The sequence below is a fragment of the Perna viridis genome, chromosome 7 (assembly GCF_037379345.1).
Source record: "Perna viridis isolate PV_CMFRI_1.1 ecotype Kerala chromosome 7, ASM3737934v1, whole genome shotgun sequence".
Classification (NCBI taxonomy): domain Eukaryota; kingdom Metazoa; phylum Mollusca; class Bivalvia; order Mytilida; family Mytilidae; genus Perna; species Perna viridis.
The window spans coordinates 4,672,651-4,807,380 of record NC_142451.1 but is presented as its reverse complement, the minus strand read 5'-3'; the positions used below and the strand labels follow the sequence as shown (position 1 = coordinate 4,807,380).

General features: G+C 32.5%; 4 protein-coding genes across 11 annotated transcripts in view; 2 read left to right on the top strand and 2 right to left on the bottom strand.

Annotated features, from left to right (window-relative positions):
* The window catches only part of LOC148611046 (dual oxidase maturation factor 1-like), a 19,020-nt gene extending 945 nt beyond the window's left edge, over nucleotides 1–18,075 (bottom strand). Inside the window, exons 1-10 of one of the 3 annotated variants that reach the window (XM_088591113.1) lie at nucleotides 17,965–17,997; nucleotides 9,286–9,330; nucleotides 8,211–8,378; nucleotides 7,871–7,928; nucleotides 3,021–3,158; nucleotides 2,784–2,843; nucleotides 1,641–1,794; nucleotides 1,137–1,348; nucleotides 711–871; nucleotides 1–233 (exon numbers count right to left, since the gene is read on the bottom strand). The exon at nucleotides 1–233 is cut by the window's left edge and continues 945 nt beyond it. In XM_088591113.1, the coding sequence (XP_088447239.1) occupies nucleotides 1–233; nucleotides 711–871; nucleotides 1,137–1,348; nucleotides 1,641–1,794; nucleotides 2,784–2,843; nucleotides 3,021–3,158; nucleotides 7,871–7,928; nucleotides 8,211–8,366 (1,172 nt within the window). In that variant the 5' untranslated portion in view covers nucleotides 8,367–8,378; nucleotides 9,286–9,330; nucleotides 17,965–17,997. Of the gene's footprint in view, nucleotides 234–710; nucleotides 872–1,136; nucleotides 1,349–1,640; nucleotides 1,795–2,783; nucleotides 2,844–3,020; nucleotides 3,159–7,870; nucleotides 7,929–8,210; nucleotides 8,379–9,285; nucleotides 9,331–9,452; nucleotides 9,824–17,964 lie in introns of those variants that run through there. The other 2 variants (XM_088591112.1, XM_088591111.1) reach the window with 2 other exon arrangements.
* Nucleotides 18,076–38,657: 20,582 nt separating this feature from the next.
* Nucleotides 38,658–104,044, top strand: LOC148611045 (dual oxidase-like). 5 transcript variants are annotated; one of them, XM_088591106.1, is made up of 35 exons: nucleotides 38,658–38,812; nucleotides 46,949–47,014; nucleotides 47,314–47,391; nucleotides 52,973–53,143; nucleotides 57,635–57,822; nucleotides 62,203–62,407; nucleotides 62,955–63,121; nucleotides 63,560–63,620; nucleotides 64,659–64,755; nucleotides 64,983–65,058; nucleotides 66,685–66,787; nucleotides 67,721–67,893; nucleotides 70,629–70,804; nucleotides 71,644–71,762; nucleotides 72,754–72,888; nucleotides 74,035–74,148; nucleotides 74,543–74,766; nucleotides 77,161–77,346; nucleotides 77,848–77,937; nucleotides 79,998–80,133; nucleotides 80,886–80,979; nucleotides 81,319–81,494; nucleotides 81,845–81,884; nucleotides 83,398–83,469; nucleotides 93,288–93,314; nucleotides 96,430–96,722; nucleotides 96,897–97,127; nucleotides 97,583–97,673; nucleotides 98,615–98,664; nucleotides 99,200–99,481; nucleotides 100,194–100,423; nucleotides 100,701–100,865; nucleotides 101,171–101,326; nucleotides 102,658–102,789; nucleotides 103,320–104,044. In XM_088591106.1, exons 2-35 carry the CDS (start codon nucleotides 46,969–46,971, stop codon nucleotides 103,440–103,442), a joined length of 4,707 nt encoding a protein of 1,568 aa, XP_088447232.1. In that variant the 5' UTR covers nucleotides 38,658–38,812; nucleotides 46,949–46,968; the 3' UTR covers nucleotides 103,443–104,044. The 5 variants fall into 5 exon arrangements, with proteins under 5 accessions (XP_088447232.1, XP_088447236.1, XP_088447235.1 ...); XM_088591108.1 differs by lacking the exon at nucleotides 38,658–38,812 and adding an exon at nucleotides 41,891–41,909; XM_088591107.1 differs by lacking the exon at nucleotides 38,658–38,812 and adding an exon at nucleotides 46,464–46,482.
* Nucleotides 104,045–105,864: 1,820 nt separating this feature from the next.
* On the top strand, nucleotides 105,865–115,324 carry LOC148611044 (caprin-2-like). The gene is made up of 4 exons (XM_088595269.1): nucleotides 105,865–106,117; nucleotides 111,567–111,843; nucleotides 112,223–112,443; nucleotides 114,882–115,324. The coding sequence occupies exons 2-4, from the start codon at nucleotides 111,582–111,584 to the stop codon at nucleotides 115,095–115,097; spliced, it is 699 nt and encodes a 232-aa protein (XP_088451395.1). The 5' UTR covers nucleotides 105,865–106,117; nucleotides 111,567–111,581; the 3' UTR covers nucleotides 115,098–115,324.
* A 10,613-nt stretch (nucleotides 115,325–125,937) lies between these two features.
* Nucleotides 125,938–127,809, bottom strand: LOC148611043 (myeloid differentiation primary response protein MyD88-like). Of its 2 annotated transcripts, none has more exons than XM_088591105.1 (4): nucleotides 127,687–127,809; nucleotides 127,219–127,413; nucleotides 126,842–126,933; nucleotides 125,938–126,484 (listed from the first exon to the last, which is right to left on the bottom strand). In XM_088591105.1, the coding sequence occupies exons 2-4, from the start codon at nucleotides 127,410–127,412 to the stop codon at nucleotides 126,264–126,266; spliced, it is 507 nt and encodes a 168-aa protein (XP_088447231.1). In that variant the 5' UTR covers nucleotide 127,413; nucleotides 127,687–127,809; the 3' UTR covers nucleotides 125,938–126,263. The 2 variants fall into 2 exon arrangements, with proteins under 2 accessions (XP_088447231.1, XP_088447230.1); XM_088591104.1 differs by having other exon boundaries at nucleotides 127,604–127,747.
* Between the last annotated feature and the right edge of the window lie 6,921 nt (nucleotides 127,810–134,730).

The following is a 134,730-nucleotide window of genomic DNA, read 5'->3' as shown; positions in this document are numbered from 1 at the left end:
GTGTATTGCTTGTCATTCTTTGAAATGTCTTTCAATGTACTCTTTTCCGAAAAATCACGTAAAGACTCCAAAGAAAAAGAATTTCTTAGGTTTGTTGGGTTTGTGGCACTCCTTCTTATTTGTGGTGTATTTGATTGGCTGTTTACTTCAGCTACTGAAAACAATGATCCAGCTTTGTTCAAGTCTGATAAACTGTAGTGGTTGTTATACAATGAAAACCGTCTGAAATCATTCTGAAATGTAAAAAAGGAGACGTCTGAAATCATTCTGAAATGTAAAAAAGGAGACGTCTGAAATCATCCTGAAATGTATAAAAAGAGACATCAAAATTTCATATCATACTTCGACCGACTTAGTACTTGATTATAACGATTTTTAAAGTTTATATCTGCCATTGTTTTCACATTTGTAAACGTTTTCAACCTTTCAAACAGGTAGAAAAAAAACAATAATGTCAGGAAATTTTAGCAAATGGGAATCCATCGTCAATTGAAGTTTGAAGATCTCTTGCACAACAAGATTGTGAGATCGTAAACCTTAATGAACCAGTGTTGTTATTGTTCAAAAGATAAGATTAAAATTACAAAATAGTAAAGATGAATCTGTTATGGAAGCTTAACTGATACAGACGATTTAAAATGAGATTTGTATTAAGTCCCGGTATCAATATTGGACTTTCCACTTTCATTGATTTAACATCCATATCGTACCTTTTTATACACTGATGAATTGGAAGATAAAGAATTCTTTTGTGTTTCATAAGCGTCTTCTCGGTCATCCTTGTCTTCTATCAAGAAGAACTTCTGTATAGACTTTGGCATCTTGGAATCCATAAATAGAATGACTAACCCAACACATGTTGTCAGCAGCCCTAAAAAACCAGAACTTTCTAGTTACTAGTATTTACACTATAACTCTTAGATTCCATGTGACACATCATAGGAAATTACGAGATTGGAAGTTCTTAAACATTGCAAAAATAACAGAATATTAACATTTGGTATTGAAATAGTTACATCTTCACCAACGATATAAAGATATTAACTTTAAGTAATAACTATTAAATATTGTGTCATAGTGTTGCTAGAATAATATTTTTACATTTGCATATTATAGATTCCATTCACTAAACTTACCAATGAGCATAACTGACCAGAAACAAATACCATAATGGAGATGGAATTCGCTCTCAGAACAAAAAAACCTCAATGGAGTTGCTGGTAATAGACAGTGGTATAAGATGGAGGCAAGGAACATGGTAAAACCCGACAGCGTAAATAACGCACCTCCATAAAATATCACACTGCATATCATTATATTAGCAAGAATCCAAAACGAAAAAGCAGTCCTGAAATAAACAATAGAAAGTATTAAGAAATTATTTTCTTCAAAAGAATGTTTAAAAATTCATTCTTATTTAATCAAGTATTTAAACAAAACAATAACCTCGTACGATGCAAGGACATTTGTTTACACTGGTACATGCTAACGTTTTAATTGTATTAATGACAATTACATCTTTGGTCTTTGGATCTGTAATAATATATCAAAATAACAGAACAGCTAAATGTACCTTTAAATAAATCAGCTTAATCACACGAAAATATTGTATATACATATCAAATGTGCTTGTAACTTACAATAACAAAATTTTGGCAAAATATCCCGCCACAGCGTAACTACGACCCCATCTAAAGCCACCCTTATCTATACTGAAGAACTCAACAACAGTCAGTACAGGTTGCGGAAGACCTCTCTCCAGATATTCACGGAATGGTGACTTGGTACCCAAAACTAAAAAAAAAAACATACATATTAAATGGCAAAATTTTTCCCCTATTAATAAAAAGGAATAGAATAAAATATTTCATTAGACCAAATATGGGCTTTCGTGGAGTAAGTTACAATTTGACATAGATATAAACATTTACAATTGTACACAATATTGAAACCAATCTTCATTCTTTGTACATATATAAATATATATATATCTTTATTCTGATATAACAAAGGTATGCAGAAAAACTAATTACTTAATAAATCAATATATTGTACACGAAGAAGCATGGGAACAATTAATACAAAGATTGCCGATAGTTACGAATAGTGTTTTCATCAATTAAAAGGTCTCTATTTTGTCGTAGACCTCTACATTCTACTATGTTATGGTATTCATCACCAACAATATCTCTGCAAAAGGAACACTTTCTTTGTTCTCTTTGAATATTTTGCCATCGGCGAGTCGCTATTGGTTATATTTCATTGTTTTGTGCCAGCGTTATAATATCTTTCTCATTTAGAATATTAGGGTAGTGTTCGAAGTTATGGGACTCTTTATATATTCGGTAATCTAAGAAGGTTAGAAATTGAGGTTTATATAGCGCATACGCTATAGTCCTTATTTTATGGAACGAAAGCTATTAACTTTTAAAAAAACATTTGCAGTATTAGTAATAAACTTGGAAATTAAAGATGTTGACATATTGATCTAATATCGTTTGACTTTGATTAACACCATACATACAAATGTTGTTGTATTTAATGCCGTTGATAGTCACGGTTGTATAATGGTATACATTTTATGAGAATAAATAACAAATCGTTATGCATAAATGACATGCTTCATTTAGTATTTGGATCACTTTTGTAGCACTTTGCAATATCTGTATACCAAGGTGATTGAATGTGTAATTTGAGAGAATTCTTTTGAAGTCCAAGACAATAGTCTTCAGTGTAAATAGAAACTGAACTACTAGTCCCATGGAATACATATAAATAGTTACCTCCATCGAATTCTATAGCTTCGTTGTATTTTACTGAGCCTTTTGAATTTTCAAAATAACCTGAAATAAAAAAAAGACTTCATAAGTGAGTACACTTTTGTAAACATCAATATACATCAATAATAACCATATTCTTTTCACTTTAAGCACTGGGAAGGTTCAGAAAAAAAATCTAAATTAAACTGGTTGTCTTAAATCTATATTGTACAATTTTTTTTCTTGTTATGTAATATTTACCTTTTAAAGTGATATTAACTTTGGTAAGGCCGATTCTGAGACCAACTTCCCCTGAAATCTCTGTATCTGATCGGTAGATGTATGGTACGCTAACTTTCTTATCAACACCATCCACCCAACAATCTCCAAATAGACATACTACAAGACAAATACATTGTTCAACAAACGGCTTTACAAAGTGACAAATACTTTGGTAGACACACCCGTCTTACTGAAAATCAGTAAAAGTTTTGGGGTAAAGTATTGACGACCAGAATTATTGGTAAATGTTCAATGAAACACATAACGTCTTTATTCTACAGCAGATAATACCGGATGGTAACTGATTAAAAATGACGGAATTCAATACCAAATACTTCAAGACACCAGAACTGATCAGTGGAGTAAGTATAGAAATGACTATGTCATATCCTTTTATGTGTATATCTGCTGCTGCAAAAATAATTAAAAAAAATACCAAGGTACGTCTAAAATTGAATTTGAAATTTCTTGTCATACATCCAAAAACTAAATGAAATTGTCATAATTTTATTTAATATATGATAAAAATGAAGCATCTCAATTGACAAATTTATGTCTTCTACGAATTGTTCATTTGATTGGGAGAGGTTGGCTATTTCTTTCAACACTTTAATTGACTGCCTTCAGTTGGAAAGGTTTAATTTTGATTGATTATCTTCCGTCATCACGTATATTCATAATCATCATAGTATATAAGATATGATCAATCATTTTCCTTATATATCATATTCATTAACTGCAATTGTAAGTCAAAAGTTGTTATGTTGCTCGATCGAGTCGTAACATATGTATGTCGGACTGTTTCAATCTATTGTCAGATTCATATTCTATTTAGCCTCACTGACATACTCATGGAAACTAAAACTGCCACGTTTTACGAGGGTTTATGGTCATATGATAAAATTAATTATGAAATAATTTCAATGCTTTAATTGTAACGGAGTATGCATGCAAGTTTTAAAAGAGAGAATTTACACACAAATTGTCAGATTTCAACTTATTTAAAGTATATTTAACTCATCAATTGACATAGTGTCTGGGTATTAGGTCGGCGTGACAGTCAATGTGTAAATTAGTTTCAACATCATTAAACATTGTGTTACACTTCAATATCCTTGTTTTGATTTAAAATTTCATGTTTTATCACCGTAACACATTTTCCGTGACTAAACCACAAAAATAATTATACCTATTTTTGATAAAACAACTTTTTTTGCTGATTGATCAATACAGTATTTACGAGTCATCAAAAATTAACTTCAGATTGCTATCAAATAATGATTTGATATCATCCGTCCCTGTTACATTCAATGTTAACAAGTAACTATAGATTACTTAGAAATCAGATACAACAAAAAAATAGCGTTTGGAATTAAATAGTATTGAACTAAATTTATAAATTCCAAACTTTATAAATTTATAAATTCCGAAGTCAAAAATCTGATAAAGCATCCTTAATTTTGTATGGTAGGGAAAGTGAACATGGACACGATATTCTCCAATGATTTTGACGCCGGTGGTGGATATTGCACAAAATTAATAATATGTACTCCTGCAATTAAAAATACCAATTAATTTTCATTTTAAATACTTCTCCGTCTAAGAATCAGGCAAAATGTGTAATGAGGTGTGGAACATCATGGAGAAAAAAACCACAGAGACTATTGCATTAACCAAGTATTTATATCCGATAACCTCCAGAAATAACCATCAAAGTGTTTGTAAAATTTGCCTTTTTAAGATATTGATAGGTCAAATTTAGTTGAAATGTACTGTGGAAAAATGCATATTTTCCTTTTATAAGCAATCAAAAAATATCTACGTCACAGATGCTTCAGGATAAATTAAAAAAGAACTTTTCAGTTGTTTCATAGGTGTATTGAATATATTTAAGGAGAAAAGACCAAATTGAGAAATATGATGTGCCACCCATTATCTGATCCTTACACAGAATGGTACTTATATGAAAATGACAAGGAGGGGATGCAAAAGGATACAATATTGTTCTCTGAGTGCATGAAAAATCTTATCAGATAGTAATTGGGAAACAAAGAAGAATCTCTAAAATGACCAAATAAGTTGTAAATTGCACAACCATATGTATCCTCGTGACTTAAACTTTACTAAATACAAAACTGTATTTCAGAAGTTGTTTAAGATGTCATGTTGGCCATTTTATGTCTTAATCCTGTTCAGTTACAGATTTATAAATTCCATTAGAATCTTTATTCCATGGATTATTCTTTAAGAGATGATAGTAAGAACTTGGCTTTTGTTAATTTCATTTTTAAAAGCGGTTGTAGTTAGGATATTACCTAGATGAAAAAAATGCTCTCGTGATAAAAACATCCAACTCAAAAGGCTTAACATGAAATGGTAATCTAAAAAAATTAGAATTGTCAAATAGATAAAAAAAACCCACACAAATAATGTTTGTTAGTATTGCGGTATTTATAAAAGTTATGCAATACGTTTGTACATTGAGCTCAATCTTTAAAAGTACATCCTTCCAACAGCTAAATTCATTTGTAAAGCAAACACGTTTAACCGATTCAAAATTTTACAAAAAATTGTACTTTAAATATTTTTTATGTTTTTTGTCTGAATGTTGATGCATTTTAACCATAATATTTTAATTTTTTGGTAATTGACTCTTTGATGTTTACAATCATTTGTTTTAATGTCAAACGACGGTAGTGTAATGTAAATAAATGAATAAAATATGAAACTCACAGTATACTGGTTAGGAAAAATGTTCGCGAGCATTTAAAAAAAATGTCGGTCAAAAGTCACGCATAATTTTTTCGCTCGACTCGTTGCCCTGCATAAGTTTTTAATTGGGTTTTAATTGTGAAGAAAGTTCATTAAAATTATAATTCCTATGCCCTTACCAAAGACTCTTATCAGATCAGTCTACGGAAATATTATTATAAAATTTAAACTAATACTGATAGAGAAATATATTACTACTATGCACTAGGCCTCGTAGTGTTGACCCAATTAGGATATGTTTAACTAATTTAAAACAACAATATTGAGTGAAAGCTATAATACAATGAGAAGAAACCAAACTATTACTGACACTATTACTGCTCTAAATGTCAAAGTTTAGACTGTTTCTGTTTTTTTTTTTTTTTTTCATGCTCATTTATTACTTTGACAGTAAGAATTATATATATAACCCCAATTGTCCACTACATCAGTAATTCTACACGACGTATTACACACAGAACTGCTTTTTAATATATGAAAACTTTAAATTGTGTACGTGAACTATAAACCTTAAACACGCACCAATAGTCACCTTATGTTACACTGACACATATAAGCTGCTCTACTTTAAAAAAATAAATAGTACGATAGATATTTTTTTTTAATTCAGTATGTAATAATTTGTAAAATAACCACACCATTTTAGTCTCCTCAATCAAAATTTGACATTTTGCTACTATTGAAGTATATTGATAGGACTGAAATGAATTAATTATGTTATAATCTGATAAAAATATAATAAAATTGATGCATAAGAGAACAATACTGTCTAGTTTCATAAATCATATCTTAACTTCTGCCAGGAAAATGAATCGACAACACTTTAAATTCATTTCCAAAATTAAGTAGCTGTCTTTGTAGGAATCATGCAAAATCTGAAAAATGTGATACACCCTAAAAAAAGGCTACATATTTTTATTTTTGTAATTAAGTTGTTTTATGGGTCTATATTGTGAAATGTGTAACTTTTCATTCATATATGTCTGCTCTTAGGCGATAATCATCATTGAAAATCCAATAGATTCTATTGAATTTGAGTGGCATTTACAGAGTTATCTCCCTTAGAAAGTTATTGAACTCTGCAGTGCATTCTATATAATTTTCATCTCCTATGAACATGGGTTATATGAAAAACCACATGTTACTTTCAGTTTACTATGACATGGTAAACAAAATATAAAAAATAAAAATATGTAGGCTTTTCAACCATGAATCACATTTTGCATGATTCTTAGGTGGAGGGCTACTTAAAGGCTATTTGTATAAAGAACATATCATATATCTCGATTTAGAATGACTCTTACGACATAAACTTTTGAATCTACATAGTAATGCTTGTATGACAGCTGTTCTCTTATTTGTCCTCAGAAGTCACGTTCACTTCGTTTACGGAGTATTTCCGTTTGATGTACTAATTGTTGTTGGCCAGGGAAACGTTACAAAGTCAACTGAAACAAATTGTATTGTAAAGACGCCGTTTTAACTTTTGATGGCCAACCTTTTCTAGTAAGATGTCAATTTACGCTTTTGCTTATTTTCATTGTTTTAAAATGATCAGTACATTTTTATTTTCATTTAAAAAAAAGAGCAGCGTCATATAAACTTGTTAACATTGCTAGAACTAAGTAAGTGATTTTAACTATTTATTTTGAATTTAACTGCAGCACGACACCGCCTTTATTATACAGTGTTCTGCAATACGGCCTTGGAGTATATTTTATACATGTCTATTTTCGTTACATCCTCCTAGCCCGATACCCTAATTAAAGCAAAAGATGCTTTCACCAAGCAGAATAAGGTTTTATGAGACTAACAACTAGATCAAAGAAATTACTTTAAAAGCCTTTTATTTTAACTACTCATCAAAATTCGCTACTGTTATACAATTTCACACTGATTGCACCAGGTTTATCTTATTTCCGTATATGTTTAAAATCATATTGATAACTCCCAGACCATTTTGACGTTACTACGTCCGCAAAGTATTTCTAACAATGAACATTATTAAATCAATCCGTAATCACCACGATGCTAAGACCTGTGTTGTTAAAACTTACGTAAAATTGTAGATCCGATGGCTAAACTGTAAACTACTCTTATTAGGGTATACCAGCGCTGCCAACAAAAACAAACAGTGTTAGTCATCGAGGTTGATATGTAAAAAATCACGTCATGAAACTATCTGAATAACGTATATTGAGAGGGAAGGAAGTATCCTCTTTGATAGTTCTTTCATAAAGTAAACATCTCCTTGACAGTGGAAATTAATTACTTCCAGAAGTCAATCCCCTAAAGAAACCAAAGAACTAAGATATGTAGCAACGAGCTTCATAAGTTTTAATGAATCATTTGTTAAATAAAAATATTGAATCACAACACTTAACATTCAATACTTACAGCTTTTCCACGGATGCCAATAGCAGCGACAATTGTTGCTATGGAGATCAGAATGCAAATGTAAACAACAACTGCCAATGGGATATCAATGGAGGCGGAAGTCCTTCTTTCGCCATAGTAGCTAAATCCAAATTCTCCTCGAAAACTGTCAAACATTCTCAGCGTTTACTGTAATTAGAGTTTTGGTAGAATATATATTATATTCATAAGACGTGTTATAGAAATTTGACTTAATATCTCCAGTAATAAATAATCCGCAATAATGTCTTATAAATAGCATTTTGTATGCATGTCTCCTATGCACACAACCTGCATTGTTATACTGTTCAGTTTAAAAAGATGTATGCATAATGTAAGTTTATCGTGTCACTTTATTGCAAATTGTTACAAACTTTCGAAAAGCTTTAATTTTGTTTCTTGTTATGTTTACACAAATTTTATATTTTGATTTTTTGGTTGCTAGAATTTCATGTCAAGATTGCAGAATCCCCATTTAAACGTCAATTAGTCAATTGGTGGTAGGGTAAACACAGTAAATATAACAATAATCAATCACGGGACAAAGAAAGGGTCATGTGAATATTAACAGACCTTATAGAAATTACAAAAAATGAATGAGTGGCACCGCTAAAACCGAGCAGTTAGATTTCTTTGTCTATGGTAAAGTAGAAGTTTAGGCTCACCACCGTATCGTCGCTTTGCAACAGTATAAACAATTGTAGAGTTTTCGAGCAGATTTCATTTAATCTTTTTATAATTGTTCGTGTAATGATTTATCAAAAATAAAACTTATGACATTTGGTGTGTTGATCAAAATGGTTTACCGCAAAAGTGAAAAAAAAACATGTTTGGATTGTCCTTTTTATATATTTTATAGATATTAAATCCTTTGTATGTAAACAAGACATTTCAATAGCTTGTATACCTACTTGTCTTATTCATGTGTCCAATGTACATTGTCCTAAAGCTATTTTGACAAACGTGTAATGCACTAAATTAATAAACATGTACACATGTATATTAATTACCATATTGTTAAATGAGAATTACTGAGGGCATTAAAATAAAAACTAACCTGATAAATAAATATCTGTTTGAAATAATAACAAGACTTCACACTCTTACAATAAATAGTAAGATTACTTATACATGTACCGGAGTACAAAATATATATAGTTTATTTAAACGAATGTAGTGTCTAATTAAAAATTAATTAAGCGTCATGCATGTTAGGGAGCCTACCTCCAAAATAACAGCCTGTTTGAAGACTTTCTGTAAGAGAACAATTTAAATCCATCGAACAAAAAAGTCCAAATATAGAAAGTTAAACTGCCAAAGCGTTTCAGTGTGCCATGATGGATTGTTGCCGGTCTCGTGAAGCCAAAGCGAGAAGGACTACAATGACTACAGAGGGGCTGTATAATTATAGTGCAGAGATAAATGTTCATTGAACCGTATCCAAATATTAATTTATGGATCTCTCAATAAACGTCATTATAAGGACGAGATCTTATTAGGAGAACTAATGCTACGTAACTTGTCCATGTCAAAAATACATGAAAAATGTGTCGGAACACGTCAATCTCTCACTATTATCATAGTTAATGTGGTAGAGATACTTAACCACAATTATATTTGAGTAGAAAGGTTAGGATCGTTAGCCTTTGATAGAAATCTTTATCTAATTATGGGTTATGTAACGGGAAAACTTTTAAGTAGAAATATCCTACATTCTTCAACACGTGTGTAAAAGTCAGTTGATAAAGTAACCATAGCACAAACAATACCAATATATCAAAACACATTTCTTTAGAATAATTATTTATAAATATTTTATCTTCTGAGGGCAGTGTGTGGTGATTCACTCATAGTTCAAGGCGGTAGCCAGGAGGTGCGACGGGTGCGATCGCACCCCCCTTTTAAAAAAAACTTTGATTTTCATCTTAGCCTGTAATTAAAGAGAAATCATACCAGAAAACCAAGTAAAGTTGTTTATCGGGGATCAGTCCGCACCCCCCCCCCCACCACCCCCATTCAGAAAACCTGACTACGGCCCTGTAGTTTCTAAAAATATTTTCAAAAATTAATTAAGGTTCTTCATAAAGGTACTTTTTATATACTTGGTTTTTCTTAACATCACGTTGGTCTAGCTGTTGATGCAGAATATAAAATGCTTATAATAATCAATCTTTGAAATTAAACGAATAGGTATTTATATAAAAAAAAACTTAAAGCATTCTAATCAAATAAGGAGGTGCATTTTGAATTAACGTAAAAACACTCACATAAAATGGAGACGTGATCTTGTCGACAGAAGTCAGTTCATTGCAAAAACATTACTTAAAAATCATTTATAAATAAGATTTGAAATTTTAAATGAAATCGTCAAAATTCCAATGATGTGCATATTTACATGTACATGTCAATTATTCACGTGACGTCTATTCAATTACCACACCAATTACATGTCAATTCCGACGTTAAACCATCAAAAGATTTCACCATTACTTTTACTCTGTGGTAAATGAGGCATACGTTTTTTTTCTTATAGATAAGATACGTATCTCATCTGTACGCTTAATACGAATGCAAAACAACTAGAAGATGGAATCGTATTTATCAATTCAAAGAAATTAAATTGTTATGATTGCTTATTTGCATGTTTTTATAAAACACCGAGGCTTCATTCCTTGCATTGCATATGGTAGAACCTCTCGGTGATGGATTTTGGCTTTCTATTTCGATAGTTTCGGTTATGAGTACTTATTTTATACAACTAATATTTTGATAATGATCTTCCTACATATTTGATTTTAATGCTGCTGATGAGAGGTTACTCCTTGAAACACGTGTACAGCACATCGAAATTAACAATATATAAAACTGGTATGTTTTATATTTAAGAACCACTGGGTCGATACCTCTGCTGGTAGACCTGGGGTCCCCGAGGATATTCACCAACCCAGTAGCCAGACTTGTCTGACCCCGAATAATATCATATTTTATCTATCCTATTTTTTGAAATCTTTTAATGTGGCTGATGAGAGGTTACTCCTTGCAACACGTGTACAGCATATCGAAATTAACAATATATAAAACAGGTATGTTTTATATTTAAGAACCACTGGGTCGATACCTCTGCTGGTAGACCTGGGGTCCCCGAGGATATTCACCAACCCAGTAGCCAGACTTGTCTGACCCCGAATAATATCATATTTTATCTATCCTATTTTTTTTAAATCTTTTAATGTGGCTGATGAGAGGTTACTCCTTGCAACACGTGTACAGCATATCGAAATTAACAATATATAAAACAGGTATATTTTATATTTAAGAACCACTGGGTCGATACCTCTGCTGGTAGACCTGGGGTCCCCGAGGATATTCACCAACCCAGTAGCCAGACTTGTCTGACCCCGAATAATATCATATTTTATCTATCCTATTTTTTGAAATCTTTTAATGTGGCTGATGAGAGGTTACTCCTTGCAACACGTGTACTGCATATCGAAATTAACAATATATAAATCTGGTATTGTTTGTATTTATTTATAGTCGAAACACAAAGTGAAATGTAAATGGCCGATGTCTTTTCCAGGTTTATATGAAACAGGTTAATGAAAACCTTTCGTGTGATTCCAACATAGAAAAACCAAAATAGACTTCTTTATTTTACATATCAGACTTCTTTATTTCCAGTAAATTCTAACCATGTCGAAAAACTTTTCGAATACATTACGTACTTGAAAAATACTTCGATTTTGAAAATATTCGATCCAAAAGGCTTAGTTGTTTTATATGAGCCCTGCATATTCTTGTTACAAGCTTTCATATAGAAACACGGCAATTTTTAAATTATTACTATAACAATATTCTAATCGTTGTGGTGTTTAAATATATATCATAGTATACATGAACATCTACTATGATTGATATTTTAATTAATTCTAATATTTACAGGTATTTTTTTTTCTAGTTCAGTTTTTATCATATATATATATAATAAACGTCTAAATATGTTTAACATCACCAGAAGATGGTAAAATTTAAATTGAATATTTCGGATAACAGATATCCTTCCTCAGCATAAAACTCATAAAACTATAATATAATAATAACTATTATATAGTTTTATGAGTTTTATGTTGAGGAAGGATATCTGTTATCCGAAATATTCAATTTAAATTTTACCATCTTCTGGTGATGTTAAACATATTTAGACGTTAATTTTATTTATTGTTATGTTTCGCATCGTTTTTAACGATCCATATATATATATATATATATATATATATATATATATATATATATATATATATATATATATATATATATATATATAAAGGTCCGAAAAATTGAAAAATTCCCAACGATGTTAGAACTGCCAAATTTGCGAAGCAAATTTTTGGTCGTTCCCTCCGCGGGACTCGAACTCGTACCGCTGTGACATCTATGGCAACACCGCCTGCACTAAGTCCAGCGCCCTAGACCACTCGGCCAGCTAGGCTATAAAATATAGCTTTCGCTGGCCGGGTCATTCCAACTCGTAGGATTAATCTAGGGCTGTAACTTAGTACACGATGTATGGCAGTACGGGACAGCTCATTTAGATGTCATTATGTAGGATAGCGGATGCATGTCACAACAAATCAAAGCTATATTTTATAGCCTAGCTGGCCGAGTGTTTTTTTTTTACCGCAAATTTGACAGTTCTAACATCGTTGGGAATTTTTCAGACCTTTCTATACGTTTACATATCTTCCCTGTATCAATTTGATCCGATGGAGCAGTGTAGCGAATAGAGTCGTCACATTCTGAGACGTTATATGATAAAAACGGATATATATATATATTGTTGATCCTCAAGTATTCATTTGTAATATAAGCATCATAAACTGATATTAAACGATTACAAATGTAGTTCGATAGTATTAAATTCTCAGTTCGTGTTCTAAGTAAAATTAAGACTGCGACAACATTTCATCAAGAAATTGTGGATAAATCATAAGAACACAGGTGAAAAATAAGAAATACAAAATTGAATCTTTAAAATCCATTACTTAGGTTTTTGCTCTACAAAAAGTGAAGTTTACGATGAAGCATTATTTTTAAAATAAACCAAATTTAGAGTCTACATGCACTACACATTTATATAACATTAAAGCTAATCCTGGTAATTCGTACCCAACTAAGACAATGCCACTTTGAAAACTTATCGTCTTTGCAAATACAAGAAAAAAATCTTGTTGGTGATTGAAAGTTACGACACTATAAGGGCAACATTTTAATGATAACAATTAAAGTTAAGCAATACTTATGCGAACTAACGTGGATTATACCGAAGTACCATAAAACATATGTCCTACCTTCATTGTACGACGGTCCAAACCGTTTAACCATACAAACACAGAGCTTCCCATTTAAATAACCAGGAATCAGTTTTTTTTACTTATATTAAAGGGCCTTACCAAAACTGAGTACTACATCAGCCAAATTCGTTACGAAACTAAACCGACCTGCTCTACTTACTAAAGACACTTTAAAGGCCAGAGTGTTTACTAACATTGCTTGCTATAGGTAATGGTATTTTGCGGTGTCTACCTTTATCTTTTCCATTTGATCCGTTTGATGCGGTGGCACCATAAGATAAAGGGAGTAAATATAGCGCTGGAACCAAAAGATAAAGAAGTGCGGTTCATCAAAGTTACGTTCTTGGCGCCCTCGAGACAAAATGTCTTCAAAAGTACATTAGTATAACCATGTAATGTAAAAGTATGATAGAACAGTTTTGTAAGCTTATTTTTGCCCGTTTGAATGCTTTGGATATATCCGTTCATTTCCCGGGAAAGGACAGAATTACCACATACAGAATGGCTAGAAACTCTGCATACTTATTATGTAAATAAAGGAAATAATATTATTGGTAAATCTTCCTTTTCAGGGAAGAAATGAAAATTTATTATAGAGATTATTACTAGACAACAATAAATAGCAAGATTAGCAATCTGTACCTGAATGCATCTTGAATAATTAATATGCAGTTGAATTTCATGTATTAATTGGACTTTAAATCAAGTGTTAAGATTTATATTTTACAATAATGATAAACATAACGTGTCAATATTTGAACATAAGTGTCAATAAGATTGATCGATTTGTGTGAATTTTATAATTAGGGCCAATAAGTAATTTGAACTTTTGAATATTTTTCTAAAAGACATGAACTTTTACTGGAAATCTTTGCCTCATAACTAGAACAATCATGAGGCTGTTACTCATGATAAAGAAACGATATCTAAGAATTCCTATTTCCAAATAGTGTTCATTTGTATTGTTTTATTTTTAGTTTTAGTTACTGAAACACAATTAGAACAGAAACAGTGAAATAAAACAAGGTAATAAAACAAGAAGAAAAAACACATAACAGACACTTAGGTTTTATATATTGGACAAGACATTAACGGTGGTGTTTTTTTAGAAATACAGACGGAGGTGGTCATTGCATTTAAATACAAATAAGTCGAATGTTATGTTTAGTTTTTTTTGTACTTTTGTTGAGATTTCTGAATGTCGTCGTTATTGCTTGTTTCCATTGTTTGGATTTTCCCTTTGACTTTCCAATTTCTAATTGTGCCTTTTTTTAGTATCTTTGATTAAATTTGTCACTAATTGTAAGTCAAACGATAAACAGATATTGACCTACATGTACCGAGAGAGGTTATAAGTGTATATTTGCATTAGCACCTTACATTCATATATGAACCTTGCGAATTAATATTTGAAAGTTTTGTCTACAACTGTCAATGCTTAATAGATAATTTAAGGCATTGAGAAATTCAAACATCTGAATTTTTACACTTGCATTTTGAATTTGCGTGACATGGTTATTCACTTTGAACTGGTTTTTAATGCAATCAGCGTTCAGAAATTTGTAATAACCATATCATCCAAAATGTTTGTGGTCTTGCTTTTATGAGGTTTTTCAATATTATAATAGTATTTTAGTCTATGCACAAAAATCTTCATATTTCGATTTTTAGAGTTTCAGGGTATTATGCAGATCAACATTATAGACATAAAAATACTTGTTATTCGACATCCATGTTTTTTATGGGAAGTCCGGATTATTTGAATCATTTGATTCAAGATTCTTCACCTTATAAAACACGCACTCAACTCCTGCGGGATAGTTAAAAACACGCACTCAACTCCTGCGGGATAGTTAAAAACACGCACTCAACTCGCGGGATAGTTAAAAACACGCACTCAACTTCTGCGGGATAGTTAAAAACACGCACTCAACTCCTGCGGGATAGTTAAAAACACGCACTCAACTCGCGGGATAGTTAAAAACACGCACTCAACTCCTGTGAGATAGTTAAAACACGCACTCAACTCCTGTGAGATAGTTATAAAACACTCACCCGACTCCTGCAGGATAGTTATAAAACACTCACTCAACTCCTGCGGGATTTGAAAAGCTAAAATAATATCGCTTACAACAGACCACTCGCTTCAAAACAATTTTCCATGATATTGACTTTTCTCTTAACTTCCGACCACCATTGACCGATGAATACCTTTAATACAACATGAGTTAAATCTATATGACAGACGGTGCTTTCCTAACAGGGACACAACTACACTTAGTTTCGGATCATTTACATTATTGAATATGATGGCATTATCACGTAACGTTACTTTTGGTTTTTTTTTTTATTTTGCAATATTTTCTAAAATAGTAATAGACAGCCTTCGAAAGCCTTGACAAGAATTAATAAAAAAAATAAAATAAAATAAATTAGGATGGCGTCGGAAACAAACGAGACAAACTATATTTTGGTTGTGAATATTGGACTTTAAATTTTCTTTTGAAGAGGGAAACATTATAAACTAATATTTATTTCTTTTCAATTTATAGGATTTTGAGCTGAAATGCACCTAACAGATAAATCGTCCCTACTCAGTTCTATAATTGCACTTAACGCATTTAGTAGGTTTCTTTGTTCGAACACACACGGCAGTAATTGCAGACCTTCTTTGAAATAAGAAAAAAAATCCCACATCTTACACTGCCTTTCATTTAAGTTTAGAATCAAAGCCGAAAATAGGGCCATTAAACTTCACTAGATAATGTGAATTTCTGGCTATGTTGTGAAAAATGAACCCTTAACCTAATTTTGCTCTTGTAAATAACCATAAATACAATCTGTTTCAAACGTTGCAGGGATTTCTCAATTCGTTGTACATGTAACATACCCATTTATTAAAGAATTTTTGATAGTTTGACGAGCTTGTTGCCTTCTTATTTCATCAGCATAATTACATAATTAAACAAATAGGTAGAGTCGTATACTAGTATTAATCTTTTTGTTCGCAAATAGGATTTATACAGATTTAAGCCCGACGCATTTGTATTTCGTTTATTTAAACACAATCGTTGAAGGTTCATCATTTACCTTTAAGATATCAAGTAAGATACTAATATTTGAAGTAAGAACTATTGAATTTATCAAATCATCAACCTACGGATTATTAAGCAAATTGAACTACATGTACAAGTTAAATCATTCTGGATATAACGTCAAAAATATGTTTGTTTGTTTGAAGGTTATCAGAATGTTAGCTACACGAAAAGAATCAGAGAAACGATATTCAATATAAAGTTAAGAAATTGTACAACAATAAAAAGGACTTGGCAAACTTAGCGGAGATTAATTTGATTCATCTAAAAAGTGCGTGAAGTATGTTTTTTTTTGTTGTTTTTACAAAAACTCGAAAACTTGACGTATTTCTTGTGCTGTTAACAAACACTTATGCCTTAATATAAAAACCACTTTGGAGTTGATATCAAATATCTAGGTTCCTATAACCACATGACCGAAGATACCATGCAATGTTAACTTTGAATAAACTGTCATTCCACTCTTCCCCAGCTCATCATTTTAATCATATATAATGTGATCTTATAGAATATGTTTTTTAAATACAAAATATATAATGGAATACTAGTGTTCTCTTGGTTTCAAATGGTAAAGATTTTACATTCAAAATATTGTATATCGGCTTTTCAGTGATTTAAATTGGTTGTCCCCTATGTACACAAATCACAATTGACTGTTTGATTTGAATTGAACTAAAATCTAATAGAAGGTACAAAAACGTCGACCGGTTGGGCCTTTTGTGTGAGTAATGGTGTCTAAATATCATCATGCATAGTTAAATAAGTGTCACTAAGGCTGTGTAATTCTAGGGTACACAATGAATTACACTAATAGACCAGATTATAGGAGCTATTACTGTCGACCTAATGTTAGTATTAAGTAAATTGTTGTTTTATTAATCTATTGAATTACTGAGATTACAGAAAAGCAAATTTACACAAAGAAGATAATCCCTTTACAAGGAGGAAACAATTAAAGTAGCGGAGGGGCGGTAATTAATACCTAATAAGTAAAAGAGTGAGAAACAAAAGCGACCTCGGACACATGTACTTTAAGACACGGACAGACTTCGTGAAAACAAAAGGGTAGATATTAAGTAATAACGTTTAGTTATAATTAATTTGAAGAAAAAGTCTTGTTTAATCAATGCTATACATACTCATCAATACGGCCTTTCATTGGAATTAAGAATGTAGTGTAATATATAAATTAACTTCGTTGGACGTGCAAGAAGACTTTTTCAATTTTACCAAAAATAAAGTTCCTTCATGAACATACTTTAAAAAATCAAAAAGATTCTTATTACTTACATTTGGTGAACTAAATGCTTAGCCTTAATTCTTGAAATATTTGGAGTTTCCACTGTTTGTTCCCCTTTTATATCACAGTGGAAAGAAAATCCGGCATATACAACAGGACATTGATTGGCCAAAATTAAATTTCTAAACAAATGTGTAATTTTTTATCGATTTCGAAAAAAAAATCCTACATGTGGTTAACTAAAAATAGAATGATTGACAACATTTCGTTTTGCTTCTTTAATTGTGAATAGAATCCTTGGATACATACAAAATTGTATTAACCAATGAAAAAGTATTTATTTGCATTTATCGTTTCGATATCCTGTTGCACGTATACGTTTCATATTACACCCGGTATATACTTAGATCACACTAGATGGCTATTAGTATAACAATCCATTAACTGGTCATACAGAGATTTTGTTTTTATAGTTTTATATGATGAAACAAATAAACTGTTTTTAATTCTTTTAAATACAATTTAAATAACTTGACATATCAGTGTTGTGTGCACGTTAGATATTTGACGGAAATTTTTGCTACTGCTATTAAAATATTAAGACAGCTTTTTTATAAATATAAATAAATTATATCTACATGATAAAAGAAAAAGATCAGTAATATGATTGCTGATGTAAAGGTGATCGAAAATATTTGTTATGGTATTTAACAAACAATCGACTTCGTCGTTTATTTCGGATGTTACACGGGTTATGCAATTTCTTTTTCATATGAAATTTAGATGTTTACACAATAATGTTATACACTGACATCATCCTAGACAACCTGAATTGTTAACTATGAAATCTAAGACTACCGTATTTATATAGAATTATTTGAATAGGGTTGTTTTTTATTACTACTGAAATTAACAAATAAAAAAAAATATATATATATTGTGAAGTGTTTTTGCTTTAGAACAAAACACAATATACCATACATTTCCTTCCCCTACTTAAAAATGATAGGGCACTCTCCCCTGTGAAACAGTTCGGTAGGGTTACGGAAAATGATAAGTGTTTTGGCTAAAACAAATACGCCGTTTGCATATTAATGCCCAGCTAACGTACCTTCGTCATGCAAATGAAAGATAATCTGAATAAATTTGAAAGACGAATGTCACCAAATGTAGTGCCAATGAGAGAGATATTCTATTACTACTTAAATTGTAAAGTTGTATCAGTATCCTTGACCAGTCAAAATTCAATAAAAGTACATGGTATTTATGGGTTGTTTTGACCTACTTTTTGACGAAATACTTCAAGGAAAATTTGGCCACGCAATTTCCTATACAAGTCTCGTATGTACACAAAATCTTCTACTCAGACGGTAAAAGCTATCATTGTTTTCTCTGTAAGCATTGATCTTAATTTGAGAATATTTTGAAGCTTGATAACTAAATCAATTTTTTATTTCGTATCCATTACTCCATTTATTGTATATACATAATTTCGAAGAGTTTGGCATTGACAATGTGATGTCTAACTTTAAATATCCGAAGAGTTTGGCATTGACAATATGATATTTATCTAACTTTAAATATCCGATCTCTTTGAATCCATTTTAGTTCAACATAGTAGGATGACTACTTTATTTGTTAAACTTAAAAAAAGACGTTTATATCTTAAGAATGAACTTCAACGAGCTGCAATGTAAATATGAAATCAGTTTTATCACAACACACCAATGCTGAAGAACTTGCTATCAAGTGTGTAATGACCCTTTTCGCCAATTCAGACCAGATTTTATCTCAATAGGGAGAGGACACTGTTTTAGATTAGAAATTCGAAGAAACTTCATTCTCTACACGTTAGATTATAGGAACTCATGACACTCCCTGACTATATATGGAACTCTCGATATTATCTGGACTGTCGAGCCTATTTGATAATGTCTGTAAACATGCTGACATTGCGTGCTCCCCAAAATAACACGGTTAGAAAATATGTACAATACTCTAAGTAATTATTAGGTCTGAAATTCAGCGTATATGTGTCAAGTTTTTTTTGCTGACGCATTCTTTAGCGACGACGAACTAAACCTTATAAGGACGAAAAATGAGGCCCACTTTGCGCTGTTTGAAAATTTACATTGGCATTAGAATTTGAGCATCACATAAACAATATCAGTCATTAGCGTTCTGATAACATTTTTGGCCATTGCAATATTAGTTATTAAAGTTAAATTCTGTTTCTGCTCATCCATGACAAGCTGTGAATATTAATTCAAAGGGTCTGTTATTGTGCATCCTCTCGAAACTATTACCCCTTTCGAACTACATTTCATTGATGTTGCAAATTACTTTATGAAAATCAAAAGTTACAGCGATCAAAACGTATAACCTCTACATCGTTAAATAACACAATATCAAACGGCAATACGGTTTCTTTTAATGATAAAACTTTTTCAAAACCACCACTGGTGCGCTATTTTTTCTTTGAAACGTAGTCGTAATTTACAAGTTTGGGTAAAAAAGTTCAAGTGTCAAAACAGGAGCGTGTTTATAGGGTAACTATTGGTTAATTAAGTTACTGTAATGCAACCCTGATAATACTCGAATTTTTTTTTCGATCAAAAGCATAAAGCAATTCTTCTTAATGATTGACCAACGTTACACGCGCTTAACGTTTCCGACTGATTTAAAAAACGGATGTAATGGCATATAATTTACATAACTGTCAGAGAAGCATTATTTGAATAATTATTAATTTATCGCTGAATGTTTCATATATAAACCAGTCATTTTAAGGATAATTTTCTTAAGACTTATTTAAAACTACACATAAAATCAGGTCAAATTTGAGCAGTGAAATGGTGACAACTCGTTAAACATAAACTTAAAACGTCAGCAATATAAAAACGTGGTGAAGTTCATGGACAGAACAAACTAAGAGCACAAAGAAAACAACGACAGAAAAAATAACTTACACCAAGACACGTGCAACAAGAAAATTACAAAAAGCCGGGATTATGGAAAGCAATTGTTACACCTCCCACACCCGTAACGATACACCTATAGTCAGCCTGAGATGTGATAGTTATAATAATAAAGTTCCAATAAAAATGTTATATTTATTCTATTTAAAACCAATGCATCAACTGGGTGAACCAAACAGTTATATAAAAAGGTCGCTTTAATGTTGTAGATAGTATAGTCTGCAGAACAAAACTACATTAATATATATCGGTTGTTTGAATAAAATGTACTATATGCTAAGTGTTTAACCGGATCTGTCACAACGTTTTTTAAAAAATGACCACAGTGACGATTTAATAAATCCCCTTTATTTCTGCTGAAAGTTTGTACATAGAGGTATGTGTTCGTCAATACCAGGATGTATGTGGTGCTGCTCAAAAAAATCACTATGTCACTGGACACACTTATTAATGTCATCATAAATACATTTTTAATTGTATTGCAACAAGTGCTGTAACCGTAAAAGAAGTGTGATAACTAAATCATCGAAATTATTAACACCAGGCAATAGTCAAAAGAAACAGTCAAAAAGAAATCCCGAAGAACAAATGACAATATCAGGGAAAAACCGGAAAGTTCGAAACCACTTAATATAAGGGAAAAATCATGTGCATTGCCTAACCCAGTGCATTGCCTAACCTAATGCATTGTCTGACCCAATACAATGCCCAACCCAGTGCATTACCCAACCCAGTGCATTGCCCAACCCAGTGCGTTGCCTAACCCAGTACATTGCCTAACCCTGTGCATTGCCTATCTCAGTGCATTGCCTATCCTAGTGCATTGCCTAACAGATAAGGGTATGTCAATATCATAATTAAAAGTATGTAAAGCAACAAGTGACTTGGATAGAAAGTAAGTTACCTAGCATAAATTACTTAATATACGACACAAGTATTTGGCCTTCTTAACGCCCAAAGTATTCTATACCCGTTTAATCGTTTAATAAAGTCTGTCATTTATCACTGCTAACATTCTATCCCATTTTCAATTGTAATCGTGCAATAGAAAGTCCAATACACTAAAATCTCAAAGAAACCAAGAATGATTGAAATGCTTTGCAAAATGTTAAAAATGGAAATAAAGCAAACGATCGGCATCAAAAGGTTTTGATGTTTATCGGCAGTCTTGATATGATACTTGTCCATGGAGCTTTGTCTACGAAGGAAAAAATATATCATTGAAATAACTCACCCTGTTTTCAAGGAACTCTTTCTTTTCTTACTTATGAATGGATTTATAATTGATAAGTTTTTGTCGTTTTAATTTTATTCTTTCATGTTTAACAAGATGTTCAACTAATCAATGTCGATTTCTCTATATTCCGTTGTTGTAACAAGATATGAATGTCTTAAGAACAAGTTACAAGCTAAAGGTGTCGTGGTGATGGTCACATACGTTCACAGGGGCCTTCTCGCGGTGATGGTCACATACGTTCACAGGGGCCTTCTCGCGGTGATGGTCACATACGTTCTAGTTCACAGGGCCTTCTCATGGTGATGGTCACATATGTTCACAGGGGCCTTCTCCCTCTGTCATAAATGTAGCCAGACTAATATATAAAGTCATATTATATACTAAACACAAAACACAGAGCCGCATCCAGTATTGAGAACAAAACGTTTGGACAGAATTTTAGTCAATGTCGATTTCTCTATTTCACTTCGTTGTAACAAGATGAGAATGTCATAAAAAAAATTACAAGATTAAAATGGAACACCAATAAAAGGGAAATCAATGGAACCAGGATTAGAATGGTTATCAAAAGAATATAATGTAAGGATAACAAAAGACATATACAACAAAGAACATGAAACATCCAAACCTAAACTGTAGAAAGAAACGAAATAAAAGCACTAAAAGCTAGCTAACTAATGCATTTTAAAGGGACCTTTAACGAGAGACACTGTGAATATAAAGGGAAAAAAAGAAATATTCGATACCAACATAGCTAAATTGTGCAATTGCATATATTCACATAGCTCAGAAAATGTACATAACGGTTTAATGTCGTCATTACACTTTAAAATAGAAGATGTAGGATGATTATTTTGAAATTTTCTATCAAAACAAATCTGAGTAAATTATGAAATAAGTTTAACATTTGACCGCATCGACTTCCATGTTAAAATATTTCGCCAGACAGATGATAAATGATAGTTTTAAGTGTTTTTATTCGATCTCAGTGTTTACTTTGACGTATCATAGCACAAAGATTGTATCAAATTCATAATAAATGACGTCATAAATGGTTGTTACCTCAACAAAAGAAATAAAAAAATGAATTCACATTTCATGTGTGTTTAGAACTTCATGTCATAATTTCGGCAATTTTGGCTATAGTGTACACAAGTGTAATTTTTCAAATGAAAAAGTAATTTTTTTGTCCGTTTTAAAAAATTAAACTTATTTCTCTTCGTAAGATTTAATGATAAATTCGACAGCTATGAAATTAATAATTTCTTTATTAGTCAACAATTGCTTTTAATCCTTACAGATGTAGGCAATGACTTTTGTCTCTGGCAATCATTCTTTTATTTATAAATCGTGCAGACTAATGAATGAGTAATCAGGGGAACCCAGAACAGAACGGGCAAAGTCACGGAGGAACCGGAAAATGAAATAAACAACTATATTCATGACTTGTAATAAAAAGTTCTGAAGTACTGTCTGCATTTTTAAAAAGATTTCAATGACAGAAAAAAAAAACCTATAAATGTTTTCTCTGTCATAAAATATATATAATCGAATGGGACATTTGATAATAAACATTTGTGCAAATTTTAAAAAATCCATTGAATTGTTGTTAAATTATCGTCTTTGAACAAACTGGAAAGGAATAGACGGACAGGACACATCCTTTTCAATTTTAGTTCAAACGCATTTATTTGCTCAAGAATACAAGCAAGAGGGTTGGACTCAAGTTATAACAACATTTTGGAGGTCCTCTCCTTTTCAATTAAAACGGAGGTTATCACATAATACTACGTCACTACGTGTAGCAGGTTACTAAACAGATGAAATAAAGCAAATACAAAATCAGAAAAAGTTACTTCGATGAAATTAATGCTATCAATATAATAAACCTGAAAGAGAATTATGCTTGTTGTGCTCTTTGGTGAGGCATAACCGATAGAAGTCCGGGGCTAGCATGTTAGTGATTTACTAACCGATAGAAGTCCGGGGCTAGCATGTTAGCGATTTACTAACCCGATAAAAGTCCGGGGCTAGCATGTTAGTGATTTATTTGTAGTCTGTATTTAGTGATGATTGTTTTATGTAAGTTTTTTTTTTAAATAATTTTTTTTCAGTGTTGTCAGACCTGCTTGGGTTTTATCGTGTGTTATTTTCCCATTGTTCTCAGACCTGCTTGGGTTTTATCGTGTGTTATTTTCTTGTCTACTTTTGCTACTAGAGGTTTGGGAAGGTTCACCAAACAGTTCTATCCCACCGCATCTTTGTCCTAAGTCAGGAACATTTTAATAATCTTGTTTATTTTAGAAATAATAATATTTTAAGAGTATAGTGTGGTCCCATTCGCGGAAAAGGCAAATAATATTTGTTGTTTCAGCGGGTTAAATAAAAGTTCTGTGCAGTGTTATGAACAAATCGTCATAAAGACAAATGAAAATTTGTACAAAAGTAATTAAAAATTCGGAATGCCTCCAGGTATACTCTTATTTTCGCCTGTGTTTTTACATTGTTGAATAATTGATACGTTACAGGTTAATTGTATGGAGTTTCTTTCTGTACCGATGTATTTTTTTTTAACATGTCTTCATCATGTAACTGCTCTTCTCTAGCAATCGGATCATTGGATCTCGACCAACGCGGTGACTTTTCATTCCGTATTCCCAACTTTCCTTTCACGTGTGACAACATCCCATCATCACCTGCGTATGGAGTTTTCATATCACAACTCATAACGTTACGCCAGAGCTTGCCGTAACAACGCGTACTTTTTGCACCGCGCTAGATTTCTTTCATTTAGGCTTCTGGAATAGGGTTCAACGTGTCATAGGGAAGGATGATAAATTTACAAATAAGGAAATGATTTCATTGGAAGATGAAATCACGAACCATATTGAACAGGCTATTCCTGATTAATGCATTTTAACTATATTTAGCGAAACTGCATTCTAAAAGGTCATTAGACTAAATGTATTCTAGCCAAAAGAAAATTAAAATTAGATTTAACTTCAATTTTGTCAATATTGAACATATTACATAAATAAGTTCCGTGAGATATTTTTTTTTTCATTTGTAAAATTACTCGAAATAAGAAAAGGAAATTCTTGAACAATTTCAGTCCTATGCATTAAATATGGTATAATTCATATAGGCCTTAGATCGTTCTAACCACCGAGTATGTGAAACAAGGTGACAGCCACATATACTATAGACGATGAAACGTGATTTGGAGATGTTGTGACTAAGAATGGCTTGTTATTGTACTCATGTAGGGCGAAGTTTGCTGCAAAACTGAAATCAGAAAATAAAGTTTTAATCACAAGAGATGCGACGAAAAAAGACTTGTCTTTACTTTGTACATCTGTGTTGACTTTTTTCCTGTATATAAAAAAAAACTTTTAACACTGAGAGGTGTAAAGGAAGTCAAAGCCAAAGATAAGCGTTGTTGATTATCCCCAACACTGATGATAGCTCATTTGTATTTATAACATAACAACTGTATTTTATCTAAGATTCTTTCTAACAAGGTCCAATCTGTCAATACTCGTTCTTGTCATTTGTACCTTGTCTTTTAATGTTACATATTTTCAGTTTATTTGCAGATTTGTGCTTTCGTTAACTTTACAAGCCAGTAGTCTGTCTTTAGAAAACAAGAGGATAGTTGTGTTATAGATTTAGCTAAAACTAGTGATTGCAAGTTTCGGTAGAATTGGTCAGACAATATATTTTGCGACTTTTAATAGGTTTAATGGAATGGTATAATTGTTGTTAAGTTCACTGTGGTAGTTTTTGTGTCTGTATGTACCATTTATCTGTTTCATTGGGAAGTTTCATAAATTTATCCAATTATTTAATTGGTTATTATGAACGGTTCGTAAAAAAAAACAGTAGTCTTGAGATCCGCTAATGACGTCAGATAATTAAAAATGTTGAAACAGAAAGATTTGACAAGCCCAATAAAATTTACACAGCTTTCAGTGTGGTTAATCTCAAGTATACTATTTGGATTTTATATTGAACAACTTATCCGTACTTTAGCCTGAATCAATAAATGTTGAAAATATGTGAAAAGTACATTTAGAAATCCATTGGAAATTAGTACCATTGAATTCCGAGAGACAGAAAAAAATCGTTAAATATAATTATTTCCTAAATGGATATCAAAAAATAATGTATATATTTAAATTAACGATAGGCCGTTTACTTCTATTCCTACGGAGCCCTGTTGGTCTCACAGAGATAAGAGATTGTAATTTAAAAAGTCCAGCGCTGTACTTTAAATCTTCAGCGCTGGACTTTTCAAAATACAATCTTTTATCTCTGTGAGACTAACAGGGCTCCGTATATTCCACATTTCTGTTTATTAAATTTTGCAAAACATGTAATTATACATTATTATGTTTAGTACATGTGTCATTGTTTAAAAGTCAGAACTAAGAAAATAATGTATGTAATGTTCATTTGAACTGCCTATAAACCGTTCTATCAATATTGTTTATTAGCACAAAGCTATCACGTAAGATACGCTCATACACATTGGTGGTTATAGTCTGGTAATGACAAGTACCAAAGTTTAATCTATTAATGGCACTTTTATAATTTGTGCAACATTTGGATGACTGAAATATTTCGTTTTGTGTTGCCGTCTAAATTAGCCACTAAGAAAGATGAAGAGCAATTTGACAATTTATATAACATTAAAAAAACACAGAGAAAAAATTATAATTACAAAATTTAATTTTTAAGTCAAATGAAAATATATTGCTTGCTTTTTTAAATGGATATTCGCTATTTCTGCCACATACATGTATGATGTGTTCCTCATTACTACATTACATGTATATAATACATTCTCAAGGGTATCGCCGACACAAGGGCGCACATTTGAGTTATATTCAGCTATAGTACATGCAATCTCTTTTTTAAACTCTAGTCTGTCTAGAATTAGTGACTTGTTTGCCAAACTTGTAAAACAAGGAAGTGCATATAGTGCACAAAAACGTTTAATCTCTTATGGCTTTCTTAGGATTTAGATAATCAATACATTTTTAGAAATGCACGTACAGTTTTCTTGGTATCTATATCTACAGAAAAAATACTGTTGAAGTACTTCACATTTAAACGTATGCTGGGAAGCTTACCAATGCACATTTAATCTAATTTTAGACATATTGGGTATTTGAAGTTTTTACTCCTGTATGTACCGACATTTTGTCATCTCAAACTTGGGAAAATATTTCAAAATAAGTATGCAGTTGTTTAACAGGATAATATGTACCGACTTCGAGAGACGCCAAATGAAACTTTAACCCGTTCATAGAAATTATTTTAACATTAGTATGAGGCTGAGCCTTTCTTCTCGGTCAAACATCCATGCATCTCGTGTTTACCTGGCCCATGTATTAACTAAGTATACTAATGTTATTACGAAGTTGTAATGGCAATTATGACTCAGCTTAAGTATGATGAAATGAATACAGTTTGTGATACTTCAGCATATATATCTGATCTAAGACTGTTTAGGGACCGTGTCGGTCCCCTTATGAAATTGAAAAAAAGAATTATAACATTTTTCTAAAGAAAAAAATATTTGGGCTGCAAATATTCTTGTCTCCTCCTTGTAAATTTCTGTATCCGCCACTTTTTTGTCGTCGATGACCAGTCAACTCATGGGTCCGGTTTCATAAAACATCTGAAATTGAGATTTTTCTCAAATCCTTCATTTTTTTAAATCAGATCATTTGAAATTGAAGATTTGAGGAAAAACACAAGACTTGAGGAAATTCTCAATTTGAGATTTTTTAATGAAACCCAGGTGGGTTCAGCGAATATTTTCATGGGTTCACATCCAATTGATACATTTATTCCTTAGTTTTATGTTCTCTTCTCGTTTGAAACTTGACGTTCGGATTTTCCGTTAGGAGTGATGACTACTGTCAAGTTTTATCCCGAATTTCACTACAGCTGCTGTTGACGGTTATATTCGGTTTTTACATTTTGTACACGATCCACTGTGGGAAAAGGATTTGTTGCAAAAAAACATAAATTATTGTGCTAAATGGTGATATAATACTTCTATATTTGTCTATTAAACCATATTTATTCATCGTTATGGTAATCAGTAAATGATATTTTTCCCAACAACATCAACAACAACAACATCAACAGCAAATAACATCACCAACAACAACAGCAATAACAACATCAACAATAATAACAAAATCAACAGCAATAACAACATCAACAACTTCAACAGCAATAACAACAACAACAACAACAGCAATAATATCATCAACAACAACAACAGTAATAACAACATCAACAACAACAGTAATAACATCAACAACAGCAATAACAACATCAACAACAACAGCAACAACAAAATCAACATCAACAACAACAGCAATAACAAATTCAACAACAACAGCAATAACAACATCAACATCAACAGCAATAACAACATCAAGAACAACAACAACAACAGCAATAACAACATCAACAACAATAACAAAATCAACAGCAATAACAACATCAACAAAAATAACAAAATCAACAGCAATAACAACATCAACAACAGTAATAACATCAACAACAGCAATAACAACATCAACAACAACAGCGATAACAAAATCAACAACAACAGCAATAACATCAACATCAACAACATCAACAGCAATAACAACAATCTTTATTCTCATAAACCACATATTTGGTACAGAGACACATAACATATATACAATACATGCTATACAAAACTATTCGCAGATATGTTAGTCACATTACAGTATTGATGAAGTTAGTCAGGAGGACTCACTCTTTTGTTTATAATTTTGATAAATTTATACAAATTAATCAGACTTATCTTTCGGTGACATTATTACCCTAAAACATAAAATACATGGGCGCTTTATAAGCTCCTTGATGAAATACAGTTTTCTCTCTGTGACAAGTGTTGGACATGTCATATTAAAATGGTATTCGTCCCCTATTTCTAAGTTGAATATATTACAAAAACGATTTTCTCTACTGATTAATTGAAAACTACCTGCTTCTATTGGTAATCTATTGTTAACTGTTCTAATTCTACATATTCGAGAGTTTAAAATATCCTTCAAAACTAAGACTTTCTTTATGAAGCTTATAGTCTACGGTTTTCGCATCATTTGTGATACTTTTGTACTGTAAGTCATAGCTTAACCTTGCATTTTAACCATTCAGTGGTTAAAATATTTTGCGTTAACCAAATATTAGATAGCCCACACTCATTTAAAGTTTCTCAGTAATACTCTGTAACCACTTAAAGTTTACATTTTGCCTCATATACATATTCAGCATAAGTTTATAAGCGATACATGAGATTTTACACTGATTACCAGCAATACGTTTTGACCAAAACCACACCATTCTCTGTTTAACATCAAATGGGACAATGGGAAGCGACCAAGTTCGCCATATATAAAACACGAAGGCGTGGAAGATTTAACATTCAGTAATAGTGTACTGACTTCATAACCAATGCAAGACAAAAAGTTTTTTGCCTGGTCGCTTTCGGTTATTTTTAAAAAAAATCTGTCAGTTGATGTTCTGCTATTAAAGTCGCCAAGTAGAGCAACATTTTTGTATATTGATGAGAAATGAATGTATTCACTTTCCAATTGACAAAAGGCATCAGCTGAGGAATATAACGAATTTTCTGGGGGGTTATACACAATACCAAAAATAGAATCTTAATCTTGTGAAAGTATTTTTGAACTAATCTTGAACCATAACACATATCTACAGTCAGTCTCAAGAACTTCAATAAAATTTTCAATTTTTTTTTATAACCTAACAAAATACCTCCAGATCGCACTTTCGCGTTTTTTCCCCAGTTTTTAAGTTTAAAGTTATACCCCTTTAATTTTATATCATCTCTGTCATCCGTTTTAGTTTCAACAATACATACTTCATGTATATCATGTCTACGAACAAAAGATTCAAATTCAGGATAGTGTTAATACCACAACAACTCAGAGACAAAATAATTAACAATGGGGTTTCTGAAGCTACCTTTGAATCACCTGGTGAGGCAATAGACTCTTCAGAAGTAATACTATATTCATCTTCTTGAACGTAGAAATAATCAGATACAACACTTTTATCACACAAAGTTTTGTTGTGTCCTACAGTTGAACAACCAACATAATTATTAGGTTTATTTACAAATGATTGACCAAAAATTTTACATGAAGAGAGTTCTCCCTGACTGTCCTTTCGGACTGTATCGGACTGTATCTTCTTGTCGTGGGTCCTGCTGTGCTTGTTTAACTGGCCTACCACGTGTTTTGTATGGATTTGGCACAGGATGACTTTGATACGGAGAAGAGTCGAACACGACTTTTCTCTCGGATGTAGATTTAGCAGGTGGGCTATATAGCTCACCATCGATGTAAAGAGGATCACGCACTAGTACAACATCTCGACGCTGTTGTTTTTCTTTTCTCATTTTTGGGCAAAGTTTTTCCTTCTTTCAACAATTTCAGCAGGGTACTGCTCCCTAATACCAAAGGCGTACCTTTTTAACTTGTATGCATTTTGGAGTAAAAGTTTTAAGTCACTGTAGTAAATAAATCGTGCTACAATAGGACGAGCACCGTTTGTACTCCGTTTACCGAAACGATGAACGTTTCCAAATTCTATTTAGTGGTCAATTTCTAATTTCTGCTGTATGAAGGCCCTTAGTTTATTTTCGCAATTTTCATATTGGGTGTGACAAGGACCACTAAACACCAGATTGTTCTTCATGCTTCTGCACTGGAGGTCTAATACTCTACGTTTGAATTTCTCAACCTCTTGGAGAATTCCCTGGGTTTGTAACTTACCCAAGTTAACAACTGATTGTTTATGCTTTTTGTTTTCATTTTCGAGCAATTCAACTGTTTAGCTCATTCCATTTAATTTTACTGCAAGATGGTCTTTTTTGGTTTACATTTGTCATACATGTCGCTCATAGCTTGTACACTGGCCTCGAGTTCAATTGTCTCTTTCTACATTTTTTGATTTACAGAAACTTCACGAAGATCAGCTGGCAGTAAGTTTAAAGAAGTTTCAATGTTGGTCATCCCAACTGCAATCTCTTTCATACTAGTTTCGACAGACCTGAATACTTCTAAGATTATCGCTAGTACATCGGATTTATTTCCTTCTTCGATGACCTTTCAATTCTCTGCTATTAAATTTGACGTCTCGGTTAGGGACATCCTGTAAGTTTAAGCCACAATGCAAAGTTTAAAGGTCGAATATGATCGGATTCACTGCTAATTGACTATTTTAGGAAAGAGTGAATTAGTGTTCATGACTGTTGTGTATGTCTATATTTAGAAAGTGTAATAAGTAATCCATTCAATCATTTCAAAATCTGCTAAATTTGACGAACTTTCTCAGTTTTCTGTGTGATAAAAGGTAACCAACACTTATTGTCTACATACTGTAAGTGGGGACTGTATACCATGTACGGTTGGGGATTATATACCATGTACGGGTGGGGACTGTATACCATGCACGAGTGGGGACTGTATCCTATGTACGAGTGGAGACAGTAGTAACATTGACTTTAAACCATGTTCGATATTTTGATAACGCTCCATTCATTACTTTAGTCCGAGTTGCTCATTTACTTTTGTTACTTTGTATGTATGATTTTAGTTACTTTATGTTCTTTGTTGTGAATGTCTGTTTTCCATGTCTGGTCTTTGTCCCTGGATTACATTCTTTTGATTACCGCTATAACCTTGGTTCCCTTGATTACTCTTTTAGACAATGACTATTTGGTTTTTTTTTCTCAGAACGATTCAGATGAATATGTGGATAAAAATATCACTTTTCAAATCGAATTAAATATTAGTTAGTGTCCAAGTACTTTTGTAAAAGGTAGGAATGACATTAGTGTTCTAAATAGATTACCTGTCACATTCCGGAATCAAATTTGAATACATACTAACCAAGTCTAATTCGATGTTTTTTCACATAACTAAATTCTGTGGAATTGGATCAAAGAATGCATTATGACTGAAAATGAGATTTTAATTTGAACTTTTTAATATAAAATGAAATTAAACAGATTAGAGAGTATTGATCATTCATCACTTGTACTTTATACTGCTAAATAAATAACCCTTAATACATATGTATATTCTTGTGCAGTAACTATTCCTCTAATCGTTAATCATTGGCATAGTTATGAAAAAAATCTGATTAGTTTGCATTTATTTTTTCATAAAAAAATATGTCAGTGTCATTTTCTATCATAGCCTTGATTGGCAATATTCAACGATAAGAGTACACGCAATAGCGTTGGTTCGAGATAGAAATGTATTTTCTCATTACCCAAATAACACATTTAATTTCATATCTGTCGCAGAATACAAGTCCATATTGCTAATGTTACTATCGTTTAAAATATCTGATTTCTGATTTCATTTGAAAACCTAAGTTTTCTAATGACAATTTACCAATATGTTTTACGGGTACTGCAGTACATGTTTCACGAAAGAAAAAATAAATTAATAAAGGATGAAATCAGCAATGTCTAATTCTAAGCTTCAAATGTTTCTTTAATGTTACTGTTTAGATGGCCTACTGTTCCATTTTTTGTCTGCTCAGGTCGTTCGTTGAAATTTTGTCTGTATATTGTCATATTGTACCTGCAAACTATGCCGTTTAAAGGAAATCGAGAGAATAAAGATTCGAACGGTAACATTGTAACATAGTACAAGGATAGCGTCTAGACAAGAAAAATATAGTAAATGAGCAACCCGCGGACTACCCTTTAAACTTGGAGCATGGACACGGTGCACTTATATGATAAGCGTCATCTGTCTACTAGAAACATCCACCGGTTTGCAGATAAAATGTCACTTCCAAGGTAGCAGAGAGAGAGAGAGGAAAAGAAAAGTTATGACACGATGAATAAATCGGTTCTAATGGTGCAAATGGATATACCATCACGAATTCATGATAACGACCATATATCTTTTGTATTATTGACTTTAACAACACAGCCCTGTTCCAGAAGCCTAACTGTAAGAAGTCTAGCGCGGTACAAAAGGTCCGCGTCGTTTCGCCAAGCCCTATCATTACGCATACTTTGTGATATGAAAACTCAGAATCACTGAGACGCAGGTGCCGAAGGGAATTTGCCACAAATTAAAAGAAAGTTGACTATACGGAGTGAGAAGTCATCGCGTTTGCCGTGTAGTTTGGTCATGAGCTTTTCCTTTCTATCGATCTCCAATAGTAGGTCAAGCGATACGAGGCTGACTAATTAATTTCTATAGTGTCCTTTATGTCAAATACTGTGGCAGTATTAAATATCTCTTACAGTATTATAATACAACCATAACAACACAACGTGGAGGTAACCTGCATTTATATATATGTACTTTGTTAGGAGAAAAATATTTGCCATATTAAAATGTATTATAGAAATGCAGTGCATGAGTATGAACGTATGAAATTCACATCAATCCTAAATGCTTTTGCTAAAATCGTACACTTGGTTGTATTAACATTGCTTTCTAGATTAATCAGATATCATCAGTTGATTCAATGAATCCGTACCCGGACTAGGAAGCCTTTAAGTGTATATCAATTACATCCAAAGGTCCACTATAATATAAGGTGTGTTAAACAAGCAGTCTTTTTGTTTTGAATGACAGTTTTTGTTACCACGTCTACTTATGAAGACTTGAACTTTGAACAGGGAAGTACAACCTACCTTTAATAGCTGTTGTTAATGCTCGCGTAATATGTGCTAGATTTGCAAAATAAAAAAAAATATTGAGAAAAAAAAAACAGATCATTTTGACATCATGGTATAGTGTTATAAGGGCGTCTTTCCATCAAATGAAATACTCACGGATAAAAAATCCAGAGCAATTTAAGCACGCGATCTTTTACACAATTGTTTCTATGTCGTGTATCATTGTATTTACTCTGTTTTCTAGGTCTACTATTTGAACCAGGATTATCGTTATACTCTTCCTCTTTGATTTTACACATACAACTCGTTTAGAAGATAAAGTATCAAATCAATATTTTCTTCTTCCACGCAGTCAAAATTTGTTTCCATGTGTACATGTCTCCTGAGGATGGCTATGGAGTTTCCATCTTTCGTTTGTTTGTTTTTTTTTCACCTTTGAAAATGTTTGACACCAACGAAATCACCGTCGCAATATAAAAATACAAATACAAAACTACGGAAGAATTCCTTGGTTTACTAGACTGTATTGTACAATGAGACTTTAAAGCCTGGATGAAAAATTGTATTCAAATTGAATTAAAAGTAAATTCTTTGTTAGCACCATGATAGCCAAAAACAATTATTGGCGATATGTAAAGGTATATGTGTACTACAACGATTTTGTAAGTCACTAGTCATAGAACATTTAGGCTAAAAATATTCGGCAAATTATTTTTATTTAAATTTTATTAATTTAAGGAAAAGTTAAGGAATTTTATTAACTGTAAAAATTCTATATTTGATTTTAGTTAGATATTTCCTAAAACAACTTAGTACTTGCTACCATACAAAAAGACTCATTTTTAGCTTACCTGGCCAAAGGCCAAGTGAGCTTATGCCATCACTTGGCGTCCGTCGTCGTCGTCGTGGACAAAGTTTAAAAAAATAATCTTCTCCTCTGAAACTGCTAGACTGACAGGTTTTAAACTTGGCATGATTGTTCCTTAGGGTGTTTTGCACAAAATGGCCGTTGGGATTTTTGATCCATGAAAAAACATGGCCGCTGTTACTAAAAATAGAACATAGGGGTCAGATTGCAGTTTTTTGCAAACAACTCAAAAACCGTTGCCTTTAGCAAATTTCTACTAGGGTAATATTGTTCAGCAGTATCAGATGGACCTATGCCAAAATTTTCAAAACGATTGGTCAACTGATGTAGAAAATACGGCCCCTGAAAGTTTGTTTTTCATTTTTTTTGCAAATAACTAAAAAACCGTTGCCTTTACCAAATTTCTGGCATTGGGTAAAATTGTTAAGCATCATAAGAAGGACCTATGCCGAAATTTTCAAAACCATTCATTGACTAATGTAAGAGTTGCGACCAATGAAACAGTTTTTTTTTCACATGTACGACTTTGTTAATCTTCTCTAAAACCATTTAAGATTATAGAATGAAAAAAAAAGCATAATAGTTCTTTAGTGTATTGTGCTCTAAATGACTGTTGTGATTTTTAATCCGTGAATAGATATGGCTGCCTATACTAAAAATGAAACTTAGGGGTCATAAGACAGGTTTTAGAAAAAAAAAATTGTTACCTTTAGCAAATTTCTGGTTCAGGTCATGACAATGCTATGAAAAGCATTTCCTGCATTTGACAATTTAGTTGATTTTAACTATAGAACATGTGCTAACCAAATTGTCATTTCTATAAGGAGACGGACTTAGTATAAGCTATGCTTGTTTCCGAATCCTTTTTTTTTATTACTATTATGTTTTGTAACTTATTGTAATCAAACTGTTTCTGAATAAAATATGTTTTAAAAAAATTAAAACACATCTTTCCAAAATGGATTGTTAATATTCTTTGATACTTCTAATAACTTCACCTTTTGCAAAGCCCCGTGCAGGTCCGGGTGTTAAAAGAATAGGCCTGCAGCAGCGCTAAGCTTGTCGTAAATTTAGGTTACAGACCACCAATTCAACCAATGAGCATTTGGAACGTAGGCAAAAATAGTCCTACGCAGAAATTACCCCTGTTCCTCATAGTGCTGTGAAAAAAGTTCTCATCTTATTTAAAAATTTTAAACAGTTTCTGAAAGGAAAAACATTTCTGTACATTTTATAGGTGCATTTTGCTTCTTGTGATGTGAAGCCTAATCTCCATAATGATTTTTAAATATACCCCTATCTTGTGAAAACACTGGGATTTCCCATGCTATTTATAGACCCTTCACTTCCGGTGACCAGTACTGCACTGCAAGTCTGCTAACCCCACATGCCATTCTGAGGATTGTGAGCTGACATATGTAGAATCATGCTGATATATAGTCCTCTGCAGGTTAAAGTTAAGGTAAAGCCCAGAGAAGCCATTGAATATTGTCAAATTAGCATAGAAGCCTATGGGAAGTGGAATTAGTGGTTTTTAGCCTAAAAGGCGACTAAATAGTGCTCAGAAACCTAGCCGGGGGCTAGGCGCTCTGCCCACAGAGCAACGGGGATGTGTGCCCCAGGTGGTGGAATGGGGTATCCCTGGCGTGTTACATACTGGGGTTGTCAGGCTATAATACGGAAAACCTGACCGCAAACCATAGTGATGCACCGTGTTGGGAAAGATGCCACGTTCCTCGCACGTTAAAGAACCCTGCTGTGGTATTCGATAGGAGTAGGAACCTTTGCGCTCCGCCACAGGAGGCTAAATTTCCCGACCTTACCCATCCTCCTTTTTCCAATGGCAATCAAAATTTGTCGACCCTATTATTCTTGTAACCCATCCTTTTTTTTCATTTCATGTTCATTTTATCATCCATTTCATGTTCATTGTCTGAAATATTGCTGCTCGGGCGTTAAACCCCAACAAACAAACAAACAAACCTTTTGCAAAGAAAAGGCTCACAACAGTGATTTTACCCTGAAGTGTCAGCTTACATGTTTAATAATACCATAGGGATTAACTATAATGAACAATCTATGCTAAGATACCTAAAGTTTGAAAATGACCAATCAAGTTTTATGTCATGGCATAAGATCAAATTTGAAAACTTTTTACTACCTACCCATAGCACTTCAGTCTTCGAGGTGTTCATTCTTAGCCCAGATATCAAATCAAAATAATTAGAACATTTTAGTAATTCTCTTAAAGATGAAGTATCTAGAAATAAAAATGGATCAACTGCATATTGGCTTAGTGTGGTATTATTGTCAGCCACATGTACAAATGTACTCCTTATGTTAATTTCAGCTTCATAGCTAACAGTTCAACTCCAATTAAGGTGAGAGAGGGTCACGTTGACGACACCCTCTTTCTAATTCAAAGAAATTTGATAAATGTCCATTATTTATCACACAACTTTTTGTCCCTTGATAAAATATTAACCCAGTTGCAAAGAGAATTTTGTATTGATTGATGTAAACTATCTCTCCGCATATGTGTAATTATATTCAGATTGTACTTTTCAGTCAAACACAAGCCAAAATATTTTATATATGAAGGAACTGTTAAATTTAAGTTTAACTTTCAGGATGAAGGCTGAGAAGTGTAGAATAAGTTCAGGGAGATGATTTAGTGACAGAAGCCAGAAGTAGCACACAAGTACAATAGTCAGCAATGAAGTTAGTACATTTTTCAACGTTTTCCCCTTCTTCTTACAAGTATAAAAATGTAAGAATTTCAAAAGGTTTTGGTAAAAATACACCATTTTCTTCTGTTCTTCTCCAAGTAGTATGGATGTACTGGCAAACAACTGTTTTGGTGTGAAACAAGCAAGCATATCCACAAATATTGAGCATACTGTTTATGTCTGAAGTACATACATGTATCATCTTTCGAGAATGAATTTTGAATTTTGGAAATATGCTCCAGTGCATGTACTGAATTACTATGAACATTATATTTACATATATTAATGAAAATGATCATTTTTATTATGTTTTACATTTTTAGGCTGTACCAGTCTTTGCAGTTGACATCCAGCCTACATGAAGTCATTGTGATTTGGGAATAGACCAAATTAGGACTAGTGTACACTGACTCAGAATGGCAATTTCAACACACAATAAAAAAACTATGGAATGTTAATGTATATCGAAATATGAACAAAATTGTTGTTACCTTGAGTTAAAAATAACATTGAAGTTGATAATTAAGTAATAAGGAGCATAAAAGATGAAGCATGTACATGTATCAAATGTAACAACAAGTTTTAAAAGAAGAATTTGAATTCGCATTAATATGTGTACGAAAAAAATAACACTCTTTATACAGAATATTTGGATTTTGTTTCAGCGTTTTTCCTTACGAAAATCATTTCATGCAAATTTTCTGTTTAAAAAGAAATGGTAAGATATTTAATAAGTCCAATAAAATAAGTAACTAAGTAAATTTTGTTGAAATTCATTTTAACTACAATACTGACATTTATACTGATGTTCACTGAAGGGTAATAAGATCTCATCAAAAATCTTTTCTTAAGTTTTAATAATTTTTTATCGAGAATTGCACTTGAACAAAATGCATTTTTTTTACCTGTCATGTTAATATTATAAAAATATTACGGTTAATTTATTTTGCTATATCATCACCCGCGGATTTCAATCAGTATAAAACCAATCATATTATCCACTTTATACGAAAAATCGCTTTCCTTTTATCCTTGATTTTGATCAAAATTACATCCAATACACTGTCCAGGTACATGTCAATTAACCAAAGATTACCTTTATTCACCTTTACAGGTAAAAACCATTTCCGCGAGTAAGCGATCCCTACCGATACTGTGACATCACCACAATCAAGATGGAGTCAAACCCGGATTCTTGGAGATGAAAACATTTTTGGATCCGGAACTTTATTGATCACAGATAATGAGCATTAGGGCATGAAACGCGGAGGAAACTTTAAATACATGGTTAGAATAACTAAGAAACCAAAACACACGGAAAGTTAAGAAAAAAGGTGTACAACAAATTACAGGTAAGAATTATTTATATGATCTACAAACAGTTGTAAAAGGTATATTTGTTATGCAAGTAATTAGTGCTAACAAACAATGGAATATCTTACACATTCACTTAGCTTTATTTAGAGAAGTAAAAAATGCATATTTTATGATAATACATCTTAATATTAGCAAATTACAGACAATAAATACGAAATGATAAATCTATCACTTTTTTTTTTAATTAAATAGGAGCTTTTTCGAAAATCATTTAAAGGAACGAATCAGACATAGCTAAGGAGAATTATTTAATAATGTAAATTACTAAATATCTTTAAAAAACGGATCGCCGTCTATAGTTTATTTGTGGCTATTTCCTATGTACGGTGTCTCCCCCTGATATCAGTATTCCTCCGTATGTAAAACGGATCGCTGTCTATAGTTTATTTGTGGCTATATCCTATGAATGATTTGTACGGTGTCTCCCCCTGAAATCAGTATTCCTCCGTATGTAAAACGATCATTCATCAGGGACATGTAATTTTACCCTTCAGAGATTAACATGTAATAAATTGTGTTATAGACGTAATGTAATAATGTAACAATTATCCAAACTGTCAATAGATGTTCTTGTAATCATCTATATTGTACTCCATGTTTAAATCAAATAAGACTCAAACAGTTTGAAATCATTCAAGGACCCTGCTTGATATGAATATCAAAATATATTAAAATGACCCTTTTCCATCGCATAAATATAACGTCTTGTCAAAAAAGAAATGAGACCATGTGCTACTTGAGTGAATTATGTCACTGTTGGTTGGCATTGAGCATTCGTATTGAAATAAAAGAATTCTAGTATAAAAGATTTTGAATACAACACTTCAGTCAGAACATACTTGATTCTACGCCTCTGTATATTCCGGATCAAAATTATTTACTCCAATATCATACCCGCACTTACCTGTCAACAAAGCAGCTTAAATAAGCCTAATGTAAATATTCTTTTTAAAATACGCACTATATGTTACAGAAAAAAAATCAAATGTTTTATGGAACAAAAGTTGGTGTGCATCAACATAAAGTTTAATAGGCACCTGGAAAGTTATTAGTTAGCTTAACGGTCTTCAAACGTTTGGTTGAAAGGTCTTCTAAAAGGTATCGCGTCAATCTGAGAGTAAAGTATAGTTAATGAATGTTTCAATTATGTTCAGAAACTAGGCAAAATTCGAATCACGGGTTAAAACCAGGCCGTTGATGTGTATTGTTAAAAGCTGAACTGATCTGAAAAGCGTATACTGCGTTTAGGAGAAAAGTGCATACTAGATGATTTTAGGAATCTGTAACCCACCATCAATTATAATGGGTTATACATACATTAACGAAAAGTGCAATCTTAAATTGCAATATGCTGAATAGAAAAAAATACATGAAATCGTTTGACTCATTTAATAACTGGACTATAGTTCCTGTATCATTTAAATATGATACACGTGTTTAGAAAGGCTCATTCGGCATTTTTTTAACAAATTGAGAAACTATGATATTTAGGAAAAAATACACTAAAAATTTAGCATTTGATATTTAGTTGTAAGATAGGATTTGTTTTTGTCGATCAAACTGTAGTTTGATTTGTTACGTAATCAAACATTTTGGACATATTTGTGCAGTGTGGTGGACATGTTTTTCAACGAACGGTCGGCATTCCAATGGGAACAAATTGTGCTCCTTTACTTGCTGACCTATTACTTCACTCTTATGAGGCTGACTTTATAGCTTATCTGATCCGAAAGAAAGAATATCGTTTGCTTAGATCCTTTGATCTCAGTTTCCGCTATATAGATGACGTATTATCTTTAAACAATCCTAATTTCGGGGATTTGATACATCGAATCTACTCCAAAAAAAACTTGAGATAAAGGATACTACAGACACTGTGAAGTCAGCCTCATATCTTGACCTACACTTAGAAATTGATGGTAAAGGAAAACTATTGACCAAACTTTGCGACAAACGTGATGACTTTTCATTCAGAATTGTCAACTTTCCTTTCATCTGTGGCAATATCCCTTCAGCACCTGCGCATGGAGTGTTCATATCACAACTCATACGTTATGCCAGAGCTCGCCGAAACTACGCAGACTTTTTGTATCGCGCTAGAACTCTAACAAATAGGCTTCTGGAACAGGGTTATGTTGCTCCAAGATTGAAGTCATCACTACAGAAGTTTTATGGTCGTCATCATGAACTCGTGGATTGTTATGGTGTATCCATCTGCACCATGAAAACCGATTTATTCAACGGGTCATAGTTTTCCGTTCCTCGTTTGTCTACCCCGGACTTGACTTTTTATGAGCAACTCGGCGGGTGTTTCTAGAAAAACAGAGGACGCTTACCCTACCGGTGCACCTGGTCCATGCTCCCAGTTTTTAGTGGAATCCGAGTTGCTCATTTGCTTTTGTTACTTTGTATGTATGATTTTTTTAACTTTATGTTCTTTGTTGTGTATGTCTGTTTTCCATGTCTGGTATTCGTCCCTGGATTGCATCCTTTTGATTACCGCTATAACCTTGGTTCCCTTGATTACTCTTTACCTAGTCAAAGAGTTAAATCGTCCACAAATTCCCGATGCAAATCGCCCACAGTTTAGGCTGTACCCCGGAATAAATCGCTCACGGTTTAGGCTATATACTCGGTAAAAACCGCCCTCAGTTTAGGCTGTACCCCCGGTACAAACGCCTACAGATTAGACTGTGTTATATAAAATTGAAATTCTTGTCTTTATTTGCTCGATTAAGATTTACGGACGAATAAAAAAAAGAACTTACCGTTGTTTAATTGTTTAATTGAGGGTCATAATTTTTGTTTAACTTTCCTCCTAAAAATTTTGGTTTGTATACCGTTGTAGAGCTTTGTGACACACCCTACCTGAATTTCAAAGAACGTCTGTATCGTGTTATAAGCAGTAAAGCAGATCTCTATTTTGTCAAGGCCGCTACCCCTACTCTTCCCCTTTCATTTTGTATGATGTATGGTTGGTTGGTCATGTAGACAATTTTGTGCCACTTTTTGTGAAACTTGTCCACGATTTTTGTTACAGATGTAAATATCACAATGAGAAAGAATTACAATGTAAGTACAAGGCGACTCAAACATTGAATCGTGTTTTACAACATTGTCACTTTTTGAACAGTTCAAATGGAAACCTATAACTCATGCCATTCTGGTATAGTATCTGATTGAATTAAAATCATGTTAGCGATGACGTCAAAGAAAGCCATGCGACCTTCAAATAGTATATTGCTTTTGTCGACTGTGAGGTTTTTGTTCATGTTCTGGTTTTAATATGTTTCGAATCTGAACTCTGAAAACAAACTATCTTTATTTTTTCCTTACTCTTACATTGAACTCAATAATGTAATACAAGGACAAAAAAATCGGTTACTTAGATGTTTATTGAATTCTTTGTAGTAATTAGATCAATTTAGTTGTGCATTGAATTCTTTGTAGTAATGATCATAATTAATGTAATGAAAGTAATGTGCATTTAAGATGTATTGACCTTTGAATAAAACCTTGAGCTAATTATATCTTGGTAGTTCCTTATCCATTCCATACTTTTCAGACACATGTATACGGTTACTAAGAATAAAAAACATACAACCCCTCATTAACATGAAATTCGTGAAACATGTTCAGTAGGATAAACCTGAAATATGCCCAACATGATAAGCCTGAAACAGGTCCAACATAATAACCCAAGAACAGGTCGAACATGATAAGCCCGAGACATGTTCAATAGGATAAGCCTGAAATAAGCCCAACACGAAAAGCTTAAAACGTTTCAATGTGATAAGTCTGAAACAGGTCCAACATGATAAGCTTGAAACAGGTTCAAAAGGATAAGCCTGAAACAGGTTCAAAAGGATAAGCCTGAAACAGGTTCAATAGGCTAATACTGAAATAGGCCCATCAGGATAAGCCTGTAACATGTCCAACATGACAAGCCAAAACAGGCCGAACAGGATAAGCCTGAAACAGCTCAACAGGATAATCCTGAAACCGGCTCAACAGGATAGGCCTGATTCGGGTCACAGGACAAACCTGATTCACGATGACTGAAACGATCACATTTCCATTAACCAATAAGAAAGAAGATACAATGCTTCGTTAGATCATCGAAGGGAACACAACCATAACAAATTTTAATTGAGTCTGATACTAAATTATAAGTTCTTCTGGTTTTGTTCCCTATCCTATAGTATTGTAACTGTTTCCGTGCCAAGATCCAATGAAAAAAAATCAATTTCTTTTCTTTCATTTCGGTTGGTTTCTGTCGAGTTTCCGTAAATGATCGGATCATTTACCCGTTAATTTACGTTTTATGGATATATAATTACTTCTTAGAAACGATGAAACGAGGTAAAACTTTTGTGGTTTTTAAACAACAGGGAAATATAAAATATTATACTATAAAGGTAAACTTGATTAAGTTAACTCATATTAATTGCTTAAATTCTAACACGTGTACCCCTGTATGTGTACCATACCCAGCGTTGTATCCTACATTTCCACAAAATTGATGCTCAGGATTTAATTTAGACAAAGTTTTGTATTTACTTTTTATGAAATGTTTATGAAATAAAATCATTCAACCCACGACATTGTGGTTTTTTGGTATATAGCTTTGTTTATTTTTCATGTCAGAAATATCTTATTCTCTTTGCACTCCATGTTCCCACCCTGATTTTATTAATAGGTATTATTCTTTTTTTAATAAAGTAGCTTTCACCGGTTGTTTTTTTTTTTTACGAAACCATTGTTTGTGTTTATAAAACGAGAAAATCCTGTATGATATGCACCCCTCCCCCCGTTGTTTATTTTTGTATTGGAAGATTAAAAACACTGGTCTCACGGTCTGTCCATTCCTCTGGTAAACACCCTCCTCTAACTTAATTGAACTAACCAACGAACCATTCTGATGTCAAGTTCTGATTAAACACAAATACTGTAAAATATGAAAATTAAATTTGGGACCCCACAATTTTTTATTATCAAGTCAAGTTATGTTAACAAACTTTTTCTGGAGAACGACTTCATTTAGGCTAATTCCGTTTGCAAAAAAAAATAAAATCACGAAAATAAAGTGCTCGCAAATATTCCCCTTCATTATAGAATAGATGTTAAGCAAAATTTTTGTCGCGAAAATAAATAAAAACGAAATCATATTAATATCCTAAAAAATGCGAGAATAATTTGGGTTTACAGTAGGTAAAAACTCTACAAAATTCGTTGTGTTGCATAATCACTACATATGAGAAAAAAGATCATAAAGAACTTTTGTCTAATCACAGATGTCGGTGTTTCTATGTAGAGTTATCTATAACTTACGACATGGGTAGGCAAGTCTTCATCCATATCGTGTGTACGATTCGCAGAAATCAAAAGTATATATTATCCGTTATATCAATATTAAAAATAACCCTAAACATTCCCCCCTTCGAACAAGGAAAACCATTATCTGAAGGTAAAATAGAATTTTCGATTGTCATAGGTCAAAAGAACCCAACCGGATTTTCCGAAAATGTCTTAATACTACCACCGATTTATTATGAAGAACTTTGATCTTTAAGTGACAATAAATATTGTCTTTTTATGTGCTTCAGCTTTTGTTTTGGGAATTTTAGTTGACTTTGGAATCCCCAGACCGTTTAGTTTGAAAATTGATCTGTTCTGAAACACTTGAAAAGAAGAAAGAAAAAAATAAATATGTAGTATTAACAGAACCACGCAATGTCTGTTTCAACTTTATTTTATTTCAGCGCTATTATCAATAAAATTTCTGTGAATTGAACGGTATATGTAAGATGACGAAAATCACGTATAATGACTGACATGATTTGATCCCTTTGATATACACTTGTAATAAAATCATTCTTATTACATTTCTTCTGACCTTACTTAGTAACTAACACATAAAGTATTAGTACATCCGTTATGTCCCCGGAATCGCAGACAAGGTCATCAACCGACATAGTTCTCCAATTATATTGCAATTTTTTTATCAGTACAAAAAAAAATATTTTGCTTTTGATATTGAACTTAATGCTATGTTAATGACGAATCCCCATGCATTTGAATGGTAGACGATGATCCATTCTTACGAAACCACGGAGTCACGTGACGAGACTTGCATACCATATTTATTTTTCGTTTAAGTATTAACCAATCATTCTTAAAAAAAAACAAATGCTATTTCTTTGATTAATTTTCGTCTAGTTTGTTTCTCTCTACAGGGTTGCCATATTTGTATTTTATAACTCCAGTTTTGGTAAATTTTCGTGCCATTCAAGTGATGGTATTGCGTTATTAGTACATGTTGTCGGTGGTCTTAATTTTTGGGCATTGAATATCTCTTTAATTATTTTAAAAAATGCAGACATATCTACAAAAAATATTATGTTCCATTATTTTTTGTCTATAAAGCAAACAAACTTTGCTGATAAATTCTCTGGTAAAGTGCAGACCAACCTACATATTTCATGGACGTGGTGAGGTCTAATGAACGAGACTTTCCCTACTACATAAAATATGGTGCCATATCCATCATAACGGTACACCAGTTAGATAAATGCCCTTCAGAATCGCTGCCCACGATCACGCAAGGGTTCTTAGTATTCCACTTAGTAAGTCCAAGTGTATAGTCCTTTTTATCCCTTTGTGTTTCTATATGGGATCGATCTTAGTCATTTATTAATTGAATTCATAAATGCCACTAAAGATTAATCAGCGTTTAACATTTTCTTAGAAATACATGGTAATTTGACATAAAGCTATTAAACTCCAATTTTATATTCTATTATTTGATATATATATCACATATTTTTATTTAATTACTATTTTGTATCTCTTAACCTTCCGCATACCTGTTAGCAAGTTTACAAATTAACAATTTATAGACAAATCTCCTACTTAAATTTGACTTTTGTCTATTCATCTCGTTTTTTGCTATAGTAAAAATAGCTACATTTTAAAAGCGAAGGTTACATGTATTTTTATAAACCTTTTCTACTTGTTAATTAATCATTTTAAGATGCAATGTCCAATTTTTTTAACAGATTTATGATAAAATATGTCAAATTATATAATTTTTGTACAATTAGTAATGTATTATCCGAAGGTAAAGTTGAATATGTGCTTTGATTTCGCGAATCCGTTATGTCTGTGTCGCTACGTATAGTTTCCTTACGTAGGGCATAATTCTTCCGAATATTTAGTAAAACATTACATTTCCAATTCTGTTTTTTTTTCTTGTTTATTTTGCATAAAGTAGTTCCTGCAAAATATGAGTCATTTTTAAAATTCAGTGAAACATTCAACATTGTCTTATTGAATCACGTTCCTGTACAGGATATAAAGCATTAAAAACCTGAATTGGAGAAAACACACGCTCATGGCATGGTCATAAAATTTCAAGGATGGGCTGACTTTGAAAGTTTATGAAGTCCTCACGATCTTTATCGGACAAAAGGACAGGAAAAGTCTGAAGGAATTGATAATTCTGTATTGCAGTACGTTCACGATGACAACATGGAGAGTATTTTGCTTTTCCCCTTTCACCTGCTAATTTTTTTATGAGAAGATATACCCACTTGTCGACCCTGAAATAATATCATTAATGATGAAATTGATGATTATGATGGCGGTAAGCTTTAACGAGTTACATACAAACGAAAGAATAGCTTGACGGTTACGGAAACCTGAAATCTTGATAAATGTTGTAAATGAAATCTTATTCATCAAAAAATTTCATTACTAATGTTTAAATTCAGCGGCGGATCAAGAGGGTGCCAACCCCCTGAACTAATTTTCATGTTAAAAATTGACAAAAAATGGCAAATAATGTTCTAGCATCCCTTTTTTGCTGAGGAACCCCGGCTGGTACCCATCCTTTTCTAAGTGTCTAGATCCGCCCCTGAAATTGTTGATGTAAAACTCTAAAATAACAATATAATTTCAACTTAGTGAAAAGCAGTATCTCTTCACGTGATTTTTTAATCCCTTCTATCCTTTAAAAAACTGCTAAATGCTGAAAGTGTAGTAATAGATCAGACGTTTTCAAGTACTTGATCATGCAAGATTAGTCACGTACAACTTCCACTCTATTGTAGGTTCAGATTAAGTTGACAGGATGCTAACACTCTTACAGTGCATTTTTCTTATACATGTATATACTGGTATGTATTCAAAGTGAAAAATTTACTTACCTACATGCATGTCATTTGCATATATTTTTTTACCTGTATTGTAATTTATTATTAATTATTACATAACTGTTGGTGTAGATGTCACTAGTTAGTAATCTTGAATAGAGTACGGCTTTTGATAAATAGTTTTTGTGGATGCTAACCCCGTCATTAACAACTCGGAAGACATTGCAGCAAAGTTTAAGATAAATGACACCAGTTTAAACTCATTGAATTTAAACAATTTTTTTATTGGTTTCACCATATATAACGACTACAATATTTTGTAGTTTTCTGCGAAGACACTGCTATACAGAGATTTGATGGTTGGTACAATAACTTGGCCTATCCAAGCTGGGGAACAAAAGGTTTGTACAATATTTAACCTATCTAAGCTAGGCGGCAAAAGATGGGTACAACAACTAAACCTATCTAAGCTAGGTGACAATAAATTGATACAACTAAACATAACTCAGCTAGGTGACACTAGATGGATACAACAACTAAACCTTTCTAAGCTTGGTGACAATAGATGGATACACCAACTAAACCTTTCTAAGCTTGGTGACAATAGATGGATACACCAACTAAACCTTTCTAAGCTAAGTGACAATAGATGGGTACACCAACTAAACCTTTCTAAGCTAGGTGACAATAGATGGGTACAACAACTAAACCTTTCTAAGCAGGTGACACTAGATGGGTACAACAACTAAACCTTTCTAAGCTAGGTGACACTAGATCGGTACAACAACTAAACCTATCTAAGCTAGGCGGCAAAAGATGGGTACAACAGCTAAACCTTTCTAAGCTAGGCGGCAAAAGATGGGTACAACAACTAAACCTATCTAAGCTAGGTGACAATGAATTGATACAACTAAACATACCTCAGCTAGGTGACACTAGATCGGTACAAAAACTAAACCTTTCTAAGCTAGGTGACAATAGATTGGTACAACTAAACCTTTCTAAGCTTGGTGACACTAGATGGGTACACCAACTAAACCTTTCTAAGCTTGGTGACAATAGATGGGTACACCAACTAAACCTTTCTAAGCTAGGTGACAATAGATGGGTACAACAACTAAACCTTTCTAAGCTAGGTGACACTAGATGGGTACACCAACTAAACCTTTCTAAGCGAAGTGACAATATATGGGTACAACTAAACCTTTCTAAGCTAGGTGACAATAGATGGGTACAACAACTAAACCTTTCTAAGCTAGGTGACACTAGATGGGTACACCGACTAAACCTTTCTAAGCTAAGTGACAATAGATGGGTACAACTAAACCTTTCTAAGCTAGGTGACAATAGATGGGTACACCAACTAAACCTTTCTAAACTAGGTGACACTAGATGGATACAACAACTAAACCTTTCTAAGCTTGGTGACACTAGATGGGTACAACAACTAAACCTTTCTAAGCTAGGTGACAATAAATGGATACAACAACTAAACCTTTCTAAGCCAGGTGACAATAGATGGGTACACCAACTAAACCTTTCTAAGCTAGGTGACACTAGATGGATACAACAACTAAACCTTTCTAAGCTAGGTGACAATAGATGGGTACACCAACTAAACCTTTCTAAGCTAGGTGACAATAGATGGGTACACCAACTAAACCTTTCTAAGCTAGGTGACAATAGATGGGTACAACAACTAAACCTTTCTAAGCAGGTGACACTAGATGGGTACAACAACTAAACCTTTCTAAGCAGGTGACACTAGATGGGTACAACAACTAAACCTTTCTAAGCTAGGTGACACTAGATGGGTACACCAACTAAACCTTTCTAAGCTAAGTGACAATAGATGGGTACAACTAAACCTTTCTAAGCTAGGTGACAATAGATGGGTACAACAACTAAACCTTTCTAAGCTAGGTGACACTAGATGGGTACACCAACTAAACCTTTCTAAGCTTGGTGACAGTAGATGGATACAACACATAAACTTATCTAAACAAGGGAACAAAAGATGGGTGCAACAACTTCACCTATCTAAGCTAGGGGACAAATATTATTTCAATAACTTAAACTATCTAAGCTAGGGGACAAAAAGGTGGATACAACAAATTGACCTACCCATGCTGAAGAACACAATCTGACCTATCATCCCTTGACAACAAAAGGGTTGATACAATAACATGGGCTACTCAAGCTGGGATTCAGACGATTGGTACAGAAACCTGTTGGAGAAAAAGGTTGTTCTAATGACCTTGAATATCCAAGCTGGTGCAAACAATTTGACAAAACAAAAAAGTTGGTACAATAACTTGACCAACCCAAGATGGCGAACAATAATTTGGTACAATAACTCGACCTATCTAAGATGGAGAACAATAGTTTGGTACAATAACTCGATCTATCCAAGATGGAGAACAATAGTTTGGTACAATAACTTGACCTAATCAAGATTGGTAAAATAACTTGTCATATCCAAGTTGGGATCAAAAGATTGGTACCATAACTTTGTCTTATACAAGTTTGGGTTAAAATATTGGTACAATAACTTGTTTTATCCTTACTGGCATTTTCACTATCCATTTATGTAATGAAAGGTAATAACCTGCCCATAGGATTGCAATCTTTTCAGAGTATGGATGTCTTATTGTAACTCTCTACGTATATTAGTTTCAATCGGGATTTCTACCAGAATGATCCACGGTTCATCAGTTAATTGAAATGTATAATAATATACTCAATTCATTGGAAAAGAAAGAATTTTCAAGTTTTGTATTCTGCGATTCTCAATGGCCTGTGACAAAGTATGGCATCGGGGTTATTGCATAAATTGGAATCACATGGCATCCAAGGTACACGTCTGGACTGGTTTAATAGCTATCTTAAAGATAGAAAACAACGGGTAGTCATAAATTTATGACTTCATCGTCAGATCTTTGCATTATGTCGGCCGAAGTACCGCAAGGCTCAGTATTAGGATCCCTTTTATTCATAATTTATATAAATGACATAGCAGATAGTCTATTTTCCCATTGTAGGATTTTTGCTGATGATACATCTTTCGGCGACTCAAGCAAAAACATAACAGAAAAAAAAATGTTATTAATCGCGATTTTTTATCGTTGGACCAATAGTCAAAGCATGGTTAATGGACTTTAACCCAAATAAAACAGAAATTATGATGTTTTCAAAAGTCGATATTCCAAATATAAATTTCAGTCTGAACGGAAAAGACGTTCCGCTTAACAAATCTTATAAGCATTCGGGAGTTACTTTTAGTGACGACGCAAAGTGAAACGTTCTCATAGAAAATATAGTACCTCGATTAGAAAGCATCTTAGTATTCTTCGAAAATTAAAATTTTAACTTTCTCGGAATCATTTAGAAAACTATTCACAGTATATATCCGACCTTTATTTGAATATGCTTCAGAAGTCTGGGATAGTTGTGGGATAGTAAACACTCAAAAGTTAGAAACTTTACAACTCGAAGCTGCTAGAATAATCACTGGTTTACCGATATTCACCAAATCGGAGCAAGTATATCGCGAGATTGGATGGGAAAACTAAAAGATCGAAGAAAACTTGAGAAATTAAATATATTTCATATTTCAGGAGAAGACTTTATTTACTTGCGTCTGATCCATTTTGTTTTTTACAAATAAAATATGTTTAAACTCTCTACGTAATGGAATAATTTTATATCGGACTCAATATCTGTTTAACATACTTACATCCTTCAGAATACTTTTTCTGCAAAGTTTGTTTGTTTGTTGGGGTTTAACGTCCGAGCAGCAATATTTCAGCTATATTCAGACGATTCTGCAAAAAAAAAAATAAATAACCAAATAAACAATATCTGTACGGACGGACATATATCATAAGAATAGTTCATTATTACCTGAAGAATTCAATGTAAGTACTTTCCATCCTCGGTTTTTAGCGTTTATGACCAGCTGTTGTATCATGATTATTAATGTAAAAAATATTTTGGTCAATTCAAATGTTCAACGCAGAAATCCTTGTTTACGGGTTTTTATGATGTAGGTACTTCATAGTTCAAGCTTTTAATACATGTATGTGTCATATTTTTGAAGTCTTTAAAATCCCCACGTAAATTTAAAATTATGAATAAACAAAATACTGAAGATTAGGTTGTGTTCTGGGATTAGATACTTTATATCATACTTTTAATATAAATACATTTGTACTGCAGAAGCACCTTTTGAATGTTTAAACACTTGAAAATGATCTTCACATCACCAAACTGCCACTTGAAGGCACTTTAATTTAAAAATACTAGTTTGTTCAAGAACAATGCAGGATCAGAAATTGATACACGTGTTGAACTGCTGATTAGACAAATTTTGTTATTACCTATTTCGTGAATAATCGAACTAAAAATATTCAGAACACTTCTTTAATAGTCAAAAGAAGTTATTTTTATCCGTGGAAAGTCAGAAGAGTCGAGAAAGTTTCTGATTTTTTAATCCTTACGAGGAACAGTACTTTTAGTGCTTTTGATAAAAGGGGTGGTGTTGTTACTTTCAGTGTATGACTAAAACAATAGTTATTCTGATGACATCATATTAATAAAAATACTCAGGGAAAACCACAACTAGAACAAAATACCGAAAATCAAAGGTTATTGACAAGGTCAATGTGTAGTATTTTGACATTGTAGTAAGTTCGTGGTTAATTCCGATATTGCAGTAATTCACATAGATCTGTTCGTGTAAGACACAAAGATTGGACACTTAACTTGATAACTTTGAGGTCAATGTTTGTCCCGTACAAGTAAATATTCTATTTTGATTCAGTCGTTTGTTATATACAAATAATTTTTTATCATTCAAGAAGCTGAGACGAGATAGCTACATTTATATATAAGAAAGAAGAAATGTCATTGGGCGTTTCTTCCACTTAAATATCAAGGTTATATACTTTACTTGAGTTATATCGATCGTGAGTTATTATAAGATTATTTTTGGTTTTCTCTCTGATGTACAGTATAATTTTCTCAACATTTCTACTGATATAACTCTTACAAAAAATATAGAATAACAAAAGCCGAATTCGAGTAAAACTGCATGGTCATGCTATTGCATACCACATTTTGATAGCGCATATTAATGATTTTTTTTTCATATTTAAGGACAGATCCATTTGTCTAGGTCAATTATCATGCCGACATCGTATCGGTTTGGTGGTTGGATCGGTTTTTCAAAATGAATTATTGAAATGCTTAAACCAAAAAAAAAGTAACAATTCTAAAAATGCACGTTGACACTTAACATGACAACCAGAATTTCAATCTAAACATTCCACGAGTTCACTGCTCAAAATTTAAAATTCAACCTTGCAATCATGACGAGTACGCTACACCGAATGATTCCCAGCCTTTAATCTTCTCAAACAAATTAAAAAAATACAAAATGCCATTCAGAGGCTTTTAATCTAAATGCATTGCTGCTTGGAACATGTTCTATGTTAGAAACTATGTACATATACAATCTAGAATACAGAAACATTGCTTGTAAGTTGCAATCTCAATGACGGTTTGACTACAGCTGGGTTACCGAGTAATTTCTACCCTCTAATGTTAGATGATGTATTCAATCAAAACCAACAGTTTAAGATTGTCACTGTGTTTTATATGTATAGGCTTTGTATTGTTGTGGTCTACTTCTGACTTTAGAGAAAGGAACATATATTATGAAACGCAACAAATGCACCATCGTATAACTTTTATAAAAATACTTACAAAGATATCAAAAAGGTCTTCAATAATTGAAAACACGCCTTCGAGTAAGCTTTGAAAGGCCCCACATTGGCTTGAACTCAGATCGTATAAAAATGTTTTCTTTGAAGTTTCTTGGGTATAAATATAATTTTTCTTTAAAAAGTTTGTGAAATCCCGTAGGAATAATTTTGTCTTTTAATAGCTGTTTCCAATATATATACTTGATTATTTCTTCAGGAGAGAACCTTGTCCATAACATATCATCAGTATACGAAGACCACACCTACCAACCCACCAGTAGTGGTAAACCTAGTGCCAGATTAGTCAGTAATGCCTTGTTCAGACAGAACTCAACCTTAAACACTGGGGGATCTTACAACAATAGATCGGCATTCTTTGCATTCTTTGGTAAGTAAGTTGGTATATAGAGCAAATAAACTAGAACTTCTTCTACCATAATGATATGAACTAAATACTAAATGCTATGCAAACTAAATAACTTCAAATTTACGTGTCCATCAATATGATAATTCTGATAAAATATTTTTTTTGTGTCACGGCGTGTCCATCAGTAAGATATAAACAGAATGGATATGATGAATCTGTCAAAGAGACAACAACCCCACCTTGATGAAAAATGTTAGCTCGAGGCCACCCATGAGGTAACTCTAACACCACAGGGCAGGCTGCAGCTGGTCCAAAAACAAAATTATGTGTAAACAGTTACAGCGATTTAGTTGCCCTAATAGACTCCAGTAACATAAAAGAAAACTGAAAGTGAAAACGATTACAAGTGGAGCCTTCTGTCAAGTTATGGTGTGTCCATCACTAAGATGAAAGCTGGAGCCTTCTGTTAAGTTATGGTGTGTCCATCACTAACATGAAGCTAGACCCTTCTGTCAAGTTATAGTGTGTCCGTCACTAAGATGAAAGCTAGAGCCTTCTGTCAAGTTAAGGTGTGCCCATCACTAAGATGAAAGCGAGAGCCTTCTGTCAAGTTATGGTGTGTCAACCACTAAGATGAAAGCTGGAGCCTTCTGTTAAGTTATGGTGTGTCCATCACTAAGATGAAGCTGGAGCCTTTTGTCAAGTTATGGTGTGTCCATCACTAAGATGAAGCTAAAGCCTTCATAATTATGTGTACACAGTTACAGCGATTTAGTTGCCCTAATAGACTCCAGTAACATAAAAGAAAACTGAAAGTGAAAACGATTACAAGTGGAGCCTTCTGTCAAGTTATGGTGTGTCCATCACTAAGATGAAAGCTGGAGCCTTCTGTTAAGTTATGGTGTGTCCATCACTAACATGAAGCTAGACCCTTCTGTCAAGTTATAGTGTGTCCATCACTAAGATGAAAGCTAGAGCCTTCTGTCAAGTTAAGGTGTGCCCATCACTAAGATGAAAGCGAGAGCCTTCTGTCAAGTCATGGTGTGTCAACCACTAAGATGAAAGCTGGAGCCTTCTGTTAAGTTATGGTGTGTCCATCACTAAGATGAAGCTGGAGCCTTTTGTCAAGTTATGGTGTGTCCATCACTAAGATGAAGCTAAAGCCTTCATAATTATGTGTACACAGTTACAGCGATTTAGTTGCCCTAATAGACTCCAGTAACATAAAAGAAAACTGAAAGTGAAAACGATTACAAGTGGAGCCTTCTGTCAAGTTATGGTGTGTCCATCACTAAGATGAAAGCTGGAGCCTTCTGTTAAGTTATGGTGTGTCCATCACTAAGATGAAGCTAGAGCCTTCTGTCAAGTTATGGTGTGTCCATCACTAAGATGAAAGCTGGAGCCTTCTGTTAAGTTATGGTGTGTCCATCACTAAGATGAAGCTAGAGCCTTCTGTCAAGTTATGGTGTGTCCATCACTAAGATGAAAGCCTTCTGTTAAGTTATGGTGTGTCAATCACTAAGATGAAAGCCTTCTGTTAAGTTATGGTGTGTCCATCACTAAGTTGTATTTGGTATGTTTTGATTGATATGCTTAATAAGTAAGGTGTGTCCATCGATGTGATTTATCAATAATGATCATGTGACCATCATTATTATCTTCTTGATAGTTAAGGTGTGTGTGTGTGTGTTTGTGTGGAGTCTATTTCCCATTGTTAAAGTTTGTACATCAGCATGGTTACAGTTTTAGTATTTTCAAAAGTTTTGATAGTTCTATCAGTCTGTTGACAATTTTGATAGATGTTGTGGACCCGACAGTATGATGAAAGAGTTCTTGTCGATTATATGTTTGAACTAACAACATAATGTCTTGGGTCTTGGAGTTTTAGCTTTAATTTATTAGCACTTGTTCCTCACACGACCAAGACAATTCGTTGGATTGGGAGTTGCTTCTTGCATTTTGATGTTGTCTTTAAATGATACTGTTTTTTGTGTATGCTTTCATACCAGATGGATACAATTTTGAGTTGCTAACTTCCATTTTCTTTCGTTGTTGTATATTTGCTATTTTTGTCCTGAATAGTTGTTAATGAAGTATCTTACTGCACTCTGTTTTAATAACGATTTGTTATAATATCAAAAAATATTGTTTGACATGATTGTTGTAAAATATTTGTTGCAGTAGCGTGGGTTTTTAACATATATTTTTGAAATCACAAATAAATGGAGGAAGTTGAAGTATACTTTTCTGCACAATGCACTTAGAAAATCATCAATAAATCACACCATTGATTAATATCATATGTTTTAAACAAAGGATAAAATCATTAATACAGGTTACAAATAAAGTTCAATGTTTAATGACTTCTATAAAAGGTTAATTTTGCCATTTTTCAAACACGATATGCATCATGCGTTGAAATGATGCATAAATCAGTCCAATTTTGGACAGTAATTATGTATGAATCATGTCCTACAATGCATATTTACTTATGGAGGATTATGAAGTCTCAATAATGATTTAATGGTATCGAACGTTAGCAGAAAGAAAACTAAGACAGAAAGTTTCTTTGTATAATTTATTAACACTGTACTGACTTTAACCTGATAATTTAGTTCTATAGTAACTTGAATGACTGTCGTCACCAGAGAAATAGCAATAAATATATGATATTCAACTTAATTGACTATGTCATATGAAACCATTTTCAAACGATTCAAAGTCATTATAATGTTCTGGAGTACATCTAGGGATCTATTAGTGTAGTGACACTTCAGAGTACAATTTTGACAACGGCTTTACAACTGGTTAAAAACCGCAATACAAAGTGATATTTTTTTTAATCTTAAATTTAATGCCTAAAATGGTGTTTTGTTGTTGATGATTTCTTGCTAGCCCTAGGTGTTAATCATATAATTTAAATGGTGCTTATTTGAAACTTGTTCAATTGAAACTTTATTTTGAAAAATTAAAATTGGTGGAAAAATTGAATGTTCTCTTCCTTTTAATGTTAGTGTTTCATGTTTGTTGTGGTTGTATATGACGGTGATAAAGTTCTAGGTGTTTATATTGTATATTTTTTTCTTTGTCATATTAATATAAAAGTAAACACATCTTCAGCTTTGTTATTTAAAGCGAATGAAACATAAATCTGTAGAGTTACATTTGCTATATTTAGATTATTGCTGTTCTGTGCGGAGAAGTTTTTACAGATCTTTAACAGCAGAAACTAAGAGTATTTTAGATAAACATATAAGTTATTGTTAATGTTAAAAACACTTAATTAGCTCAACATTATGTTTCTAATCTAATTGTTACAAAAACTATCAAATTGCATGATACAAGATTTACATCAAATGATTTAATTATTCCAAAACATGAAACTGAATTATGGAAAAAAAAGCTGTTTTATAAAGTCACTAAGAAATTTTGAATATTACTGCTATTCTATGTTGTTGTATATATTTTTTATTTTGTTCTTCAATTCTATGATAAAATTATTAGGTTGATGATACATTACAAAGATTAAGTATTAATAAACTAATGCACAGATAGTCTTATTGAAAGTTTGTGTCATACAAATGATTAATAACTAAAAATGATTATATAATGAACGTTTCAAAACATGGTTGATCTTCAGCGTGCTGTTTCTGCTCGAAATACTGTCTTTGGTGTTTAAAATTCTTACGTGCCTATAAATAATTCTTCTTTTATTCGTTATGATTTGATAGTATGCAAGTGTAGGTATACAGTGATAGGAGTGTCCGTCCGTCCTTCCTTCCTTTCGTTACACAGAGGGGGCCCAGGTCTTATCCACTACTCCTCCTATACCAATAAAACTTTCATATTATTCATTTTTGAACCTACTAATTAACATTCATTTTGACCCGCTTCACATACCAAAACATAGACTTTGTCAATTATGAATATATGGACATGTGGGAGGGGGACATCTCTTATCCGTTACTCCTCCTACATCCCTAAACAAACTTAATTAATTTAATTCAAGCTTTCACAGAATCTTAATTAAATACTCCCTTTATTCACGTCCTATTCAAGATTTTGATCTAAATCAATTTGGAGGTCAGAGGGTGCGTGTTATCTAATGGGGAGTGATATATCAATTTGGAGGTCAGAGGGTGCGTGTTATCAAATGGGGAGTGATATATCAATTTACTGAACATAGCTAACAGATTTTTCTAGTTTTTTTTCTTAATATGTTAAAACAAATATGTAACATTATACGTCTCTTAGACCAAAGCTGTGTGTATGTGTGGTATATAGGTAGATTTGTTTGTTCCAATATAATATGTTCCCAAAGAACTTTAGATAAAGAATCGTTCATTGTCCTATTCTTTCAGATTAAGTTGTCACTTTCAAACCTCCATAGCCGATAAAATCAATACTTTTGACAGAACATTTAAAGATTTCAGTCTACTTTCTTTTCATTTTTTTTTAATTATAAGACTTTAGTATATTCTGTTTTAGTACTTTTCTTTTATTTTTTACCAGGCCAGCTGGTGTCATTCGAAGTGTTAGACACAGACGACACTACTTGTCCCATTGAACTTCTTGACATTCCAATACCCAAATGTGATCCTGACTTCGACATTCAATGCAGTGGTACAAAGAATATGCCATATGAAAGAATTAAATATGATAAGCACACTGGGCAGTCACCAAATGCCCCGAGGAAACAGGTGAGATCGACAGCCAACACTTTTCTTATAGTATATAAAACAAGTACATACATACACTAGTAAACGAATGAAAATGAAAATATAACAGAAACACACATACACACACACACACTTAGAAAATTTGGCCAAACCTTGAGCATCTGATAGTATCTTGTTTTAAAATCTGACGAAAAAATGATTACACAAAATGTTCTAGGTGGCTTTTCATTATAATACAATCGGTCAATTAAAGTTACTGTGGGAGTATTAGAACGTTGGCCTTTAAGATTTAAAATTGGTTAAAATTTGTAAGCACAGCTGGTGCAAAACTTTTCACGCTCTGTCTTTATCTAGTATACAACTAACTATATTCAATGTACTGGATTTCAATTTCACGATCGATGTGATTTTTAGAGTAGATCTACATTTATTCTGTCTTCAGAAGAAATGTTTATATCACATCCTTTATCATTGTAAGTAGGGTACTAGCCACGAATAAAAATATCAGCAAATTATTAGAGGACCAATTAAAATACGTACAACGTTAATATATGCGAACTTCTGACATGAAGTGAATAGAAATCTCCTGATTGTATGCCAAAATTGGTAAGCTCATTTGACAAGTCTGTTAACGCAGGAATTTTGAATCCCCATACTAGACTGATCGATGCATGTTAGCTAGAAAGCGAAGATCCGGGTACCTCATGATTAAGTTCGTCATCTGTTTAGCTTTTAGATAACAGAAAAAAGAACAAATTGAACTTTTGTTTTATTCTTGCTGTAGCTTTTAATCGGTCTTCGGCTTTAATTAGTCTTAAACGTTATACACCTGCCCCATAATTCTACTAAGTGGAACCAAATAATTCATTTTTTTCATCACCTAACGAATAAAATTCATTATTGTGTTATAATTTGCATTTTTAAAACTGAGAATTCGAATAGAGGTCGAAATTAGACAAAGTCCAGCAGTTAGTGGGTGGTCGATCCCGAGATAGTAGCCCGCCATGTAATAAGGTCCCAGGTCGACATAACAAGAGACCCTTGTAATATACTAGTATATTAATTTGGCTGCCAATAGGAGAAAAACAGCACTATAAATTTATTATTTTAGAGAACTACTGCATACATGATCAATACAATCGATATCGTTTAGGTTGTCAATACATAAGCATGCTGGACGTTTTTTTTTTCTGAAACACCCTGGTTGTTAGTTATTCAAGAAGGAAGACCTTTCTAGAATTTTAGTTAAAATAACTGCACGTAACAGATTGGGGTGAAAAGGTTAATAAATGAAAGGTAACAACGTCATAATAAATTTTCCTACCTACAAAACATCGAAATCTGATATCTTTCTTTTGACCAATCGATAACGCCAACTAACATTTCAACCGTTAAAAATAATATTAAGCATACCTTTTGGTATGGACCCTTCTCTTGTATGCTTCTAATAGCATTTTAAGGTCAAATGAATTCAATTGCTTTATGTAGGCGCGGGACCATTTCTATTCACGCCTAACCTGAAATTCTGGATCGCCCCTGTTATGGTAATTAATGCCCTACTGCTAGAGATTGGCTATAAAGCTGTTTTTTTTATTTGGCGACATCGTGGGCGACATCCTTTTACATTACAGAGTATTAAGAACTGCATTATTATTTTTTATCGAAGTATTGATTTATTTGGTATTTGTCTATGTTAAGAACATCAGATAGTGTATGATATACGCGTATATGATTTGGAAAAATGGGGGGTTCCATGCTATTATTTGCTTGTTTTTGCCTCTAATATTGCACGAATTTAACAAAAATCTCCAATAAATTGGGTGTTCTGATACAACCATTGCCGACAATTAATTATATAAAGCATAACTGTTAGTGCTTTCCTTTATATCATATTTACACAGCCCTGTAAGTTACGGTGGAACCTGTCTAAACCGAACATATTTTGAACTTTAAAATTAGTTGTGTTTAGACAGGTGTTCGGTTTACCAAGGTTCAGAATACACTTAAAAATTGATATAAAAGGACTTTATATGTCTTGTTTAGACAGGTTTTGGTATTATTCAGTGTTCGATTTACACGGGTTTTACAGTATATTATTTTGAAGTAATACAAAGTCCCTGCTCAGCCTCGTCTAAATTCAAAATTATTATAACTAGAAAAGCGAATAAAAAATAATCTTATAAACTGAAAGAAACACGCTGAGTTCTTTCTCGTCTGCTCCCAATGGCAGTTACAGGGCTGAGTGTTAATTTTATATTTGACTATATATGTATATATAAGGAGACATGTCTAAGATACAATTCAACACTTCCGGGAGGAAATGTATGTACCTGGTCATGATACTGATTCTTCGTATTTGCTTTTGCTATTTGGTTAACCTTATTTACCGGAAGTGGCTAATATTGGCGGGAAATTTTGACAGCTCTTTGTTTACAGAATTTGGATAACCCATGTCTGAACTGTAGTTATCGATATATACATTTTAGGTACTTATCCATAAAACATACACGTTATTGAAGTAAAATAGTGCGGTCAAGTTTTATTTTACATGAACAATTCCACCTCAACTCGTCATTTAAATTCATTTACTACAAAAACTGTCTAGTTTTAAGCAGTTAAAAGGACTGTGACTGTGCACATTACCCCCATACAATGCTGTTATCAAAGCAAAGTTCCGTTTAGACTCCATCAAAGCAACTCTTTTTATGGTGAAAGCTTAAACAAGTAGTGCATTCAATGTCCATTAGTGTAATTAAATAATTATAATAATAATATCTGTATAACAGAGCCGTTAATTATATGTAATTAGCAAAGCCAGGCATAAACCATAATCTAATTCCCAAACTAATTTACTTAATGAATTTGAACAATTTGAATTTGAATAACATTTTCTTTTCTTAATGAAATTAGCTCATTATAAAATTAATAAAAATATTTTATTGGTTATATTTATAACTAAATATGTGTGTGTGTCGGTGTGTGTGTGTGTGAATCCACTTTAGTATGTTTAATGAAAATTAAACCTTTGTTTAAATTAATCACTCTCAAGTTAAGCCTTTGATCAGTCTAATCACTTTCACAAAATTAAATTTTAATTAGAATGATTAGGCATAATCATTATACAATGATATTACAGCAGGGACATCAATTAATTAAAAAAAATATTTAACAAAAAAATACAATAATAAACTAAGTGCCATTTTGACTATATTAGGTGCCATTTTAACTATTTACATAGGTGCCATTTTGGCCAAGTGCCATTTTGACTAGGAAATATATTTTCTACTGTTCTGTAAGAAAACAGGTAAAGGGAAATAACAAAAATGCAATGATAAATAAAGGACCTACCCCTTTGGAAGGCATCAGGTTATTTAGTACAAATCTGACTGTATTATTTCTATACCTACAGTCATGTTTTGAAATGAACCATTTGTACCCTGAAAATGCATTGCTGGGACTTGCAGGTGCATACAAAAATAATTATTGAAAACCTTGTGTCTACATGACCATTTTAGAACAGTATGAAAACCTTTTATATCATTTATAGGTAAAAATTAAGAAAACCTGTGTATTTCTTTGAAATTGTTATCAGATACCATATGGATTTACTCCATGTCAAAAATACTGGGGACCAGACTGATCAGTTTTTTTTTGTCAAAACAATGACAATGGGACCAGACAATTATTAACTATTGTTAACCAACCACTTGATTTTGAAATCTCACAGCTGTGTTCAGGAACAAAGCAGGATTTCAATTTCTTGCAATCTTTTTAAAAACAGGTTTATGCTAATGTCAAATCAGAAAATAGCTTAGGACACTATATCTTAAAGGGGAACTTGAAGGATAACGAATAGAAGCCAACAGAAGAAAAAAAATACTGCACTTTTCTGTTTTTCAAATAAAAGCGTGTTTCCATGATTACTTACATGACATTTACAGTTGTTCAGAATTTTTTGTATGATGTAATTCTTGACCTTAATTTTTGGATAGAGAAAAGGACATGCACGCATAGAAAAGTGAAAATTTTTTTTTATTGTAAACCACAATTCGGCAATTGACTCTCTTTTTAAAAATTGCACTGATGAGGAACAACTGCTTTTCATGGTAATGTTAGCATATTTTTACATTTATGTATCTATTTCTTACTAGAAACATTTATGCTTATTGGCATCTGATCACAGATTATATTACATGTAGTACATATACTTATGATGTGATTGTTCAGTTCAGACAGAACTTTCTCTAAAAATAGTTTGGGAGGAAACATACAAGTGGGAGAGTAATTGAGTTAGTGAGAGTCTGGTCTTCAAATCATAAGATTTGACACCTTTGCTTTAATACCAATGTTTTTGTCACGTACTGATATACATATTTTTTCTATGTTTTTTTACTGTTGCAGGTAAATGGAGCTACAAGTTTTATTGATGCTAGTTTTGTTTATGGACCCACCATGGTTAGGACAAATTTTCTTCGCCAGGACAAAACAGGCCATCTGGCTTCTGGAGACAGTTGGGGAAAATACCCTCAAACTAATGCAGAAAGATTACCCTATATGATGTATCCAGATATTCATGGAAAATTCAGCAATGTTGATAAGCTTTGGAGTTAGTAATACATGTAGTAATAATTATAATTTAATTTCTATAGTACATGTACTCCTTACCATTGTTAATACATATATCAGTTCTGCTTTGAATACACTATAAAAATATGAAATAGGATAATTTCTCTGTAACTGAACATGTCCTCAGTACTGTTTTGTAGCATACAGTATAGCAGGAAATTTTTACGAGGTTCCAATTTTTGCTATATTTGTGAGGTTTAGGAAATCACGAAAATAAAAATTTTACAAATTAAGTCCAGATATTTTACATCTAACTTCTATTCCATTAATCTGAAGATGCAAAATATAAAGACGGGAAATTTGACACATTTATTTAAAGAGCAAATAATGGAATTTGGCTTGTGTTAAAATAACGCACTGTATGATTACCACACTGTCTGTTGTATGATTCTACATTTAGATCATTTATTGCATGTATTCAGAAAATCATTTTAATAAACTTTTCATGAGGTAGACAGACATTTTTTTTATAATGAATAATTTTATATTTTGTTTATGCTCTTGATAATTTTTTTTTTTTGTGTAAGAAATGGGAGACAATCATGTGCATGAAAATACAGCAGTTCTGTCCCTTGGAATTTTGTTTTTCCGATGGCACAACTATGTTGCAAGTGAGTTACATAGACAACATCCTGAGTGGTACTACAGAAAAGTTTTCTACAACTCCAGAAGGAAGGTTATAGCATCGCTACAGGTGTGGAGTTCAGCCAGTATACATATTTAATCATGATATTCATTTAAATGAGAAATTTTAATGAAGATAAATGCTTAAATTTTCTCCTTTACTTAAGTTTTTAGATTTCAAACACAAAGTGGAACAAATTATTTGCAGTTAACATTTTCTTGAAATACAATTTTTCAAAATAAAATTAAATAGAGATATTCACACTTATGGATGTCATTAAGGAAAATAATATATTTTCCCATTGTTTTTGTTCTTTACTCTCCTTCAACTGGAAAACTAATGACGTCACAATGCAGAATTACATTGTTTCTCTGATGTCAAAAGGTCATTAAGTGACAAATCTGGGATCATTTGAAACAAAATGACAGTTGTGAATTCATGTATTAAAAAATCATTCTATTGGTAGTATGCTATGAGGAGTAAAACATTTGTTTAATTCTTTTCCAGAAAGTAATAATGTATGATTGGTTACCAGACTTACTTGGTGTGGATATCAAGCCTTATTCAGGTTATTATTTTACATTCACTTTATTCATATAATGTTTCTTATCACACATTTTGTGTTGGTACATGTAATGTCTGTGTGGTATAGTCATTTACTTCCTTGTAATATTTGTCTGGTTTGAGAAATATGAACCTAATTGCACTTGATATCAACATACACCAATATGAGATGTTTCATGCTCCTTGCACAACCAGATACAGAGATCATCAAAGGTAGAAAATCAAGGATGGACGCAGCATGGTGTCATTTTATTTTTGGCTATATTGATGTGTCACATTTTTCATTTCATCTTGGGCACTCCAGAATACAACAAGCAAATCAATCTACAACTTTATTAATATCCTATAGATGTAGATAGCATAACAAGCACGTAATAATCATAATGTTTCAAATTACTTATTAGTCATGGCATACATAAATTCACTTCTTGTCTGTGGCCTCTGGGTCTGTGGTCTCTGGGTCTGTGGTAAGGTCACTAAGGTTAATATGTCTGTTGCTGATGTTGTTCTAGAATGTTGCTGCTCCTGAAATGTTGAAGTCCTTGCTTTATTGGTCTGTGAACACTAATCTTGAGTACTTATAAAATAAAGTGCTATGAAGTTTTACTTAGAACTACATTAAAAGGATTTTACAAAGTGTACTCTCTTTCTTGTCATTTGTCAGCCACTTATATTTCTGTTGCCAAGGCTCATAGAAAACTGTTCTGTATTTTTAAGTTTTTTGAGTTCTAGTTGTTTTAGATAGTCTCCATCAGTTCTTTCACTTCAGCAGTGAAGAAGGAGAAAATGTCTTGAGTTGCTAATTCTCTGAGTTAACAGGCATCTCATGCAAATACAGTACAATAGTTTTGTTTACATAACAACCATAATGTAAGATGCCATATCTTTCCTTATCCATCAACAGGTACTTTGAAATTTGTATCAGTTAGGGAGAATTTCCCACTTGAGCTGTTTCAAAGGTTAACAGGTATGCCTTAATCCTCATATCATACAGTGTTTCTATTCTTCTGTGCTGTTGTACATATTTTCTATAAAATTTCAGGATATAAGTCGACACTAGAGCCAGGAATCTCTTCTGTGTTTGATGCAGCAGCAATCAAGTACATCATGACACTATTACCCTCTGCTATTAACAGGAGGTATGGTATACTGTCAAGTCAATTTGAATTTTATAATGATCTATTTGAATACACGTAATGTGTCTTTTTCAGTTTTTGGAATGTCAAAAGCATCCACTTCATTTTGTTGGTATAAAAATAAAAAAAACCTTCCAATTTAGAAGATTTCAATCAAGAAATTATGTTTATAAATTGAGACATTTACCTATGTTTCATTGGAAAAGTCTATAATTACTTTGTTCTTTTAGGAATAATAACTGTCAGGGTGTTGAGTGGAACAACCATAAAGCTGTCAGACTGTGTAACTCATTCTTCACTTCTCAGGTAGAAATATTTTTGCATCTTTGACCTGCATCATCACTGATAAAAGCAGTGGTAGTAGCTTCTTGCCAGTTATTTTGTTTGTCTGTCTGTAACATGGGTATATACACTGCTTAATCTGTAACTCAAAAAGTATTGAAGCATCATTGTTTCTATGTCTTGACGATGTGCTCCTCTTGTAATAGAAAAAAAATGAAAAGATCTTTCCTATATTTTCAGCATGTTGAACTTAGCTATTTTTCATCACTATATTGTGGATGGTACATATTTTGTGTAATCTAGCTATAATTTATTGAGTAATGATTTATTTGACCATTTTTTGCTGTTAAAAAGATGCTGTTGTTTTTATTTTATCTTGGATACAAAATTTTCCTATCACCTGATCAATAAACAAGGTCACGAACTTTAAACCATGTCCCTTTTAACCAGACTACTTATACCATATAATCCTGTCTGAGAAAAGGCATGTATATTGGAATAAATTGATGTGAATATATCATAGTTATTGCCAAAATATTAGATTATAAGGAATATAACTAATGCCTGAATATATTATCTTGTGTTAAACACTTTGGTTCAATTTACACAGAATAAACCGTGAAGTGGTTGACGTACGTAAATCAAACCAAAGTTTTTTATACAAGATAAAATATTCAGATATTGGTTACGTTCCTTAATTGGACCATTATTATTCTAGCTAAGCATAGTGTTTAAAGACATATTGTAGATGTGCACCTCATATTAAATACGAATTTCTGACTGCTGATATATTGAAAATATACACTGACAAACATATAAAGATGATGCAATCAGTCTAAAAGATGAAGTCATTTATGTATGGTGTAACTTATGTGCATTGATTTGGCTAGACTTTCCAAACCTGAAAGTTTTCCTGATTTTTAATCAATGACCTGTTTATGGGAGGATTAAGCAATATGGTATGGATACTACTGGTATTGTGTAATTATATACATGTATCAAAATGTGACTTCAGTAATGAAATAATTGTTTACAATGAATAAACAGATACTGTTAAAACAATGATATTACTCATAGTGTTCCTAAAGTCTGCAACCTATTGATGAATGAGCATCATAAATTTAACTGAACATAAACTTATAACAACTGCTCTATTCATCATATTTATGCTCTCTGTGATAATTTCAGACGATGTTAAGACAAGGAACTTTTTACATTTACATGCACATGTATAATATATCATTATCTTTAACTTATTGGCCTTCACTTAGGTCACAAATAACTTATTATTTATGACATGTATGAGGGCACACACACAAACACGTCTCATTCTTATTTTGCAGCACTTACATGAGAAAGTATACATTTTTATATTGAAATAAATGTAATATGATAGTTCATATTATTTCAAAGCCTGTCATCATCAGCTTCCTCTTTTCTTTAGCCAAAAGAGGTCAATTTATAAAATAAGAAAGCTACATATTTTTTTTTTCTAACCAGTACCTTCTAAACCCTAGATTTCATTTAAAGTAAATATAAATTAAATATTAGTCCTACTTTCTCCATTTTTATATAATGGAAATTAAAAAAAAGGGAACCAGACCAAAACAAAAACTTCACAGTGAATTAATATTAAATAAATGATTGTAGGAAATACTGATGAGTAGAGAGGATGGGATTGAGGAGGTTATTAGAGGCATTGTGTCACAGAAGGCGGAGAGAGAGGATATCAGTATTATTGAGGATCTGCAAAGTAGGGCAAATATCATACATTGTAAACTACTCACCAACAGACATTAGGAGCAATATAGTTCTGCCACTGCTGTCCATTTGTCCATAATTTCTTTATGAATACTATATAATCAGTATTTCAGTGAATTTGGTCTAACTTAGGGCAAACAAAGTTTTTAGTATCTAAAATCATTTCAATTTTCATGATTTTCTTTGTCATTTTTCAAAAGGGAGTTTCACAGTTTACAACATAGATGGCAATGGGATGTAATGCTGTGTATTGTCCAGGTTTCCAGGTTTACTTAAAAAAGTTAAAGTCTTCTCGCAAAGTGGGGGTATATAGTGATAGGGGTGCCTGTGTCCTGTTACACAGGGGGGACCCATCTATTACTCCCACACCACTGAATGGAATCTAATGAAATTTTCACAGAATCATTATTACATGTTCCTATTGTGCACCACCTGTATAGATATTGATCCAAATCAAAATGGAGGTCAAAAGATGCAAGTTATCAAATGGGGGAGTGGGGGGGTATCAATTTCATGAGCATTGCTCATAGTTTTTCTAGTTAAGTTTTTGTTATTCATGACTAAAATTTTTTTAATCCTGTATATTACAGTAGTTTTATCTTTTGTTGTTTTTGAAGTAATAGTTTTGTATTTGGAACATGAATTATCTGAATTGTCTATTACATCAGGAAACATCCATATCTCAATAGCATATATAGTAAAGTTAGAAAGTTGAAATAAAACTGACATGCAGCTTGATGGATGAATTTGATTGCAAAAGAAAAAAAGAAAAAGATAATGTGTTTATACCAAAATGAACATGTTCCAAGGTGAACTGGAGGTTTGATCAATTAATAAGGAAATATGGTTTGTTATCTGCATAATTATTATAAAACTAGTTGTGGATACCCAAGCCTTCAGAGAATATGTGGTTTTTATACTGTAGGTAAATTCTATGGCCCGCTACACTATTCTCGTCATGACTTAGTAGCTCAGACCATCATGAGAGGGAGAGATTATGGATTACCAGATTATAACTCAGTCAGACAGGCTGTAGGACTAGTTCAAAGGTCAGATTGGGCAGAAATCAATCCAGAACTCAACCAAACTAATCCAGAGGTATTCCCTTATATCTGATTTCAAATTTTCATCCTAAGAACAGAGGTGTTAACTTATGAAGATTATCTGTAGTTTCTACAGTTACACTATATGGGTCTCTCTATTGTTCCTTTGTTAAAATCACATATTTTCAGGATTTTTGGGATCATTTACATAAAATAGATTGTCATAAAGAAAACAGGTCTGTAAAGGTGGTCTGATAATAACACTGATTTCTTTTACAATATCAATAGAGGAAAAAATCACCATTTTTTATCTTCAAGTTTTACAACATTATAAGAAGAGCATATAATTGAATCATTTTGTAATTCTAATTCAATAGATGCTTGAGGCATTGTAAATACAAGAGTTTATGATTGAAATTTTGTCATTTTGGGTAAATGCAATTCTTATGTTCAGAAAATGCTGCGTGTTTTGTAGTGAATTTTTTTTTTATATCCAGTCCCATGTTAGTAAGTATTAAGTACATCACAATAACTTTGAATTTATAATATTTCTTTCATTGCAATTCAGTCGTCTGCTCTTGTGATGGAAAAAGGATGGATATCATGAAACGTAATAAATGCTCCAGCATATAATCTTAATATTGAATACTTTAAGAGATCATTGAAAGGTCTTCAACAAGAGTAAATACACCTATAAGTAAGCTCTGAAAGGCCCTAACAGTAAAATTAATAAAATAATATGAGGAAATAACCCTACAAATGGGAAATAAACCCTTGCAGCATGCTGTGAAAAAACGCATGACACTGTCAAGGGTTCACATTAGTGCTAGTGGGAGGTCCGGGGCCCTCAATTTCTGATTTAGTTTCATTGAAATGACATATACCTGTGTCCTAGACTTATCATACTTTACTCTTACTGAGGACCTTTCACTTTATCCTTGTTGACCTTTCCTTTAGGATGCAAAATAGTTCAGGACCTGTCACTCTTGAAATTATTATTATCATGGGAAAATGGCTTGTTGGTTGCCCCCAAGAAAGTGTCATTTTTGGCCATTTATAGCTCACCTGGCCAAAGGTTGCCATCACTTGGCGTCCAGCGTCCGGCGTCCGGCGTCGTTAACAATTTTTCAAAACTCTTCTCCTCTGAAACTACTTGACCAATTGGATCCAAATGTGGTTTGAATGTTCCTTGGGGTATCTTGCATAGAACTGGTGTAAGGATTTTTTATCCATCGAAAAACATGGCCACCATTACTAAAAATAGAACGTAGGGGTCAGACAATAGTATTTTGCATATATCTCCAAAACGGTTAGGTTTAGCCAAATTCTGACTTGGAGATAAAAGTGTTCAGCATGATGAGATCTATCTACGGTCAAGTATTCATTTTAATCTATTCAGCCTTGTTGGAGTTAACAGGCGCGTAGCTGCCGTTAGGCAAAAAAGCTTTTGCTGGCACTTAATTTTGCCAATTTTTTATTTGTGATAAAAGACATCCAGGAGACGCATAAATGATGCTCTAAAACGCTATCTCCACTGAGCTTCCGGGGGGGGGGGGCTTCACCCCGCTGGACCCCTGCCGTAATATTTTGCATACACTTCAATTTGGCCTCAGCTACACGCCTGGTTAATGCCCTTTTTCAAAGTTTTTTGCTATTTTTAATGTTATTTCTTTCAAAAATCTTCTTCTCTGACACTATTTTACCAATTGAAACAAAACTTGGTACAAGTGTTCCTTAGGGTATACTGCATAGAATTGCAGTGGTGTTTTTTGATCTGTCGAAAAACATGGCCACTGTTACTTAAAATAGAACATTGGTGTCAGACAGTAGTTTTACGCATATATCTCCAAAACCGTTAGGTTTAGCCAAATTATTCCAATAGCTAAAATGATTCTTATTTTAGGACTACAAAAGTCTTCAGGCATAAAATTTGTCAGATGCCTTCTTATAAGAGTCATTGCCCTTGGCAGGGGAAAATGACAGGTTTTTTTTTTACAGTTTTCAGGCAATGTCTTGAAAACTATGATAGATTTAGACTTTCATTTACTGAAATGATCCTAATGATAAGTCCTATCAAAGTTTTTTTGAGTTGAAATTGTTGGACAACTTCTTATTTAATTTATTGCCCTTGAAAGGCAAAATTCAACCAGGTGAGCGATTCAAACTCCTGGGAGCCTCTTGTTTGGCCATTTTTTGGCAGATGTGAGACTCAACAGGAACTGAAGTGCATTAATCCCACAGCTTGTCTTGTACCCTGTGTAGGCCACTGAAGCCAAATAATGTCATTAAAGTCAAAAGTAAAAAGTCAGAAGTCTCCTAAAGGGTTGCTCATTTGAAAAAAATGATGATTTCTTTCCAATTTTTCCCACAGTTTGGCCTTAAACTGGAAGTAGTTAACACAGGGGGTTGACATAATAATAGTGGTAAGCGATTTTTTATGTAGATACCAGGCAAAATAAAGCACTATAGATCAGTTCTGCTGTGGTGAGGGGCCAAGAAATGAGACCTACCCCCTCACTTTTTTTCCCACTGTGAACTTGTGACTACTTTTTTATCTCTCAAGTCATTATTTTTTTTACAAAATCTATATAAGTTAGTCTTATTTTAAAGCACATTCACACTGTTTGCTGATGGAAACAAATTGTACTTTCCGTAACTAAAAAATAACACAGCAAGACCCCATAAAGTGGAAACAGGGCCCTGACATGGATTAATCTATAAATTAATATGATTTCTATGTGTTTATAAATGTTCCTTTTAATCATGACTTCTTTACTTTGATACAAATAGATATTTGAAATCGTAAAAGATCTATACAAAGAACTGAAACATTTGGATGTATTTGTTGGTGGTATGTTGGAGACAACCACTAGAGGACCTGGTGAACTCTTCAGGACAATTATTTTAGACCAGTTTTATCGCATCAGAGACGGAGATCGATTCTGGTTTGAGAATCAAGATAATGGGTAATACATGTCATTTGTTGAAATCATTAGCTGTTTGTAGATAGTAGAAATAAGGTGTGAATCAATGACAGTATGACAGATTTCAAATGTCTGATATTTCTGATCTATGAAGAAAAAACTTTAATCATAGGTTATTTAAAGTGTGCATTGTGGGTGTTATGATTAATTCAAATAGACAGAAAAATATTACAGTCATTCCTTGCAGCTTAATTTTAGTATTGAAGTATAAAAACTACATGTAAATCATCAAAACATTGATGACTGTCACATGATGTAGTGATAGGACAAAAAATTGAAGCAATTTGACAGAAAACATCTTTCATTTGACATTAAGTTATACTACATAAGAATGATTGTATTCAAATGTTTGCATGTTTAGGTTTGAAGTTTTCAAATGAGATTCATAAAAGTTAGAATTTATTAGTCTTAACAGTGGCAGTCTGTAAATGTCATATTTTAGTGTGGAATGTCAGTGTGTGATTCCAAACAGAACAAATTATGAAATATATTGAAATATTTTTATTTTGATTACATCGATCCATGTGACATTTGTTTAGTCAAAGCTATTTGTAAGTTTGCGTGGTAGGATCCATCGTTTCCCAAGGAATTCCATGGAAATTACCTCTTGGTCCTTCTCATACTTAGAATACAGTTAATTTACAGAACAATGTTATCCTTTTAGAACTCAAAAATAGTACTGTAACTGTAGTATGTTTAAAAATTCAACATATTACTTCAACTTGGTCACCAAAAAATATATGTTTACTATTTTCCATCCATGTGTGACAATGTTATATAATATTTACATTCCGACTTAAACTTTCTACTTCCATTTGTAGGTTGTTTACACCAGATGAGATAGACCAGATAAGGAATATAACCCTCCATGACATCATAGTTAATTCTACCAAACTAGAAGCTGACCATATACAGAGGGATGTCTTCTCTGTTTCTTATGGTAGGTTGAAAAGGATGGTGGGCAGTTAATGGAATTGATTAAAACACTTTCTAATACTAATTTATCTAAGAACAATACAACTAAGGACATGTACAGTGAGGTTGCTAACAATCATGTGTGGAATGCCAAAATTTTAATAAGTTTGTGGAAATTCATGAATATATGTAGAGCCACTTGAGTTTGCATTTCATTGAGAATTTGAAAGGCATAGTAAACCATGTAAAATGTGAAATTTGGTACACCACAATCAATAGATTTTCCAGAGTATAAGTAAATTGTACTACAGAAATAATTCCAAAACAACAACAACAACAAAAGAATGTTATTTGACACAAGAAGTACATGTAGTAGACATGTATACAATGTGAAGAGATGCACTAAAGCATGCTTTGTAATCACACAGTAAAATAGAATGGAAAATGCTATACAGATCTTTGAAAATGTCACTGAGGTCTGAAGAATGAACTAGGATTGAAATACTTTTTCTCGTAGGGTCAGAAACAGTTAATTTTTTTTGTCATCTGTCGTCATTAACAATTTTTTCAAAACTCTTCTCCTCTGACACTACTTGACCAATTGGAATTGAACTTGGTATGAATGTTCCTTGGGGTATCCAGCATAGAACTGATATGGGGATTTTTGATCCATTGAAAAACATGGCCGCCATCACTAAAAATAGAACATAGGGGTCAGACAGTAGTTTTTCGCATATATATCTCCAAAACCATTAGGATTAGTCAAATTCTTTTTTTTTACGGTTTTCAGCCAATATCTTGAAAACTATAAAAGATAGAAAGAAACTTTCATTGCTGAAATGATCCTTATGGTAAGTCCTACCAAAGTTCTTGATTGTAGGGGACCTAAAATTGTGTGACAACTCCTTTTTAAATTTATTGCCCTTGAAAGACAAAATTTATCAGGTGAGCAATTCAGGCTCCTCTGAGCCTCTTGCTTCATAGATATTATTCTTTCTATTTTTTTTTCTGTGTAGATATGCCTTGCCCACCTATGGAAATAAGTACTGGTGACCTTGAACCATGTGGAGGCCATAAAGGATATGACTACTTTGCTGGTAGTGAGGCAGTATACATCATTGTATGGACATGCTTTGGTTTAATTCCCTTAGGTTTGTAGTTTTATGTGGAAATAAGGAATGCTATCACAATTTTGTAAATTTTCCTGTTGTCATGACATATTCTAAATATAAACATTAACAGTGTTGCAGCCTAAACAGTGATAACAGATCAAAAACATGAAGATGATCAACAATAATCTATATTTAAAAGCTTTCACTGTGAAGTTGGCCTCATATCTTGACCTACACTTAGAAATCGATGGTAAAGAAAAACTATTGACCTAACTTTACATATGTGATGACTTTTCATTCAGAATTGTCAACTTTCCTTTCATCTGTGGCAATATCCCTTCAGCACCTGCGCATGGAGTGTTCATATAACAACTCATACGTTATGCCAGAGCTTGCTGAAACTACGCAGACTTTTTGTATTGCGCTAGAACTCTAACAAATAGGCTTTCTGGAACAGGGTTATGTTGCCACTATGACCTTGGTTCCCCTGATTACTCTTTCATGACCTCCTCCATGGTCTTGAGATAGTGCTGCCTCAAGTGTAGTAGGCCATGGGTAAGATCAGTAACCAAGTCACACCAAAGACTTCAAAATTGGTGGTCACTGTTTCTCATCCAAGTACTTGGCAATATTGTGACAGATAGTTGTCTCTGTGTCAGAATACTTTGTCAATGTGGGGTCACCAGCCTACCTGTGACAAATGATTGTCTCAGTTACAGAATACTTTGTCGTTGTGGGATCACCAGCCTACCTGTGACAAATGGTTGTCTGTGTCACAATACTTTGTCTAAGTGGGGTCACCAGCCTACCTGCTGGAAATTACTTCTGTAAGATAGCATAATAAAAATCAGAGTGTTGGACTAATACAAAGTAGGGTCTGTTTGATTAGTCAAATGTTTTTGTTCTGAAATTCATGAAATATCTACTAACAATCAAGCCATTGAAATCTATCATAAACTTGTTTACTTTTTTATTGATAAAGAATACTCTGTTATATAACAAGTTTTTGATTTTTTATGATACATGTATAAAACCTTACACTAGCCATCATTACCTTATCAATGAACAAAATTTCAATTTCTGCATATGACAGAAACTTCATTTCCTTGATAAAAGTAGTGCTACTGTTTTATGTCTAACCAGTTATCATCTGTATTTAATTGTGTAACTCTGTGTATATTTCAGTATGCGTACTGTGCGCATATATAGCAGCTAAGTGTCGTCAATGGAAACACAGTCGGTCTGTTAAACGCCAGCAACATTATATTGTTAGTAAAAACAATGACTGTGGAAACATGGGTAAGTTACATCAAATTATACTTATTACAATTATAGATCAGTTTCTATTGCCAGTTTGACATTCAAGATTTCATGTTAGGGTTTTTAGAGGAAAAAATACTGTTGAAGCCAAAGAGGAACAAATTGTATTTTAATATGGTCATTAAAATCTAGGTATTATACCAAAAAAAACACAATACCTTATGACTCTTATAATAGTAAGTTATGAATTTTGGAAATTTGGAAATAAATATTGTGACTGACTTGTATCACCAAAATAAAAATGGTCTAAAATTACATAATAGCAATAATAAGTACACATAAAAAATACTGAATTTACAACTTTGACTGTTATATATTTTTAGATTAAGAATAAATCATTTAAAAAAAGCAATATTTGACACTATGTTTTCAGAGAGTGATCTTCAGTACCAGGCCTATGAATGGTTGGGACGTAAGGAAGAGACCAAACTGGTGCTGGTCAAACTAAGGGCTAAATGTCAGATGACAGTCCTAAGTGCCAAGGGGACACTCCTGAGGACTATTAATCTGGATCCTTTAGATGTGGTCAATATCTGGATCAGTTCTAACAAAGGGCAGAAAACTCTTGTTGTAAAGATGCCCAAGGAATATGACAGTGTGAGATTTATATAGATTCTTCTTCAGTAATCAGTGGTTTAAATAATTTCTCCACTGGCAATGGTAAAATTTAGATTTTCATTATGCGAGCTATAGCTAGCATAGTCAAAATCTCAATTTAATTATAGAGAGTGAAGAAATTTTAAAAAACAAGATTATGTTGAAGTAGATTCAGTTTCTTCCATTAAATCTGTAGAATACTTTACATCTCTCACAGAAATTTAGTCCCTGGCTGGAAATAAAAAATTCACTTGTATTTTTAATCACTAGGTGAAATGGGGGAAAAGTATATAAGTCTTATGCAAAGGGACATAACTGTAATTATATTAGGTCAGATTTTAACATTTTTAGTTTATTAGTGAGAAAAGGGCATATTTGAAATGAAGATAAATTACATATTCTGTAAAGTCTGACTAAATCATGGCACTACTTTTTTTCAACTCATTTGTTCTATGTATTGACTTATTTCTGTCTTGGATCACTTTAAGTCTTGTATTGTAAAGATTCATCTTGTTCTTACATGGCAATTACTGTCTGGGGAAAAAATTAATCTCACCATATTTAGGGACCATTTACCCCATAAATTGGGATTTGGTTTTCATAAAAATTATATTAAACACACTAAACTAGTACATTTGCAACCATTTAGACAGCCCATATATTTTGGTGTAGACACAAGCAGGTAATGTTAAAAAAGCTGACAGTTTTCAGGATTTATTTCATCGACCTATGTATACTGAAAACAAAATGTTATAAAGGTTCACAAGCCATCATTTTATTTTGATTAATTATTTTTTGATGGCTTGGGAAATATAACTTACTCATTATCTTTATGATCATTTACTTGCTATCTTATTGAGTAATAAAACAAGAAAACTGTTGTATTATCCAGCCACAAGTGTTGATTATCCACTTAAACATCATCAACCATAAAAATGGAGCAAATCAATAACCAATAAACACAGGTATTCAATGTTTACATTGCAATTAAATTTACCCCTGTTTTTCCCCAGGTTAACTTCAGCAAAAACAATGTCACCGTTTGCAATAACGTATATACTTGCCTATAAGGCAGATTTTTAGGAATAAAATTTTTAACTGCTGGGAGGATTCCGACTTACAGATGAGATCTACCTGATGAACTACAATTTTCATCTTAAAAATTCAAAAGCTTGATAAGTGACATGAATGTGACACCAACATTTAACAGCCAGACTGGCATCGTTTACCATAATGTTTAAATTGTAAATGTCAATTTTAGGAAGACAGTCTTTATCTTCTTCCTTTTACAACTAAAAGATGATGCTGTGAAAGAATAGTAATGGTTTAGTCATTATTTTGTCACAGTACTGGCCTTTTATGATTTTTTTGGTATTTCCCACTCATCCATTTTGTGTATTGATTTTTACCTTTGTACACTCATGTGGTCAAAAAGCTGTAATCCCTATATTTATAATTTTAATTTGGGTAATTTGTGGTACCAAAATTTGAAGGAATGAAAAGAGGGCATATTAAAACAATTCACATGGCTTGTCAAGAATTTAATTACTACTATATAACAACACTGGCTTGTAATTATTTATTTCAACATTTATTAAAGTTATCAAAACAAACAGATATATTTAATGCAATTAATAAATGTTAGCGATTCAGCTGTCAAAAATCAGTATGACACATAAGAGGGTCATGGCTAGGTTACAGAAATTTTCGACTGAGAAGAGGGGTCCGACTTAAAGGCGATTTGACTTATACTTGAGTGTATACAGTTAAGTCTTTTTAAGGATAATACAGCCACTAAACAATTGCCAAAATAAAACACTTATCATTCTGAATGCACCAAAATTAAACATACATAATTTGATAGAAAGCCACCACAAACCCGACATCAAAATATCCCATGTTATAGCTGTTAATATTTATGTACATTTAATGAATGTATTCAATTTCTGATTAGTTTATATGCTATAACCTAATTTGGGTCTGTTTATGCGTAATAATCCGCAAATGGCAGGATTCTCATCAAATTAAAATATATATGTTTGTCTCATAAGTTCTTTTTTCATACTGCTGAAGTTAAACAAGGGAAGCTTTCATTGCAAATCTGGTTTGTAACTTCAGTATGATGATTTGTCAGAATTTTTTCTTGTTGATTAAATAATTTTTAGTTAGTAATTACACTTGTGATATAGCTTGGTACCCTTAGTGGAACTTCTGGTTTAGAAAAAAAGTAAATCCTTGAGGAGTTATCGGCAACACTGAATCAGATTTGGAAAATTTTGTAAATTGTAAGATTTCAGGTAAGTGAATTTGTCAGTTCAGGTTCTGATATTCCCTACCTGAGTTTTCAAGCATGATTTTTATCTTGCATTTTCTTGTATTTCTTCTATCTTACAGGTTCTGATATTTCCTACATACAACCTAAGGACATCCTTCCTGAAATGTCTGTCCTCCATACTGAAGAAGAATGGTAAAGAATTTTCTGTGATGGAGCTGAAACAACAGGTCATGTTTGATCAAGCTGTTACACAGAAGAAAAGAAACATGCAATTGGAAAAATTCTTCAAATCAGTCTTCTCAGAGGTATGCTATACAGTTAACACACTGTCCAGTTTGTTAAACATGTAATCTTAGTTTGATAGCATTATAAAAAATAATTGTTCATATAGGATTTTATTGATAATGTATAAATATTAAAAATAAATACCAAGAAACTAAGAATGGTATATGCTGAAAACATGTGTATGATAGATACATGTATATAGAAATTATGGTTTCCTTCTGTGCATCCATCCATAACTTTTTCGTTTCTGTCTGTGCATCCATCAACAACTGTTTCGTTTTCTCTGTAATTTCTGATCAGATCTACCTGATACCTAACAAATCCTATACCCTATGGATACTTTATTGGGAGTGGGTGTATCCTTAAGTGAGCTATTCTCACAGTTTTTTGTAGTTTAAGCTCCTTCTGGTTAATTTGACAAAGACTTGAACTAAGTATATACTACATGAATGACCTCTTATATAATTGTAATAAAGAAGAAGAAAAATTTACTTGAAAATTTAAATTGGTTTTTTTTGTAGGCTTTTGACATGGACTATGACCCAGATTTAGAAGATGATAGCATAGAAACAACACAACTCAAAGAAATGTTACAGATAGAACTAACTAAGGTATGTCTGTCTGTCTGTCTGTCAGTCTGATAGAACTTACTAAGGTATGTATATAGTAATGTCTGTCTGTCTGTCTGTCTGTCTGATAGAACTTACTAAGGTATGTATATAGTAATGTCTCTCTGTCTTTCTGTCTGATAGAACTTACTAAGGTATGTACATAGTAATGTCTGCCTGCCTGTCTGTCTGATAGAACTTACTAAGGTATGTATATAATAATGTCTGCCTGCCTGTCTGTCTGATAGAACTTACTAAGGTATGTATATAGTAATGTCTGTCTGTCTGTCTGATAGAACTTACTAAGGTATGTACATAGTAATGTCTGCCTGCCTGTCTGTCTGATAGAACTTACTAAGGTATGTATATAGTAATGTCTGTCTGTCTGATAGAACTTACTAAGGTATGTACATAGTAATGTCTGCCTGCCTGTCTGTCTGATAGAACTTACTAAGGTATGTATATAGTAAAGTCTGTCTGTCTGTCTGATAGAACTTACTAAGGTATGTACATAGTAATGTCTGTCTGTCTGTCTGATAGAACTTACTAAGGTATGTATATAGTAAAGTCTGCCTGTCTGTCTGATAGAACTTACTAAGGTATGTACATAGTAATGTCTGTCTGTCTGTCTGATAGAACTTACTAAGGTATGTATATAGTAATGTCTGTCTGTCTGTCTGATAGAACTTACTAAGGTATGTATATAGTAATGTCTGTCTGTCTGATAGAACTTACTAAGGTATGTACATAGTAATGTCTGCCTGCCTGTCTGTCTGATAGAACTTACTAAGGTATGTATATAGTAAAGTCTGTCTGTCTGTCTGATTGAACTTACTAAGGTATGTACATAGTAATGTCTGTCTGTCTGTCTGATAGAACTTACTAAGGTATGTATATAGTAATGTTTGTCTGTCTGTCTGATAGAACTTACTAAGGTATGTATATAGTAATGTCTGTCTGTCTGATAGAACTTACTAAGGTATGTACATAGTAATGTCTGCCTGCCTGTCTGTCTGATAGAACTTACTAAGGTATGTATATAGTAAAGTCTGTCTGTCTGTCTGATAGAACTTACTAAGGTATGTACATAGTAATGTCTGCCTGCCTGTCTGTCTGATAGAACTTACTAAGGTATGTATATAGTAAAGTCTGTCTGTCTGTCTGATAGAACTTACTAAGGTATGTACATAGTAATGTCTGTCTGTCTGTCTGATAGAACTTACTAAGGTATGTATATAGTAATGTTTGTCTGTCTGTCTGATAGAATTTACTAAGGTATGTATATATTAATGTCTGTCTGTCTGTCTGTCTGATAGAACTTACTAAGGTATGTACATAGTAATGTCTGTCTGTCTGTCTGTCTGTCTGATAGAACTTACTAAGGTATGTACATAGTAATGTATGTCTGTTTGTCTGTCTGTCTGTCTGTCTGATAGAACTTACTAAGGTATGTACATAGTAATGTATGTCTGTCTGTCTGTCTGTCTGTCTGTCTGTCTGATAGAACTTACTAAGGTATGTACATAGTAATGTCTGTCTGTCTGTCAGTCTGATAGAATTTACTAAGGTATGTATATAGTAAAGTAATGTCGGATAGAACTTAATAAGGTATGTATATAGTAATGTCAGATAGAACTTACTAAGGTATGTATAAAGTAATGTCTGTCGGATAGAACTTACTAAGGTATGTATATAGTAATGTCAGATAGAACTTACTAAGGTATGTATATAGTAAAGTAATGTCTAATAGAACTTGGTAAGGTATGTATATAGTAAAGTTATGTCTGTCTGAATAGTTATAACTGTAGATAAATAATTTTGAAAACATACTAATATTTAATATTTGTGAAAATTTACCAGTATTTGATAATTAATTTAACAATTTTATAATCTGTTTTCTTTTTTTATGAGATATGAATGAGGCGTGACCTTTATTTGTTTTACTAAAATTAAGACTTAAGGATTCACTTGTAACAATATCAGCTAGATTAAGAAGAAATAAATATGACTAAAATACAAAATTACTGCTTATAACTAGATGGATTATTTTTCTGGTATTGTAGGAAGAGTTTGCCCATGCCTTGGCCTGTAAACCTAACTCTGACTTTGTAGAGAATATGTTCAGCCTGCTGGACTCGGACAGGAATGGTTATATCTCATTCAGGGACTTTCTTAATGCTGTTGTCTTATTCTCTAAAGGTATTCCTAAGTGCCATCTGATGTTAATAGTAATGAGCAGAAAATGAGAAATTCAAAATAGAGATTTAATGATTTGTTACTGACCGAAACATTGCATCTGTGCTTATAGTATGATTTTAAAAGATGTTTACCCTAATGGTCTACATTCGAAAATTGGATAATGTTTTTTTTTAATTTAAGGGGAGTGACGATCCACTGGTGCATCACTGTCTTTTCAGTATTTATCTGGAAATCAATACCTGAACCATTTTTAACGGGATTTTCTGAAGGAAAAAATCTGTCATAAATTTGGGAATGTATGACAAGTGGGTGGCTGCCAAACATTGCCTGTGGAATAACTTGAAAAAGTAGTTGGCAGATTCTTTTCAGAATTATTGTTTCTTGTTACAAAATCAAGGTCAAGTTTGCTTTTGGTCCATATTTTGGAAAATCCTGATTGCTGTCAGTTTGACATCCTCTTGTTTTGATTCTGATCCAACTCTTTAATAATTGGATGTCAAAAATGAAACAGTTTGAACTGTAGTTAGAAAAAAATTAAGATTTATTTTAACTGTTGAGGATAAGGGCTGTTTATTAGTAGGTCTACAGATGTGAGAATGTATCATGAGTTTTATTATTCATTAAATTGAATAGAAATACCTTACCCAATCTTTAAAAATCACCTTACAAATCAGACAGTCCAAGAATGATGATATAGAGTGGTATTGTTACTATGTGACAGTTATTAAGTTACAGAATGTTTGATATTTCAGGTACATGTCAGGAGAAGTTACATCTATTGTTCAGAATGTTTGATGTAGATGGGAAAGGCTGTCTGGAGAGGGAGGAGTTGAATAGAATGTTTGGGTAGGTACATGTATCTGCCAGAGGATCAAGGTTAATTTACATATGAATGTAGGATATGTAAAAATAAGATAAACAGTTGACATTTGACATTTTAATAAGAGCTTTCAGCTGAGAGTTGTTTATCCAGGAAAGAAATTAATTCCTGTAGCATTTTATATTGTAATTGACATATTGTATGAAGATTAATCCTTTTTAGATTAATTTGATAATGATACAAAATGATTGCATATATTTTACAGTTAGATGTTTACTTGGATTTCTAAAGAGCTTCATTTCCTCTAGAAAGTTAGTCCTTCAGAAATATTTCCCTGCTTTCATTACACTTCATTCTTTCTGTAGATCTCTGTTAGAAATGGCCCACAGCAATATAAGTAAAACAGATGTTGAAAATCTTGTGGTCTCAATCTGTGAAGAGAATGGACTGATGGACCAATCTTCCTATAATTTTGAAGATTTCTGCCAACTACTGTCCCCGCAGATGGATAAGATATGGAATGCTGAACTCATATTTAAAGGTTACATATTTCCTGATAATATTAGAATGGGATATATGCTAATACATTTAATACCTGAAGGCTAATATTTTGATAGAAGAATTTTGAATTCTTAGAGGCTTGAGTCTGTTGGTCAGCTAAAAATGAGCGAAAATTCTAATGAAGAAATTGCATATCTGAAAGGAAAAAAGAACCAAATTATTTTCAAGGGGAAATAAAAAATACTTGTTTTTAAGACTCTTGGTTACATTTTCTATACTAAGTTGCTGTCCTTTTTCATCAAGTGATTAAGAGTGAAGTAAATATCTACAGTTAAATGAATAGCTAGCATTTGTTAAAGAACAACAACTTGAATATATTTTTTTTAATAGGTAGACTGAACTGTTATCCATCCAATGACAAGAAAAGAATGTAAGTTTGGAGTTACTTTATTTTAAAGAACATGTGATTAGTCTTTACTCTCAGATAAAACAATTTCAAACTTCCGGCTTCTGCTCACAGAGGGCATAGTCGAAGCATGTTGAATTTTTCAATCAGATTTTAATCTGCATGGTAGATAATTGTATCCATTACAACAACTGATTATTATTATTATGCATGCTTCAATAATTTTTAGCTCACCTGGCTGAAGGCCAAGTGAGCTTATGCCATCACTTGGCGTCCGTTGTGGTCGTGGACGTTGTCGTCAAGCACAAATTTTTAAAAATCTTCTCCTCTGAAACTACTGGACTGACAGGTTTTAAACTTGGCATGATTGTTCCCTAGGGTGTTCTGCACAAAATAAATATTGGGATTTTTGATCCATGAAAAAACATGGCCACTGTCACTAAAAATAGAACATAGGGGTCCGATTGCAGTTTTTTTGCAAATAACTCAAAAACCGTTGCCTTTAGCAAATTTCTTGCAGGTTAATATTGTTCAGCATCATGAGATAAACTATGCCAAAATTTTTAAAATGATTGGTCAACTGATGTAGGTGTTATGGTCTCTGATACAGTTTTTTTGCATTTTTCGCTTGTACAACTTTGAAAATCTTCTTCTCAAAATCCATTGCACAGAATTCAATGAAAGTTGGCATTTATGTTCCTTAGGGTATCCCACACAAAATGACTGTTGGGATGGTTGATTCATGAAAAAACATGGCCGCCGTTACTAAAAATAGAACATAGGGGTCAGATGACAGTTTCTTGCAAATAACTCAAAAACTGTTGCCTTTAGCAAATTTCTGACGTGGTTAATATTGTTCTGCATCATGAGAAGGACCTATGCCGAAATTTTCAAAACCATTAATTGACTAATGTAGGAGTTACGGCCCCTCAAACAGTTTTGTTGTTGTTTTTTTTTTCACATGTACAACTGTGAAAACCTTCTCTAAAACCATTTAAGATCATAGAATGAAAATAAGCATAATAGTTCTTTAGTGTATTGTGCTCAAAATGACTGTTGTGATTTTTAATCCGTGAATAGATATGGCTGCGCTTACTAAAAATGGAACTTAGGGGTCATAAGACATGGTTTTGAAAAAAATTCAAAAATTGTTGCCTTTAGCAAAATTCTGGTTCAGGTCATGAAAATGCTATTAAAAGCATTTCCTGCATTTGACAATTTAGTTGATTTTAACTTAGCCTGTCTCATTCCTCAAGTTTTTCAAATAAGCAAATGGTTAACCAGGTGAGCGATTCAGGCTCTCTTGAGCCTCTAGATATTATAAAAGAGCCATATGTGTATAATGCTGCTATTCTGTGATGTTGTTGGGTTTTGGTTGCCTTTTTATGGTTTGTACTTTTTTCAGGTTATTGGTAAAGTTAAAAGAATTCTTTTTATTTGTAGACTAAGTAGTAACTCACCATATCAACATCATATTATACATTTACTACTGCTTTGTTATTAAATGTCACATTTGAGTTGATTTTATTATTTACAGTTCAAAATTACAAAACCCATCCCCTAAACCATCATCTAGTTTGGGGCTCAAATCTAAAATACAGTCTCTGAAGTAAGTATGTGGTTGCCTAATAAATATTTAATATTAAGCTGTAGTATGAAGAACTATTTTGATGCCCACCTTCCTCTGGTCAAAATGATATTCTATATTGAATAAATTTTCATGTTCTTTGACACATTTTTTTAGTTTTTTAAGGCAAAAACCCTAAAGTAAGCCACCTTTTTCAAAAAAATTCTTTACAATTTATGATAATTCTTATTAAATTCTAAAAATTACTTTAAAGCTTAATTTGTTTGGAAATGGAAAGAAATGACTGATTATAATTTGTTTTTGAACTGATTTTATCTCCAGTTTAAAATCACAACTGATGAGGAAGTAAGTTCCAAGTGTTTCTAATTGTAAAGCAAAAAATGGCATATAATGTTAAGTAATTGGACCTTTAATCTGATTCTGATGTTACAACATTGCTGGAATAAACTCATTGCTTGAAGAAAATTATTACTGATGCTACATATATACATTTTAAATTTTGACACATTTCTATGTAAAGAATAGACAAAATGTGAGTTTTAATTGCTACTGTTCTAATTGAACAAAGAAGAAAAATTAAATAATGAATTATGGTAAGTCATACCTGATATTTCTATATAGATTTTCCTTAATTTTCTTAAAGATAACCTTGATTGAACATGCTTTAAAATCTTAATGTAAAGAACAAAGTTCACTGAACTTTATTTTGTGATAATTAGGCATTTTTTTTACATTCCATGTGGATTCTTTAATGAATATTCACTAATTCACTAACTTTTAAAAACACTGATGTGTAGAGTTAAAAAAAATGTAAAGAATTTATTGTAAAATAGCAAACAAGTTGTGTAAAGCTTTATTTCCAAAAAAAAATTATTAAAATTATAATTACTTAAAATCCTGTTATATATTTAGAAGGAATAGCCCTGACTATGTAACAGAAAATCTTTACAAACATGTAAACACATTACATGTACCATTGGAGTGAGTAGAAACATTTAACTCCTTTATTGTATTTTTTTATGTAGTATCCCTTAATTTTGTACTGTTTTATTTGTAATACTAGTTATACTAGATGTCAGTTTTCTCTTTGTATATTTTCCCTTCTTTGTTATTTTTTCTTATTTTGTTAAACACCAATAACAAGTTGTATTCTTTTTTACTGGTGTGTCGTATTTTTGAATTTGTCTTCTGTTATGAAACACAGTTTTTTATTTTTTATTTTAATACATGTAAGTAATCTGCACATATTTTTTTATCATTTCAAATACTGTGAAAATACTATTGTTCGTGGGGTACCAATTTTCGTGGTTTTCTTGGATAGGCCAAATCATGAAATTTGGTTCCCAACAGAAAGGAGAGTTACATTGATGTGTATACTGAACAAAAATTGTAACCACAAAGTCAAGAATCCTTGAATTTGTGTTTCTTCCCAAATCCATGAAAATTGGTATCCATGAATTAAAGTACTTTCACAGTAGCTTCATGTATTTTTTTGTCTCATCCTATGTCATGGAATTTGATATATTTATTGTAATTACAAGGAGACCTGTCTAAACCCGAATCCTTGTAATCAGATAAATATTTGTGGATAGATTAGTGGTTGGAGTTTCTGGGGAAGGACAAGGACTTAGGTAAAGAGTCAGTTTAAGGAATAGACAGTTATTTGCAAAGACTATTACAGTCGGTTTAAAAAAGGAAAATTAGAGAAAAAGGTTTAGTGAAGTCATAACTTATAACTTATTGTACTCTTGCAAGTTTTTGTGAAATTGACAACAGGTCATTAGTACATGGTTTTTGTGTTTTTGTCTTCCAGGTTTCTAATTTAACTGTCATTCTTAGATAGACCCAGGCAGAGGTCAAAACATCAAGGTATACAAAATTTCACCAAATTTGTACCAAATAGTACCTAAATGAAGCAAAGCTTGGGTAACATTTCATTTTTTATTTTTCTCAATAATAAGAGGCTAAAATGAGGACCATCTCTAGGTCCCCCTCTTTGGCCCCTGAAATTCATAAAAATTCCTAAAAATCACCTAATTTCAACACCCTACTGAAATGCTTCTGATGAAAAACAAGGCAATCAAAGGTTATAACTATATAAATGTGTCAGATATTTTTATGTCTGAACAAAAATATAACAGATTTTAAGGGAAATAACTGTTGAAGTAGGATGAATTTTCCAAATTGAAAAACTACCAAATAGTGCCAATCTTCAAACAAAAATAAAAAACAGAATGGACACCTCATTTTCATTCTCAGTAGTTTCTAATTAAAGAGTTAGACTTATTTTTACATTATATTAAGGTTTTATTCAGGTTCTGAGGATTAAGTACTTTTTCGTAAATTTTAAAATTGCATATTATAAAAAAAAACGATAAAAATCACTGAACAAAGAGTTATTCCCTTTAAAAGCATTTCTTATATAAAATGCAGTTTTTTTTATATTAGTGCTCATTTACAGTGTTTTCATTTATTTTCATTCAATACCACAATTCAAATAAGTTAGCTCAATTAATATGTTTCAATTAAATGAAAAAAAGGGGGAGGGGTTGTTACATGTACTCCCATATACATGGATGAATTTCAATTTCTACTAAATGTATAACAAGAAAATTTGGATTGAAAATTGCATCTTGTGAAAATAACATCACAATATTTTATTTCTGTCTTGTTGATAACTCATCTAAACTTCAGTGAAATTAGGTCTTCTTTCTTTCAAAGGGGAGACAATTTGAAGAAAAACAAGGTATTATTTGAATTTGGAATTATTTTGAAATAAGTGAAAAAAATATTGATAAAACTTACTCCTACTAAGGATACTAAGGAGGTTAGTCATTCCATCATGATTAAGTGGGGTTAGTAAGTTTCCTTGACTTTTGTTATCCTACCCCTTAGACATACAGGCATGACTAACCCCCTTAGTAAGGGTTACATGTAGTTTTACAAATTTTATTTTTGGTCATTTTCTTAATTCCAAAATAATTCCAAATTCAAATAATACATTGTTTAAAAAGTATTGTAAACATAAGTTTTCACATACGTTTTGTATATCTTAAACTACTTTTCAAGAAATAAGTGAATCTTTCTGCCTAAAACAACGAAAGTATATAATATATAATAACTTAAATGAATATGACTAAATTTTTTTTGTATGTACGCTTGGTTTTTTCTTCAATAATCTCTTACATGTTCATGTTCATGTTGTACATGCATTTTATATGGTCTGTATCATTCAATGAAAAAAGTTTTCAGGTTTGAAATGTTTTTTCCCATTTATAGTAGAGAAACCCTCATTATAAAAATTATTTAAGGTTTTTGAATTGATGTAAAATCATGCTCCTATTACATGTATTACAGACCATACTACAGACTAGTAATACTTTGAGAAAAGCTCACTTATTGGTGAAAATGCGAAATGAAACATTGAAATATGACGAAGAATTTGTGGAAACCTCATTAATTCCATTTATTAGTTTTCTGAGGAGTAGCGCATGGACCGACACACAGAAAGATCAATATACATGTATTCTCATGCTTTTCAAAAGGGGGGGGGGATAATAAAACAGACCTACACTGTCTGTAAAACTGCCAGTCGTGGATGTATTATTTACATTCTTAATTTCCATTTTTCAAGCTTGTTTTGCAAGTTTGGATAAATACACAAATATCAATTTTTAAAACTGTTTACATTATGATTTAAAATTTCTTTCAAGTCACTCATACAAATTCACAGTAAACATATTTTTAGTTACACAATATAGAGTGTAGTATGCTAGTTTACAAATCTCACTCAGTTCTTCATTTTTAGCTCTCCTGGCCAAAGGCCATGTGAGCTATTGCCATCACTTGGTGTCCATCATCGTCTGCCGTCGTCGTCAACAATTTTTCAAAACGCTGCTCCTCTGAAACTACTTGACCAATTGGAACCAAACTTGGTATAAATGTTCCTTAGGGTATCCAGCATAGAACTGATGTAGGAATTTTTGATCCATCAAAAAACATGGCCACCGTTACTAAAAATAGAACATAGGGGTCAGACAGTAGTTTTTCGCATATATATCTACAAAACAGTTAGGTTTAACCAAATTCAAATTTTCATTTTAATCTATTAAGCCATGTTGGAGTTATTGCCCTTTTTCAACGTTTTTTGCTATTTTTTGATGTTATTTCTTTCAAAAATTTTCTCCTCTGACACTACTTGACCAATTGGAACCAAGTTTGATATGAATCTTCCTTGGGGTATCCTGCATAGAACTAATGTGGGGATTTTTGATTCGTTGAAGAATGTGGCCACCGTTACTAAAAATAGAACATAGGGGTCAGACAGTAGTTTTTCGCATATATATCTCCAAAACAGTTAGGTTTAGCCAAATTCTGGTATGGGGTAAAAGTGTTCAGCATGATGAGATCTATCTGCTGTCAAATTTTCATTTTAATCTATTAAGCCATGTTGGAGTTATTGCCCTTTTTCAACGTTTTTTGGCTATTTTTAATGTTATTTCTTTCCAAAATCTTCTCCTCTGACACTACTTGACCAATTGGAACCAAACTTTTTATGAATGTTCCTTGGGATATCTTGCATGTTAGAGTTATTGCCCTTCTTTGACGTTTTTAGCTCACCTGGCCAAAGGCCAGGTGAGCTATTGCCATCACTTGGCGCTGGTTGTCGTTGTCATTAACAATTATACAAAACTTTTCTTCTCTGAAACTACTTGACTAATTAGAACCAAACTTGGTATGAATGTTTCTTGGGGTATTCTGCATAGAACTGATGTGGGGAGTTTTGATACGTCAAAAAACACCGGCACTGTTACTAAAAATAGAACATAGGGGTCAGACAGTAGTTTTTCGCATATATTTCCTAAACCGTTGGTTAAGCTGAATTTTGACACGGTTGAAAGTGTTCAGCATGATGAGATCTATCTCTGGTCAAATTTTGGTTTTAATCCGTTCAGCCATGTTGGAGTTATTGCCCTTTTTCAACGACTTTTGCTATTTTTAATGTTATTTCTTTCCAAAATCTTCTCCTCTGACACTACTTGACCAATTGAAACCAAACTTGGTATGAATGTTTCTTGGGTTATACTGCATAGAACTGATGTGGGATTTTTTATTTCATCGTAAAAACATGGCCGCCATTACTAAAAATAGAACATAGGGGTCAGACAGTTTTTCACATATATCTCCTAAAAAGTAAAAGGTTTATCAAAATTCTTTCAATAGTTGAAATGATCCATATTATTAGGACTACAAAAGTCTTCGGACTCCTTGTAAGAGTTATTGCCCTTGAAAGGGAAAAAAATGACTTTTTTTTTAATCGTTTTCAGTCAATATCTTGGAAAGTTTCCATGATAGATTAAAAGAAACTTTCAATTGTTGAAAAGATCTTGTGATAGTCCTACCAAAGACTTCTTTAGTCAGAATTGTTGGACAGCTTCTTGTTTAATTTAATGCCTTTGAAAGGCAAAATTCAAGAAGGTGAGTGATTCAGGCTCCTGGGAGCCTCTTGTTTTGCTATTTTTATTGTTATTTCTTTCACAATCTTCTCCTCTGACACTACTTTACCAATTGGAACCAAACTTGGTATGAATGTTCCTTGGGGTATTCTGCATAGAACTAATGTGGAGATTTTTGATCCATAGAAAAACATTGTCACTGTTACTAAAAATAGAACATAGGGGTCAGACAGTAGTTTTTCACATGTATCTCCAGAACTGTTAGGTTTAGCTAAATTCTTTCAATTGCTGAAATGATCCTTATTTTTAGGACTACAAAACTCTTCAGGCATAAAAGTTGTCAGATGCCTTCTTATAAGAGTTATTGCCCTTGACAGGGGAAAACGACAGGTTTTTTTACAGTTTTCAGCCAATGTCTTGAAAACTATGATAAATATAGACTTTCATGTACTGAAATGATCCTTATTATAAGTCCTATCAAAGTTTTCTAGAGTCAAAATTGTTGGACAACTTCTTGTTTAATTTATTGCCCTTGAAAGACAAAATTTAACCAGGTGAGTGAGTCAGGCTCCTGAGAGCCTCTTGTTCTTGGTTTTCATGGACAATTCCACTCTGTTTGTTTAAGACTTTACTGGAAGTCTCCATCATTTTTAAAGGACAATAAGCTAAGAGACTCTTCACTTTCTGCACAAAAATTCAATCATTTGGGCAAGATGTATGTCTCCCATACTAATCACAGCCATTGATAATTTGTAATAAATAATTTCACAGAATTTGCTTACTACCAGAGGTTTCTCTTTCCTCAAATACATATTCATGTATATCACAAACTATTTAACATCTTTGTCTGATAAGGGCCCATCCAGTTATGTTTTTATTTTCTGTGAATTGTAATTATTCTAATTAGATTGATTGTCCAATACATTTTACTGGTTATAGGTTATTGAGTCTGCACATAGTACTTGCCAACAACTACATATGTATATTGCAACATTTGTAGTGCTAGTTTCTTCATGGTGAAAAAAGTTTTCGGCCATCACTGTGTTTTTCAAGAGGGACTACTTTTTAAATGACTTTTCACAGCTAGGTTCTGAGCAACTAAACTTCCATTTTCAGTAATACATTTCTCTTGAGATGTGCATTTCATACATGTAGGTGCATTTCACAGGGTTCTTTTAAAACCTGAAATGTAGAGACCAAATAATAATCCATGCAAATTATTTTATGTGTAAGCAACCATACTGAGAAAAAAAAACAACATATCGATCTTTTAATGAATACTTCTATTTAGTTTATAATATAGAAAATACTGTTTTAATACATCTTGTATTGATAAGCGGTCTTGGACACAAAGTCCCAGGGTTTTTCAGTACGATACGGACCATTTGTTCTGTGTTTTGTAAATTTAACTGTATCACATTGATCTACATGTTTCCTATTAATACTTGTACATTAAGTGAATATTCAGTAAAATACAAATACATTGTATGATGTCTTAAATAAGGAGGCTAATTCTTGTTTAAATGTCTTCTTAATTTATTGACAGATTATAAATAATTCAAGGGATTTTAATTAGGTTAACTGCCTAGCTACATGTATTGTTAACACTGAGCTTCAATTTTTATATGCATGCATGAGAACGATGTAGCATAATGCCCAGTTTGCTGTATACTTGCATTTGTCTTTTTGGGGCAAGTCCAAGGCATATGGTTGTTGTGGGAATTCTTGCACCACTCATTGTAGACCCATATTGACATTTTATAGTATAGAGTATAATGCAGTGTAGTTTATCATAACAGCTAATTATAATCATATTGTATAATTAGAACCAAAAAAGATATAAATTTATGGTTTATGTCCTGAAAATAAAATAAATCAAGGGGATATCGACTTATCTTGAACTATTGTGGAATTTTAAATCAGGGACAAATTAGGCTGGGGCGTAGTGGGAGTGCATCCACCTAGGATTTGCAAAGCATGGGTTGTCAGGGTAGGTTTAGGCAGTTTAGGTTGAAACTTTAATTTCTTGCTAATTTTACTACAAAAGATTGCATTACGTGGCAGTTCATGGCTTTGATCCCTGGCTGAGACGCTCCATAATATAAAATTAGTAGTCATGCACTTCTTCTCTGCCTAGCCTGTGCCATATGAGAGGTTGAATTATGAATGGTTGGCAGGGAAACAGAATGAGTCTGACTGCCTACCTGCAGGCTGTTACTACTGTCAGGTCAAGCACGAGGAAAGGTAAACTTGATTGGTCAAACATTCTCTTCCTGAAATGCATGAAAAAATGGAGAAGAATAAATCACAATCAAAGTCTATGTAGAAATGGACAAGTGACAGGTGAATACTAGCTATCAATTTCAATATGCCTTAAAAACATAGGCCCCCATTTCAGACAGAGCCTTGCTCTCTAAGTACTACCACTCTTGTCCGATAATGGGGTCTGTGCTTTAATATTATGCTTTGTAGACCACTATGGCATGACCATGTAGAATATAATTTGCTACATTGTACCTAAGACTTTGAAAATCATACCTTTTCAAACTGTAATTTATAGAGGATGAAGTCCCCATAATGGTACTCAATAGCAATAGAATCAGATACCGAATACAATGTCCAGTGGACATTATGTCATTGACTTTTGTACCTGGCTCCATTGAGTGTGGTGCTCTGAATAGCTGCACAATCATAGCTACTGCTAATTTTTTTATATTTAGTAATTTGAACAGTCACAACTAGTAAATATATTTAAAATAATAAATGAGCAACCTCAATGGCTACATGTTTGCAGCTAGGGACTGATACAATTTCAACTAACAAAGTTTTACCAAATTGTGTAATTTGTGAAGAAAAATAAATTGAAGATGATATAAAACTGTGAAAGGCATACATTTTAAAAAAAAATCAATTTACTCTATTTAATGCTCTTACAGATTACATCTGCCTGAAAGTATACAAGTATTTGTAATTTTTCTTACCAGAATCACAGGGGCTTGGTGAGTATTTTTAGTAACATATATGCCCACTAGGCAATCCGAGGTTCCCATTGCCTAGCGGGCATATATGTTACTAAAAATACTCACCAAGCCCCTGTGCCAGAATTAACTCATACAATATGCCAGTGGTTGCACAAATTCTTCCCTTGTCTGATTTCTCCTTCTGACAGTGCAGTAGATGCAGAATGGGCTGGGAATGATTTACACTTTCTTAAGTGCTTTATAGGGTCTGTCCTACATGTACAAATCATTCTGCTCTCTAAAACGCGAAACAGATGGACAAGATCCAAAAGATGAACAAAACGTCTTAGTGTAATGGGGGCTGCCATTTTGCAACTATTTTACCTCACAATTGAAAAGTGGTTACCTGAAATGGTACCAATAGGGGAAATGGTTTATTTCATATCTTTTATGGAATTTAATAGTAATTTCTCAGCATATAACATAAATAAATTACTATGTATAGCTTTTTTAAAAATAATTTACTGACATTCATGACCAGAGATGATTGTTACAAACAAGAATTTCTATTGGAAATAATTTGCTATACATTTCTTGCAACATAAATTTAGGGCTATTTAAACTGGTGAAAACCCAAATATGCCAATTGGCACATATACAGAGAAAAAGTTGGTTTACCCAAACCAATAGATTTCACAAAAAACAATGTGTCCATTGTATGCTTTTATACTGGATGAAATTGATACTAATTGAACCATGGCTGATATGACGTCATTGCCATAGCAACATGTCTGTTACTGTTTCAGAAAAAAATGTAACTCATACTAGATTGTTATCATTACTTTTCTAATTTTTATTGTTAGTTTGTGGAAATAACAATGATAAACCTAAATTTTTTTCATTTCATTATGTCTTTTTTGGCTTGATATTTTTCACTCATTTTTATGCATTTCAATCCCTCCTTTTAAAATTATAACAAATAAACAGAAGACAATAGGACATGCATTTTTTTCAGTATTGCCTGGTTTTCTCGTAGAATGACAGTTAAAAATGTACGTTTTTAAGGAGGATCCTTGTATCCCAAAATGATCTATGCTTGTAGTTTCATTAGAGACTATGTTACTACAGTTATATCATATTATTGTTCATATTAATATGTCATATTACTTTTATTGGCACTTTGTTTTGTATTGTATTATGCCATAATAATTTAATGTAAATGTGTTTGTGCTAATGAATATTGTCTATTGTCTATCATTGTAGAAACTAGAGCAGATGATGATACTTATTTTAAGTTTTAAATTGTGATACTTTCAGCTTCTTTTCTCACATTTTATTCAAAACAACTGCTGCCATAAAGGAGTAGCTGGACCATGTTGGCCTTTAAAAAAAAATAACAAAAATATGTTATGATTCTTTGTAGAGAGAAGTTGATGAAGAGTGTTACTTGGTAATGAGATGGCTTATCTGTATCTTTGCTCTCTCTTTTTCTTTTGCTTTGAGATCAACTTTGCTTCTAATGTTACTGAAACTTGTACAACACATGTATACAGAATGATTGCCCTGTTCATATTGTATTATGCTAGTCCTGTACAAAACTGGAAAATGTTGCAATGTTTTGGCCTATTGATTACAAGATGAAAATGCTTCATCAGACAGTCTTGTTTTCATAAGGCTATCATACAAAAAATCCTAGAATCTCATCCAACAAAATTAGGGGATTGCGGGCAGGCAAATTCTATTTTTATATTTTGTTATCATTTAAAGTGAAAAATGTTGTCAATTTTTAAGAAATTGACATAAATTTGGAAAATATCAAAATAAAATTTTTAGAGGAGCGTGGAAAAATCGGGTCAGGAGGAGACCTAGGATATATTTTATTTTTGTCTAATAAAAAGATTTACATAAGCAATTTTGTATTCAGAATTAGAAAACAGAATTTTCTGGTTAACATAATGCTAGATTCAATGAAAGATATTTGATTTTTATACCTGATCATGGCTGATGTAATTTTCAGACTCAGTGGTTGCTTTTTTCATAGTGGTCAAAAAATATATTTCACTGTGTTCATTAAATGGCTTGGATATTATGAAATTGGTATTTACAAATAACTGATGTGTTTATTTTTTCAGAAGTAAGGTAAGTTTATGGATGTCTCAGATATTATTTTCCTGTCTAGAGTTTTGTGTTGTACAGTGTTTTGCTACATGCTTCATTCCTCACAGTCATTAATATCAGTATTTCTACTTCTTATTTATATTTGTTTGTTGCATGCTGTTTAACCCATCTTAGCCTAAGTTCTTTTTTTTTAGTTTTCATTGTTCGTTGATTTCTTAATATAAAGAAATAAAATTTGAACTGATCAAAGTTAAATAAAATTTTCTTTGATTGAATTCTGGTAAATATTCCTGGTAGAAAACTACTTTGAACTTATTTCTACTAAATATCTATTTATATAATAAATGCATTAACTACTGACCCAGATAACTATTCTTATTGATATTATAGAATTACTGTACATATGCTGTTTAAATTTCTGGAATATTTTGTTTCATGATTTTTATACCCTGCCACAGGAAGCGTTGAGGTATTATGTGATACCCTCTGAAAAGTTGCACGTCTGTCTGTCTGTCCCTTGACCTGATTCCAGATGATAATTTGAGAAGAATTTTTTTCTGAAACTTAGTCAATTGTTAAGTACTATAAAATACAGGTGAAGTTTGGTTATCAGCAAAATGCAAAATATAGTTTTAACGATGTTGCCACCCCTTCTTCTTGTGGGGGAAATCACACACACACACACACACACACACACACACACACACACACACACACATGGTCATTGCTTTTTAGCTCACCTGGCCAAAGGCCATGTGAGCTATTGCCATCACTTGGCGTTCGTCGTTGTCGTTAACAATTATACAAAACTCTTCTCCTCTGAAACTACTTGACTAATTAGAACCAAACTTGGTTTGAATGTTCTTTGGGGTATCCTGTGTAGAACTGAAGTGGGGATTTTTGATTCGTCAAAAAACATGGGCACCGTTACTAAAAATAGAACATAGGAGTCAAACAGTAGTTTTTCGCAATGTATTTCCTAAACTGTTAGGTTAAGCTGAATTTTGACATGGTTAAAAGTGTTCAGCATGATGAGATCTATCTTAGGGTCAAATTTTGGTTATAATCTGTTAAGCCATGTTGGAGTTATTGCCCTTTTTCAACGATTTTTGCTATTTTTAATGTTATTTCTTTCCAAAATCTTCTCCTCTGACACTACTTGACCAATTGAAACCAAACTTGGTATGAATGTTCCTTTGGGTATACTGCATAGAACTGGTGTGGGGATTTTTGATTTCGTCAAAAAACATGGCCGCCATTACTATAAATAGAACATAGGGGTCAGACAGTAATTTTTCACATATATCTCCTAAACTGTTAGATTTATCCAAATTCTTTCAATAGTTGAAATGATCCATATTATTAGGACTACAAAAGTCTTCAGACTCCTTGTAAGAGTTATTGCCCTTGAAAGGGAGAAAATGACTTTTTTTTAAATAGTTTTCAGTCAATATCTTAAAATAACTATGATAGATTAAAAGAAACTTTCAATTGTTGAAAAGATCTTGTGATAGTCCTACCAAAGACTTCTATAGTCAAAATCGTTGGACAAGTTCTTGTTTCATTTATTGCCTGCGAAAAGCAAAATTCAAGAAGGTGAGTGATTCAGGCTCCTGGAAGCCTCTTGTTGTATGTTTCTGGCCTTAGGATATATACCTTACTAAGATGAGAAATGAGATGAACTTAATTTTTATTTGGTAAAAAAATCACAATTATTGTTGAGTAATCTTACCCAAATTTAATGTTGATAATGGATTACTATTTGTGATCATTCTGTGTTCATTAAGACCAAGGCTTCTTGACATTTAAGTTTAGACTTCTTGTCTTGATTTTGAGAAGTATAAAAAAGTTCTGTTTTATTTGTAATGAATTACACTGCTTTAGGATTTTTTAATTGATTTATTTAAGGAAAAAAAAAACAGATCTAATGTTCTTATTTGCTCATACAAACATAAACTATTTATAAATAAAACACAAACACAGTGTTGGAGATAAGCTCGCCTTACAGTACAGTAAAACTTTAAAATCATTTATTAGTATTGCAATGTATGACAGAATGATGATTGGCTTAAAAAAATTGTCATTGCAATAACTCGAAAAGTAATCTGCAGATTCTTTTCAAATTTTGGTATGTTGTTTCATGTGATAAAGTGAAGATCACACTAAATTTTTACAAATACAGCTTTTGTCGTTTTCAACAGGTGGCCAGTTCTTATTTCTAATGTGGAAAAATTTGGTTTGCTGTCAGTTGACATTATCTTTATATTTCTACCATTTGTGTGGAAGTTTAGCATAAAAAATTAAAAATGTAAGTTTCATGGGTGACTGGAAATGCCTTGCACATTGATTTCTGTTCAAACTGGTTATATATCAGTTCATATACACAACATTTTACTTTATTTCACTATAAATCGAGTTCACCTGTTATGTTATACTTATGGTTTCAGGAGCATTGATAGCGGAAGAAGGAAATCAAGTACCCCTAACATCCTTGAGAATCGTCGTAAGTCTAGTGCCCAGCCCTCTAACAACAGCAGTGATGGTAGTCGATCAAACAGCATCAAATCTACTAACCTTGGAGAACAACTGACCAAGTTTGTAGCTGTCAGAGAGAAATACTCACCTGTTAAATCTAAACTAAAGACCATAGCACATTTCATTGAGAATAACAGACAACACATTTTCTACCTGGTATTGTTCTATGGGATATGTTTTGGTTTGTTTACAGAAAGGTTTTATTGTAAGTGTTAACTTATTTTCATAATATTTTTCTCAGCAACTATAAATTACAGCCATTAGAAATTTGGTATGCCACTTCAGTATGGGGTATTATTTCCATACATAATATCTATTTCATGAGTACATTTCAGATTTTCACACAGTTTTCAAGAAGAAAACATACTTGTACTTTCAGTCTATACAGTTGAGAGAGAACATAGTGGATTACGGGCCTTGATGAGTTATGGTATAAGTACTACAAGGGGAGCTGCTGCTGTGATGAGTTTTACCTTCTCACTCCTGCTATTGACCATGTGTAGAAATATCATCACTTGGTTACGTGGGACGTTCCTTAATCTACATATTCCTTTTGATTCACATGTTGCCTTCCACAAAGTAGTGGCGTGGACTGCTTTGTTTTTTACAGGTAAAATATCAAACATGTACATGGAGAGGAGGGAGAGCATAAAGTCCTGTTAATAGAGTTGAGGAGTAAATAAAATATGGTTGTTTATTCTTTACATCTTAGGTTTAGGTTTGTGCTTTAATATTGATCCATTTAAAGTACGGACACACCAACAGACCTATTTACTTGTGGCACATTTTGGACAACTTTTTGAGTGCAATTTTTCCCTGGGCCCTTTGATTGGCTTTCTATGTCAACTAGATATAAGATAGAAACAGAATGGATGATCATGAGAGATGAAGATTTTCATTTTTTCAGCATTTTTTTTTCTTTTTGAAATTTTATACATTTATCATTCTTAATCTCTCAAAGTAAATTCAGCCTTACCTTAAAGATTTAGTATTCTGGGTGGAAAATTATACCTATGGTAAAATTTACATTATAATATACATTGATATTGATTTTTTTTTTCACAGCTGTACATGTGATAGGATATGCCTTTAACTTCTATCAGCTGGCAACACAACCCACTAAACATCTCTGTGTCTTCAATTCTATTGTTTTAAGGTAAGATATGTAAGGAACCTAATACACCAATTAGGAAGTACTTTAAATTTTATGTATACATTTTCATGTTGTGAGAAATTGTAGAAAGTAAATTTGAAGTTATTTTTTATAATGATGTCTAGAACAGGAAATATTATTCACCTACTCAATGAGTGTATGATTTATAGAAATCACCTTGTCCACTTGTCTGTCTGAAAATGGTTACAAATATGACTCCAAATAAATGGATTGATATCAGATTTGGTATGTGGCTTTATATAGTTAGGTCATATGTTTTAAGCAATATTTGTTGGAGTTTAATATCAAATGCCTGTTTTGTGGACTTTTGTAATTTTTTTTACTATAATGTTTATGGTATAATGTTTGTTACAAGAACTTTGGCTCCCTATGTCTTTGTACAGGGCTTTATATAGATGAGGCTGATGTTATAAAGAATTTTTGTTGCTTTCTGTTATAAACGTCCTGTTTTACGGGATTTTTCACTACACAGAACAAGACACAACACATGCAACTTCTTGTTTGTTATGTTAGTGATTTTGAATGACTTACACGAAACAGTTCTAGGTTGTACCTAGGAAACAATTATTTTTTGGCTAATATTAATGTTATTATTTTCCTACATGTAGTTCTATGGTCAAGATTGAAAAGATTACAACAAGAAAATAGCTGGTTATGTAAAATTTACTTGAAAGCACTGTGTCTATAAATTCAGTTATAATAACTGTTTGGTGTAAAGTATGGATAGGCAGCATTAACATTAATTGTCCCCGGAGATGCATCGCGAGTGGACTTAGAAATGCCAGGTGTCTAATGGCATAAATTTAGTCTGAGTTGACATCAGTTTGCTGTATGATGACTTTGTTTATAAGGGAGTATTCTTTAGTGAGAATAGCTCTCAGTTTTTCTTGTTATATTTTTTAAACTATTTTTTTGGTTTGCAGGGCAGAAGCACAACCAAAATTTGATTTTTGGTTCTTTGGAAATGCAACTGGTAAGTATGGGCATGTTTTACATGTAGAACATAGGAAAAAACTTAAAATTTACACTTGAGAATGTTTATCATATCTGAAGAAAGTAAAACGGTAATCAAGGGAACAAAGGTTATAGCGGTAATCAAAAGAATGTAATCCAGGGACAAAAACCAGACATGGAAAGCAGACATACACAACAAAGAACATACAGTAACTAAAATCATACAAAGTAACAAAAGCAAATGAGCAACTCAGACTCCACTAAAAACTGGGAGCATGGACCAGGTGCACCGGTAGGGTAAGCGTCCTAAAACATGTTAATTCTTAAAAGACTGCAGCTTTAATAATACTTTTTATAAGTTCCCTACCAGAGACTTTTACCATAGGGGACTTTAGGTCTGCACTCCGCCCCTCTGCCAATCAGTTAATGTAGACTCATTTTTCTTGTTAACAAATTATGCACTAAGTTTGCACTCTTTTCTCTACAACAGATTTTTTCCAGAAGGGGACTTGGTATTGCCATAAAATGCTCTCACAGTTCTTGTTATTTTCCAGGATTTACTGGTGTCCTTCTTGTAGTAGTGATCTGTGTGATCTATGTCTTTGCAACCCAGACTGCCAGGAAATATATCTTCAATGGATTCTGGTTAACCCACAAGCTGATAGTACTGATGTATGTGTTAACCATCCTCCATGGTGCTTCTGTTGTCGTACAAAAACCACTGTTCTTTGCCTACTTCATCATCCCAGCCATTCTGTTTGCCATGGATAAGATGGTCAGCCTCAGTAGAAAGAAGACAGAGATTGTGGTACTCAGAGCTGAGAAGTTACCCTCAGGTATACATGTGTATTAAGCATGTCTATATATTGTTTGAAAAGAGCATCTGTTTACTGTTGTATTATGGCATATTCCTAGCTGTCAGTCCTTCATCATATGCAAATATGTTTTTGAACTGTCAAGTTCATTTTAATGGATCTTCGAATAATTTAGCTTGCACTGTTCAACATTGCTTATGTCAGTTCAGGTGGAGATTACAAGACTTTGAAAGGGGTCTATGCTATTATTTGCTAAATTTTGCACAAAGCTAACACAAAATCAACCATATTTTCCTCAGAAACATGGGTAGGGTTGGGTGGGGGATAGTGTTCTACTGATCTGTCATTTTGGTCTATATTTGAAGAACCAGATAACTCACTAAATACTTTTAATAAAAATACAGTAAATTTTTCAAAAATGGGCAAAGAAATCACACAAAAATCAATATTTTGCCATAGTTGACAGATATTACTGTAAAAATATTAATTTCCTTGGGGTCCTTATTTATACAGTGAACATAAATGCAAAATAGTACCCACGAAATTGACTTTTAGCTCTATATTACACTCATCATTTTTTGAAATCGCGAAAATTGATACTTAGGAATATGTTCACATGACAGATTCCATGAAATTTAGCAGCTGTGAAAATTAAAACATTTATAGTATATTCCTGGAGATCATGTGACCTATTAAGTTTGAATATTATTTCAGTTGTATTTTTTCTGCACAGATATTACATTCCTGGAGTTTAAGCGACCTTCCAAGTTTGAGTACAAGTCTGGGCAGTGGGTAAGGATTGCCTGTTTGTCTCATGGGCGGAATGAGTACCATCCATTCACTATAACCTCAGCACCACATGAAGATACTCTGTCACTCCACATTCGGGCCCTCGGACCATGGACATGGAACATCAGGAACCTGTTTGACCCTGAGAATCTGAAGGATGGACCATATCCTAAGGTATGTAGTTGTCATAGGGGAGCATATCTCTACAAGGCTTTTCATTAAAATAAAAAAGATCTATGCTTTGCGTTATATCATTTATATAAATTTAAAAAAAACATCATTAAGTTCTAAGTAAAGTATGTGGATGCATAAGGGAGATAAGCCAACTTGAGTATGGTGTAAAATCATTGTTAATAGAATTTATATACATGTATAGTGCAACAAATTAATTTTTGATCAATCTAGTGGTTTTTAGTGTCTCTATTAGTAGTAAATTGTATTTATTTTTCAGCTGTACCTAGATGGCCCTTACGGTGCTGGACAACAGGATTGGTATCAGTATGAAGTTTCTGTTCTAGTTGGAGCAGGTATTGGTGTCACACCCTATGCTTCCATTCTGAAGGACTTTGTTCACATGGCAACCATCAGGAATACATACAAAATGAAGTGTCAGAAGGTAAAATTATTATATTGTGAAGAAGTTATTATTTAGGATTGAATAAAAAATGATTATGTGAAAGAAGCAGAACTCAGCTTAAGGTTCATATCAGACCACTATCTTTTGACACGTGAACATTGTAATAAAATGATATTGGCAGGATTTTAAACATATGGACAATATATCTGTCTATTTCTGTGGAAAAAAAAAAACGTGCTTCCTATGAAATATCAGAATTTACAATAAAATATCTTCCTTCGTACATTTTTACTGCTGATTTTAGTGAAATATTAATTATACATATCTTTTGATGTATTTGTTAGCTGTATTTTATTTGGGTGACTGGGAGCCAGAGACATTTTGAATGGTTGTTGGATATCATTAGAGAGGTTGAAGAAGTGGATGAGAAAGGCATTGTATCTATTGATATCTTCATCACTCAATTCTTCCAGAACTTTGACCTCAGGACATGTATGCTGGTAGGTTCAGCTCTTACCTATATCTTTGTTAAGTTAAAAAAAACTTGGATATTTTTCTACCTCCAGCTTGAAAAGCAGGATGTAGAGGTTTTGAGGAAACTTTCACAGGTTTTTTTATGACACAATAGTATTGTGCACCTTCTGTTTTCATCTGAATGATTTCTGATGTAAAGCATGAACTTTGTGATGTGTCGACCAAGATGGGACTTTTTCTAATCAGCTGGTGAATAGAATTTGATAAAATTTTTACAGATTTTTAGCTCACCTGGCCAAAGGCCATGTGAGCTACTGCCATCACTTAGCATCTGTCATCGTCATCATCATTAACAATTTTTCAAAACTCTTCCCCTCTGACACTACTTAACCAATTGGAACCAAACTCGGAATGAATGTTCCTTGGGGTATCCTGCATAGAAATTATGTGGGGATTTTTGATCCATTGAATGGCTGCCATTACTAAAAATAGAACATAGGGGTCAGACAGTTTTTAGCATATATCTCCAATATCATAAGGTTTAGCCAAATTCGTTCAATAACTGAAATGGTCCTTATTATTAGGACTACAAAAGTATTTAGGGATAAAAGTTGTCAGACTACTCCATGTAAGAGTTAGTTTCCTTGAAAGAGGAATTCAGCCAATATCTTGAACAGTATAATAAATAGAAAGAAACTTTCAATTGCTGAAATGATCTTTATGATAAGTCCTACCGAATTCTTCTTGAGTCAAAATTGTTGTTAAATTTATTGCCCTTGAAATGCAAAATTCAACCAGGTGAGAGATTCCGGCTTCTGGGAGCCTCTTATTTATCACATGATGCCATTGTGCACTTTCTATTTTGTTTTTTGCTTTAATGTCTGAAATTACTGATGGGGGTTCCTGTATGGTTCCTGGGGAGTTGAGCGGGGGTATCAGGAATTGTGCTTTGCTCACAGTTTTTCTATTGGTCTTAAATGACAAAATCAGAATAACAAATGTATATGACAATTTCTAGATTTATAGTATTAGGTGTCAGGAACATCTACAACATGTAGTACACAATAGTTCATCTTTGTCAACCAAAACTTTACTTTGGAATTATCTCTAGAAACAGAGGATGCTTGTGCCATAGTTCATGTAAAACTAAAAAGCTAAAAAAGCCATTAACAGGTAGTCATTGGTCATTACTGGAAACATTTTATTACTTTTACTACATTTAGTAAAGTAGTTAAATGTTTAGGTGATGTTTATGAATATCAGTTACTGAAGATTTAAAGTTCCCTCAGGATTAAATACTTATTTTTTTATCAAAAGATAAGATGTCTCTTCCATTCCTTCATGTATCTATTTCCAGTATATATGTGAGGAACATTTCCAGAAGTTATCTGGAGGTAGAAGTCTGTTTACTGGCCTAAAAGCTACAACGCATTTTGGCCGTCCTCAGCTGTCTAGCATGTTCCAAGCAGTACACAAGGTTCACCCTATGGTAAGCTATCTTGAGATTTTCAACAATTTGAACTGAATTTGCTATAGAACATTGATTTTCTCCAAAACGTTAGTCAAGTCAGTATTGTGGTATATGATATAATTTCCATCAAAGCTTTGTTTTTAAAGTAGCCTACTGTAAACTTAAAAAAAAATAAACATACTTTATGGATTTTAGAAAAAAGGAATACCTAAACTTACTGCAAAATGGAATGGTCTATATATACACCTATAGGCAATCTATACTTCAGGTCTCACACCTATAGGCAATCTATACTTCAAGTCTCACACCTATAGGCAATCTATACTTCAGGTCTCACACCTATCGGCTATTTATACTTCAGGTCTCACACCTATTGGCTATCTATACTTCAGGTCTCATGCCTATAGGCTATCTATACTTCAGATCTCGCACCTATCGGCTATCTATACTTTGTCTATCTTAGTGACAATAGTGATATGTTTCCATACGTTTCATAAAGTTTCCTGTTATCAATGTCTTTAAGATTACCTGTCTTATTGCAATTACAGGTGAGAAAAGTTGGAGTATTCAGCTGTGGACCTCCTGGTCTGACCAAGAGTGTGGAAGAGGCAACAAAAGATGCCAGTAACACATCAAAAGCCCTGTTTGAACATCACTTTGAGAATTTCTAACTTAGATGTAAAAACTGTATTAACTGTGCCATACTATGAGATACAGTAGAGCTTTAACATATATTTTCTTTTTGTTATTTAGCTGATACATTGACATTAGATAGGGCTAACATTAACCTGGTAAAATTTACAAATGAGTATTTACTACAGAACTTATAGCTTGGACTTAGTCCTGGTTGTCAAGTTATTTTCTTTATTTTCAGTTCAGCAATTAATATTTACTTTTTGAATAACTTGAATCGTTCATCTAATATATGTGATGTATTTTGACCAGCCTCCCATCATACTCTCTTGATTTTCTTGAGTGTGTATGGATCCTTTCAGAACTGCTTTAATCAGAATTATCTAATGATTTTACTAATAAGCAACTGTATATTTACATGATGTGGTCCATTCTTAATTAAATGCAATTTAAAGCCAGTACTGCTGTAAATCAGATGTTATTGAAATCATTTACAGCATTTTATACAATTGTTGTGTATCTTTAATTTAGCTGTTTATATGAGCAAGACAAAAATTATATTCAATACATATACGATAAAACCAATGTCTTTCAAATCTATAGAACAAACTATTAATCAAATAAAAATCGTGAAAGTTTATGACTTGTTTTGTATAGAGTTGTGTCTTATCTTTTGGGGAATGGTTTATATGATAATGGCTGATGAAGGATAAACACATACAGTCAAAGGTGCATATGTGTTGATGTCCTCACTTCTGCATCTGATTCTGAAGTGGTCATTGACATTTATAAAAAAAAATCTTCTCCGCTTAAACCACTCCAGATTGTAATCAAATAAGGTGATCAGCATTATTATGATATTTACTTAGTACTTTATACCTTTGTAAATGCTGATCTGGCAACAAACATTTCTTCCATGACTATTTATTGTAGAACAGAGGTTTAGGCCACTAATTTTAAGGTTAACCTAAAAGAAAACTGAGCTTTAGAAACAATAAAAAGACCTTCCTTTTGCTTTTAAAGATCTACAAAACTCTCCATTTGGTTGAAGTAGGACAATTCCTCATTAAAGTAACTGTCTTTTAAAGGTGAAAAATGACGTTTTCTCCCGTTTTTCACTATATCTTGAAATCTTTGATTGATTGCAATAATATGGGTCACAAAAGTTTCCATTGCATTGAAGTTGTCATTAGCCCTTTAACTAAGTTAAGGTCAAGTTTAACTTTCGTTCCTCTCCGATGATTTTTACTGAGATTAGGACCTTGAACTCAGCAAAATTCACAGAAATAACCGTTTTCCGGACTTTTTTCTGAAGTCTTGCAGATATAGACATGATTTTTGCTGTACAAGTTTACCATGATTAGTTACTGGTCAAACTTAATTTTCATTTTGCTTTCGATGATTTTTACCGAAATTACGGGCCTAGAACTTAGCTAAATTCACAGAAATAACCGGTTTTCCGACTTTTTTTCTAAATGCTTGCAGATTATGACATAATTTTTGGTATGTAAGTTTACCAAGTTACAGGTCAAGTGTACGCTTTGTTCCGCTACGATGATATTTACTTTGGATTAACTAAAACTCAAAGAAATCACAGTCTGGAGTTTAAAACTACCATTCTGAGTAACAGAATTTAGTTAGAATGTAAAGGCTCTTTCACCAACAACTTATGTTTTTATGTTGTGTATAATAAGTATATGCAAAACATACCAAAAGGACTTTTCGGTAGAAGGGTGTGGTGGCATCAAATTTGAACAAAACATTTTTCATAAATTTTCCAATAACTTAATCAAAATATCCATCATGATGCTGTCTCAAAATTTTAGTTTCGTAATTTTAAAATCTAGTCATTGAAGACCCATGGGTGGCTTAGATCTGATATTTCCCTTCCCGGTTGGGACATATTTACCATATCCATTGTTATATTATAGTCTGAATGTAGAAAATGAATGGCATATTACATAGTTGCTTTCATAAGGAGCATATTACACATAAATTCTCGATACACTTCGACGATATCAAAAGATCAAGTTCAAGATCATGTAAAAAGTCAAAAGAATTTTATTGAAATTCATTTTTTGATAACTTGCAATACAATTATCGCATCATTAAGCTTCTAAAATATTTCTATCAACCGCATGGAATAAATGCACGTTACAGGTTACATTTTGACCATTGAATTGGAATTGCTTCATATCATAGGAATACCAATCCATCAACGATTGAAAAATAAGTAATGCGTTTGTAATCGATTCCTTGAAGTTCTAACGATAAATTCTCAGTTATTGCAGTTTCTATATATATCATGGAAATTAAAGTTAATGCTATTTGTTTTTGAAAAAAAAGTATAGGAACTTAATAGCCGTGAGCTAATTTCTCGATATAAATTGTCCATCTGAGTACATTAGATTAGACAGCAGAGCAATTTACCGACCGACGAATCGAACTCGATTGAAAATTTTATTCTTTCTTAAGTGAGGTATCTCGTTAATGTCCGCAGTACACTTATTGCCGCTAGAAAAACGGAAGTTTGTCTTTTGACGACTGAAGCTTACATCCATGTAACAGTTCAATCAATGACTATTTGTGACAATTTATTTCATTTGTATGACGGTAGTTATTCAAGTAAATTAAAAAAGAAAAATCAGAGAAAAAACTATGTTTTTAGTATCAGAAGAAGATGGAGTGATGATATTACTGTGATAGATCTTGGGTAAGTTAAATATATATAAACTAAAGACCTATTTACTTTCCTTCGGTTTTTCGTGGGAAAATACTATTGAAATTTCGTACTTTCTTAGATACATTATCAGCCGAAAAGTGAAAGTTCTTTTTAAAACAACAGTTTTATTTTGATACTTTTAAATATACTGACTATTGTATGAATAATGGTCCAACGTACATTAAGTATTGGAATTAGAAAATTGACCACGTTAGTAACTTTGAACTCATTGTGTTTACTGATTGATGTTTTATTGTACAGCTGATTTCTTGCAATACATTTTTTTGTTTGTTCTCTTCGTCTGGGATCAGTTGTGGTATAATTTGCATGATTTAAACAAGGATATCAAGTATATAATTGCCCTCCTTTTTTCAATATTTACAATTAATTCTAAATATTCTTTGCATATCCATATATATGCACGAAGGTTTATATTAAAATCATAAGCATTATAATGGCTAAGTCAAACGTTTTTAACAGCATAAAACTTTCAGAAAGTAGCATTTATATATATAAAAGAATATTAGATGGAAAGGAAACAAATTAACGAATTTTTATATAAATAATCTGAGCCCTATTGACAAGACACAATTCTTCCATTTTCCAGTTGGCACAGTCAATTTTTATTCCACTTTTCGAACTAAATTCCCAAACATTCAGCGAAACCTCATGGGCTTGTAGAATACCGAAAGTTTCTCAAACTACCTCTGCATGTGTTCTACATTGAAAGTTGATACAGGTAGCTCATTTCCTACCTATGCATTTGTTCTGTATTGAAAGGTGATACAGGGTAGCTAGCTCATATGCATTTGTTCTGTATTGAAAGGTGATACAGGGTAGCTCATTTCCTAAAAGTTGCTTTGATACAGTTTATAAATGTTATTATAGAAATAATATTTGGGCAAGAGAAAGTGCACATTTAGTTTAGGCATTAATTTTCTATACTACATAGATTCTATGCTGCCTGTAAAGATAATCGATTTAATGGCTTTGCATCTGTGAATCTTTTAAACAAAAAATTAAGGTAAATATACTACATAGTATATCTACATCGTATCTTTACACACATTTAGAAAAAAAAAGACCAAGGAGGAAACATATGATGAACCTCTACGACAAAGACAACAACTTTTCATTTGATGTAGTTAATTTTCCTTTTGTCCGTGATCCCATTCGGCTCCAGTTGATTGAGGCTTTTTTTCAAAGCGTATGATTACATTATAAGAGCGGAAGAGAGAGAGTTTTGCAGAAAGTTGTAAGGACTTTTGATGCAGTATTAAACTTCTTGATATAAATTACCACTCGAATGGTATTTGTAGAAAAGATAAGGATGTCTGTTCCTACCTCGAAGTTTTGGTTGGGTTCGACTTGCCCATATACTTTCAGTTTTTACCATGTTTTTAGAATTGTCATAAATATTGCGCATGAAAGAACCTCTCGGTGATGGGTTTCGATAGTTTTGGTTTTGAGTACTTCTTGTAGACAATTAAGTTTTTGATGGAGAACTTCCTATATATTTGATTCTAATGCTGCTGGTTACTCCTTGAAACATTTGTACAACATATCGAAATTTGCTATATATATCATTGGTATTTTTGTATATTATCAAATCCCTGAGTGTAACAATAATGAAATTTTCGGATTTTTTCTTTAGCTCACCGGGACCAAACAACCAGGTGGACAATGTCTTTATTTGGTACATGTATGTCCTCGACGTCTGTAATCGTAATTTTAAAAAGATCTTTGTAATTTATGAGCAGACTAACTTAAAATTTGATCATCATCATTGACGTGTTTGCTTTAATGAACGGACAAACATGGCTGTTATATTATATTTATAAAACACACTAATTTCAATATTTTTATTTAAATGTATTATTTATCTTATTAGTTTAACCTAACCGCAGATTGCATGCACTTGTATACAGTCAAAAGATGATGGTCAAAATAATACATGTAAATAAAAATATTGAAATAAGTGTTTTTTTTCCGACGCAGTCGGTATATTTTCGCTTTTTACCCTTTAACCTTAAAGACGCTCATCCATGGAAATGCAAGTCACCTGATCGCAATTCTGTTTCCCGATTGTCCAAATACTGATAACATAGTGGCGTTCGAAAAAAAACTGTATCAAAATTGTGTGCCATGTGTTATTTTCTGAATGAAATGCAAACAATTATAAGTAGAAAGAACAAAATTTTACCGCGTCGGCTATCTTTTTTTAAAGAGTAATCAAGGGAACCAAGGTTATAGCGATAATCAAAAGAATGTTATCCAGGAACAAAGACCAGACATACACAACAAAGAACATAAAGTAACTAAAATCATACTTAAGAAGTAACAAAAGCAAATGAGGAACTCGGACTCCACTAAAAACTGGGAGCACGGACCAGGTGCACCGGTAGGTAAGTGTCCTCTGCCCGGGGTAGACGAAAGAGGAAATGAAAACTATGACACGTTGAATAAATCAGTTTTCATGGCACAGATGGATACAACGTAACGATCCACGAGTTCATGATGACGACCATAAAACTTCTGTAGTGATGACTTCAATCTTGGAGCAACATAACCATGTTCCAGAAGCCTATTTGTTAGAATTATAGCGCGATACAAAAAGTCTGTGTAGTTTCGGCAAGCTCTGGCATAACGTATTAATTGTGATATGAACACTCCATATGCAGGTGCTGAAGGGATGTTGCCACAGATGAAAGGCTGATTTCACTCTGTCTGTAGTATTCTTTATCTCAAGTTCTTTTGTGTAGATACGATGTATCAAATCCCCGAAACTAGTATTGTTTAACGATAATAGGTCATCTATATAGCAAAAACTGAGATTAAAAGATCTAGCTAAATGATATTCTTTCTTTCGGATAAGATCATCTATAAAGTCAGCCTCATAAGAGTGAAGGAATAGGTCAGCAAGTATAGGAGCATTTGTTCCCATTGGAAGGCCGACTGTTTGTTGAAAAACGCGTCCACCACACTGGACAAATATGTTGTCGATTAAACATTCCAGCATTTTGTAAACATCTTCTGTATATTTGGAAGATGATTTGGAATTATTTCCTACAAAGTATGAGGAATCTCTACCGAGAGCTATGTATTTGTATCTATGTGTACCATCTTTTTTTTTGGAAAAACAACGAAGTAAAGATAGTACTTGTTTATAAATAGAATATAACTGCCATGTTTTGCCAGGTCAGTAAAGCAAGCACGTCAAGGATGATGTTTGTCAAAGTTTATTGAATTGGAAGTTGAACAATGACCTCTTATCGCCCTTGCAAATAGTTACGTGTAGTTGTTAGCTAAAAACTTGAAAACATATTAGATTTAAAGAAGCTTTCGGTTGGTGACATGATACTTATGACAAGGCCTACACAAGTATAACGTGGGGTTAACATTGGCCTCCGTAAATCAAATTCTTTTATTCGACTTGATCAATGATATAGCCATCAGATCGTTGTCTAGGTAAAACATTTTGGTTTCGTGGAGCCTCTTTTTGTTTTATTGTAAAATGGTATGTCTTTGTTTTTGTTACTTCTATCCTTGTGGTTTCATACCAAATAACTCCATCGTATTTCTAAATATGTTATTGTTTTTATGTGAAACCTATTATACATATTCAGCTGACATTTATCCATTTAAAGACAATTATAACAAGCTAAAATTATAGTAGAAGCAATCTATATAGAATTAGCCTCCCAAGGCTACATGTTTGCCCTGCAAACCGCAGTTCATTCATTTTTCTGGATAAAAATTATATTATTTTTGTAAGAATTAGAGATAGGTTAAACAGATACAAAACATAAATATTCTGTCAATAATTTACCGCTCAGGGTTCTACAAGTGTTTCCGATGGTGAATTAATTCGACAAATCTCCAGAACAAATATGTTGCGAACACTTATACAAATTGTCTACAAATCAGATTCCACCACGGAGTGTGATAAGTGTCTTTGTAATCTGAAACTGAGTGATGAATAGTCAGGGGTCGAAAGAATAAATTTATATTCTAAACGTTTATAGATTGGATAATCATTTCCCAGGGGACACGACATGTCTAATTGATTTACTTCTCATAGTATCGAAGAGAGCGTTTCTGTAGCTCTTGGAAGGAAATTGGAGAAATTGCAATCCAAAAAGATGACATATTGCTGTTTGGTTAACATGATTGAATTTGAAATATGAATATTTCGATGCCTCCAATAAGAATCAAATACTACAAATTCTACATAGTTTTCCTCCTTACAAAGAAGTAATAAAGCAATACGTACAGTTAAAACTGATTCCATAAGGACAAACTTTAAAGTTTAAAGGCTCATCATTAGGTATAATGTTAACGAAAAAAGAAACAAAAACCAAAGACCAAATAAAATATAACTTAGCAAAACTAAACCAAACAAGACATAAAATACCCCCCCCCCCCCAAAAAAAAAAAAAAAAAAGTTGAACAAACCAAACATAATCAAACCTAAAGTAAACCCTAAAATAACTACCATAACAAAACAAAATAAAACCCTCAAATAAATATATATATAATAGTTATTGAATGAAATATTGCATTTTATTAGTAAAATATTACAACGAGGTATAATAAGAGCATATAGATCGTATACAGTCATTGAAATAATTGAATACAAAACAGTCGTGGCAGGAAAAAAACTAAGAAAAACAACTGCGGTCTACTCATGAAATAGGTACATGCAATAGATATATGGTATAGAAATTCTACACCTGTTTAAAATATATATATCATGTCCTGTAGAATATAAAAAACAAATTGTCAAACGCGGATATGGACATATGATGTAACATTTTACGACATCATGATAACTTCATCAGTTGTACTTCATATCCTGTCCTAGCATTTGTTTTTCTTACTGGTATACGTGTGAATGATCAGACTAAGCATTAATAGTTCAATTGTTGATTATAAATATCAATAGCACGCAATTTGCAACTGTAACCTATTTTAATCACAGTTTTTCTCCCCCCTATATTCAGCCGACAGTGGAGGTTTAATGTATCATCTAATATTAATAGGACATGTACAAAGTAGTTCTTTCCAGAAATCATCCTTTTTCAGACTAAATGCGTGTTCTCTGTATCCGTAACGTTTAATTAAAGTCTATAAAGACCAGAATCTTTTTTTATTTATTGACGTCTTCAGTCGAAACAACTGTATTGAAATTTAATAAATGATTCCAAACAGACAATTTACTCCACTGATAATTTAACATCGTTTCGATGACATCGATTTCTCTTTACCATGCTTAATATCGAAGACACATTTTATGATCGTAATAATGCAACTAGTAAAATTAAAGGCATTACTGTTTACACTCTGTAACCATCATCTTCGGTAAGAATATTTGAGGCTCGTCCGTTTGATCATATGAATAATTTTCTCTAAAAGAATTTATTCAAGATTTTTTTTTCAGATCACGCTTGAGGTAATGGATGTACGACAATTAGTATCCTTTTGTTTCCTCATGTTCATAACTGTATCTCCATCAAGAAGAATCAGAAACAGAAAGGGACTCAAAGAAAAGTTTACAGACAATAACCAGGGAACATGTGAACTGGAAATTTCATGTAAAGGCAACACGAAATCAGCCGTTCGTCTCCCAATCAAAGGGCCAAGAGGACCACCTGGAATCCCCGGAGAAAAAGGAGCTCAAGGTTTACCTGGGGAACCGGGGATACCTGGGAAACCAGGTGCGTATTAATGGTGTATGAATATTTACATAAATCCAAAAAGATTAACTTCACACTATAATATAAACATTTACTCTCATCTTGGATTATATCAATATTTATTTCATTTTGTATTTGACACAAAAATTTAACACACACACATACAAAATACCGAAGCAGTTGGTGTTTCTTTTGGATATTAATCAACAGATAGTTTGAGAAATAATGGAATGGACCTCTCTGATGGTTTTAATATTTAAGATATTTATCTGTTATTGACAAACGGAACGAACTACGAAATATAATGTTATCATTTATTACATTGTTAAGATGTCTGTATAGATTATTTCCCTTTTACCATGTAGAATTTTTGTAATAATTTGTATAATTGTTTTTCTAGGTAAGTCGTCTTCCGCACCGTCAACACAGCCACAGAAAATTGCCTTTTTTACTGGTCTCGATAAAAACTACATTCCCAACAATACAACAAAAGTTCTAGCCTATACAAAAGTTATTACAAACGATGGCAAAGCTTATGACGGTTCTAATGGCCGATTTACTGCCCCTGTTAATGGTACTTACCATTTCACGATAGTTGTAGCTGCAAAAATCCGTCAAAAGGTAAACTTATACGTAGAAAAACTTGTACTGATGAACACTAAAAGAGTAGGGTATGTATTTTTTGAGAATATATAAAGCTTTTATTATTTTATTACCGCACGGTTGATTAGTGGAGAAAGCGTCATAAATATCATTTTAATGAATGTCACTAATTTACCCTCTATTTAAATACCTACTTAGTGGATGAATTGATACGGAAATTAGAAATTGACAAGAAACCGCCACGAATAAAAAAAAAAAAAAAAAAAACCAAAAAAAAAAAAAAAAAAAACATATAAAATGTCTCACAATGTGACGACTCTATTCGATACTCTGTTCCCTCGGACCAAATAATAATGTAAACTTATAAGTGAGTCTGAAAAATTCGATGTTAACGATGTTAGAACTCGTACCGCTGTGACATCTATGGCAACACAGCATCCAGTGCCAACGATGTTAGAACTGTCAAATTTGCAAAGCAAATGTTTCCTTCCGCGGGACTGGAAATCGTACCGCTACGACATCTATGGCAACACCGCCTGCACTAAGTCCACCGTCTTAGGGTCTCACTAACCACTTCTAACGTTTCCATTACTTTACATGTTAAAAAAGTAATTTTCAAAGTCTCACTATGAATTCCCTGGACAAATGACAACTTAAAGTTGCATACCGTTGCGAAGCTTGGAAAATAAGGCTTCCAAAATCATTATGCGAATGGTACGATGATAGTAGGAATTCTTCACAAAATTTACTTGAATAAATAATACTGAAAAATCCACATTTTTATCTGTTCTGCTAACTGACAGCATGGAGGCAAATTACTCAGACATGTAAACAATATTCATACACTTTTGTAGTTAATTACATATATGATTTTAAAGTAAACATTCTCAGCTTCATTTTGATTACTTTTAATCATAATACACACAAATAATGCACTTACAATGCATATGTCTAGGTTCAGTGTGTTTTTGGTACTACATAGGTGGGTGGAGGTGGCCATTTGACCCGGAAGTGGTTAGTGAGACCTTAAAAACATTTATGAGTTTTTATGTCTTTCTTAATTACGTTTTATGAAAGCCTGTGGTATTGTGAGTCTTATAAGACCAAAACTATCAAAATCAGACATAGGACTACAAAGAAATGGTCATTTTTATATCATGCCCCTCAGTGCTATTTTCCCTAAATTACTAAAAAGTTACAATTTTAACTAACTTGTCACACCAAAGTGATACATATGATAATTCAAGAAGTTGTAATAGCAAATATCATTTATCATTAAGAAAAAAGAACAGATTTCAACAATTTATATCATACCTATTTTATTACTGTGTGATTCTAAGTCTGTGCTGTGTGACTATTTGAGTACTTTGAATATCCCAAGCAGTGACCTTGTGTATTTCATGGATGACATCAAGTTATGAGTCACTGTTACTGATAAAAATCTTGTTGCTATGTTGTTTTTTAAAACACCTTGCACAATGCACCTCTTAAAATATAGCCAGATTACCAATATCACTATACTGATTTTATGGGAAAATGGAAATAATGACCAGGAAAGGCAATTTTCCTCAAATTATGCATTTCTCTGAAATATGCCATAATTTAATTTATCTCACTAACCACTTCTAACGTTTCCATTACTTTACATGTTAAAAAAGTAATTTTCAAAGTCTCACTGTGAATTCCCAGGACAAATGACAACTTAAAGTTGCATACCGTTGCGAAGCTTGGAAAATAAGGCTTCCAAAATCATTTATGCTAATGGTACGATGATAGTAGGAATTCTTCACAAAATTTACTTGAATAAATAATACTGAAAAATCCACATTTTTATCTGTTCTGCTAACTGACAGCATGGAGGCAAATTACTCAGACATGTAAACAATATTCATACACTTTTGTTGTTAATTACATATATGATTTTAAAGTACACATTCTCAGCTTCATTTTGACTACTTTTAATCACAAATAATGCACTTACAATGCATATGTCTAGGTTCAGTGTGTTTTTGGTACTACATAAGGGGGGTGGGGGGGGGGCATTTGACCCGGAAGTGGTATAGAAAAGCTACAAGGGTCACATGACATCCCACTGTATTCGAGGAACAAAATAATTATTGATAATTACGCGACATATTCAATACGACCTTAATGTCAATCGTTACGCTTTTGTACGATTTATTACGTCTAAATACATCAGAGTAGTCAAATGTACAACACTTGACCTAACTTAGTTAGACATGAATTACAGAACAAGAAAATGGTATTTATAGTAACATTCTTAAATGATTCGTATTTTCAATACAACAATCAAATACTTTGAATTCGGCAATGATGACAAATAATAATAATAATAATAATAATAATAATCAACTAAATGAAACAAGCTCGAAGTTCAGTAATCACAGGAACATTGGGGAGGAAATATTCATTATCTCAACCGTTCTATTTACTAGGCTGCTGTAATGCTGATGTTGGAAGGGAAAATGATATTTACCGTATGGGCGGAGAGCATACCGATGTGGTCCACAGCATCAAATTCAGCAATACTCCGACTATCCCAAGGAGAACAGGTCTGGCAAGTCGTACATCATCACTTTACTGCATTATATGGGTATATGTATTCCAGTTTTTCGGGTTACTTATTGTATGAAAACTGTGACGAAACTTGAAAGGTGCCAAAATTATACAAATGTCATTGATATGCTTGTAGTAAGAATGCTCTAGCAGTGATAGTAAACATTCTTTGTCATTGATTTGAACGTACGTAACATGTAAACTATGTCAGTTTCTGATCGTCCGAAAGATAGCTGTTTAATCCGATATATAACTGTTCTGACAAAAGTCATCTATTTATAGATATTAGTTTGATTTTCAATAGAAATAAAATAACAATTAGTTAGAATGCTGTTTTGTGACATACAATATTGTGGTCAAATAACCAATTTAAGTAATAGATAAAAACACATCACACTCGAAAACAATATTAATTTCAAATATGATCTTTTGTCTTTGCAAAACTATAAGAAATAAACATTTTTGAAGGGGTATATGAAAAACAAACAGCATTTCTCCTTTTGAAGCTATAAACCAAAGTTCCAAACGTTTGTTTGAATTTACAAGTGCCATTAATCAATGTACTAAGACTAACAAAAAAACAAGAGGCTCCCAGGAGCCTGAATCGCTCACCTTCTTGAATTTTGCCTTTCAAAGGCAATAAATTGAACAAGAAGTTGTCCAACAATTTTAACTAAAGAAGTCTTTGGTAGGACTATCACAAGATCTTTTCAACAGTTGAAAGTTTCTTTTAATCTATCATAGTTTTCAAGATATTGACTGAAAACTATTAGAAAAAAGTCATTTTCCCTACCAACCTAACGGTTTAGGAGATATATGTGAAAAACTACTGTCTGACCCCTATGTTCTATTTTTAGTAACCGCGGTCATGTTTTTTGACGAATCATAAATCACCACTTCAGTTCTATGCAGAATACCCCAAGGAACATTCATACAAAGTTTGGTTTCAATTGGTCAAGTAGTGTCAGAGGAGAAGATTTGGAAAGAAATAACATTAAAAATAGCAAAAATCGTTGAAAAAAGGCAATAACTCCAACATGGCATAACGGATTAAAACCAAAATTTGACCAGAGATAGATCTCATCATGCTGAACACTTTTATCTACGTCAGAATTCAGCTAAACCTAACGGTTTAGGAAATATATGTGAAAAACTACTGTATGACCCCTATGTTCTATTTTTAGTTACGGCGGCCATGTTTTTTGACTAATCAAAAATTCCCACATCAGTTCTATGCAGGATACCCCAGGAACATTCATACCAAGTTTGGTTCTAATTAGTCAAGTAGTTTCAGAGAAGAAGAGTTTTGTATAATTGTTAACGACGACGACCATGGACGACGACGACGACGACGACGGACGCCAAGTGATGGCAATAGCTCACATGGCCTTTGGCAAGGTGAGCTGAAAAGGGAATATAACATAAACCGATAGCGATCTATCAAAAGTAGAAGGACATGTCTTGCTTGTGGTTAATACAGAATAATGATATGGTGAGAAATTTATCAAAGCAAACAGCTTTCGCCGCATGTTTAGTCAGGTTGAATTGTGTTTTATGCCGAACGTCGTATATGAATTCAGGGTAATAACTAACCAACCGAACTGATAAAATTTAGGCAGTAGTCGAAAGGAAAGACTATAACAGATGGTAATATCAGGGTAAAAATCGGAAAGTTGGAAACCATCACAATGATCCTGACACGATACAGATATTTCCATTGTGAAAGTTTGGTTCATATTAGAGCGAGCTAAACCTCCCGTTTCCATTACATTTCATCAATTCCGATATATTTCAACACAAAAGGGAGGCATAAATTTGGATATTGGAAAAAAAAAAACATAAGAATGTAGATTTTGTCTCACTAGTTTTAGGGTGATTATTCTTCTCATACTTTTCTCGATACGTTTGACCCTATATTTACAGCTGACTAATTCTTTGATTTCATCTCCTCTTTGAACAGAGAAAGGAATGATATAAACTACGCTAAAATTATTTGCGTAAATAATATCATGTAAAAGTAATATATGCACTGCTCATTCAAAATATCACATACCTCCCAACCCTAACCTCCTTACAGTATTTCACAAAGGCAGCTGAAGCTGAAAGTATTTTCACCTTAAATTTTTAAATCGTTTGAAAAATAATATATTCAAATCAACATAGATAGACGTTTTCTCAATCAGTTAGTTATGAATGGTACAATCAGCTAGACATGTAGAAATATCAGAATTTCAAGAATAATAAAAACCACCCAATTAATTAGACGGCATTTCCCACGCTTTTCGAACTTTTCATTTATGTGTGCGAGATCTCTTTCTTTTCACGATTATTAGGGTAGACCTCCCTATAACATGGACGGATTTTACCGAAGTCTTTGTATTATTATCATTGATGTGTGTAAGAGTATTCGTCGAATCATTTATTGGGGTAGAACATTAGACAAACATTTCTATCGATGAAAGGTAACATTTTTCCAATGTTCCCTCTTATCTAAAGGAAGTTAGTTAATCTATCAATAAAAGATATTTTTTTATGTCAATGTTTCCAATTTTCAAACCTTTTGAAGTATTTACTTTTTGTTATTTGGCATCTATCAATATTTACATATCACTTGTTATCACTTAATTTTATGTGTTACACAGTGTTATACCCTCCTTGATCAACCAATAAACGTAATATTGCAGTTTTTATTTGTTATCCCAACAAACAAAACAAAAAAGAAGTCGCAATAGTAACAAAGCAGACAATCGGGTATTTTTTAGTTGCATACCTTTTTCCTGCCCTATAAATGATAATACGACAGAAAAAAATTAAAATTTCATGTTTATTTTATCATCCACTTCATGTTCATCGCCTGAATATAGCTGAAATATTGCTGCTCGGGCGTTAACCCCCCCACCCCCCCACCCCCCCCAAAAAAAAATAAAAATAAAAAAATAAAAAAAAAATAAAAGAGAAATAAAAAGAAGCAGGAATCGATCGGTAATAAAAAAAAACCTAATCGAAGACTGACGACTAAGCAAAAAATCTAGTTTCACACAAAAAGGCAATGGAATAACTAAAGTTACATGCACATAGAAACTAAAATAAGTAAGCAACCTTGACTCCACTAAAAACTGATAACATGGACCTATAGAGTAAGCCTTCTCGGGTTTTCCTGTAACCCCTGCCGAGTATATCATAAAATGTCACAGCCTGGTAGCCAACAGATGAAAGGAAAGAGTACTCAAGGCAACCAAGGTTCTAGCGGAAAACCATGACATTGTGAACGAAAACGCCGTAATGATTCGTAAATTCATGACAAAAATATATTTTTTGTAATGATGACTTTAACCTTGAAGTAACATAACCCTATTCCAGAAGCCTAATTCTAAGTTAAGCAGTGTACAGAAAATCAACGTAAGTTCGGAAAGATCTGGCACAACGTTTGAATTGTGATACAAAAACTCCATGCACAGGTGGTGAAGGGATGTTCCCACAGACGAAGGAAGAATGCCTTAGTTTTAATAATCAGTAATACAGTTAGCCCCATAAAAGTAAAGGAATAGGTCAGCGGAACACATTGGTCAAACTGAAATTCACACCACTTCCACCATTGGGTCAAATATGTTGTCATTTTAACAACATCTTCTGTATTAAGAAGATAGTACGAAATCGTTTTTATAAAGTATGAAGAATCTCTGGCAAATACCACGTATTTGTGTAGCCCCACCCCCCGCATTGTTTTCTCTTCCTTTAGTCCTCGTGATTTTTACTTGCGATTTGTCATTTGACAATAAAAAAAAATGAATGATTTTTATTTCATTATACTTTTCCTGAATATCATTGAAAACCACATGTTTGTGACTGTTTATAAAGAATATTTTAGAAGACATACGTTCACCCGGACATTATAACAACATAATTTCTGGCATGTCTTGTTTCTTTGTACTTCGAAAAGAGAGCAGAGGATAATATCATGAAAGGTTTTATGTCTATTGCACAAGGGTAGATACATACAAATAAATGTAAAGATCATTCAACAACTTGCGATAATTATAACTATATACAGCAGAGACCTGTAACCAGAATTTTGCCACTCTTCATCAAATCATGATTTGTGACTCTTTATAATCAATGTTTATAATAGTAATATAGTCAAAATATGACGATTATTGACATAAAAAATATGTAATGATTGGAAACGTTTGATTCTACTGCAAAAACATAAAACAAATAACTGGACATCTTTGTAGCAAAATTATAAAACGTTTAGCCTGCAGCTCGAAAATACACTAAATACACCCCAAAAATATTTTAAAAAGCACACCTTCAGCACATAGTAAGAAAGTAGTTCATTTTACCGTAGAATTCTATCCGAGGTCAATTAACATTACGTCACGAATCTTTCAGCATTTATCGTTAATGTTGTCATACACTTGATGATAATGCAATCGTTAAGCTGCTTTTGTAACTATTGATATAATCATATCATATGCATGACGATATAATAACGAGAACCAACACCCTTTCATACGTTTTGCCAGAGCTTGTCGTAACTACGCAGACTTCTTATATCGCACAAGACTTCTTACATTAGGCTTTTTGAACAGGGTTACAAGATTGAAGTCATTTCTACAGAAGTTTTATGGTTGTCATCATGAACTCGTGGATCGTTACGGTGTATTCATTTACACCATGAAAACTGATTTATTCAGCGTGTCATAGTTTTCATTTCCTCTACCCTGGACTTTACTTTTTATGAGCAACTCGACGGGGTTTCTAAGAAAAAGCAGAGGACGCTTAACCTACCGGTGTACCTGGTCTATGCTTCCAGTTTTCAATGGAGTCGGAGTTGCTCATTTACTTTTGTTACCTTGTATGCATTATTTTAGTAATTTTATGTTCTTTGTTGTGTGTGTCTGTTTTCCATGTCTGGCTTTGTCCCTGGGTAACGTTCTTTTGATTTCTGCTAGGATTTAGGTTTCCTTGATAACTTATTTATACAGGTACAGATATATGACTACTAGCACCACATATTTTTGGTACTTCAATAGATCTCTGTCATTTAAACACAACACCAAGAAAGCGAAAGTTTGTGTCTTTCAGTTTTGAATGATCATTTTACGTTAATTTCATACAGTGTGCGTTGGTGATAATTTGATTTTCACTGAATAATTTTCATAAATGTTAACAATATGCCAAGGACAAAATCACTGACCAAATGACCATTCCAATCTTATACTAGACAGCAAAACATCATAGACAGCAGTTCAAATAACGTTTTATTTTATTCTCCAGTAAGTGTTCTTCATTTAATGTTTCAAATAATTTAATCTCTACTTTAAATACTTTTAAAAATTGTTATCATTTTTTTAATAACTGTTATGAATATAATGGTGTTAACTATTTTTGGAGTATCGAAAATTTGTTGAGGTATTATATCGGCTTCATAAGTTTCAAGATAGATTCGTATGTTTCTGCAGATAGTTATGACCTCTAAACCTTGAATACAACACTGCCCTGTAAAGAAATAAAAAAAAAACAAATTCTGGTTCTCAGTTCATTTCTTGTAATGACTACAATGTTTTTTTTTCAGTGAGTTTAGACGGGATAGATATACTAACTGGACATATCTTTATAAAATAAATTCGTAGAATTTTTTAATTTACAATATTTATTTTCGTTTTGGTTATACTGTATACCGACCCATTGTTGGTATTCTAATGGGGTCTAATTGTGCACCTCCCTTAGTCAATTTGTTCATCTACTGTTACGAATCACAATTAATAGCATAACTCTTTATATAGATCCTTCAAAACATGATGTGTTGCGTGAAAAAAAAAAATTCTTTTCGATATCTTGATCATATTTTGGCCGCAAACTTCGAAAACTGATATGTACCCAAAAGAAATTAAGATGACCAAGGGCGTACATCTTTTCTTGATATAGATATAACGGTAGAAAATGACATCCTTCATACAAATATTTATGACAAAAAGACTATTTCGATTTCCCTATTGCTAATTTTCCATTCGTAGATGGTACCATTCCGAAGCACCCTCCTACGGTATTTACATAGAACGTTTACCGAGATACCCATTTTATTTTTTTTAATCTTCCAGTAAGATTTTGGCCCTGCGTTGGATTTCACCGGACGATGTATTACTTTTTTGATTTCAAGTTCAAGATCAAATTAAAAACTTTTCGACAAATTATTGATAAATGACGCTTGTTTTATGGTGATCATTCGTTGTCTTAAGGTTACAGACCACCAATTCAACCAATCAGCATTTGGAACGTACGCAAAAATAGTCCTACGCAGAAATTATCCCTGTTCCTCATAGTGCTGTGAAAAAAGTTCTCATCTTATTTAAAAAAATTAAACAGTTTCTGAAAAGAAAAACATTTCTGTACATTTTAAAGGTGCATTTTGCTTCTTGTGATGTGAAGCCTAATCTCCATAATGATTTTTAAATATACCCCTATCTTGTGAAAACACTGGGATTTCCCATGCTATTTATAGACACTTCACTTCCGGTGACCAGTACTGCACTGCAAGTCTGCTAACCCCACGTGCCATTCTGAGGATTGTGAGCTGACATATGTAGTATCATGCTGATATATAGTCCTCTGCAAGTTAAAGTTAAGGTAAAGTCCAGAGAAGCCATTGAATATTGTGAAATTAGCATAGAAGCCTATGGGAAGTGGAATTAGTGGTTTCTAGCCTTAATCCAATTTTATCGGTTTCGGTGTTTGTCCATTATTTCCAAGTTTTCTGCTGCGCTTTCAGCATGATACTTGGTTAGAAATGAATGAATTCACTCTAATGTCAAAAGTGTTTGATAATTTTGGTCATTAATATGTCTTCGTGTCGCTATTTGACGACATATTGAGGAACTGTCATCGTTCTGTTACCGTGGATTTTATTACTTTTGTTGTCGGGGCCTCTCGGAGCTTACTTTAAGATGTGTTCACATTTATTGAAGATCTTTTGGTGATTACTGTATTTACTTTTTTTTTATAAAAGTTATACGAGGGTGCATTGCACTATATCTTCCTTTTTTCTTTTTTTAGGAATCACAGCCCAGTTCATTTCATAAATGTTTAAAATTGAAAACTCCATCTTTTCACTCGCCCATTGCTGTGTGCTGCAAAATGTGTTTTAAATTCTACTTTAAAAATTATAAGAAAGGTAAATGAGCGGTTTATTCGAATATCTGAAATTGTATAAATTTTATCATGACGATTTTCTGAAAATAGATAATAAAAAAAAACATTAGGGTTTAGTATTGAAAGCGGAAATAAATGAATCAATCATGATATCAGAAACCACAACCGAATGTTCTCAACACAAGCAAATTAACAATGATTTTAAGGAAACAAAAAACAAAACAAAAAAAAAAAAAAAAAAAAACCCCTTTGCTTAATTTATAGTAGACCTCGATGTCACCATTCAAAGTGTGGTTGTCTCCTGGGTAATCTTCCCTAATTTGTTTTTTTTTATCATATACCGAAGTTGATTAATTGCAAGGGGAATTTCATAAGGAAACCAATAATTTATAGATTTTGTTTTCACTTTTGCACATTTGTTTCCGGTAATTCAATTCATCAATGACATTCTGTCATTTCATAATTAAATTGTTGGCTATTTGATGAAAAGAAAACAAACCTAGCAGCGTTTAACGTTCTTATCTATATGGTAATATAACAAATTAACCGAAAAGAATATAACAATTCCCTGCCATTTTTTCCAGCAGACTTTATATTTTCTTTATAAGAATTAGAATGATGTCCAAATTAATTACACGTCAACACAAATACATAATTCAAATAAGTACCACGATACTTCTACTTAGCATGAAGACAGCTGTAACATAATATATTCTCAACTTTAAAGCAGTATAACAGTTCAAATGATAATTATAGTAATTAAATGAAAACATGTGACATGCATGGATGAAAAAAACAAAATCAACAACATCAAAGAAAACTATCTGAATAAAGACCCTCACAAAACAAGATATTATTTGCCTGGAAAAAACGAAAACTATCAAAAACTATCTAAAACTAATGGAGAGAGAGACTCCCATGTACAAACACATTATCGCCTTTAGTCGGATGAAAGATACACTTAAACTTTAATCTAGCATTATTAAGAGTACTTTTCTTCTCCACAACCGGCTGAATTTTTAAAATTATTTACATGGCTTCCTTGTCCTTTTTAAAATACTTGATTTTTGTTTTGCACGTGAGAAATGAAATGCATGAGACATTTGTCATAAAGCGTCCAGGATACTGAGTAAATTATATAACATTTTCTGCATACTAATATATCTGAATTTCTAGCAAGCAGGACATTTGATTTACCTGGGAAAACTGAAATAAAGCAAACATATATGTGGTACAGATAAATTAATTTTATTTTGTTTTCATATATTATTCATAAAAAATAATATATTCATTTTTATATTGACATAGATGCACTTTAAAGTAAGATATGGATGATGGCCTTTTAAATCGAAAATCGGGATTAAAGTGCTTTTTATTGTGTTCCTTGTTGCATGAAGTTGAATAGGCAGCGATATCCTTAAACAGTAATTAATAATTCCCCAAGATATTTTCAAAGTATCTATCATTTTCCTTCAAAGTGAGTTATCGCAATGATTAATCAACTTTCATTTCAATCATTTGAGCTTGAAATTAAAAAAAAATCTTGTGTTTTACAGGATTGAATATTATGCTACAATCTCTTTCATGCATTATTATATAGTACATTTACGGAAGGGAATACTCCCTTCCGAGGCAATTAAATTTCCTCTGTCTTTTAGAAGTTTTTTTTTAATTTGTTTACTTCTTTTGTGTTTTATGATATGTTCTCCAGATGTTATCCTTTTAGGTCTTCCTAATGTCTAACGATTTCCCCTCATCGATATCTTCCGTCTTGCTATTCAAAACCTGTCACCAATTTATCTGTAGGTATTAAACAATTTCAGCGGTTTTTTTTTACATTACAATAATCAATTAATTGAATTAACCCCGTTGCAGTTTTCAATCATTTAATTTCTGATATTAGCTTGTTTTTATATGCAATCTTTTGCAGCCATTTGTATGAATGGTCAAAGGAACCAAGATTCGACCAGAAATGAAAAAAAAATATGATTCAAAGATAAAGACTAGACAGGGAAAACAGACATACGAAAGGGCATAAAATGACCAAAATATCACGTACAAAGAACAAAAGTAAATAAGCAACTCGGACTCTATTATAAATTTGGAACATGCACCAGGTGCACCGTTAGGGTAAGCACCCTTTTTTCTAGAAACACCTGCCGAGTTGCTAAAAAACGGGGTAGACGGAAATGAAAAGAAAGCACCGACACGGAAACCAAATCGGTTCTCATCGCGCATATGGATATACCGTAACGATCCACAAGTTAATAATGTCGACAATAAAACTTCTCTGTAGTGATAAATTCAATCTTGTAGCAATATAAACTTGTTCCTGAAGCCTAATCGTAAGAAGTCTAGCACGGTACACACAGTCCGCGTAATCAATGTATAGGTTGTCGAAACGTGATTTAAAAAAAACCCTGCTCTTATTTAACGTTAAACTGGTGACAATCGTCGTTCCATTAATTAGAAAAGAATACAAAATTTTAAAATTTAATTAATAATCTAACTGGTAGGAATAACATAAGTTAAGGATAAAGATATATATTAAAAACTTTTGACGACAATATTAACTGGTAATACACAAAATAAAAAGTTTTGCTGTAATAGGGCACATATTGTGACAATAGATTATTATTGCTTTTATGGAATAGGTTGAAGTAAGTATGTACTGGATAGTAAAGAATAAATTATCGTAGTTGTCTACTGAAGTAGTTGAAAGATAGGACCTCTCCCCATAAAACTCTCCTTAAAAGTATTACCTTAAAATAGATTGAAAAATAAATAATTACGTAACTATAAAAAGTTTTGATAAGCAAAATACGATAAATACTCCTACTTTTTTGTTATCAAATGTACTTTATAGATACATAAAACAAGCTTATCGTTCATAACTTCCTCTGCATTTTTGTCAATTTATGTCATTCGATGACACATATTGTGGTGATATAAAAAGCAAATACATTGTCGCGCGTCAATAATTAGTTTATGACATTGTACTTTACAAAACAAGCATTTCTCACTTCGTCACGCTTTGCTTCAATGTTTGGACAGTTTGAAAAAAAAAAAAAACGGTAAAAATACACATAATTGTCAAATAGTAATATATAAAAATTCGGAAAGAAACTTACAAACCATTATGTGGTTGAGTACACGAAAGTTAGAAAGTAATATCCCCTATCAAGTTAAACTACGATTCAATCATGCATAAAGGTGCAAACACTATACATCCTATTACATACCTTTTCTAATTCAATTAGGTTAATAACCCTTGTGAGAAAGTATTGATTTCATTCGTTGTATATGAACGAACGGTTTGATTTTAAGGTAGGAAATTACAAATTAATAGCTTGATATTTCTTTGAAATACTAATATATCATAAGGATGCACCCCTATCAAGTATGTATCACGAAGAGGATGTGAAAGGTTACTTCTCGTTCCTTTCCTGGAAAATAGGATCTGGCGTAGACAGGTATTTGGTTTTTTTTTTGGATTCGGTTCCTTTGTATGAATGTATAGCATTAAAATTTTTTGGATACCATTGTATCATTTGTTTGTGTTTGTGAGGAATTTCTATTTTGTTGTCTATTTTACAATGGTAAAATATAATATTCAGAAGTATACTAATGATACGAAATATATCTGATTTGATCAACATCCTTAATTGAAATATTACTATTTATATGTTTGATGTTTGTAATGGTATATATATGTGCTATCAATTTTAATACCAAGTATATATACCGTATTGTTAAGACATAAGGACTAATGAAAGCTATACAATCATTTCAAGTATTTATTCATTTACATATATATTGTAAAATTAACAAAACAAGTGTAAAATGTAAACAACAAAAGTTATCACAGCTAGATATGCACATAGTCTTTGAAATGATGCAATTGCACACAAATCAACAATGAACACGGATTCCCGACCCACGTATATAGATAACTCCTTTCTGGCGACTAGATTTGCAACATGATGATTGTCAGTTTCTTTAATTTGTTTTTGCATACAAAAACCAAAATTATCAAATCGGAGACAACCATCATTCAGACAAAGCACCTACAGTAACACGTGTAAAACTATAATTTCAAGTTTCTTTAGCTACAACCCTTTCAGTAAATCTGGAAGTCCTCCTCTTCTAGATTCCTTAGATTTTCCTTTTTGGCGTTGAGTCTGTGCTGTTTGCAATGATAATGCCATTCTCTGCCATACCCAGCATCGCATGTCAAGTTTTGTAAAATCACAAACAGTTACAGATTGTAAAATTGTAGGCATTTCACATTTTTCAATCATTATCGGGATGACTTTATTGTTTCTTCCGGCTGAAATGCAAAAATAATATTTATAAAAATTTATAAATGTAATCATAAATTGGGAATTTAATGGAATTTTTTTATGACGTTTGTAGAAAATCCCTTTTTTGTTTTGATCAGAAACTCGGTAATATCAAATAATAATGAGTAAATAATAAAAATTGCGGACACATATTTCCTTGATAGAAGTTGGTTAACTTTTATATGAAAGACTTTAATCAGACGTTTAAATTCCTCTTTATAGAATGCAGTAATTGACATGAAAGTTTTAAAGATCTATATTTTTTGTTCGTCGTATACTGTTGTTTAGGCGGTATACATTTATTTTCTACTACGTATTTAAGAGGAGTTGTTTTAAATACTTACATGGATATTTAGCGTGTATTAGAGACAGTAAAAAACTTGTAACATCAGACTGCAGTAAGTTTGGTGATACTACAACAACAGCAGACGTACATCTGGAAATAATTTAAAACAATGAAACCCTGAAGATGTGAATTTAAAATAAAATTTGTATCAAAATGACTTCAGAAACTTTATTTCTTTTTTTAAATATTATTTTCAAACAAACAATTGCATTAAATTTATGTTCAGTCATAAGTTATTTTTACTGCTAAAAATGCGTATTTGCTTCAATTAAAGTTTAGAAATAATAAAAGGGGCGTAGATTAATGTGAAATATAAGCCAAAAGAAACGATAAGCTTCGAAAATAAAATTACTTAATAAAATATTTCTTTTGTACCTTTTAGTAAGTATCTCAGCAAGGATTTCTATTTCATTATTTTCAGTTGAATGTAAATCTCTCCATGGTAAGAACAATTTAAAGTTGTATTTAGGTCCTTCTAGTATCATTGCCATCTCCTGTACAAAAGCTAGATCTGTTCCTTCGGGGTTGTGGATAACAAAGGCATCATAGTGTTCTACCATTCTACCCATACTGGAAATAAATATCAAATGTTACAATAGTAACCAAAACAAAATACAAATAAATTTTGAAATGTTCTACATTTTTATTCAAATTCAAATAAGAGATTTACTATTTGCAAATTTGAAGTCTATTTAAAGTTTAAGCAAGCAATAAGAAAATATTTAAAATATAGAAAATCATGCATCGTTCCAATACTTACTCTAATAATGTATATGTAGCTATAAGAGAGATACTCTGTTAAACTGTTATTGCTCGTTTGAAATGAGAATGAGTTGTACTTACAATATATAATGTTACAAAAACAATAGTGTAACTATAAATATTAATACTGAAAATACTTGTGTATTTATAAACGCAGGTTTAAATGGACCTTGTCGTCCAATCAAGGGTAAGCAAAATGTGATTGGCTGTCGTTTTGAAAAGGTTAAAGTATGTTCATACGGAAGTTATTCACGCACTCGAAATCACATTTTTATTAATATGGGATTTTTCCCTTGACAAGGACCTAGATCGATAAAAATATTTTGAACAAAAGAATTATGGTTTGTTGACATTTAAGAAAGTACCGAAGAACATAGTATATCGGTCATTGACCACAAAAATATTAAGTCGATGTGTTTGTATAGGAGGACGTTCCGAATACATCAGGACGTTAAGTTTATCTGAATACTTGGAAATTGACTCTATACCTGGTGTTTAATACTACAGTCAAGTAATTGATAAACAAAAAGTGTTAATTTAATTGACATAATATGGATTTGGACTGTTAAATCGCATTTGATATGGTATACTTTTAATGAAGTGTAAACAATATTCTTAAGGTATCAACAACTCGAACGTAAATTTACATTGAGGATTTCCGGAGTTTCGGATATATCTAGTAGAAAATTTTCTGTGTATTTTATGGACGTACACAATGATTATAACGTAATTTTCAAGTAAGGTAGGACTTATTGGAAATTCGATGAAGTGTTTATTTATGTCAATTATCTATCGTATTCAATAAACACTGAAACTTTGCATTATATTTCTATTATGAACATAAAAAGGAACGGGAATGATAGGTGAAGCGGGAATTTATCGATTGTTTTGTGTATGTATTTGACAGTTCTAAATCATTAAATCATTAAAATGTCCAGTAAGCGAAAAATATTCATGGATTTTCAGGTTGCAGTTACAGTTCGGTTCCATATATATATGTGATTATGGCCCATCTAAAAACTTTCAAACTGTATTATGTTTTGTTTAAACATCTCCTCCACTGAGTCTTTTTGTTTGATCTGCAGGGCTCAATTATTCATATTTTTTCATGCTTTCATAATAATATTTCCTCAAGAGTTATAAAGTAGAGCTATATAGAACTGTTTACGCAGCAAAACTCTCTAGATCAATATTAACTGGATTTTCAAGACTTGACTACATAAAAAAGATGTTCCCGCTTTTTTCTTTAGGCATGAATTTAAATCAGCAAAATGGTTCACTTCTTGCAAATATCAGCAACTGTCAACCATTTCGAATCACCAGTTCACTTTGGGTTTTTTTTATTTGCGCTGTGCTCATCATAATTCGTCTATTTTAATTGTGAGCGCCTGGTTTTGTTATTTCCGCGGGATATATTTGCTACCAATATTTAGTTTAAAAATAACTTATATATTGCAATGTTTTTTTATATTATTGATATGACAACATGACAAACATATGTAGGCTTTAGTTGAGTTTTGCGGCCACACATTTTGATTTAAAATTTACCGGTATACAAAAAAGCTTTACCATACATACTGGATCGTCAGAATAATGCACAAGAGGACCAACTAAATAATACAAACAAAATGAAATCAGTTCAAAATCCTTCACACAATTGCAGAGTTGTTCTCTATTAAAAGAACGGATCAACGAAAAAAATGTATTAATCTATTTTCTATTAAAAAAGACAACAAAATTAAAGAATGATATTCCACGCTTGTGTTATACGCCCCATAAATACAATAAACTAAAGGTAACATTTTAGGTATATTTTTTTTTATCATTTATTAACTGTTTTATAATTACTGATTACAGTGTGGAAAATAATAATATTCGTCTTCTACAATCTTTATATATGTGTACGTTGATTAACGTCAGAACTATACGAAAAACCATGAATTCAACATCGTGAACTTTCCTTTCGTGTGTGGCAACATCGCTTATGCACCTGCGTATGAAATAATTTTATTATCACAATTCATACATTATGCCAGAGCTTGACTTCTTACAGTTAGAATTATGATACAAGATTTTGTTGCTGTAAGACTGAATATGTTCACTACAGAAGTTTTATGGTTGTCATCTTGAACTCGTTGATCGTTAAGGTGTATCCATTTGTATCACGAGAATCGATTTACTCATCGTTTCATAGTGTTCTTTCCTCTTTCGTCTACCCCGGTTTTGACTCGATGTGTGCTTTTATAAAAACAGAAGATGTTTACCCTACCGGTGCACCTTGTCCATGCTCCAAGTTTTTAGTGGAGTCCGGATTGCTCATTTACTTTTCTTTCTTTGTATGCGTTATTATGGTTATTTACTTTTTTTTGTGTTTGACCAGTTTCTTGGTCTAGTCCTTATCTTTGTATTACCGTTCAAATCCTGGTCCTCCTTTGTTACATATTTATTGATATATATGTTACCCTATTACTAAGTAAGTTTTAAACTCCACAGCCATTGAACAATTTCCCGCTATTTTTCATTATGATCTAAGTGAAATTTCATTTGCAAAATTCTTCAATCATTGATTTTTAATACAATGTTATCAGGGAAAAGGGAAAGGTTTGAAGATTATTTTTTATCATTTTTAACTTAGTTCCCTGATAAGTTATTCCAGAAAAAACAAAAATATTTCATTGTTCCTTGTATGTCTAAATGGCATCAACTTTGATGTTAACATTATCTTTTAAGTCGAAATTTCGAGAAAAACAAACAAACCAATAACTGCCTGAATATTTATCAGGTGAAAAACCATCTTTATTTCAGGTATTTGCAGTATGTATGGACACTAAAATCATGTATTGTTGAAAATGATTGATAACAAATGTTTTTTTTTGTTTCAAAGCGCAATGCCGCTATGCATAAGATATCGTATATATGTAATTTGCTTTAACAATGTGATCGGCTACCCTGAAAAATGAGTAAACAGATTGTCTATTATAAGAAGCCTTAAAACTGCTGTTTTTAAGTTTTACATAACTTGAATTTTCTTCCATTACTTTCAACAAAATCGACATTTTTGATGATTTCAAAACTCAATGAATCTTCCTTTTTCGTGGAGTGGGGTACTATAATTGTTAAAAACAAAATTTGTTCAAAATATCTTGAAAGCTCCATGATGTTGTCTAGAACTGGCAGAAAGCTATGTTCATGATAAGGTCTACCATGAATAAAGGCAATGTCTATGATGCAGTATAGAGATATCGATTGAGATGAAAAGAAACAGTACAATTAACCGGCAAGAAAACAGTGACAAACAAGCTTAACATGATACAAACATCCCCTTTTTATTTTAACTTAATGTCATAATCTAACTTTCTACGTTCTACCATAAGAGTAGGCGAGGGCTTGTAGAGCATCGAATGTCACACCTTTCCTATTCCGGTTACAAACTTGTTTAATGACTTCCTGGCAAAAATAGGGGAGTCTGCTGCACACGACTGTATTTGACAATTTTATGATTTTAAGAAATGTTTTGTGGAAGTTTGACTATCAATGTTCGATGGCAATACATATCAAAATTACAACAAATCCACCAATAGGAAATTTAATAGACAATCGTTGCGAACGGTTATATAATTTCAATTTCAATAATGATAGAAAAAAAGCATGGCAACAGAAAAGTCCAATATAACAATATAGTGCATTGATCTTACGCAGTGCCTAAGTGCTTCGAAAATTCAAACAAAAACTTTGAGTGATTTCCTTCAGTTGCATATGTTACAGTACTCCATACATGATATGGTATACCAAGAATGCTGTGTTCGCTTATTTTTGTTTTTAAGTCATACCTTGATGTAAAATTCTTATGTGAATGTAAAAACAAATGCATGTGATTAAATATGACGCAAACACATAGGATTGTTAAAACATCGGTTCAACACACATTCATATATACACAACATGTATGTGGTAAACCAGTTTAATAAAAAAACCAGGAAATCCCCGCACAACAATGTCATCTCTAGAATAATAAACAACGTTAGTATAATTTGTACGAACATTTTTCATCAAATTTATCTGTAGTTTACCATCAAAAGTTTTGCAGTAACTTATCAAATTTTAATATCTTATTCGACGAAAAACCCCCAATGAACCAGCATGACTTAAACACAAACCAGAAAGAAAAACAAAAAACAAATGAACAAACAACCCCGCCCCCCCCCCGCCCAAAAAAAAGTAGAAAAAAAAACAACCAAACAAACAAAATAAAGTAACAGACAAGCCAAAAACATCTTTGCAGTAGACACTATTAACAATTAGCATTTTTATTAACAACAGACTGGTTTGTTTAATGTGTCATAGTTCTCCTTTCTCTTTCATCTACCCTGGACATGATTTTTTATGAGCAACTCGGCGGGTGTTTCAATAAAAGCAGAGGACGCTTACCCTACCGGTGCACCTGATCCATTCTTCCAGTTGTTGGTGGAGTCCGAGTTGCTCATTTACTACTTCGTTTACCGTATAATAACTGGAACCCACCTCGCATACCTACATTAGACATAATAAAAGATGTTAACCTGTGTTTACCTGTAAATAAGGACATGCACCATCAGGTTGAAAAGTGCAATGTCCTTTACAACACTTCCTTATTACATATTTTATGTTACGTACTAACGCCGGATATTATATAATTATAATATTACTTTGAACATTCTTAAGAAGATCAATCAGGACTAATTTAAGTACCATTCTAAGTAAGAACCAGACAATGGGTGACCAATTACTTTTCTGAATTTGGTCTTTTTTGTCTCAAATATATTCACTACCTCTAGAAATCAACCGAAAGGCTATTTAACGTTATTAGGACAACTGTGTCTTAACAATTTTTGACTGCTTAAAAATTGAAAAATATACAGCTATCTAAATATACAAGGAAAATGTTTACAAAATGCTGGAATTTGAAATCGACAACATATTTGTCCAGTGTGGTGGAAGTGTTTTTCAACAAACGGTCGGCATTCCAATGGGAACAAATTGTGCTCCTTTACTTGCTGACCTATTCCTTCACTCTTATGAGTCTGACTTTATGGCTAATTTTATCCGAAAGAAAGAATATCGTTTGGCTAGATCCTTTAATCTCAGTTTCCGCTATATAGATGACATATTATCTTTAAACAATCCTAATTTCGGGGATTTGATACATCGCATCTACACCAACGAACTTGAGATAAAGGATACTACAGTCACTGTAAGGTCAGCCTCATATCTTGACCTACACTTAGAAATCGATGGTAAAGGAAAACTATTGACCAAACTTTACGACAAACGTGATGACTTTTCATTCAGAATTGTCAACTTTCCTTTCATCTGTTGCAACATCCCTTCGGCACCTGCGTATGGAGTGTTCATATCATAACTCATACGTTATGCCAGAGCTTGCCGAAACTACGCAGACTTTTTGTATCGCGCTAGAATTCTAACAAATAGGCTTCTGGAACAGGGTTATGTTGCAACAAGATTGAAGTCATCACTACAGAAGTTTTATGGTCGTCATCATGAACTCGTGGATCGTTATGGTGTTTCATTCTGGATGAACTGATTTATTCAACGGATCATAGTTTTCCTTTCCTCGTTTGTCTACCCCTTTTATTAGCAACTCGGCCCTAGATTACATTCTTTTGATCACCGCTATAACCTTGGTCCCCTTGATTACTCTTGGATAAAGCAATTAAATCTCCGCGTTCTTCTATTTTTCATGTGCTACACCTTATACATATTTTGTCTGATTCTTCGACAGAGAAGCATTTAAAATGCGTAAATCTCTTGTTTCAAAACGTCTTTGAATGTCTTTAAACGAAGCAAAACTAAAAATGAAAAGTCATTGATGTTTTATTACGAAAATGTCACCCAAACAAGTGTTACATCTTTTGGCATCAATGCAGTTTAAAATAACTTGAGCCGAAGGACGCGTTATATTATATTGCTTTCATTTTATACATAGAAATCAGCAATAGATAAAAACATCGACTGTGCTGTTGAGCAAAGTTTGAGGTATTCTGTTTATTTTTCATTTCAAATTTTTAGTTACCATTTGTTTCTACTAATAAATAATTTAGGAGCAGTGGTACTTTTAAGAGTAAAATCCTCACTTAACCATGGCGATCGCCATGGCGATCTATACGATCTATACGATCGATAAGGTGTGTCCCCAAAGTTTTTTTCCCAAAGTATTATTCTCGAGATTATGATATCACTTCGACTTTGGGTAGATTAACTCGATTAGCAATTAAATATATACATATATAAAGTATGTAAATAATTATGATGACATGCAGAATGACGCAGAACGTTACAGAAAATGTCATCAATTTGTTTATAAACATTTGACTCTACTACCTTCTAGGGATCGTCTATATTGAAGGTCACCTTTTTACGCAATAAATATAAATATTCTTAAATGTTTAAGTGGTTAAACTATAATCCAATACATCCAGGAAGTAATAAAGACATTATTGCATTTAGTTTTGTTTTTCATAGGTAACTTCGCCTTACAACGTTTTATAACTATAAATTTTTGTTTTTCACCTATGGCTTATGGGAAAACTATACTTTTTTCTCAAGAAATAGTACGAAAACTCACTTTTATATTCTATAGATTTATTTTTGCATCATGTCACATTTGTTTTGTCAAAATATCATTGTTCCTACCAGTTTATTGTTTAATATAAATTTTCAGGCTTTCCGGAGTTCCAATATAAAACATGTTGGTATATTATTGTTGTTTGTTTTGTTTCGTTCATTATTCAGTGATATTTTAAATTTAAGTGATCTTTTTTTTAAATTGAGTTTTTAGTAGGTTATACCATGATAATTTATAGCACGGTTACCTATATACATAATCATTGCCCCCACTGATCTACAAAGAATGATAATATAGTGATAGTCAAGTGAAGATTAAAATCAACATAACTCAACTTATAAAATCTGGCACAAGAAACAGACTAAAAGGAAAGTCCGTATGACAAATGGTAATATCAAGTTAAAATCGAAACGGTGGAACAATCAAACCGAAGTTCTCCACTATCACAAAAAACTTGAACAGACAGGTGAGCCGGTTTCTGAGCAGGTGCTTAGCACGAAGCA

What these genes read in the sequence shown, in the direction of transcription:
- LOC148611043 (XM_088591105.1), bottom strand. Translation starts at nt 127,412, where the DNA reads ATGGGTAGAATGGTAGAACACTATGATGCCTTTGTTATCCACAACCCC. An exon ending in GCTGAGATACTTACTAAAAG is followed by an intron (nt 126,934 to 127,218) that starts GTACAAAAGAAA and finishes AATTATTTCCAG; the next exon opens with ATGTACGTCTGCTGTTGTTG. An exon ending in AATACACGCTAAATATCCAT is followed by an intron (nt 126,485 to 126,841) that starts GTAAGTATTTAA and finishes TTTGCATTTCAG; the next exon opens with CCGGAAGAAACAATAAAGTC.
- LOC148611045 (XM_088591106.1), top strand. Translation starts at nt 46,969, where the DNA reads ATGCTAACACTCTTACAGTGCATTTTTCTTATACATGTATATACTG. An exon ending in TTGATGAAGAGTGTTACTTG is followed by an intron (nt 93,315 to 96,429) that starts GTAATGAGATGG and finishes TTATGGTTTCAG; the next exon opens with GAGCATTGATAGCGGAAGAA. An exon ending in GTTTACAGAAAGGTTTTATT is followed by an intron (nt 96,723 to 96,896) that starts GTAAGTGTTAAC and finishes TTGTACTTTCAG; the next exon opens with TCTATACAGTTGAGAGAGAA.
- LOC148611044 (XM_088595269.1), top strand. Translation starts at nt 111,582, where the DNA reads ATGGATGTACGACAATTAGTATCCTTTTGTTTCCTCATGTTCATAACT. An exon ending in GGGGATACCTGGGAAACCAG is followed by an intron (nt 111,844 to 112,222) that starts GTGCGTATTAAT and finishes TTGTTTTTCTAG; the next exon opens with GTAAGTCGTCTTCCGCACCG. An exon ending in CTGCAAAAATCCGTCAAAAG is followed by an intron (nt 112,444 to 114,881) that starts GTAAACTTATAC and finishes TCTATTTACTAG; the next exon opens with GCTGCTGTAATGCTGATGTT.